At 39.8% G+C, this 144,179-nt stretch overlaps 2 protein-coding genes across 3 annotated transcripts; both read left to right on the top strand.

The window, feature by feature from the left end:
• The first annotated feature begins 9,344 nt into the window (after positions 1–9,344).
• Positions 9,345–18,629, top strand: LOC107315537 (protein NDNF-like). Its single transcript, XM_015865986.2, has 4 exons — positions 9,345–9,938; positions 11,873–12,068; positions 13,540–13,674; positions 14,774–18,629. The coding sequence occupies exons 2-4, from the start codon at positions 11,881–11,883 to the stop codon at positions 16,140–16,142; spliced, it is 1,692 nt and encodes a 563-aa protein (XP_015721472.1). The 5' UTR covers positions 9,345–9,938; positions 11,873–11,880; the 3' UTR covers positions 16,143–18,629.
• Positions 18,630–37,115: 18,486 nt separating this feature from the next.
• On the top strand, positions 37,116–128,705 carry BICC1 (BicC family RNA binding protein 1). Of its 2 annotated transcripts, XM_015866001.2 has the most exons (21): positions 37,116–37,421; positions 68,264–68,310; positions 81,708–81,777; positions 104,639–104,718; positions 105,849–106,007; positions 106,486–106,539; positions 107,485–107,679; positions 108,518–108,769; positions 110,972–111,103; positions 112,216–112,402; positions 113,392–113,550; positions 113,921–114,117; positions 114,391–114,532; positions 115,497–115,653; positions 117,022–117,184; positions 118,177–118,216; positions 118,874–119,028; positions 120,652–120,805; positions 123,435–123,595; positions 125,098–125,197; positions 125,738–128,705. In XM_015866001.2, exons 1-21 carry the CDS (start codon positions 37,220–37,222, stop codon positions 125,866–125,868), a joined length of 2,937 nt encoding a protein of 978 aa, XP_015721487.1. In that variant the 5' UTR covers positions 37,116–37,219; the 3' UTR covers positions 125,869–128,705. The 2 variants fall into 2 exon arrangements, with proteins under 2 accessions (XP_015721487.1, XP_015721489.1); XM_015866003.2 differs by lacking the exons at positions 37,116–37,421; positions 68,264–68,310 and adding an exon at positions 79,601–79,708 and having other exon boundaries at positions 125,738–125,868.
• The last annotated feature ends 15,474 nt before the right edge of the window (positions 128,706–144,179 follow it).

The raw sequence follows: 144,179 nt of genomic DNA, 5'->3' as shown, positions 1-144,179 counted from the left end.
AAAAGAATGGACAGACCAAAACCACACACCTGCCTAGAATGACAGACTGAGTTAATAATGGAGACATAATTACAAAAGGGGAGAAAACCGGAATCCACAGCATTGTACTAAATGTTCTCCATGGTGTAGTGGCATCTTCACAAACTACATTGCATGGAATTCTGGTCAGCACTGACCGAGGCTGCATTCCCATGTGTGAGATACAGTGCTCTCCAAAGCACAGTCAAAACAATGCAAAGGCTCACAGTGATGGGTATTAAATGGAAGTGCGGGTGCTGGGAACATATTAGGAGTGGGAAAGTGGAAGAATAAGATTCAAAGCTTAAAGACAACCCAGATGTCAGATGCTGCAAACTTGATTTCTGTTTTAACCAGCTGACAGTATGCTTACTCCAGTTTTCATCCCCCATTGCCCAGGGAAGAAGACTGGGGAGACCTTTGAGGAGAAAGCTTTCTCTTTTGAATAAACAAAGCATTATCAGCAACAAAAGCCAAAAAAGAGATCTCTAACAGAACCTTAAAAGCATTTTTGAATTGGAGTCTTTGTATCTGCACCATCAAAACCTGATATATACTGTTGCTTGTGTAATACAATGAAGGCACTTCCTTCACTGGCATTCAGTCCACATCAGCTAAGCTTCCAAACTCTGGATCTGCAGCAGCTTGGCTGATGTTGCTAACTTTATACGGAAGAGTTTTACCCCCACTTTCAAAGAATGTTCTCAGCACATCCTGCAAGCCACATTTCACATTCAACCTATCCTACCCAGCAGCTTCCGATACCCTTTCCTGCCATCTTCTGCTCTATTCCCTCTTTGCTTAACTGGAAGGAATGCAGGCACAGAGTGCAGGCCACCAGCTGACAGGAGTGCTCAGGGAGGCAAGCTACTCTTAATTATCAAAGATATTCTGCAGCATCATTTATAGAGTAAGATCACAGGAAGCAGGTTTTTCCACCAACTTAGCACAGCAGTCTCTTTCTCTGAGAAGGAATACAATCTCACCTGTGCTTTCCCTACGCAGCTTTTGGGTACTCCTGGCCAGGATGAATGAAGCCACTCCCCATGGCCAGGTTCAGCCTCTATGAAAGCACTCCACCTTCTCCTGTGGAGTAGGACCATGTGGAGAACATGGTGCAGCAAGCAGCCAGTGTGGGGTCACTCACCCATGGGTCTTGCACCTCTGCATTGCATTATGCATGTGAATATCTGTCCCTCAGGCTTTCCAAATACTGGGGGTAGCTGCAGTCCCAGATCCTCCTGTGGGAGCTGCTGACACGGAAAACAGCTTTCGGAGGGGTGGAAAAATCTCAGGGAAGTATCTTACACTGAAACTTAATAGGTAGATATTCCCAAAGCAGCTTGAAGAAGTAGTCACACACATTTCATTTCAGTAAGTGGAAAATATGCGGACATGCTGCCAGATTTGTCAGCCTCCTTTGTGTATTAAGCTGTTAGGTATAGATGAAGAAACTGTGGCTTTTCCATCTCACAGGTCCCGCCCCTACCAAACTGTCCTGTTTGTAGTGTTAGTTAATTATTGAACTTTTTTAATTGCACAATTAGAAACACATTATTAACACCTCTGCAAGACAGAAAGGGTTCCAAAGGCTCAGCTTCCTGATCACTTACCCCTTTGCATAACCTCCCTGGGAGAAGCCTAGGTAATTCGTTTGTAAGGAGTGTTTGCAGACTGGGACCCTTGGCCATTTTCACAGTTGTTGTGAGTAAAGGGAGAAAGGATTCACTCCATTTACATTATGAAAAATAAAACGGAACACCTTTGGAAAGACCTTGCCCCTAAGAGCACAATAGAACTAACATGATCGTCACTCTAAGCTCCAGAGAGCTCTTATGTGGAGTTATGAAGACCTGAAATAAAGCCAACTTGGCTCCAAGAACGTCTCATTTCTCATGACCACTTAGACTGCCGACTTTCTTTAGTGTTTTCATGAGTACAGCGTGCATTCCATAGCTTAGCTTCCTTCTATGGCTGGATCAGACTGGCATGTAGGAGTGTGAAGGTGAATTTCATTTCCTTGCAGTCTTATAGTTGAAATATGATGGGATGGAGACATTATTCCTTTGAATGCATTTTTCTGGCAACCTGCTTTATATTTGAGTAGATCCTTGGAGGAAAATCTACTTTCCTCCCCCAGTTTTCTCTCCCAATCCTCTTTTACCATCTTTCTCTGAGCCAAGATGCTTTATCAGTTTTCCCCCCCTCAGATAGTTAAGCCAGGTGCATAATAAAAAAAAAACATGTTTTAATCAGTTAATAGGAATTCCTTGCTGCCAGCATGGCAGACACTAAGCTAGTATCATAAAGACCCTCATCAGAGATGATTATGAAGGATTAATTCCTTTAGGAATTAACCGTTCCTTCCTTGACAATAGAGCTGGGAGCAGTCTCATTTACAAAGATGTTCTCCCAGAGCAGGCATTTACCAGCATTTGGTTTCCCGGTGGCTCATTTTTCCTCAATAAAAGTCCTCCCTTAAAAGATCCTCCCCCAATTCCCCTCTGAAAAGGGGGTCAGTTGACATAAATCAGATATAAGTTTTGGTCACTGTATATCAGACAAACTTCCCAAGAGCCAAGTAGGGACAGAATGTGTTTTCATCCACTGGCCCACACCTACCAAGTTGTGGAAGCTAACTAAACAGGTAGCACATCCACATGTGTTGTTCCAACCAAGAAAATCCAAGAAACCTGAATTGTGACAATGACAAGAGGAAAAGATCTCCCCGCATCCAACGGGATCCAGCCTGGTGATGAACAGGATGGCCTCTCTGCCCATCACCTGGTCACTACTCACCAGTTCATTCTCTCTGCTCCTTGGCCACCAGCTCCCCCCTCCCCCAGCTCCTGCCTGTGTTGCAGGAGCAGATAATGCACATGCTGCGTCTGCCACCTTCACAGTGCCACCTCTACTTCTTGCCCTGCCACAGAACTCCTCATGGGCCCAAGCAGGAGTTTCTCCTGGTGCCTGGATATTATTTTAATACAGCAGAGGCTCAGAAAGGGCAACATCTTTTACCCCTATCCTGAATAACTTGCATAATAGGAATTAATGTACAATCAGTGCTGCTTTAGATTTCTCTCATTCTCCATTGTACTGCAGAAATCTCACAGCAGAATTTGGTGGAGTCACAGCAGGGTAACATAAGAGTCAAACATCTGCCAACAAGAAAGCAGGCATATAAGGAAGATATGCTGAGGGTACAGCAAAGGAAAAGCCCTCTGCCAGCTATGGGCCAAGCCATGCTCCAGCCACTGCTGTCAGAAACTGCCTGGGGCCAGAGATGTTAATGTTGTGCCAGAGCCCACACAGAAGCAGAATGATACATTTGGTTTCATTATGAAATCATACCAAGCATCATAAAGTATCAGCTTGCAAGTCCATAATTTATAAATCAAGTGTAAATAGCCCATATTCTAAGCTCCTCTCCAGCCTCTTATTTATTCTTCCCCCATGAAAAATTAACAAGTCCATAAAATAGCTTGTAAATTTAAAGCAGTCATGTTTTTTAAAGTAAAATCAACACCGCAACTTTCCAGCTCTCCTGAAGATCCTGAACTATCAGCTGGCTCCAGCCACTACTCTTAATCCCTAATCTTAGGTGTGCTCCCATGATACAACAAAGATGTTCCACCTTTTGCTGAGGTTTCCCCCACAGCCCTGTGCCAAGGACAAGGTAAAGCACATTATGGTTATTGGGCTGTCCTAGTACAGCCTGGCAGACTACTTCCTTCAGGGGCTGCTGGAGGAGTTCACATCATACCCAAGATGTCCAGAGAAGAACTGTCAAGCCTATTTTTATAATCAACTTTTCTAAGCAGAAAATTAACCCCAGGCAAAACTTCTGGTCCGTGGGAAGGAAAACAAACAGAACCAGATCTGCCAACACTAAGAAGATTCCCAAAGGGACCCTTCTGCAAACCTTTCAGCTTTGCCCCTGGGCAAAAACATGTGTTGGTCTTACAAGGCCCTCCACTTACGGGTCCTCAAAGATCCATGTTTCTGCCCACTAGCATAAGCGTTTACCAAACCCACATGGAAATGAATGAGGGGCAGCAGGCGAGCACAAGGCATAAGAGCAGGTGGACTGGAGCATAGACCAGAGCACACACAGCATTTGAAATGCTGGAGAACTGAAGCCAAACACTGCAGAAACATACAGAGAACACACACCAAACAGCTCCAGAGGGTACTTGCAGAGGTGCAGAAACAGCTTTCCATGTAGATGAAGGTGTGCTTCTGTCCATCTCTGTAGGCACTGCTCAACACTATGAAGCCTACTGAAAAGCAAAGACATTCCTACACAAGAACGCTGCCTTGAAATAAACTCCATGTTGTTGTGTGCTCAGGCAGGGATGGTAGGAGAAAAGACAGGATTTCAGGGCTGCTACAAGAAGCTGTGAGACATAACATCCCAGCATGACTCAGAGGAAGGTGATATCGAGACATGAAGGTGGGGACAGCACACAGAGCACCAAAGGTTTGCTCACTGAGGGAATTTTGTAAAAGGCTGTTCCACAGAAAGAAACCTCTTTTTAAGCTCTCATGAAATAGCCAACAATTTTTAGCTGCACAGAACAAAATAATCCCAAACCATTAGAATAATCAAAGCAGAATAAACAGCATAGGGATTATTCTTCCTCCTCTGTATATGTATGTTTTGCATTCCAACTCCTTTGCAGTATATCTATGGCTGTCATAAACAGTGCTTCGCTGTGATAATTTACAATGAAAGTGACAGATTTTATTAGATGTAACACTAGCTTATTCATTAAATTCCTACAATCAAACACTAGAATGGATATGGGTCCTGTAGGGACAAGTTGCACTGTTCATCTCTCCATCTTTATCTTTGCTGCATGTAAAATACCCATAATTGAGCAGAAAGCCTGATCCCATAAGCTTAAAAACGTAACGCCAGTGCAGCAAATGTGATTGGATTTCTTCTAATCTAATCATTTTGTTCCATATGTGGCCCCCAATCTGTTTAGGATTGTTAAAATTCCTGGGTATTGTAGTACCTTCCCCAGAGATGGCTGGAGAAGCTCGGACAGCCTGGACCAGATGGGATGCCAGCAACTCCAGCCAGGAACAGTGGAAAAGAGGACAGCAGTTAACTCCTTCTCTGTCGGCTGCCACAGAACAGATCCAGAAGGAAAATTCATGAAGCCTGCTTACCCATCAGCACTATAAAAGGTACTTGGTACAGTAAAGATCCTGAGAGCAAACTGCTGCAGCCCATTGGAACAAACAGAGCAAGGACCAATGACTGCATCCTTCTCAAAAGGATGCACTTCAGGTAGAAATCTCCATGCATACGTGGAAGAAGGAGCTCTCCTGGATGCCCAAAAAGAAAGCAAAAACAAAACAAAGCCAGTGCCTATGAGATGAAAGGTCTCATGGCCAGATTGAAAGTGATCATAAAAACCGTTTGGAGTAAAATGAGAGCAGGGACACTTCCTCCAGAGAAGAGAAATTTGACAGGGCTATGCTTGATTTGAAAGCAGAGTTTGGCTGCTAACATTACCTGCTGTTCTATAACTCGTCTTTAAGAAGAACAAAACCAGCACTTGGGAACCTCTGTCACAGAAATGACTTGGATGTTCCTTCTTTGCAAGGATGGATGGGACCGATTTGTATGAGGTTAATCCTTTATCATATAAATTAAGCAAGACTAGCTAAAAATGAAATATGGGATTACCCTATTAACATGGCACACAGATAAGCAACAGCACCATCCCTTTCTTTTCTGTAGCTTCTTCAATTCAGCAGCTCTTGGCTGAACTGAAAACTTCAAATCATTATTCCATACCTGCTCAAACTGTTACACTGCTTCCTTGTCTTGAAGGGAATTTTGTAGATGCTTTAAAAGACCTTATTTGTCAGGTTGCAGTTAACCTAAAATCCTGAAAGCCTGAGGGTATGATAAAAGGAAAAAGAAATGAAAACAGCAGCTCAGGACCTTCAATACTTTCTCCATTTTAATTCATGAAGAAGCTGTTAGTGTAACACTGAATCCTGGCTGGGGACTTGATTTCTTTATTGCACAGTATTTACATTCATGAAGGAACACAAAAACAAGGTATTTTCCCAGTTAATTGGGTATAGTGCCATCAGAAGCAATCAAATCCTGCAAGATCAGAGCCTTAAACAGGAAATCTTCCATATACAATATGTAGTATTTCTCTCTGGACTCATCCAAGTAGTTACTACTACAGTTACATAATATACAAGACAATAATGGTACATAATCACATTCCCATATTTTCAGGTAACTTCTTAGTAAAAGACCTTCCGAGACTATCTTCAGTATCACTGGAAAAGAAGAAAATCATTTTTCAAGTAAAATGCATCAGTATCTTGTTCCCTGGAAAGTGACTGCTAAGCAAAAATCCTCATATATATATATATATATAGATATATATATATCAGGGATCAGCTGGGATCAGCTCCCTGTTTCTCCAGCTTATTAATGCTGCTGAATAGGAACAGACCAAGGTTTTCCTTATCAGACAGTCCTCTAAGTGCTTGCACATTGTCAAGGGTTGGCAAAACCTGGAAGAAATAGAAGCAGCCACCCCACTACTGTACCTCACCATGCCTGAAGCTCTAGACTTTGTCTTTTCTTCCACAGTTTCAAAGGAAAGCACACTCCTTCCTGGAGCCCACCTGCATGCCTAAGAAGATAGTTTCTGAGCAGTAATATTAACCAAAAGTATGTTAACTTCTCAAGGCTCTTTTAGGTCTGGTAGCTATCAAGCAATGATACTGACAATCCCCCCACATGGAATGAGATTTTTAATGAAACTTGCACACTTCTGATAGCTATCAGGACAAGTGAGATTCTTTTGCCAAGAGCCAAAGATAATTACTTGCAGCCATTTAGATGCTATAATTCCCCCTACAGATCCAATACAGAACATGTACAAAAGCGTCAGACACCCATAGCTGCTTGCCCCTAATATAGACTACAAACACAGGAGTTAACACTAGTTAAAGAAGTATTTTTAGACAGGTATGTAGCTGAGAGGCAAAGACTAACAATTTGGAATCAGATGTTTGGAAGATAAAAGCATATATATGTATATACACATATATACACACAAGTATTTGAAGAACAGGAAAATAGAATGTTACTTGTCTCATAACTGAAAGATTAAATTTCCATTTCCCCATGCATTTTTAATGTGCTTACAGAGTTTCATGAAACACAACTCCCAGGGGCAGGACTGGGGGCACAAGGAAGCTGTCTGTGTGCACAGCAGCCTGGGCTACAGCCAGGACCTGATCCAGATGGTCTGTGGTGGGAATCCCTAGCAGCCTTGTTACCACACTCCAGTGCATTGTACCAGTGAGGGAAACTAGATATCCTAGTCTCTCACCATCTCCTGATGAACGCAACCTGATCAAAAACAGGTTAGCAGCATGAACAGTTTCTCATTGGGAAGACCCGTGGTGAGGTTCTTGCACTCTGTGCCAAGTGCAAAGCCATGCTGCTAGCTTTTGGAAGCACAGTGTATGGGTCTGCTGGGCAGGTTACCACCTGGAGGCACTCTGAGCAGCCTTCTGTAAGGCTGTTTACCTAGCACTTACTTTCTCTGTAGAGAGTGCTGTTTTTTCCCCTTTGAAACCTTATGAGTGAAGCTCTGGATGCACCAGCGTACACACTGCTCCAAAGCACATAAGCACGCATAGAAGCACGTGAGAAACTGAGAAGAACTGGCTTACTTCCATAGCCATATCACCTTGTCAGCCTCTTTCCCCTGACATGTCTGTTCATACTACTTAGCAGGACAGAGTGCTCCTTGGGGCATTTGGCTTAAAACATATAAAACAGACAGTGGAAAGATGCCCATAGCTTGCCCTGGATGCTGACCTGTGCTAAGTATGTTGATAGCAGCACAGAAGCTCTGCAAGGGTAAGACAGGGAGTCTACCTCTTCTTTAACAAACCCATCAACAAACCTGTATTTACTAGTGATTTACCAGACATGAGACATCTGCTCTTGAAATCTTAAGATCCTCCTACTTAATACCACCACTTAATACTCCTTCACAATCTCTGCTGTGCACTTAACACTTATAAATCCTTCCAAATCTTAGCAAAAACAACACTGCAATCCCTGCACATATATTATGGCTAACACTCTTTTGCTCCATTTTCAGCACACATTGTTTTGATGCACCTCATCTAACCTACATTTCCCTCTTCTATGCCCAGCCTGGGAAGTAACTGAAAATTTTTGCAGCACCTTTCTCTCATGCTTTTTTAAAAGGGGAATGGTTTGCTTCTGGCTGAGTTTACACATCTTCATTAGTTCTTCAATTCTGTTGCCTCAATGTATTTTACTTCTGCTTTCTCAAGCTGCCCAGCAAACATGTTAATTACCTCATTGCCACCACAGCACCAGCATCCTGATCATACAGTGTCTGTACCAAGGCACCTACAGGCTGTCCCTTTGTAAAAACAAAATACAAACAGGCTCAGCAAGACCACGGCTCAACTAAGCTTTTAGGGAACACTTGCTGAAAAATATTAGAATTAATCCTGCCATATTCTGCAACAAGAGTAAGCACATGATAATCATTTCCCACCATTACACCTGCTGATGAGCAAATTTAGGTTTCCTTTGGGCTGTGTTATGTAGAATCTGTTGAGACCTCTTTATACTGCCCCTCTCAGGTATTCTTTTTTAAGGTTTGGTGAGGCTTAGATGATAAATCTTCAACCTGGGGTGGCAAGAGCAAGCACTGCTGCAAGTCATTCTCTTTAAACACTGAACAACAGGTTTCAGTTTTAAATAGACTAAAGACATCTCTAATGTCCCCTGTCGTTTTGCCTTGCAGAGTTCCTTCATGCAACTTCCCAGGCTTGTTCTTTGGAGCAGGAATAAGCCTTTGCAGAGACACCCCAGTTCTCTCGTGACACCTCAGGCCCAGAAGCCAGTGAGCAGAAGCAGCATACCCACTCTCACACAGCAGAAACAGGCCTTTTCATGACAACAGCTTTGCTACAGGCTACATTGCAGCCCCAATTGCAGAAGCAATGATTTACCTGGCTAAGAGCAGTTTCTTGTGCACCCTCAGCCACAACACACCCATACACTGGAGTTTCTTACACAGTCAAACCAAGAGACCTGCACAGCTCTATTGAACAGATTCCTGACAGGCTTCAAAGGATTGCTAATTCCAGTCAGCTTAAAAAAAAGCAGAGAGTTCTCTTACATTTTTTCTTCCTTCCCTTCTGTGAACCAGTCAGCACCTGTTGGGCCACATACAACATAACTGAACACAGCACCTCTGAAACTATCCTGAACAGCTTCAGTGCTGAGGGCAAGAAAGTCCCACACTGCATAGACTTGCTCCATCAAGCTGCTAATGCAGAATATTTTCTGGAGGCAATTGGTGCGCCTGTTGCTGGCCAGAATTGTGGACTAATAAGGGTTAACTGCTCTCCCTATCTCCCCCCTCCCTGTGCTTCTGTCAGAGACCTGCTTTGCTCTCCAGCCAGGCTGGGCTCAGCGCTCCAGCAGCTGCTGACAGTGAGCCGAGCCAGGTCCTGGGGTCAGGCAAAGCACGGGTGAAGGTGCACAGCCCCCCAGGAGCTCCAGAACAGAAAGAGCAGCAGCCAGAGCTCCGGAGGTTGCAGAGCTACATTAGCTGGAAATAACCTTCAAAAAATATCAATCTAACTAAATATCAAAACTGTTCTCCTTTTCTTGAAAGACAACAAGCCGTCTAGCTACGATGCCTATTGAGGAGCCATATGGAAAAAACAGTTCTGTCCTGCTAAACTGGTTGCACAGTTTTGTTTTTCATCTGTCTACAGAGATCTGAAAACTCCATGTTGTTTTATTCTATGCTTTTTCTGCAAAGAAAGCGAGTGAACAGGGGCTCATCTGGCTAGAAGCGCAATAGGTAAGTACAGTGTTATCGTGTAATATATTTCCAAGACCCTGAGTATATGCTTTGTGTAACTGAGTGAAATCAGCCTCTAGGATGCTGTTCTCTTTGGGATAAGCTGATTATGGGTTGGTTGGTTTGTTTGCCTGGCCAAGGGAAGCAGAGCTGCTGTAGTATCAGTGTGGTGTGCAAGACGCTGGCATTTAAGCAGTAAACATACTGACTTCTGTTAATCCTCTCTGAAGCACAGAGCAAAACAGATTCCACTGACAAAGGTAAAGAAAAATATTTGGGGTTATATTTTTAAGCTTTAGTTAGACTAGAAGTATAACAAAGTGGCAAAGAAGTGTCTCAGTCATAAGAAAAGCTCTGTTATAAAGATATTTAAAAATATTCTTTGACCTTGTTCAGATGTTTGTTTAATCTTTCATTGAGCCATGTGCTAAAAATATTAAGATACTTTGAAAGAAGCATATTTTAACTCTATTAGGATGTTAAATGGGATATTCAAATGTTCTGGTAGTGATTATTGCAATAGTCTCACCAATACTAAACACACACATTAATTTTGGAATCACTAATGAAGATTTTGTACATGAAAGTCTACAGTGCTTTCATTGCTTTGCTTAAATGTGACAATCTTGAATGGGTTTACAAGGGAAATAGCCCTTTTATGGACTCAGATGAAGCGCTATGGGGTCAAAGCTGAGTTGTAGACTTCAAGTCAAAAGATCATTCGCAAACACGAGGGAAGGGCTGATCTAAAGCAAATGTTATAAAGGACTGACACTTGGCTTTTCATGTTCTCTTAATCCTGGTTTTATGTGGTAGGCAGGGATAGTTACCACTTCTTGCCACTCAGAGCTCCCTTGCTTTCCAAACCCCTTAACTACAGCTGCCACCTGTTCTCAAAGTCTGTGCCTTGCTCACTCTTACACCTTTTCCACTTCTGCATTTTCCATTTCTGAAGCAGGATGTGGCAGAGAGGAAGAAGCTGCAAGTGTAATTAATAATTTCATGTTAATAGCATACTCTCAAAAGTTCTCAGGATCCTACTATCTGCATAGTTCTGTACAACACACACAACTATTCAAATGCATCAACATTTTTGTGGGTACGTTCTGGAGACATTTCAGCAGCTTAGATATATTACAAACGTTTGAAACTAACAGTAAGGCCTTTTTGCAAAAGGAGATGGGCATATATGATTTTAGATACTCGATATGGTTAAAAACTACAGAGCTGATACGGTTCCAGTGAGCAGCAGATGTAGCAATAGCCTGGAAGCAATGCTGTTATGAAAGATGTCTAATATACAATGATTTATCCAGCTACATTCACCCAGCTTCCCTACAGTAAGACTCATCTTCCAAAGTAGATACAATCCATTTAGAACCAGTTCAGGGCCACTTACCAGGATCTACCTCTCTTTATGGAACAGGATCTCATCCAGCTCTGAATAACTTATTTCAGTCCTCCTCTTTACTTATCCCTATAGTCATGACCAATTTACAATTTGTATGAAATAAAAAAATTAGACTACCTTTAGCAAAGTGTGTTTAGGATATAGTGACCCCCTTGGAGTTTAAAAGTCACAATCCTATTATAGATAAATCAGCTTTGAACTTATTTAATGAACTTTATAAGCAGGGAAAAATAATGATTTTCCACACATTCTGTCAGTAGTGAAGCTACTCTATGGGGTGATACTGCACTTATGCTACATTGACTACGTATATGTTATTTTACAATTGAAGTCTTCATAGCAGCTTTGCCATTCAACCTTTGCAGAGCCTAAAATATATCCGTTAATTTTAAGTAATTTAGCAATCTGAAGACTGTTGTTCAAACACTTGTCTTGCTGTAACACTAAGTTTCACTAAAGGAATAAAAGGAGCTTCACTGGTTATTTTCTCCCTTAAGACAGGGTTTTCCACTTCTCTTTGCAGTACTGAAGATGTCCTGTGTCTGGTTTTACCTGCCCCTCTGCCTTCTCGCAGCTGCTTGCCTGTGTCATTCCCTTAAAGCACCCACTGCCAGTTCTCAACAGAACTTCAAGAGTGGTCTCTTCAACTTCTATCACTCCTTAATTCTTGCTGATGGTAAGGAAACTACAGTTCATCTACTGAAGGATATTCCTAAGAGGTAAGCACAGATCAGCCACGGAGCCAACCCTATTTTCAGGTACTTCTTCTGCAACACAAGCTGCCACACGCTAACAGTCCAAGTCAGGAACTGCTGAGAGCCTGCGTAGCTCTGACATGTCTATTGAATTTACTAAGACATACTACACTGAAATTCAGTGTGGTATAAGTGTCCTCCAGTGCTCACTGTTCCTTTGCCCAGAAGCCATAATGCCCCCCTCATTCCAGGCAGTGTTCTGTGATGGTCCAGAACTGTCAGGCTCTGACAGCAAACAGTTGCTGCACAATCAGACTGGCTTCTGAACCACAGAGACATCAGCCTTCCTACTGTGACTCTAAAAGACAGCAATTTTATCTAGCAAACTAGCAACCCCCAAATTAGTAAGACACATGCAGAATCCTCTTATAAAATCAAACTTACTAGCATCCTGCATGTTAGAAACATCATAGTTAAACAAAACTAAAAGGCCAGCTAAGATCAAATATGAGCATCATGCAGAAGCCATGAACTCTTCACATCTTCAAAATACTTACCAAGTTTCCTACTTTATCTGGGCATACACACCATCTATATATTACAGCTGATAGTCTCAGATAGGAAAGGCACACTAATTGTCCTGCTGAGGAAGAAATGCACTTCAGGTGATTTAATAAGAATCCTTTGACCAGCGGACCAGCACATACAGATTTCCATGAACACTGAGCCATCTGGTTCACCACCCGCTTCATGACTTCTGCTTTATCTCAACACTCATTGCATAGAGACTGGAACATGGCACGTTACATAATATGACGTGCCTGCAAAAGCAAAATTAGAAGCTCTCCCTTTTAAAGGAAAACAGGCATTTAGAACTAAGAAAAAGCAGTAAATTTCACTGTTGTTCAGTAGCATAATATGTAAATTCCTATATGCATGCAAACAAACCAAACTCCTTCAGTTTAGCATGATCAAGTAAGAACCTTATGAAGCCTAGAACCATGCAGACAGGAAACCAGAAGAGGAAAAGATACGGCTTATAGTAAAAGACTTGAGAATGTGAAGCTGTTTCCAGTCAAGGTCAACTCCAAACAAATAGCTATATCCTAAAATTAATCCATGTGCTAATGCAATCTGCTCATAACAGGTTACATCATTAATAGGTTCTCCTTCCAGCAAACAAGAGTTGTCTACATTTAATTGCAGAGTGAGCTACCAGTGTACAAACACTTTATGTGGCTGTAAACATTCAGAAAACAGTGGCTGTGAACAGAAACAGCAGAAAGAAAACAAAACTGATGGTACAGGAACCAAAACTTTACTGTAAATAATTAGGAATAAAAAAATCTACTGAGTAGATTGATGCTCTTTCATACTATTAACAGTACAGCTTGTGTCAAAGCAAATTAGTTAATGCAGACTGACACACTTTCTGCGAGTGCATAACAGAGTTGAATGTCTTTATGCTTTTCCTCATTCTTATCCACATTTACAGGTATTACTTCGTTTTGGAGGAAGACAGAGCTCCTGTACCTTTCACAATAACAGTGACCCCTTGTGATGTTCCCATTGAGTGGAGCATACTTGTGCACAGGGCTTCAGCAAATTTGCTTGGGAAAGCAGCACAAGGGTAAGATCTAGACCCCACCCAAAAAGAGTCCAGAAAGTCTAAGTTATGAGTAAGGAGCGTTGGTACACAGCATTCTTCTTTACAGGCTTGAATATCTTACTTGATCCTCCTGTAAACAGGCATCAGAGGACACTGTCACAGGTGACATCTGTAGTTTGCTGAATTTTGCCGTCAAAGCAAGTAGATTAAAAACTACATTAAAGGAGTCACAAACTCAAAAATACCTGTGGAACAATGAAGATATGAATTGCTTCATAAGCAATTTGCACTTGCTGTTTTCTCCCTGTAAACTTGTCTCCTGTGAAAAGCCTAAACTGATAGCAATAATATATTTACATTGTATCCTTTGATCTCCATGCAGCATTTAAAATCCTTCCTCTTCTTGCATTAACAAGGCTGACTTTCCAATCAACCATACCGAGTGTTAAGAGCAGTCTCAGCTCTTTCTCTGTGGCTTTAGCCATTCAAGCCAGTCACTTTCTGCCTTGTTTCTAATTGATGTGCAGAAGATAACAAGCCATTTGATGTTTTAGGAAGGTCATCTAACACAGCAGCAGGCATTAAGCAAAGTTAAGCCTAAAAAGAAATTGCATTCTAATAATTTGTGGAATTAATTCTCAAATAAATAAATAACAAAACAACAACCTCAAAAGCTTCCAAAAGCAAGTTCTTAACTGTCAGACAGGTATACCCAACTGAGGAGTTCAAATAAAGTTTCTTTAATGAAATAAGCATTCCCTCTTCATAGAAAAACAGCTGCAAAAACCTAAAATAAAGAAAGCTCCTTCCATGGAAAATGAGTTTCCTTGAAGTAAAATGCCTTAAGAGAAAGCTAGTGGAAGATGAAAACCGTAGGCTCATCAGGCACAACCAAGTTCAAGACTTTTGCAAGCTGTTTTTATAATGATGGTCTTTGTGAAAATAGTTCTACAATAAGCACTGGTAAAAAGTCACTCAAATTTTACTCCAGTAAATAGCAAGTAGCAAAAAGCAATTTTAGTTATGATTATTTTCAGGAAGGAAGAAATCAGCATGTTCCCTAATATAGGAACAACAAATCTAAGCAATGTTCAGCATAGATTAAAGCAGAAGTTACGAGTCTGCGTTTTCTTGCAGGGGATCTCGATACCCAAGATGTCTCAAGAATCCAGAAGGCTACAAGCATGGTAACCACCATTTTCAGCTACAAGGGAAATTCAGTGGAGACTTATGTGGGTATGTCCTCTCAGTCTGCCCTCTATATACTAGAGTTCTTATCCACCGAGCGTGACACACACATCACTGTGTACTTAACAACTGACACCACATCTGGGCACCTCTATCCAGAACTTCCACTGGATCCACGCATAGATGTGATTGGCATTGGCCATACAACAGTGACTCTGACATGGAAGCACAGTCCCTCTGCCTTGCAACACAGAGACAACATCCAGTACTGTCTTCTAGTTAATGAAAAGCACAATTATAAGAGCTTGTGTGCTGCTGAGACAGCAATCAGATTCTCTGGAATGAAAACACCACGAAATTTAGCTTTGTCTCTCTCTCCATACCTTCTTGAACCACAGCAGGTAATGATATTATCCAACAGTGAACTGAGCATCATCAACAAAGTGCACAGTGGGGAAGTCAGGCAGATATGCATGGGTACCAAGAACACATATACAGTGCCCAGCCTCAGTCCCAACACTCAATATTATTTTGATGTTTTTGTTGTCAATCTCCTCACAAATGCCAGTGCTGCTTACACTGGGACATTCGCAAGAACTCTAGAAGAACCTGAGCCTAAGGTGATGAAACTGAAAGATGGGAAGGCAGTTCAGGTTGTTCTGGAGGGGAAAAAGCAGAAATTGTACAGTCTGCAGTACCAAGCGAGGCACAAGAAAGTACAGTTTGCCTTCCAGTTGTGCCGTGGTCAAGTACAGGTTGACATAACAAAAAATGGTAAAACAGTGGCATCAGAGAACATTCTAGGATTGAGGTACTTGTCACTGAAGGGAAAGCCACTGGACGTGTACCTGGTACAGCTGAAGTCCACAGAGGAATCCAGCTCTGCTGTGAAAGTGCAGGTCTCCCCCCATTACCACAAGCCCTTATTCCCACTTCTTCCAGAGAGCTTAAAAATCAAGTCTTTCAGTAAACTGAGGACTTGCAACTCCGTCACCATTGCTTGGCTAGGAACACAAGAGCAGAGCAAGTACTGTGTGTACAAGAAAAGGATTGAAGAAGATCAAGTCTGGATGGAACTGCAAAATACAGACACTTGTTCTGGACCTGAGTCTCGGCGCAAGTCTGAGAAAGTGCTGTGCAAGTATTTCTATGACATAAATCTCCAGCGAGCTGTCACCACAGAGACCATCAAAGGGCTGGATGCAGGGACACTGTACTTGTTTGACATTTATCTCATTGGGCCATCGGGCATCCCTGTCAGATACCACAGCAAAGTCGTGAAGACAAGGAAAAAATGTTGAAAGTTGTTCAAGAAACTTTTTGAAATGAGTGAATGAAGACCAAAACCACCAGTGATCCATATCATAGCCCATGCAGTTTAATACATGATAAAAATATTCTAAAGCCATGATATTCTGTAGAGGGATTTTCTTACTTTAGATCATTACACTTTTGCATCTTCTCCTGCATGTGTCTTTTCTCCTCCCCTCAGCTGCCTCATTGAGATATCATGAGCATGACATTCATGCACACAGAAATAAAATACTTACAGTGGCACCCATAAGAAATAGATGGGTTACTCAAAATGCTTCTGAAATACAACACAGGAAATGTCAAAAACCTCTCGAGAAGCATCATTATTTTTAAGTCCCAGTTTTCCACTGCGTGCAAGTCCATTAGCTAATGAGGAAATGAGAAAACCCCAAGTCGAGCTGCATTGGAGTAAACAAACTTCCCTGCTGCTTGAACAGTTTGCAGGGATAGAAGAAATAAAGTCTGTGGAACTGTTACTGAGGTGGCACAACTCAACAGCTCAGGTAGAGCAGGCTGAAATACCTTCTCTATTACCTGCATGCTAGCTTGACTTTTATCTTCATAGATAAATTGTTATTGGTTAGAAAGGGCCAAAACTCCAGTCAGGACTAGTTCCTAATCCAGTTTTGCTGGGAGCATGCACAGTGATGTGCTGCTACCCACTGAGGAAATAACAAAACAAAAGCCTTTCTATGGCAGTATTCCTTTATATATAGCCCATGTTATCAAGCCTAAATCCATCTGAGTGACTACTCAGAGTCATGCACTTGCTCTTGACATCCCCCAACCCAGCCTGTATCAATTAATGTGGTGCTTTAGGAAAAAGTGTTCTTTTTATTTTTAATATCAAGAATGAAGAAATATTTGTAGTACAGAGCCTGACAAACATGTTTTCTGTTGTCTGCTTCCTTGATTACCTTCCTCAGATGACACAAGAGAAAAAAAATATGAAAAAAATTCAAAAAAATAAAAGTCTTCATAAGAAAATGCGTTGAATTTCAATTATCAGCAGAAAATCATTTGCATGAAGGCTGATGGCAGGTCTGGAATTTATGGATAAAGAATATAATAGAGTGACTGACCAAAAGCTTGCTAGAGAAACCTTACCTGCAATCCTTTCCTCTGTAATTATACTGCACAAAAATAAGCAATTAATTACACTATCGTACATTTCAAAAGTTCACTTGCTATCCAGGTCCAAGGTTGTATCTTACTCTGAAGAATTACCACCACCAAACACACTTGGAGGCACTCAGTAAGGACAGAATCACTCCTCTGCATACAGAGGAGCAATTAAACATTTCTTGCTCCAAAGACTTTATAAAATCATGCTAAAGGGGACATTCACTCAGCCTCTGTGTGATGCATCCTGTACATAAGCAGACTCAGTCACAGAAGGGTTCCAGCCTTTCCATGTGATTAGCAGCAATGCCTGGGCCTTGACTAGGCTTTATATTCCTGCTGACAGGATTCTGGATTGAGCAGCACTGCAGCAGGAACCATGTTCTGACCTCCTTCTATATTCTACAGGCCTTTTGGCTAATTACAGTGGCTGGCAGCTGCATTGCATTTTTCCAGGGCAAGCCTTCTCTTCATTTCACTCCTGTCAAAAATGAGTCTCAGCTCAAAGAGCAACAGAACTCACCTCCACTTGGAAGTCTGAAATACTTTTTTTTCTGTCTTTCTCAATGTCAGGCATTTATATTCTGGAAGAAGTTCGTTTAGATGTCTGACAAATAACTAATAACAAGAATAATAAGAACAGGAAGATAGCTTAGCTGCACATACAAAATACTGTGCGTCTACAGCCCTTAGCCCATAATAGCATTAACCCTTGCTTTAGTCCTCTATATGTGTATCACAGCAATGTCACTGGATGAAGACAGGCACACTGGCATGCTACCTGATACCCACACCTCTACCGAAGAGTATCCTTCATGACAAAGCTGGTTTGAGACTTCCCAGCAAAGCCTTGGCTATGACACAAGCAGAGCAACTATCAGTGGTTAGGGGGCTGCTGCTGGGCTCTCGCTCACAGGAGCTGCCACCCAGTTTCTCTACAAGCAGAAGTCCTGCTCACAGGAGACACAGCTGGGCTGTGGAGAGGAACGTGCTGCTCTGCCAAAACCAAACAACTCTGTTATAAACAGAACAGACAGCCTGCCTCCAGGGTAACAGCCCACACTGCCCACATGTGCATCCAGGCATGGTCTGTAGCACAGAGTGCAGCAAGGAATAATATTCCATTCCACTGGTCTTTCCACTGTGATTCTGCTTGTGTGCGCCAGTCTGCTGAGCTGTCATTAGTTCACTCATGCTTACAGCCTGCCTACAAAGCAGCTCTTGGGTGCTCAGGTTTAAGCCAGGTGCCACTTTGCTCACTGCTGTTCTGGTAGTGAAGGCACTGTCTAACAGTGTTGGTACCCCTCCTGCCCTTACCAACAGCTTGTTGTGCAGTTCCCTGCCCTCAGCATCTAGAAATCCTTTCCCTTTTAGAGATACTACCTTTCTGCCCTCTCTCCCTCCCATCTGAATAGCACTGGGCTGCTGCAGCCTCACCATAGTCATTTCCCAAGTCACATTCCCCTTATGCTTCCTTCCACCTTTCTTGCTGAATACCAGGGGAAGCTCAGTTCCTTCAGTTCAGCTTATCCTAAGCTATCATGAGTACATTGCCTACCCCTCTGTTTGAGTAGTAAGAAATACAGACTTTTCTTCATGGAAAAAATTACTCCAGCAATGCTCTGTTCTGGAGGATCACTTAATTTATCTAAGTCCTCAACAGTTTTATCAGGCAAAAGTATTTTCTTTAGTGTTTAGTGGTGAGTCACAATTTCCAATGGTTCTAGCTATTGTAAACTCAAGTACTGTCACCTCTGAGAACAAAGCCTGAGCTCATGCATCAATTCCCAAGCTGTTCCTTTATCTAAAATGGAAGTACTCCTTTCCTAAGTCATCATTCCACATAACAAGCTGCAGTTGCTGCCACCACCAAGAACAGGACACACAACATCAGAAAATAAGCTTCACATCCACTTCTCTGTCCTCTGTCAGCTCAGGCTTGTACATCACTTCCTGCATTCTGGTTATGAGGAGCAGCACTCAGTCTGTGAATTAAGGAAGCATTTAAAACCAATAAAGCAGGGAGCTCTTAAACCTTCTCCAGGATTTCATTCAACTGCTAGAAGCTCACAAACAATTTCAGACAATAACAGTAACTCTTCTAAACTCTACACTTTGTAATAGGGGGCTACCTAAAACCATTGTCTGTCACCAGTTTCAAAGACTGACAACATTTTTAAGTTACTTACCTGATATTAAGAATCATCTCTTCTGTTAGCCTTTTTTCTTCATTATTTAACAACCTGCTGACTGAATCTTGTTACTCAGATTTCCTAACAAATGCAAATACTTTTTAAAGCACATCTGGCAGCCTCTTAAAAATTTGTTCACTGTCCTCCTTCAAATGGATACAGGGATGATTTCACAGCCCCAAGCAAATAAAATGCTTTTTCTATTTTATCTTTGTATCCTTTTTTCTGGTTGATACCTTCCAATTCTGAAGCCTTGGTTCCAGCTTCAGTAATGTGCTATAATATGCTTCGCTATTTGGGTTCGAAGTGCAGGACTAAAACCCAGTTCACTAATTGCTTTCAGAGACTGAGAGCTGAGGTACTAATGTCTGTATACACACAACGTTTTGTCTTCATTACTAGAAGATTTTTAATTTAGTGGGATAGACATTGTAAAGGTTGCTACTATGAAACATCCAGGCCAGATGTGCTTCCACACTAGGCTTTAAAAATCAAGTAACAAACACTGTCAGCACTCCAAAGCAGTGACCTCAAAGTGCCAAAGGCTTTCAGGGACTGTTAAAGAAATGGAAGCTCTCCAGCATTTAGAATAATAATAATAAAAAAGGGATGACTTGGTAACTGCAGAGTCCTTCAGCATCAAGCAGCTTAAAAAAAAAAAAAAGAAATATGTTGATCTCTGGAGTTTCAGCTGAACAAAAGCCATAAAGGTCAAAAACATTAACATCGTAAACACCATCTACACTTACCAAAAGATGCAAACATTAAGAACATCGCTTCCTTATTGAATTCTTCCACAAAGAAACTCGACACAGAACTTGAGAACGTGCCGAAAGGACTCTGAGCTAACTGCTGCTGGTGCGAGCTGCTGTCACTCAGGCAGCCAACACAGCAAGGAGATGGCTGAGCATCACGGACAGCAGAGAACACTGTGCTGCAATCAGGCCTGCAAGCACAAGAGGGCAGTGTCATGCTGCATGAGAAGGGGAAAGGATTTATTCAGTAAGGCTTCTCAGCAGCAAGTGTTCCAGCAGATTCAACAAACCGAGCATCCCTCTGATAAGGTTATTAAGGCAGAATAGACAGGAAAAAACACATGGAGCTTACTGTACAGCCCCGTAGCTCAGAATTCATACGTGCAGGAGAGCTCAGCACACAGTCTGTACTAAGACCATTACTCTAAAGAAATAATCTGAGACTCCACTGAAAGATTCTGAAAACAATAGTACACTTCAGATAGTGTGCTGTGAGGTGTAGACTCCTATCTATCAGGCCAGTAATATTCAATAATAACACAGAACCACCATAAACTAAGACACAGTCCATCTCCTCTGTTTCCAGACCATGTTCTCAAGAAGGTGAGGCTGCAGCTAAACCACAATACTTCCCATTCTGCTCCGCTCTCCTCAGCTGCATGACTAAAGTACTGCAAGCCAAACAAACTAAAAAGTTTAGGTCAGCCATTTGAGTAGGTTTTACTTCCACAGGTGCAGAGAAACAAATTCTTTGCCACATCCCACTGGAGGATTTCCATAGGTATACCACTAAGGCATGGCTGAGAAGCACCACTAGCAAAATGACTGACCCCTAAGAAGGATTCAGTGCTGCTGAGAATGGGTGACACCTAATTGGAAAGCTGTGGAAGCTGAAAGCACAAAAACTTGACATAAAGACAATTCAGTGGACCTTTCAGAGTTGAAATAACTCCAAAGATGACTAGAAGCATACAAATCAGGATTAGGCTTTCCATAACCTCAGAAAGAAATGAGAACACCAACACTATATACAGTATTTCTCACCCTCACTGTTTCCAGCAGGCTTGCCCTGTGGGGTAATGCGACTGGAGAGGATGAGCAGAACTATTGATGCTCAATGCAATGGTGCCAATGTTTCATCTAATGCCGCAGCCACTGAACCTCTATAACAAACAAGTAAATTCCCTCCACTTCCTTCCATTCTCCACTTCCTGCATATCTGGAAGACGAACATCAAGATTTGGGACCAGCTTCAATATTGTTAACAATTTGGAATTGATGGCACTGTGACAGTGGATCAATTTATGAATTCGATTTATGAAGGAGAATGAAAGCAGGAAGAATATTTCCCTACAGAAACAAGGGTTCTGGATGCTGGCTGTGTATAGGGGAAGTTTTAACTTGGTAGATTCTTTGACCTTTTTTCCCCACACAGAAGAATCCCAATGAAGAAGAAACCAACATTAAGCACTGACTCCAATCCCAAATACAACTACTCTACAGCTAAAATGAAAGCAAATTGCTGCACATCAGCAGCAGCAAAGCTTCTCTACAAGTGATACCTGAATTTCTATTCATCCAAGTTATTTTAAAGGACAGTTTTTCCTGGAAGGACTGAAAAGCAAAAAGTGATTGACAACATGCCAAACATCTGTAAAACCATTGTTTAAAACAAGACACTAGAGTGGAAGTGAGCAGCCTACATGTTGGACACTTAGTTCCAACAAGTAACTAATAACTGTATTATTTTAATAGCCTTCTGAGAGTCGGAAGTTGGCAGGAAATCCAATATTTCAGTTATTTGGATAAAAGAATGCATTGCCTCTAGGGTATTGTTGTTTATTTGCCTCAAATGATAATTCCTTCCTAACCAGGTATTCAGAAAATGTGTGATAACAGAATTGATCAATCAATGCATACTGAACATTCTTTTCCAAAGGACCGAGAAACGATTAAGTAGTTCTTTTGCAACATCTTTTGGCTATGCTACCCCACCTACCAGCTTCTTACAAGGATCAAGAATTATATCTATTATAGTCCCATTACAGCTCTTCCTCTACAGGCTTGAGCAAAATATTCACATCTATTTTTACCTCATTCAGTGCAGGAGGTTACATTTTCTTCTCCATAATTTCTCCATCCCCCTCCAAGGAAAGCATGTATAAATTGCAAGGCAGTAACATCTCACAGTAAATCTGAAAGCATGCTCACATTCTGCTGCTCAAGCCTATTTATATGTAAGCAAATGAATAAAGAAAAGATTAAACTGGAAGAGTATGAATGAACAGAAATAAAGAATGAGCAGATCTATTTCTCCCAAGGATTACTACAAGCAGATAGAGAGACCTCCTTCCAGGCCACATTCATCTATATAAACCTTCCCCTGAGCAACCCACAAGGCTGCACAGAGTTTTTGGATCTGTTTTGCCTTCCATACTCTTCCATCTCACACCATTCCTGGTTCTTCTGGGACACCAGATGCTCCCGCACATCCTCCAGCATCCTGTCTGCCCAGAGGAGCACAGTCTCCAGGCAGCTACCAACTGCAGACAGCACAACTGCTCTGACACACAGATGTTATACAAGTGGTACTAGTGGCATTAGTGCCACACATCCATGCTGTGTTTCCCAGATTCAGACTGGTATCTTCCAGATTCCTGGAAATCAGCTGGGACTAGCAAGCTAAGGAGTTGTGGCAACCAAAAAAATTAATAAATCCAGACAAACCTGAAATCTCTATAAAAGAGAGAGCTGCATACTGCACTCTGGTCCTCTACAAAATTAGGAGTTTCAGAATGCAACTTTGATTTAAAGGCTGTTTTGGTTCAGGCTTGTATCCAAACCTCTAAAGGATCAGTTCAGTTAAAAGTTAAGAGTAGTAAAACTTTTACTGTACTTTTTCCTTTGACAATGAAATGTTTTGACTGGAAGCAATTTATTTCAGAAGCCATCTTTTTGCTACAGATATATATACATATTAAGGCCACATCCCGACAGATCTTGCTGCAGTAATGAATGTGGCGGGTACCCACTGTTTATTCTGTTTCAAGTAACAGTATAATTTTACCATTAGGTGGCACCAGAGAATATTTTAACTTTTATTCAAACAACCTCTGAAACCGAAGTCTGGAACAATCTTAAAGCAGATGTATCCACTAAAATTAAAAAAGTCATCTTTGCTATGCATATGAGCACTTTAATTACTTGACTATAAGTAAGATGCTTCACACAGCTCATCAGGAATCAAGTTACAGCTAAAGCCATGATTTCATTACTAGCAAATTTCTATTCTTAATCATACACGATAAGCACGCTGTGTGAAGCTGCCACATATTTCAGTTTAAGTGTGATGAACTGCTGTGTAGTGTTTCATTTGTCTTACTGAAAAGAGAAACATCTCCACCCAACAATTCCTAATATAAGGTATCAAAATACCCTTCCAAGAGTCTGTGTGCATCTGGTACAATTCCAGCTAGGTCTACCAGTAATTTGCCAGTTAATGAGCTCTTTCCTAGTTATGAAAGAATACTCTTCAGAATACTAAGGCAGGACATGGGCAGTAGCCATATGTTTCTTCTCGAATTCCAGCTAGACAAATGACCTGAAAATTGCTGTTGCAAGAACTTCTAAAACATATGGCTAAGTACAGGGAATTTGTTAGCTTCTTGTGTCAGATCCAAGAGTTTCCAATTATCAACAAAAGATGGCATACCAACCCAATTACTCCTGATATATTCCAGTCAAGACAGATTCCAAGTAACCATAGCTGTGTGGGCGTATGTGGTTTGAAATAACAGGAATCACTGCAAATTTAGTGTAAATAAAAAAAGAAGCAGACCTTCTACATATTACATCCAGACAAATGTGTCCCAGTGTGCTGAATGTGCTTTCAACAGGAAGCAGGAATTTTTAGGCTTTCTACCAAGGCTGATTTCAAGCCATCATAAACTGTTAGAGGTACATTTACTTTCCAGAGTTAAAGAAGACTCCTGCAACAGCTTATTTATTTCATTTGTCAATAGAAAGGGAAAAAATACATTTCTTACATCAGACAGCAAATACGTACCAAGTCACTTGTTTTTTTTAATGATTAATTGCAGATGGCTTTTTAAGACAACATCCTCATAGCATTCAGTAAACATGAGGCTACAATTAACAGTCAGAGCATAAGTACACTAAACACACTAGCAATTCATCTGACTAAGCAGCTAAGACTGATCCCAAGTTCTTACTCACATGAGCACTTAGATCCAGACTACAAAGACTTCCCACACCATGTTTTAACCTAAGAATCTGTACATACTCTACTAAACAGTGGGAGATGAAAAGTGCAACATTTACAACACTTAATATAACTGCTAGCAAAAGAAAGCATAAGGAACATAATTGTAAATTAAGTTAGGTTCCATACTCATTCCGTAAAGCTATAGTTATGTCATCTTGAAAGCCATATAAACTCTTCTGAGGATTACCCCCACTCTGCTATATCACTATATTCTTAAAGACTTCTTCCCCAGGTTAGGTTTTTTTAATTACATACTCTTCTTGCAATTAAGATAGGTGTTCACATTCATGTTATAATGAAAAGTCTGAATTGAGATATAAAAGACTGATGAAACTGCATTTACCTCCCAACTACTACAGCAATTCTCATGTTTAAGTCAAGGGTGGTAGCAGAACATATTAAATAATTACCTATAGGCAAGCCAATTAGTTACCTGAGATGCTTGCCCTTCTGTTAGTCATAGCCTCACAGTCACTTCAGAGGCAGCTCCCCTCAGGACTTATCATGCAATCCCTACAAGAGGACCATTTACTCCCTGCACTGCAGACCTCTGCTTTGCTTCGCTGGGAGTACAACCTGACTAAAGGCTACAGGAGCATCCCTACAGTTCCACCTGTTGAGGTAAAAGCTAGAAAAACAAGTCCTGCTTCTGGGGAAGAGGAAAACCCTCCAAAAGCTCAAGGAACTTTAAGACTTCCAATAAGTCAAGCTAATTATGATGGAGATTGGTTCATTTTAACCAAATGAAACAGAAAGCTCAGGAAAAAGACCTTAGTACAGACTGAATATGAAAATAATCACACCCATAGAAGATGTTTAAGAGTCAAGAAATGCTGACTTGAAAATCAGACGACTGCTTTTATGACACTGAAAACCACTCAACTAATCCTTCATCATGTATCACATGGATTTCAAGCACCTGAGCTACTAATGAAAAAGCAGCATTTAAAACAACTCTCTGATCTGATGTTTACCTCCCGTAGTTATGCATATTTTGTAACTTCATATGTTACCTTTAACTACAGTAGGAAGATTCAAGAAGTAAAAACCGTTCTGACCTTTGCTATCTACATACTATCTGAATCTAGATGAAGAATGTGCTTCTCCCAAACAAGATAAAAACTAATTTGTTGTTCTTTATCAGAGCAAATAATATCTGGCACTGTTCATAAGCATTTCCAATATTAACCCACCTGTAAACCAAGGAAAACATTTTCTCATAGCTCAGGAATCAGTGCCATGGTAGCTCATTTGTAAGACACAGGAATGTTGCTTTTGAAACTCAATCTGGTATGAGCGCATGGAGATTTAATGATTAGCCATTGTTTTATCAACTCCATAACAAGAAGACTTCACAAAAATGTTAGCAGTAGCAAACTAGCAATGCTTCCTTACCACCAGAACACCCAGTAGTTACCCAGTTTTCCAAAGCATCCTTACACAAATTTCTCCTATTAAAACTTGGAACAAGTATTCAGAAGACTGTCATGAGTCAAAGCACCTCCTTGTAAGTCTGCAATAATCTACTTGCTAGAAAACTAGTACCAGTTATCAAACTTGGACTCTCAGACCTACACCTAGTAAAAGCCAAATACAAAGCACAGCAAGAGCTGGAAGAGTACTTTCTTCCTGAAACACATAGTATCACATGTTGCAGTTCGTAGTACATGACTGCTCCAACTGTACACTTAAATAAACACAAGTTGTGTTACTGAGCCAGTTGATACTGGTTAACTTATCTGTATCCTTAAAGCCAAGCTGAAGCCCTGTCTTGAATTATGGCTTTTTTAAACAGTTCTGTACTTTATCATCTTCTAGGCAACTTAATATCAATAAATACATCTCAGCAATGAGCTTTAGTTATTTCAGAGCAATTGCATCCAGAATTTTCACAGTATCGACAAAACACATGTATTAACATATTATAGAGTTCCCACTTGATCTGAATCCTGTTCTACCTCCCTCTTGAGAGAGGATATTACAGGTGAACCCACAACTGATTATTACATCTTACAGGGGATTCCAGCAAGCTGTTCCTCTACATCTATGTAGAGTCATTGCAGTAACCTTATATTCACCAGTAGATTAATTATCCTTTAAACTATTCCCATATATAACAATCACACATCATCTGCACTCTCCCCAAGATACATATCACACCTTTTGCCATTTCAGCACTATTCACCGTATGTTTCACAATGAAACCAGGTAGGGTACAGATTATTTAAGCAAGCCTAAATTTGCATGTAGCATCTGCATACAAGCTCCTGCATAGCACTGTAATCATGTCCTGTAAATAAAGGCCCTCAGCTCAGTGTTTTCTTATAACACTCTCTGGAAACCAGTGTGATTTCAACTCCACTGACTCTAATAGTCTCCATCCCTTGCAGGACACTGCTCTTTGTTAGTTGGAATCACTGCCACACCTCTAAAACATAACTTAGCTCAGTGGTGTCAGCAGTGGTTTGCATTGGATATTAAAATATCTGATTATTTTAAATAACCAGAAAGAGTCAGATAAGACACACAGACTACTAAAGAATGCACAACATTCTTAGAGCAAAACGTACAAGACTCCCACAACTATCTAAGTTAATTATTAAAAGGCCTTCCCCTAGGGTTAACCAAGTCAAGTTAGTAATTCAACTCATTGAAAAGCACACATATGAAGGTAAAAAAAATAAAATAAAATAAAATAAAATAAAAAATTAGTTTGTATCTCACCCATGCAGCACTCTTTACTATGGCTGCATACAGAAGTAAAATACTGCTGAACACTCTGATAGTTATAACACTGTACAGCAAGCCATGCAGTTTTATATGCAGGTATGTCTACTAGAACTATAAGTTTCACTGAGAAGCTTGAATGGCTTAAAACTGTCTCTGTGACCACACCAGTTCTTCCAAAACTATACCACTCAGAAAGCAGGCAGACTGGTACACATAGACATACATTTGTAAAGTCCCTTGCATACTGTGCCTCCACTACAGAAAACTGATTAACAGCCCCAGCCAGCCACTGCTCCAAGAAACACTTGACAAGCAAATTCCTTTTAACCCTGATGTTCACACATAGACTAAACCATAGAAGATAGTGTGTGCAAAAATCAATGCCACTAGAAGAAACTAGGTGGTTGATTTTATTTTTTTTTTTTTTTTAAATGAATAGAAAATGAACATCTACTTTCATCTTTTTCATTATCAACTCATTTAAGTATACTCCCTACATAGGCAGAATTCAGAGAGGCAAATCCAGCATGCTGCAGTTTAGCCCTTTGGGAAGTAAATCCATCCCTTCTGCTGCCAGAAAAACAGTCAGCAGAAAAACATCACCTTAGTGTGGTCAGCCTTACAGATGATGACTACTCACTCAATGATTTGAATATGTAGCTTTAGGGGAGACACTAGTTGCTGCCTCTGTTAGCAAACAGGGCTTCTATGACAAGGCTAACCACTCCCATGCCCTCACCTGTAGGAACTGAGAGCATTACACACAAGAGAAAAGGAACAGCTGCAGTTAACACAACAGAGATGCTGTATTTCCTAAAGACTGACTACTCCACGCAGGTGTCTAATTCCAAAAACAATACGGGGAGGAAAGAGGAGGAACCCCACAGAAGTATGTGAAACAATCTTAATAAAAAAGTGAAGATAAAAGAGCATAGCACCAAACTCAGCATCAGAAAGTGATATTAGAAAGAATCAAATATGATTCTGGATCAGTTAGTGATTTTTGAATGTGTATGGCTTAAAGAATAGCTGGATTTGGAAAGAACATGTCACAGCTCACCATAGGGGAACTAACAGATGTTATTTGCCTTGGTATAAGATAAACCTGTAGCAAAGTTCCATATAACATTTTTGTAACCAAGCTAGACAACTGCACATAGAACAAGCATTTGGAATAAGATCGTGTAACAGTTTGAAAAGAAATGTCAGATAAAAGTGTACATAATTCATGTGTGAAGACATAAACAACCCAACTGATTTAAGTAAAAAGAGACTTCAAAATACCAAATCCATTCCCATGGTCAGAACAGGACCAATTACATTGGGCTGTTCATGGTCGCATCCTGAATCAATTCTGTTCAGGACTGAGCACCGGTCTGTGTCCACAACCTCCTGTCTGCTCATCATTTGAGTGCTCCTTTAAAGCAATGGCTGTCAGTCAGACAGCCCTACTATCTGCAGCCACAGTACATTTGCAGATTGATTGATCTAAGGGCAACACCAGTTGTTCACAAAACACAAGGAACACAGAAAAGAATGCTAACAGTATCACTTGAGCTGTAATTAAGATGAACCCTGTCAATATGTGACCCTTGTAATCACAATGTAAGCCCAGATTTCACTTCAATTCTCATAGCACATGCAGTAAAATAGAAAGCATTCCTACACTATTACTGTCATACTAAGTTTTGTTTTGAGGTTTTCCCCCCTTCTAAAACTAGTGTAATACAAATATTAACCTAGATAGCATCAAAACACACATTTTGTGAGTAGCATCTAAAACACATGAGGATCGAGTCAGGTATTAAGCAACATTTAAAAACTCACACTTTCTGATATTACCAGAAGTTATTTGATATGCTGATATGTCTGGATCAAATCTTCATCTGCTGCGTGTGCAAATTCATCTACTTCAGCATATCCACGTAAAAACATCCACTTGCAAAATGCACTCCTCCACATCTACTGGAGTTCTTGGCCATTTACAGTCACTAACCTGACAAAACACTATTACAGACTTCTTTTAGGAATGTAATTCAGTCATTTCACTGCTTCCTGTCTCTGCCTCTGTGGGCTAGTAAACTCAACTTCAACAGTATGGTTACATTAACCTAGCTTTTCTTGCCATTACTATGATGTTTTTCTTTCTTCTGAGTACTATGAGTCATTTCCTTAAACCTTTGCTGGTTTGGCTGCTGTCTTTAGGATACTAGGAACTGCCAATGCTCCTCTTCCAGTTTTGGTTTTAATTCCACTGTGAGCTAGAACTAGTCCTGTTTCCACAGGTTTTATCTAAGGTATTTTTTGTTGAAATAACTACAATTTGACCTAATGCTAAAGTTGTCCAAACACAGCTGTCAGTACAGCTCCTTTGAAGCCAAAGAAGTTTACACTCAGAGTCCGAGCCTTATGTTCTATTATCAATTCTGATAAAGCCCTTGCAGATGACTAGCTGTTTCCCATGCTTGAAAACACGCCTGTACTACTGAGCTGGGAGAATAAGTGGAAAGAAATTCTTCACACCTATGCCAGTTCCCCTACATGCTTCCAAAACCTGACAAAGAAAGCAAGACTAAAAGAACAAGAAAGTCAGTACATAGTTGTCAGCTTCTAGATATAAGTTCTTTATTTCTTTCCTGACTAGATACCACAAACTGTTAATAAATAAATTTATGTACAGAACATACCCCTCCTGAAAGATATTGCTCAAGACAACAGGTCAAGCAGAGATCACAATCAAGCTAAGTTGGTTTCAGTCCTGTTTGAAGCAGCTGGGTGCCAAGTTGCTCGCAGTGCTGAAATGATTCTAGCTAATTCTGGACTTGAAAACACCATGGAAAAGTGTAAGGTACCACAGGTACCTGGATAAGGTCTTACACATTAAGTACCACCTTCAATGCATTACACTGACAAGGGAAAAAAAAAGTCACTGCTGAGTAAATAAGGAATATAACCCTGTATGAAGCCAATATACTGACCAGTAAGGTAATCTGCTTCTCGCTATCTTGCCACCAGCACCAACAGGAATGGTGCACATTTTAAACACCACAGCAGCCACATGCAAACCCAAACTCCCACCTTTATGGTCCAACACACCAACCCATTTAAATCAGTCCTGTTTGCCTCAGACAGATGCACAGAAGCTTACACCATTCACTTCCCAGCCACAGCCCATGCTTAAAACATCAGTCAGGCCAGTTTTTCCAAAAACTTATTCACAAAGTACTCCTTGCCTCTGGTAGGCAAACACCCAAAAGGGGAAAAATAATCCCCTCTCCTACTTATGTAGTAAATAATAATCAAGTTAGTAGATACTTACAGAAACTTACACAACAATACATACAGCTTAGACACTGCTTTCCACAAGGATAAATACAGCAGGCATAATTATGTTGAATTTACAGTACTAGACTTGCAGGTGGGAAATAGAAAGCAATGTAAAACATTGTCTCCTAAAATTCTTGCCTACTATGAATGAGTATAACAAAAGTAAATTGCATGAAGATGATAACTTACAAGATCAGGACTTAAACAACCAGCCTTTCAACACTCATTATGAGACGGTCTCTCTGCCTCTAAGTACTTGCATGTCTTCTCATCAGGACAAGGTTTTTCTTTTTTGCTCACAGCCAGTTGCTGAAACTCAAGGATCTCTCATTACACTTTCTTTACCAGAGACTGCATGTTTATTTAGTATTTGACCAAAGATGACAAAGATCTCCAGGATTCCTGCCATCAAAAACTAAAGACAAAACAACTAGCAGTGCCATAAGAGTGACAGAATTGAAGCAAGTCTAGAAGGTTTATTCAGGCCTAGCTTTTCCCTAGCAGTTCAGTCACCCAGTGATATAACAGATCTGCCTAAATCAGAATATTACTTCAGATAAGACAAAGAAATTCTTCTATATCTAAAGGAAAAGGAAGTAAGAGCTCACTTATATTGTGATACAAGAACTTATCCCCTTTGATTTATTCAGTTACAAACACTTACAAAGCAGATATAAGCATTACTTTGACAATGAAATTCTGGAAACTCAGAAGTAGTATCATTTCACACTGTGGAAATAAATGAACACCTAGAGTTAAGGAGAACGGAGAAAGATGCCAGAACTTGACAATGAAACTATAATGCTATAGTGTGATGGAATTTAAAACAATAATAGCAGAGTGGTACAGTCTTGGGTTGCAGAAAAATGAAAAAAAGCACAAATGCAGAACCCTCCAACCCTGAAACATAGGAAGAAAAGCCACTTACCTTCCGAAGGCCTCCAGTAGGCAGGGATCTCCAGCAAGACAGATTCACTTCCCCCAACTAACCCTTAAATGAGATCTGAGAGAGGGAAGAGTCCAGCTCCACTCTATCCAGTCACTGAGGTGAACCACATGTACCTGAGCTCCTCTGGGTTGGTCCTGCCTTCCCACCAGGAGCTCAGTCACTAGATCAGACCACGACTTGCATTTCCAAAACAGAAGCCAATGAAATTGGCCTATTTTCTTAACCTAATAACTAGGATATCATGTTGTAGTGTAATGCAGGCAAAGTAAAGTCCACTCTAAAGCTTAATAATGCTCTATTTCAAACATTTCAGTCATAATTAAGTAATTTAAGTGTGCAGCATAAACACTTGCGAGGAAGGCTCATATTCAAAAGTGAGAGTAGAGCAGCTGATGATACATATTTTAAGATATAAAGTTGTAATTCAACTGCCAAAAGAGCAGGACTACTCCATAAAACAGGACAAGACCATAACATCAGTCAACAAACCTGTACTAACTCAAGTGCAATTCCACATTACTTAAGTCAAACAGGAAAAGCAAGGTCCTATCATCAGGATCAGATATGGGTCAGTGATCAGTCACTAAAAGACACCTACAGAATCATAGAAACAACAGCAAAAGAGAGAAGGTACAACCCATATACCTACAACACAAGCCATAAATCTAGACAATAACCAAAAAAACAAGAAATAAAGACTTTGCTCCGAAATGCTCCAAAACACAAACTAAGGCCTGTGGCTTGAACCCAGTGGTGGTGAGTGTAGGTGGGAACCCAGATAAAACAAGAATGATAATAGTTAACCAAAAGGTTATCTATAGGAAAAACTCACCAATATGGATGCCTTCAGTCTGGCTGGAAAATGCTGAGGCTGGTTATCTGACCTCCACACAGGAGGAATCTCAAAAGAGATGCTGCCTTAGTGGTGGTCAGCCCCTAAATGAAGTCTAGGAGAGGTGGAGTCAAGCTCCACCCCTTCTGGGACCACAGCTCAATTACCTTCACCTGTGCTCCCACAGCTGACCCAACACTCGCCCCAGCTGATTAATCAGAGGTTCAGGCTGTGATTACCAGTTTCCCATACACCCCCTCATACATCTTAAATCTTCCTGCTTTAATAAAGTACCTTTGCTTTTGCTCTAATACTTTTTATAACAAGGAAGAAAAAAAATGTGTGATAAAAATACGTATTTGTCCATTTCTGAGAAAAATGAAACCTTGAAAAATTCAGACAGGCAAATTTCTTCATTACTGCTCCTAATAATAAACGTCATGAACAGTCACTACCAGATGTAAGTACACCTTCATGCTCAGGTGATGACTTTCTAAAGATATGAGGAATACAGACACACTGGCTGAATCTGAATTGTCACAGTAGTCACCATAGATAGACTGCTGTGTTACTGTGAAGGAGAAGGAAAGTCTGCAGAATGGAGGGTAACAGCAGAGGCCATACCTCAGGGTTTGTACCTTCTTCCTGTAACATTCCAATACAAAATAGCTAAAACTGATTCCCCCCAGCCCCCTCCCCCCCAAAAAAGGCATACAAACAGGTGAATAAACCTCACCATGCAGGATTGTTATCCTTGTTTGAGGTTGAAAATGGCACAGTGTTCAAGATAGGACTACAACAATGTGTTGTGCTGCATCTGTGACTGCTCAGTGTTTTGGGGACGGCATTGGTGAAGAAACTAAGAGTATGCTTCTTAGAGGCATAAGGAAATAAAATGCGGAAGTATGGCACTAGCACAAACAGATGTTAATAAAAACCAAAGGGAAAACAGTCATAAATACAAGCCCAGGAGATCAGACTGATGAAGAGTAAACAACGTCACAAATCCGCACTGAGCAACAGCAAGTTAGACAATATATTTTCAGAACAAGACCTAGGGAGTATAGTGGAGCAGCACAAATCAATAACGTCATGCTGAAGAGATAGAACAAACATGACGCGGAGATGAATAAGAAGGGATGAGATGTATGGTTACATTCATGCTTTAGCTGGTATTCTCTCCAGTTTTGTGCTTTGCATTTCAAGAAGGCTGTAGGCTATTGTGGAAAGAGTTTGTCACAGAGCAACAAGAAATAGTACCTCTGAGAGCAACTGAAAGACATAGGATTAATTACCTAAAAGAAAAGAAGACAGAAGGTGTGATCGATGCTTGATAAAAGTCTCCAAAGGATCACAGGCTGATAGAAATAATAAATAATCCATTCACCATGTCCATGATAGTCAGGATGAGAGCTAACTGCTTTAAATTGCAACAAGTGGTATTCAGATCATTTACTGTGGAGAAAAAGTACTTCCTGATAATAAGCGAAGCACAGGAATCTCCTAGAGAGGTCATGGAGACCTCATCATTAGAAATAGTTAAGGAGAAGATAAACAAATCTATGTTCAGAAATGGACTCAGCACAGTCAGGAGATAGACTAGATAACCTTTTGGAGATCTCTTTCAATTTCCTTTTTATAGTTCCATGATTAAATGCAATTATGAAGATGTTTCAGAACCTCTCTGCTCTTATGGTTAGAAAAATAATGTATCTTGGGAATTTCTATGGGTGGAAAAGCTTTTATAATAGCTGTGGAGGAGCTCTTATTTATTTGCTGGTGTGCCTTAAGTACACAATATGTTCATACAGAGTAGGCCACATGGTATTATTCTGAGAAATTAAAGATAATGGGGCCTGCTTGGGGAATATAGTACAACATAATGAAAGTCACAATCTTACCGGCTGTTACTTCGGCAAAGGAGATAATTAACATAAATAAAGCATTTCAGAATGCCACTAACGTTCATTTCCATCAGTAATAAACCTCTTCTAAATAACTGAAACCAAAGTTAGCATTCTCTCTAGAGAAGTATTTCTAGAAACCACAGATCACTTATGAAGATTCTGTACGTCTTCTCTTTTTTCACTCTCAGTTCACAGCTTCATGAGATATTTTTCATTATTATTATTTTCTTTTTTTTTCTTTTTTTTTCTTTTTGAACTTGTCTCCCAGCTGGGAAAAATACAGATAATGGCACTTTGCTATTAATAAATAAATTAATACATTAAATAAATTAAAGATTGCAAAATCTGGAACACTGCGCTGTACTGATAGGTTACACTGTGTCTTTCCTCCATTCGTAGATAACCTCTGCATCACAGGTTTGTGAAGGACAGAGATACCCAGCTATCAGCTTCATGCTTGGCCAGCAGCCCTAAGGCAGACCTGCAGCCTTGACCGGTGCACTTTTCTTGGTGACCACCACTCCTCCTCCTTTGCCCATACAGCTCTAAATTTTGGGGTCCTAGGCAGTCCCAAAGCAAAGTGATTTAGTAGCGAATTCAACCTGATTCATTCTTTGATCAAGCTACTGGCCACAGAAAAATGACCAGCACAAGTTGTACATGCCAAAGTCAACTTCAGCTCATGTTCCTTCTAGCCATTTGATCTTCTATCTGCCAACTTCCTCCCATATTCCCCAATTTTATCCACATTTAATATTGATTTAGCCATTAAAACGTGGTTTTCTACTTTTCTGTAACATTTTATTCTTCCACTGCAATATATTGGAGATATGAAATGCCACTTCTGCAGCACAAATGATAGTCTCCTAAACACAGGATATAGATAAATAACTTCTAACACTGGCTCTTTTTTACCGTTTATATTGATTTTGATAGGTTTCCCTTTCATTTTTGGTCTCAAACCACACCACAGAAGGGTTATTTCCAATTAATGAAAACTAAACCATGTACATCATTATTTCTAAAGAGATCTTTGATTTACTGTATTGTTTACATGGCTGCAGAAAAAATACTGCTGAGTCTGACCATAGCTAATTTATGAGAAATGGTTCTGTGGCCGTGCTGCAGGAACTGATAAAATGCAAAGAAAGGGACCTCCCACACTGAGAATCCCTGACTGTAAATCTCACTGCTTTATGAGTGGAAAATACCCAAGTAATTGTTCTGCTCAGAGGTGCTAAGCACCTGTAGCAGCTGTGGGTTGTAATTGGCCCTGTCGACACTCATAACTTGGGAACATTTGGATTGTGTAACTCACAGGTCCTGGCACCCAGAAGACAGACAAGTCCAGCTGGCTCCGATCGGAGGGAAGCAGCAGCTTTCTCTGGACTCCCAGTTGGTTTGGTACAGACCGTCTTCACTTTCTATCTGCAACAAAAATAGGGTTTTGATAACTGAATTTCTGAACCGGGAAGAAAAGAAGCAGTCTGCTTTCAGCCTCCCCTCAGTCCAGCAGTCATGCTACAAGTGACAAATGGAGATCACACTGTTTGGAAGATCTATATTCACATTGTGTTCTGTTGCTGTCAGATCCAGCTGTCCCATTTCCCTTCACCGTCGTAAGTATCAGGGGATGTTGTGAGTGACACGCTGCCTGCAGGTCCCAGGATGGGAACAATGGAGGCTGAGATCACCAAGAGGAGTAACTGCTGCGGCTGAGCATGGGGAGCTTTATTGGGAGTGCTTCCCAGTGTGCACCTATTGGCTGGTAGAAGTACAGCCATAGGGGGTGTGGAAATCACACTCACAGCACAGTGTGGGAAACTGTTAATGACACAGTGAGCCAAAATGTCAACCTCTGTACAAGTGATCACTCGGTCCTATCTGGCCCCACACTGTCTAAAGACACTCCCGTTACACCAATGCGTGGTTTTGGGCCTACACTGATTGCAAAGCAATACAAACTACACTGTGGTAAAACCCAATGTTTAACTCAGTCTGAATTCTGCTAGTAGGCCACCCCATGACCGCCATGCATAACTTAATGTGGTTATACCCCTGAGCTCAGGGCTTTGTAACATATCCTCGTGCGAAGCACTTTGTCTTTCTGAGCCTCAGCACCAGAAAACCACAAGGGTGGAAGTTACTGCGGTGTCGAGATCCACACAGGACAGATGCTGCCTCCAACTCACGCTGACAAACAAACGATGTTTCAAACAAAATGAAGTTGTTTCTTTTCGCTGCACATTCAGCCACGTTGAGGGGGACCATAGATTGATTTGTTTGTTTGTTTGTTTGTTTTGAGGGGGAGGGATGCTATTTTGCACTTATTGTCCAGAACCAAGACCCTACCAGTCCATCGCACTGCAGCATCTCAGCCGGGGCTGCTCGGCTGCCTCCGGACCTCCCTCAGAGCGTGGCGGCGGGCGGCTGAGGGGACTCCGTGGGCTGCTCATCCCCCAGCGAGCCCTGCCCCGGCGAGGGCGGCCTCGAGGGAGGGAGGGAAGGCGGGCGGGGCGGCGACAGCTCTCCCGTAGCCCCACGGACAAGGACCGGGGCCGGGTCCGTACCCCGCCCTGACAACCGCCCGCCTCCGCGGCCGCTGGGGGCGGCCTCTCCCCTCCCCCTCCGCTCCCGCCTCCCGCCGCCCCCTCCTCCCGGGCCGCGACCGGGGATATCCCCGGCCCCTCCCCGGCGGCCCGACGGCGGCCCAATGGAGGCGGAGATGCTGTGCGGGCTGCGGGCGGGCTGGGGGCGCCGCCGAGCCGCGGACGCCGGCCCGGGGCCGCGCTCACTCGGTGGGGAGCCGGAGGGAGAGGCGGGCGGCGGCGGCGGCGCCGGGGCCGGGACTCTGGCAGGCGGCGGCTGGGATGAGGCGGGGGGGCGGCTGTGGGGGCAGATAGCGTCCCGCGGGGAAGCGGCCGAGTGGGACTCGGAGCGGCGGCGGGGGCCGCCCGGCAGCGCCATGGCGGCTCAGTGCGACCCGCTGAGCGGGTACCTGCAGCAGCCGCTCTCCGACCCGGGCTCCAACAGCGAGCGCAGCACCGACTCTCCCGTGCCCGGCTCCGAGGAGGACTCGGCCGGCCCGCCGCGGCCCCTGCACAGCCCCGAGTGGGGCGAGGAGCGATTCCGGGTGGACAGGAAGAAACTGGAGGCCATGCTCCAAGGTAAGGGCGGGGAGAGGCGTCGGCGGTGCCCGGGGGGGCGCGGGGCGGCGGCGGCCCCGGCCGGGACGGAGGGGGTTGAGGGGGCAGCGTCCGGGCCCGCCCGGCCTTTCTGGTCCCCGCTCCCTTTGCTCCTCTTGTCATTGTCCCGGGGTGCTGGGAGTCGGGTTGGAAGCGTGGCGTTCCCGTCCGGGGCTGCGCGGGGGCGGCGGCGGCTCGCGGTCTCGCATGCGAGGGGAGCCGAGTCCCTGGGACCGCCCCTGTCCCGGCCGGGCCGTGCTGCTACTGCCCCGGGGACGCCTCGGGGCGCTCAGGTACCGAACCGGCCCCGGCGTCGCGAGCGGAGCCGCTCCCGAGCACCGCGGGCGTTGTGAGATGCCGCCTCCCGCACCGGGGCGAGCGTGCAGCGGGGCCGCCGCTACGGAGGGCTCCGGCTCTCGAGGAGCTCTTCGGACCGAGCGTCTATCTTGGGCAGCGTGCTCCGGGCTCGCCGCTTTCTAGGAACAGCTCCGAAGGCCGCGGCGTAGCGGGAAGGAGCCGTCGGACGGCAGCATCCCCCGGCCGGCGCGGTGTCCGGGAGGAGCCGCTTGCCCGGCCCTGCTGCTGCTCTCGGAGCCCGGCGGGACGAGAGTCCCGAGCGCCGTCTGCGGGTCTTTCGTAACTTGAGAGCAAAACGGTTCCGATGAGTCGCGAGGGGACGGCGGGGCTTTGCAGCTGACAGCTGGCTGCGTGTGCATTCGGCTTCTTTCCCCCGGGACTCCGTGCTTTGTCCTATTGTGCCTTGAATTATCTGACTCTCTCAGTGGGATCTGCGTGGATGGCTTTGGACAAATAGTATCACAAGTCTGGCTCTTTTTCTTAAAGGCTGATGGATGGGTTTAAAATCAATGAGGTCGGTGCTTAGCGAGCAGTTAATGCAGGGTGTTCCTGCTGCTGACCCCAGAGCCCTGAGAGCTGAGCTGAGTTCAGGGCTTGTGCCGCCCTGAGGCAGCAGGATGTGTGGGGAGCAACCCAGAAGGGTCAGGGTGCTCTGAAGAAGCGTGCTCTTCTCTTTGAGACTGCTGTTCTATAGACAGTGTTTTGCTTGCATCTCAATCTGTTAAAGTAAATGTTCAAAATAAAGCCCTAATCGATATGCTGCAGTTGTTCGTGAGGTGTGTGATGTGGCTATAGTGTGCTGAGAGCTGTAGCCAGCAGGTAGGTAGTTCGATGTCCTGTCCCAGCATCTACCTGCCCCTCAGGTGAGAGCCAGCAGAGAAGCGTGGGTGAATTGGCTGCTGCAGAGCTGTGGTCTGACTCAGTGACTGCAATGATTGGAATTTTTTCAAATGAGATTCTGTCTCCTGGGGGTGGGTTAATCTTTAATCAGTTAATACTTTGGTACCAGTAGAAAAATCTCTTTATGTCATGTGGTAAAGAATAAGGAATTTGGAGGAACAAGTATCAACTGCATCTGAAGATGTGCTTATCGGAGTGACTTAGAACTAAAGTCGGTGGGTAAGGAAAAGAAAGTGTTGGTAACTTTTCCCTGCCTCTTCCATAGACACGAAATGCTCTGAAAAGATTGACAGCTGCCTTCACCTTTTCCTGTGCTAATGAAATAAATTTCCACTATCTCATCCCACACAGTCTCTCTTTCTACTGCCTGAGGGTAGTGAACGTGTGAGGGTAAACAAAGCTCCTGAGCAGGATCCAAGTCCCATATAATTTGCCATCCAGTAGTAGCCAGTCTCAAAGGAGCTGGACTCCAGGATGCTTATGGGTCCCTTCTCACTTGGGATGTTCTATATTGTGAAGTGTGGGGCTTCTTGTTTGCTCCTCTGTTTTCAGTTTCTTCTTATCCTTTTAAGTCATATCCTTGTAAGAGTTCAGTAGAAGGTTTGTTAGTTAGTGCAGAGTTCTATGTATTTGTGTGTTGCTTTATGTCCCTTCCAGTAGGTACATACATACATGCTTCAGTCAGTGGTTTGGGGAGGTTTTGACACTGTCATTTTTTTTTCTTGTGAAGAGAAGCACATGTAGATCTCAGAATCAGGTGATTTTTGTTTGTTGTAAAAGCTTAAACTTTATGGCTTATTGGCTGTACAAAAAGTGTAGTTTCTAGGGAGTGCAGCAAGCAGAAAATGATCAGGAAACAACTAACTGTTTATTAAATGTCAGCACCGTTGCACAAGTTCTTATCTGGTGTCTTGACTTCTTACCAGGTAGGTCTAACTTAACTCATTTTGTAGGCGGATACATCAGGTACTTGAGCAAGTTTAGCAGCGTGTCACACAGAGCATTGCAAAGCCAGAGCCGTAGATGGTACCCAGAAGTTTTGAGTCAGTTATGTTGCAGATTGCAAAACAAAGTTGATTTTGGTGGATGGGTGTGGCCATCTTTTCTAAGTGTAAACTTTCCCTCAACCCTGAGAGGGAAGAAATGGTGGAGAAGTGCTATCTTAAGAAATTCACTACAGCTTCTCTTACATTGAATTTCTGACTCTGAAAACATGACTCATAAGGTCATGTTTCCTATTGTTTCTAATAGCAGCGTTCATCACTGAGCAAGTTTTTAAGACATGCAAAAATGATGTTGTGGAAGGGAAGAATTTTTGTCATCTTCCCTTGGTCATCAGGTTCTGACTTCCAAGATTGACCCAACTTTTTTTAACCTATGCTGGGGTAAATACAGATTCTTGCTCATGCTGGATGGATTAAGTCTCTTCTTTAGTTTTTACTTGTGAAGACTTATGGCTTGTTGAAGTGTTATTAGAAGCTCTTTTTAGGTTTCCTGAATGCAAGAATACAGTACCTTTAGTTTAGTTGTCATTAAAGCCAAATTATCAACAGTATGGAGTTAAGAATCCTATGAGGGAATGTTGAAACATTCCCTTTCTTGCTTAGAGAACCTTTTTTAATTTTTTGTCGTCAACATCTGCTGTTTACTAATGAAGAAGCGTAAGAAGAAATCAGTAGTAGGTAAAAGTTGAACAGTCTCAGCATTAAGTATTAGGCCTGGTGCTTCTGCTGCATGTTTTATGTTCTAGGACTGCATTACTGAGTCCTCTTTCCTGCCATGATTATTTCTCATCTTTTCTGCAACTGCTGTGTTGTACATAATGTATCAAGGGACAGTGACTTCAATGAGATTCTCCTCGCACTTTAAACATGTTGTATAATTCACTTATGGCATAGAGGTCTTGGATACCTTGAACTCACCGGCAGAATACATAGAGGGAGTAAGTGGTGTGGCAAGGGATACAAGGTAACCTTCTTCCAAGAAGCTGTCAATGTGGCCTGCTGGCTACCAGTCACTTCCGATCTGAGACATCAGAAAGAATTGGCAGGTGTGGGAGTGCTGCTCATTCTTTTCTTCCTCGCTTTAAGGTTATTCCTTAGTGTTTTTGGTGTTTCGAAGGTGGATTTTTTAATAGCCTGAAGATAAATATTTAGATTAAAAGCAGAGTGAGACTCTCAAATCGTTTTCCTTTTTCAAGGATCAGCAAATGAGAAAACTATGGTGAACGTTTTGAGTATAAGGGTTTGATGTGGAAAAAAGTCATAATACTGTTTTATGACTTGAAGATGAGTGGGATGATACCATTAATCTGAACCCTTTCTTTGGGATATATGTTGTCTTATGGTGCATCTCTTCATCAGTCTGCTGGAAGAGAGCTCTCTTAGATGCTTTTCTCCAAGAAACAAACTTAAAGCAGATCAGCTGTTTTATTTTTTCAGCAGCAACAGCTCATCAGATGGCTTTTCATATTATTCCTGTTAATCATAGCCTTTGTGTACTGGGGAGCACTCAGGTGATTTAATGCTGTGGAATAATTTTCTTTGATTATTTGAGTGCCTGTTACTGTAGCAGCAGAGTATGATTACAAAAATGAAAGATATTAGACTTGAAAAAGCTGTGTGAGAAGGTACGACCTGACAAGAAGGGCAGCAGCCTTTGAAAGACTCAGAAGTTACCTGTAACAAAGAGAGAAGGAGAGACCCTCCACCACCTTTCTGCTGCATTGTGACCTGCTTGTGTCAAGCATCGTGCCAGGTTTATTTAAAATAATCCTTTCTTCTATGTTATTCTTCAATGATCGTAAGAGGATTTTGGTGGGGTGTATGTAGAGCACGGTCTTAAGCACTTGGATTTTGTAATTCACTCTCATACAACAATACTTCAGCCAAGAAAAGAAAAAAAAGCAACACCACAAAACCACATTTCTGGTTTTAAGGGAAGCTTAACTGTAGCAGAGATGCAGATGCCATGTTGCTTATCTTTCCTTATGGAAAGAAGAACGTAACAACAGAAAAAAACCTAAATGTGGCAATCCGTGCCTGTCAGAATTTGCTTTTTAAAACACGTCTTTCAGTTTGGGGACACCTTTAGGTGACTTTAATTTTGATCAGGATCTTGAGGTAATTTGTTGTGTTTTCTCAGTTATCGAAGCACCTATCTGATGTTGGGAATGTGCTCTACAGGAGGTTGCTGTCAAGTGGGAATCTCATCCTGGGTTCATCTTGTACTGACTGAGTTCTTTCATTTTTTAACTGAGGAAAGTCAGCATCTGTAGGAATCGTGTCAATCTTCATGTACATAAGATAGACTCATTTTTCTCCTGTGGATTTTGTGTTCCTTGCCTGTGGTTTGGTGTCGGTAAAATGCTCAACTGGTTATTTTTGACCCAAACAAGCCCTGCTGCTATTTGATACGAGTAACAGAAATACTTGAGTAACTTTTTGGTTCATTTAGTTTAGGTGAGCGTTGCCTATTTCCTGTAAGTCTATTGAAAATCAATTGTAAATTCCTTTGCCCAAAGCTCACCCTTGAGGCCATTGCCTGATGCTAAGGCCGCAGTTACGCAATGCCGAGCTCTGGTGCCTGGGTGATAACTGATTTATTTTGTGTTTGCTGATCTATCAGATGGAACTTGCTGCATTTAAGCAAGTATGTTTTTTTCTGCTTTACCTGTAACTGTCAAGGCTAGTTGGTATCAGCTATGGAGAATGACAAATTGATGTCTGACTGGCCAGGCTTGTGTGGTGGGGGGAAGAAAACCACACGAGCATATGGAGGGAGCTGGAGATGTTCCAGGAGAGCTGGAGACATTGCTGCAAACAATAGTTTTATTAGAAGCTGGGCCCTGAAGATGTGAGTTGATGGACTTTGAGTGAGCTAGTTTCTTTCATAGGCGGTCTTCAGTCTTCATTTAAATAGGGTGGTCCTGACTGGTTTCTGTGTGGGGACAGTGATCTGTGTGTTAAATATGCTGATACTCATGTTTGAATGGCTGGACGGGGTGAATCCTTCCCGTCTGGATTTTCGTATGTGATGGTGGCAGAAATCTAAATTATAACGCTAGATGTACAGTGCTCATTGGAATAATGAGCATACTTTCTTGCAGTTGAATTTACAGATGCATAATGCTGTTGATTTGTATCCCTGCTTAATGGGTCCTGTTAGAGCTATAAGAAGTGCAAAATGCTTCTTTTCTTTGGTGGGATTCTTACTGAAATAACTCCTCAAGCTCTTATTTTCGTAGCCTGTAAACACGTTATTTTCCTAGAGAAAGAAAATGGGGTTTTTTGTACTTAATGAGATTTCTGTTCATGCGTTTTTCTATTTTTTTTTATTTTTTTTTTGTACTTTGCAGTGTAGAGGCGTAGCTTGGACAGGGAACATAGTTGCGGGGTAATGGGAACCTTTCTAATAGCATTTACATTTGGTGTTTAACTTACATGTAGCAGGAGAAAAACAGTTCAGTTTCTTGGTCAGGCTTTCAAATCCCCAAAGTGCTGAGTAGTCTATTTCTACAAAAAATAAATATATGAAATGAATTTGTGTGACTTGTAGTTTAAAAATGTTCTTGCATTCCTTTGCTAACAATTGTAATAATACCACTTTCTCAAGTTTCAGTGTTTTTTAAGTAGTACAACGGACTATCATGGTTTGGCATGAGCTGCTGAGTTAAGTATTGCTGGCTTGCACATTCCTGTTGGTTATATTGTAATCTTTACCTCCATTGGAAAATATGTCCTATTTTGAGTACTTATTGCAGGCTTTTGGCTTTAATGCCTGACAAACAATTAGACACGTTAGCTTTTATTTAATTTCAGGAAGGCTACATTGAAAAACTAATTGTGTTTTTTAAATTAATTTTGTTATGACACCACTATCTGGTACTGTGAAGGCTCGGTGGCTTTTTTTGTACTTAAAACATAAAACTTTACTATGTGTGAATTGGCTTTTGGGTAACTCATGAGTTGCATGTAATTCTTGTAGTTCAAGGAGTGAGAACTGGATTTAGGGGTTTCTTCTTGAAGATTCTACATGTTGATCCATGGCAATTTTCATAATAATTTTAAGTTAAGCAACCAGAAGGTTTTGTTCAGTATCTTAATGTCTGTGCTTTCATGTATCCAGTTCAGATCAGGATGACTGCCTTGCATGGGGTAATGGAACTTTTCACATTTCAGTGACTTTACCAGCTGATTTATGTCAAGACTTCTGTAATGATATCCTCTTTACTGGAATGGGAATATTATTTTTAAGTTTCCTGTTCAAGTTCTGTCGATATTTTGAGGAAATGTTTTCTCAAAAGACTGAGGCAAGATAAATGCATATTTGAACTCTGAGGGTGAGGAGGTGTGTTTGTAGTCTCAGCCACAGATAGGATCTGTCTTGTAACAGACCTAAGCAAAGCAAAACTTGCAAGAAGCGAAGGCTTTGGTTGGTGAGTGCAAGAAGCCCTCTGTCAGTTCACTCCACAGTGCTGCTGGATTAACTGCAGCCCTCATAGGAAAGAGCTGTGCCCTTTCTGCTGTTATCTCTAATAGGAGTCAGAAATTGGGATGCTTGTCAAGTTTCCTCTGTGATAATACATGATACTGTAGTTTTGGGTGGGGAAAGCTTGACTTGTGTGGGGAAATTTGGGCATTGGCAGCTAATGGGCTTAAAATGAGTGTAAAATAGAAGTGTTAGATCCCTGAATGGGTAAATCCCTTGTCTAGTAGCTTACCAATTTTCTTCTGAAAACTGGTCTTCCTGTGGGTGTACACAATGCATGTATCCATAGTGGTCAGTTCCAGCCACTGTCATTGCTGCATAGCTCCAGTGCAATGGAAAGCAAGGTGCACAGCACAGACAGGCACCCACCAGCACTGTACCTGCAGAATGGCTGTGGCAGAAGCTTCTGTTCCCTTTCTGGGAAGTCTGTGTGTGCTGTTCTGACCTGGGCTCCCAGCAGGTGATTTGAATGTGGTGGAATAAGCTCAGTGAAAGGTAATGAAGAGACAGAGGGATGGCAGCCTCTGATATGGGAGGGAAGGGTTGAGGTACCTGAGACTGTTCAGCTTTAAGTTGAAGAAGGCACAAGGGAGGTCTTGTTCACTGTATGTAGAGGAGATGTAAAGAAAACTGATGTTCTCAAATCGGTGGCTACTGACAGGGTACAAAGTTACTTTTTCTGCCTTTTTCTTTTCTCTGGAAGTGAACTTCCATTTACTTTTGCATTTTAGAGGTAGCTGAATACTTGAATAAGTTGCCCAGAAGGGCTGTGGTGTTTCCATCCTTGAAGCTGTAGTAAATCTGACTGGGCATAGCCCAAAGCAAATAGCTGTAGCTGATGCTGTTTTGTGGAAGATAACAGGACATCTATGTCATCCCCACACTTCTTTTTTGGATTCACAGGTTTGGGTGAGTTGTTTCACACTACAAAAACAGGAAAAATGGATTTGTATAGTTAATACTTGTAGCACTTAGATTTTGCAGGCAGGAATGCATGGGGTAGTTTAAATGGGTTGGGCAGTGAGCAGAGGTCATGCTTTGTTGATTATTGTGGATGAAGGGTGTAGATAGCAAATTATGGCAATCGGAATGCTGTACAATAGTCTGGAGGGTTTTGTAAGAAAACAGCACAAAATTAAGTGTGCCTTTGCACAGAAACTTAAGGTTGCAAGGCTTGGGACCAGAAATAAGATCTACCTGATTTTGTTTCCCCAAGGAGCTTTTGCATATTGACATACAATTCAACCTGATAAAATTGGGTCCATTCTAGAAAAAATAAAATGATGGTAAACTGGTAATCCTCTGATTAATCAGCTGAGGCAAGTGTTGGGTCAGCTGTGGGAGCACAGGTGAAGGTAATTGAGCTGTGGTCCCAGAAGGGGTGGAGCTTGACTCCACCTCTCCTAGACTTCATTTAAGGGCTGACCACCCCTAAGGCAGCATCTCTTTGAGTTTGCTCCATTGTGGAGGTCAGATAGCCAGCCTCAGCATTTTCCAGCCAGACTGAAGGCATCCATATTGGTGAGTTTTTCCTATAGATAACCTTTTGGGTATCTATCACCATCCTTCTTGTATTATTACCATCTTTTGTATTATTCCACCTTAGAAAATTTTATAGGAATCTTCACTTGACAATTTTGTAGTGTTCAGTTATAAACTGAGATTAATCGTGCTAATTTCCAGGTAAATGCTTGATCAGTAACCAGCATTATAGGAATAAAAATAAGCCCTTTGGAGCACAAACTGTACTCGAGGATTGATGAAGCTGTGCCTGAATATTGTAGTGGATTTGCCTTCCTCAGGAGTGTGAGAAGCATCTCCTAGGACAGATTTGGTCTGCATCTGTCAAAGACCTGGTGACGTTTGGATGGTTGACCTTAAGATTTCTTTAATGCTTGATAGTGTTATTTTAATGAAATTTCAAATACCGATGGAATGGGCACTAGTTATGTAGGCTGCCTTTGCACTTTTAAGCTGTGATTCTCCTGAACAAATAGAAAGTTGCTAATACTTTTTAATTTGTATTCTTGCTCAGCTTTTCTATTTATATTTTTCCTTTTAGGGCCGATACTGTTGTTCTTTAGATACCATTCTTTAATTTAAGAATTGACTCCCAAATGGCTGATGGCCAGCAGCCACTGCTTTAGGGTTTGGTGTCTTGAGGTCAGCAGCTCCGCAAGTACTGTGAAGTAAAGCTGCTACTTGAATTATTTTTTCTAAGTTTCTCAGACTGATATTACCTAGAAATGGGTTAAAATAAGACCTTTGTTTGAGAGGCTAAGGAGCATAGGAGCATCCTGTGGTCTCTGGAGGAGGCTGCGTGCCAGGACACAAGCAGTCTGATCAGCTGGAGATCTTCCTAAGCACGTGCTTGGTGGTGTGTGTAGTTCAGTGCTGTAAGCTGTTGCTGCATCTCTAGAGAGGTATGAATGCAACCTGCTGTACTGAGAACAGGATGAACACTCATCTGCCTTGAGAGATCTATTAATTGCTCCCCATGTTAGTTTGGGCCTTGTATATTACCTAGGGGAGAGAGGCAGGTAAGAACAGTGCCAGCTGTGGTGCAGCCCCAAGCTCCTGCTCTGTGCAATTCCGGTGCTCGCCGCGTGTGCAGGGGTTGCTATAAGCCTTGTGAGAAATGCTGCTTCTGCAGAAAAGCTGATAAAGTCATATGGAGAATTGTTTTTTTCAAATATTAATGTCAGAAAGGAGCAACTCCCATTCTTCTTCTGGCTTTGTGCCTGTTAGGAACTTGTGTAGACGCAAGTGAAGCCCAAGCTTTCCATTTTCCATTTGCTAAACTCATGTCCAGGCCAGACCCGGCAGGCTTTGCAGAGTCTCCTTTCAATTTTCCACTAAAGCAAAGTGATACGAGTGAGGTCTGTAGGAACAGTTTTCGAGGAAAAAAAATAAGCAGTTATCCTTCTGCTTGTAGCCTGGAGGTCAGATCATAGGCTAAGTCTAACATGCACACACTCATGCAAGACCTCTACCATCCAGCTGTCTTATTAGTGTCTTGCTGTATAAAATCTTACCATTTGAGTTTTTATTGTTCTGGAGTTTCATGGTAGGGTTACCGGCTATTCCAAAGTTTAAATACATTATCACTACTTAATTAAAACTGTAGTATTATTCTGCTTATGAGTGAAGGCACTTTGTCCATTATAAGCAAGGTCTGCTTTTAGGAATCTGCGTTGCTGTTCTGGAGTAGTGGTTAAAGCTGACCTTTAATTCTGCCTTTTCCCTACTGCCAATAACTTGGTCTGAATGCAGGGCTTTGATTTTATCTATTTTTATTGGCTCTGTGCTGTTCAGAGCGCGTCTGCGATAAATTTATGGCAGCTGAATATACGAGGCTGGTAACTTAAGACCAAGCATCTTGAGAAATGTAAAAAATGGAATCGTGAATTCCAAAATAAATATTAGGTCAATTAAGTGGTGCATTGAAACATTTTTATGTTACAGAAAGCTTTAGCAGATTGCTTCTTTTGAAGGTATTCCCCGTGACCCTTAGAGTAAGACAATTGAATTGCCCGAGGGAATAGAAACTGTGATTCTCTGAACTGTTTGCTGGTTAATTAAATCAAAAGCTGTGTTGTAAGGAACACTGTTCCTTACAAAAAGCTGTGTTCCTTTATGGAACACTCTCCTGTACTACAAACACCATGATGAGTGTAAGCTTAGTCACTTAACAATACAATCTGGGTGTTCTGACCTGAGCTGAAGCATCTGCTGCTCTGGGGCCTGGCTAAAAGATTGGGTCTCACTTTGCCTGGGTGTGTAGAGCATCCACGGGTGGGAATTGCCATGAAGTGGTGCCATATTAAATGACATCAGTTGTCCCTTGTTTATATGCAGATAGTTAAAGTGGTTAAAATAGTGTTGTTTTAACAATCTGGCTTTGGAGTACAATATTTAAATATTGTTTTATATGGTAGAAAGGTGTCTCGGTACTTCTGTTAGTAGAACAAATTGAAGTGCTGTTTTTCCCTTAGTAAACTTGTGGAGTGTGTGTCAAGCAGCAGATACGAAAGTCTGGTTTTGATCTATTCCATGTGAGGAAACAGTGAATACATTTGATCAAATCTTGGTATTTTAAAAGCAATTCCTTTCTGAAGTATGAACATATCCTGCAGAATTTACTTTTCTCTCGATGTGGAAGACATTACCATCACTGGAGTCCAGAATCCATGGATTCCTCCTACGTGTGAGATTGTTTTAATGCACTAAACAATTGAGCGTGTAGGGATGTTTTTTGGGTTGCTTAGTAACAGGCAGGTTCTTTATTTTAAATGGCCTTCAGTGACATTTTTAGATTGCCTATGTTTTTTTCAGAGATTTGGCAGAAATAAAAGTCATTCTGGTGCTTGAAACATGAGGAATTGTTTAAGCCATGAGAAAGTGGGGCTGGATTGTTGTAGAGTTTTGTTTATGTTTACTTACTGGACTTGATATTGTGTTATAGGTTTGGGAGTGTTGAGTCTAAGAGAATCCTACTGAGTATTCAGTATGGTTGTAAGTGGTTCATTGCCTGAAAGAGCCTGGATTACAGAATGTCTAATGCTGAATTAAACTTTTTAATCACTATATGTTTAGTATGAAACTGAGTGTAGTGGTGGTGTTCTGAGTTGAGAATATTATTCCAACTAATACTTAAAATATGCAGACTACTTCTTTGCACATGGAATAGCAATCGCATGCTGACAAGGGTCCTGTAACTAGATCAGTCTCTGTTACTGCTGCAGAGCTTGCACTGGGGCCATCTCCTGCTCAGCTGGAGGAGCCAGCAGGGAGTTAGAGACCAGCTTCAGTGCATGCTACAGGGTCAGTGCTGCCAGCTTCTGCTTGGGATGCTTTCGATGCATCTCTTCTGTGTATGTTTCTGAAGCAGAAGTGATGTGTGTGCTCCTTATGGAGCAGTGGCTTACAGGAGCATGCTGCAGGACTGGGCGGGCGTGGGAGAGGTACGTGGCCAGGGGAAGAACTGCTTCACTGCTCCTGTGGCTTAGACAGAAGAGTGTATGGGCCGAGTAGTTTTTGTACATGGGAAAGAAAGGTTTTGTGAGAAATCTTGGAGCGAAGAAGTGGATATGTGGCCAAGATGTTTAAAAAAAAATATAAAGTTGGATAGCCTTGAAAGTACAAAGTAAAGATCTTGCACGTATGAACACCAGACATGTCACTCCTGAGCAAAGCTGTCAGCTGCAGTTCCATTCACATTCCCTTGTTCCTTCCTACTACTTGGTGTTCTATGGGAAGAGAGGGAGAGAAAGCCCTGGTCAGTTGTGCTCTGCCTCTTCCCAGCAGCATAGTGGTAATGGTGGCAGATGCTAGGAGTGTGTAACTGAGATTCTAAGCTAGGAGGACAGCTGAGTATTCGCCTTGTGAAGTATTGGTGTTTTGTTTTACCAATTGCTGTCCCAAATTGAAAAATGGGTAGGAGTAATTACGAAGGCTTGCTTAATTTTAAGGTAGACTGATTCTGTCTGGTAAAGAAGGTGATAAACTTCTGGATGGAGCTTCTTACTATGAAACGCTCGGTCCTTAGTATGTAGTGCTATCTCATAACTTATCTTGTCTTACATTCTTTTAATAATCAACAGAATTAGTTCTTAATGATGCCCAATTTTATGTCATGCAATAGATTTCAGCTTCAGCAGAAGTGGAGTCATAATAGCAATTCCTAATTATAAAATAAAAATCCTTCACTGTTGTCTCCTGTAATTCCCAAATGTTGTAGTCTGCTTTTAGGTCCTATTTCCTCACTTCTGCTTCAGAAATGCAGAGGTGCTTTACCTCTTATAGTAGATCTTGAGGTGGACAGTACTGAATCAACAGGGATAGTAGTACCAATTTCTGGGAGGGACAAAAGACTCGTACAAAGTTGTTTAAGAGGATAATGTCTTTTTAGGCAAATTATTCTGTGACTTCAGTTTATTTTTTTGTTGTTTTTCAATTAAACACTCTAGCATTCTCTGGTATAAATGCCAGTTCGCTTCTCCAGCTGGACCCTAGGTCCAAACTGTTAGCAGCTTGTTTTGCTTAAAGACAGCACGTTCTTTTCCTTTGCGGAAGGAGCTAGTGACTTGGTGTTAAGTAGAGCTTGGCAGCTTTTTGGTTGTCCACAGAACTACATGAGGGGTTGTGCTTGAGCTTGCACCCAGGGCTGTTTTGGTCTTGCTTGCTTTTCTTCTATGAGAAACTTCTCTCATGGGGCTGGAAATAGGTGTATGTAGGCACTAGAGGTTGGGAATGTTTCACTCTAGCAGCTTAGGCAGCAGATACAAATCTACTTCTGAAACAAAATGTTTCCTCTGGAACACCTTAAATGTGATGATTACATTTCAGCAAATTACAGAGAAGATTTATCTCAGTCTCTGCAAATAGGCTTTGCCAAGACTGTGGCTTCATAGTAGCCAATCTGTCTCATGATTTCAGGGTAGGAACTTATGGAGATGACAAGTATTTTGTGATTAGAGCCAGTTGAATTGAAACAGAAAACCTACGTCCAACTAAAATCAAAATAATAATAATTATAATAATAATAAAAAGCAAACGGGAAATGTTGCTTTTTTTTTGGCACTCTTAAGGGCTCGTGAATTCTAGAATGCAGTGGACTATGCAAACTTTGCCTCTGTGCTTTCTTGATCTTATTTTTATTGTTTTCAATTGAGATTTGCAGGTATGTGAATCTCCTGAGCTCTTTTGTCTTTCAGTCTGGTCACTGCAGTGTTAGTGTGTCTTTTTGGGAACTTTGTGTCAATAGAAAACAAGTAATTGATGCACTTTATTAGCTGTCCTTAAAGAACCATCTACTGCTCTCTGTACAGCTTAATTATTTTTAATTGTATGCAGTGTTTTTTTGTTTTTTTCTTTAAGAAACATGCAGGAAAAACATGCCTTAATAGCATAGCTGAAATAGTTGAAGTTACATTAGTATTGAAAGAAAAAGAAAGGCATAGAAGAAGCAGCTAAACTACCAATAAATTAAGTAAATGATTAAATGGCTCTTCATGCTTTGGCAAGCTCAGCTCAGTCAGGTCTAACTTAAGAACTGGCGGTAGGAGAAATGACTTGGCTTCTCTAATGGAGCTCTGAAGCACAAAGAGTAGAAGTGCCTCTGGTGTACTGAATGCATGCTATTGCATGCAAGCGATGGTAATTCTCATGTAATACCTGGTGTGCTCAAGAGTAACAAGTGCTGATAAGCACTGTCTTTTGAATGCAGCCAAATGAAGTATGTATGTTTTTATACGTTCTATGTATTGTGTAATTAGAACATAATTTATAGACTATCTGTGCATCAGTACAGGAGACAGCAGTGTGAGTTCTAGTTCTTCATTTCTGTGTGTAGGCGTGAATTATTTGCAACTGTAAAAATAAACTGGAATATAAAATCACTTGATTTCTCCATTAACTATGAAACTACGAAAATGGCTGTGGATTTATTGTAACTGTAGAAGACTGAGTTAAATGAAGTTATATTGGAAGACTTGGCTTGATACTTGCCATGTGTGAGCAGGGCCATAGTTGCTGTTTTTCTGGAGCTGTCATCAGGTAGTTGTACATTCTTTATGCTAAGCAAACGCATCCATTTTAGAGGGACTTCTGAATTTGAACACTTGTTTTCTCACGTGTCCACTGCATCTGCACTGTGATAGCAGAGCTGGACACCTGCTCTGCTTTGCCTTGCATTCATCCTTCTGTAATGCCTGGATGATTTAAGATTACCAAATAGAGGCTTCTTTAAAGCTTCAAGGGGTACTTGTTATGCCAATGCCTTGTATGTGGAAGTGCAAATTTTCCATATAATGCATTTGCAAGAAAATTATATTCATAACTTACAGTTCTATTCATGTTTTTTCTCCTCAAATGCAGTCTTCTGCAGCCTTAAGTTACTGTTTACTTGGCTTAAAAACTCCTGAAACATGAACTTTACAAAACATTCAACAGAGGAAATGGAACAGCAAGACCTAGCGTTCTTTGTTCAGTCTTCCCTTTCTGCTTAGTTGTAAAGCTAATTCATTTTAACTTTAAGAGCACGGTGTTTCTGGTAGTTGGATTGCACTGCAGTAAAGCTATGGCTCATGTTGTGGAACATCTTGAAGACCGAATTATTGTAATGGAAAAGGAATGTTAGGAATCTTTTGTGGACAGTTTATATTTTGCCACAGAACTTTGTGTATCCTTGCTTTGGATGGCTGAGCAAAGGCTGTAATCACTTGTTTAGCTTTTATGTGCCTTAAGAGAAGGTGTTCTGTGAGAAGGCTCCGTGTTCTATCTCTGTACTGTTGGGGGAGTGGGGGGAGGAATGTAAGGCTGGCACCTCTAGTGAAGATGAGTGTTCTAAAATTTCACTTATTCAGCTGATGGCCCATTTGTGCCTTTTAGATTTGTTTCTGGATGACTTAGTGGGATTATTTAGCATCGTAGACTTTGCTCAATGCTTACAAACCTGTGAGAACACTGATACAGTTTTCTCTGGCTTGAGTCAGTCTGGGTAGGGAAGGTGAAAGGGAGGGGAATGTCTCAATATACTGAAAAGAACAGTTATTATTAAGGAAGGGTGTCAATTTTATTTTTTAATTGTAAGATGCAAAAGCATTAGTGTATGCTGCTGTAATTATGATACTTAGTTTCATGCATTGCTGTTTGGTGTGGGAAGATCATGTGCCTTGAAGTAGTCATTAGAAAGCATAAATGATGTAAACTGTGAACTTTTTCATGGAGTTCTGATGTTCCTGCTCTTTGTTTATTGCTTGCTTGTGTTTTCTTGGCGCAAGGTTTGGTGAATGCAAGTGTGTCAGTTTCTCATCAATATTTGTGAAATCATCATAGAATCATAGAATGGCATTGCGAGGGACCTCAAGAATAGTCAAGCATCAACCCCCCTGCTGCTGACAGGGCTACCAACCTCCCTATCTAAAGCAGGACCAGGCTGCACAGGGACCCATCCAACCTGCCCTTGAACACCTCCAGGGCATCTACAGCTTCTCTGGGCAGCCTGTTCCAGTATCATCTCACCACTCTCAAAGTAAAAAGTATTTAATGATTAGGTCTAATCAGTCGCTTTACCAAAGCATTGTTCCTTTTTGAATATTTTATTTGTATAATTGATAACTAGCATCAATACATTTTGGTTTACACTGTAGCAATTGAATAGGGTTAGGTACTTTTCAGGGGCAAACGTGGCTCCCTAAGAAAGTATTTTGTCTATTACAGGTCCTCACGTTTCCTACTTGGAATTAATTTCAAGAACAGTTTCTTCTAGAGTTCAGCTGCAGTTGTTGGCTGTGCTGGTTTTGTCAGTACTTGTGGATGATATGTTGTCTTTTGTCAGGCTTATGTTATTGAAGTTGATCTTTTTAGGCCACTTTATTTCTTGCCCTGCTTAAAATTAACTTTATCAATACTTATGCACCTGTTAAAAGCATGATTTCTTGTGGTTAAGCCTATGTCATGGCCACCTAATATTTACAGGTTCTTGAATAACAGTCAATTGTTTGCCCCACAGCTATGAAGTTATTTCAGTTAATTATGACTCCTCTGAAGGATTCAGATTGGCAGGTAATGGGGGGCAAATGACAAGGTTTTAAAACTAGCCTTGTTTTTTTCTTTTTTTCTTGTTGGTTCACTGACATTCTTTCCAAATGAGTGCATTTTCCATGTCAGAAAGTGAATGTTTTTGGCAAATGCTTTATGCAGGCATGAAACAGATGGAGAATATTTATAAAAACCTGGTGTCTTTTGCAAGCAGCACATCATGTGGAGAGATGTGATCGGAAGTGTTACACCATGTTTTGTACCTATTGCTTTATGTGGATAGCTGGTAATGTCATTCTCTGTTTTTTGTTAACAAGCTGCATTTTTGTTTTCATCACTCTGTTACTTAATCTGCTTTGGTTTGAAAGAGTTGTAAACTTTCTCAGTTATTTCTCAGAGTTTTGCAAGATGAGGTTCTTGTTTGCTTTTGGAGAAGTAGGACTAGTATGTCACCTGGGTAAAGAGGCTCATACCATCATACTTGAGACACACTGAGGTTGTTTTTTTCTTAGCTGTGAATAAATGTACAAAAAAGAACTTGATAAAGACTTTAGAGATGCTGTTAATGCTAGTCAGTGTCACGTTAGCGTGTGCTCAATGCCTTTGTAAATAGCACGTTCAATATTTATCATTTCATCATTAAATGTGTGGTATGTGTACCTTGCAGTGATCAGCAGGAACTTTAAAATGTCAGTTTTAAATATTATGTAGTGTTCAAGGTTAGTTTCAGATGTGCATTATGGTGTGTGAAACCTTTTTCATACCGAGTAGATTCTGATTAAGTTGCTTATTTTTTTTCTGTGTGTTATTTGATCACTGTGTAAACAGCAAAAGAGGAATGTATACTTCATATAAAACAGAAGAAAGTACTTGCATGAATCTTCACTAAAAGGATCTCATTGTAATAATAGAGTACAAATGGGAAAAATTTCTCCTGAAAACAACATTACATTGTCAGCTGCACTAACTTACTGCTGCTTAATATTGTTTGTGTTTGCAAGAATATGGTATTTCTTCAGCTAAAGCTCCCACACAGGAACTGGAGGCAGAGGAAGGCCAAATATTAGTTCCATGCTCTTTATCGTTTGTTTTTCTAGATTTTGGCAGAAATCGCGCATTCTTTGTTTAAATTTTTCACTTAACCACACATGACACTTCATAGCCTTTTAGTTTATAAGTTTATTTTTAGTTTGCTTTGCACAAAATGAAGTTTCTGGTATTATTTCTGCTTAGAATTGATAGATCTTCAATCTTAAGAATGGGCATAAAAAACTTTTAAATTTCAGAAATGCTGAAGGTAACCAGATAAGTGAATTATGCAATTCAGAATGGGTTGTCTAACCACAATGCGTTCTTATTTACCTGGGCTCATTAACTTCAGCATTTCCCGCTCCGTATCACAAGATTTCTCTGGCTTCTATTTGTTTCCTGTAAACAACAGTTTGAGAAGTAGCTTGGTTTCCATAAAATACGCATTAGTTAGCAGAGGGCTGAGTACGCCACCTCCTCCATGGTGTGCACAGATAGGCTTGGAGTAACGGGCTTGTTGCCCGTTTGTATAGGCAACGTCATGTCAGAACTATTCTCTCCTGACTGTTTCTTCAGCACCTCACTCAGTTGAATCTGCTTGGAACTGAAGATTCACTGGTTCAGAGACTGGTTTTCAAATCCTGTAACGTAAATTTGTTGGTGGTGTTTACTGATAGTCAATCTGACTTCTGCTGTTCTGCTTTATTCCCTTTGACTACCCTAATCTGTACATAAGGAATGAGAGGCTTAGGATTGTTTCCTGAAAACAAAAGTAGACTTCTGTGTTTTACAAGTGTGGCAGTTGCATGGGGGAGACCAGGACCCAGCGGTCCCTCTGGATTGGGCCGGCTGCCCCATGCGATGTCTTAATGCGCATGTGTAGAGGGGAGATTCAGGAGAGGTCTCATGGTTAATGTTCTAATATTATATGTTCATAACTGCTGTATTGGCTAGGCAGGCAGGGAAAACTTTATATACATCTCCTGTGCAGCCACAACATATGACTTGGAAATAAAGAAAAACAACTTAAGGCTGAAAATAGACAGGAATATATTAATGAATTTCAGAGTGTGGCCCAAAACCAGGTGAAGTTTGGCTGAGCTGTACAGTTGGTGGTAATTATTGCTACAGTGTGCTCACATTCTTGTTACGCTATTGCAAGAGTTGCATCCTTGCCTTGAGTTTTTGTTGTCTTGATCACCCTGAGTGTGAGAGGAGTCACCTAGTGAAAGTGCCAGGTGAATGGTGCAACTAGAACTACTTAAAAGTGGAAAATATCCATTTACTACCATACGTGCATAGTCTGTGATGTCTGCTTCCAGCATGTCTGTATTCAATGTTCAAAAAGTGATTTGGGGTTTTCATGAAAGAAGACTCAGTAGTAAATCTTGTATTAAACTCATGGAACAAAAAAATGACCCAAGCTTTTTTTCTTGGTGTGTGCCAGCTGGTTATATATCAAGCTGTTGTTAATGGTATGATATAGTTTTCTTTGATTTCAAAACAGTTTTAAGAAATCTGTCTTGCTCAGTTTAGCTTCTCTTGCCTTCAGTTAGTGTTTTGTGCAAAAGACAGTTAGATTTGGTTGGAACAGGCTAACTGAAATCAATATAGGAGGCCCTTATTTTTACTACCTTTGCATCCCTTCAGGGAGGTACCCTGAACTAACTAGTGCCAGTGAGTGCAGTATGAAATAAGTGGTTCCTCATCAGATCTCAGGTTTACCAGCTGTCCTTTGTGTTTGTTGGTAAAGAGTGTTCTACTTGTTATGGCTTCTGTAGTTGGCTAAGTTGGGCTGTGTAGCACATAAAGTGAGCCCAGTTTCATAGTACTTGAGCATCCATGGGAGTTACTTGGTCCCAAGGTAGTCTGAAGAAGATTGTGGATGTTACAGCACCAAGGACACAAAAGTGTTAAACGAAGCAGATCCTGATGAAACAGTAATGGCACATCTTCACTTTTTTATCATCACTGGAAATACTTTTCCTATATTATTTTCATGCTATAAGTTCTGTATGTTTCTGAAGCAGCATTTAGTAAAATGGAACCAGTCCAGAACTGTTTTTTCCCTAAGTGGGTAAGATTTATAGATTTATCTGTTTGTCTTTCAGCTCTCTTTGTGGACAGATCAATATATTGCATCTTTTTCAGTAGTTATTGATGAAAAGTTAACTATAAAAATAGTTACTGGAAAGGTAGAACTACTGTTAACCTGAAATTCACAAGCATTTGCTTCTACTCTGTGAACGTCTCCTGGGAGATCTAGTTTGAAAAACACTGGTAAGAAAAAAGTCAGTTTGCCGGTGTAAGGGCAGAATTTGTTGTAGCTGCATCTTGTTGTCTCTAAGAAGGCTTTCTTTGCATGTTGATTTAGAGCAGCTTTCTTTCTGGATGTATGTGCACGTTATGTCTTGGTTCAGTGCTGTTTGCATGCGTAGCATTACTTCAGTGAACAAGCACATAGGTTTTCTGAAACAGGATAATTTAAGTTGGGAGGTAAAATGAATGTAGTTGTTTTACTTGATTTTTGTTCAATTTTGGCAACTCACAGTGCTTTCGCTTGTCTCCCTGCTGAGCAGTCGACCACACTAAAATACAAGTTGATATATTTACTAGTTAATGCACTTCACATCTTCCACTACAGCACGATTTGAGCCTGTATGGATGCTAAGCTTGCTGCTGACTTTGGCCACTGAACTTTGAACTTATGTAAACTGCCTCCAGAAGTTGCAGTTGTACAATGTGGTGTTCTTTCTTTGCTCTGAGTTTGTGTTCGTATGTATTTATATACAAATACATAAAAGACAACTTCTCTGCAGCTGTACGTAGTGCTTGTGCTTTTTAATATGGGAACTGGTCATAGGGAAGAAGAATCATGTAGTTGTCAAAAATGTGGACAACAAAGCAGCTGTGAAAATAAAACTTTTTCACCTTTACCAGAAGGTCTAGAGCTCTGTTGTGCTTTGATCTTCTTACCTAAACAATTACTTCATTTCCTTAGCTTCTTAAAAGAAGGAAGACCTCAATGCTGTGAGTCAACTTTAGTTTGTGGGCTGAAAATACACTGTAGGCTTTTGTGATGTGTGATTTGGATTCTATTCCTATGTATGAGAAAATGGGTGACATATCAGTGCGTGCTTTGTTATGATGCTCCATTGCTCTAGGCTTTTGAGGTATGAGAGATGAAAAGTGCTATTTTTCAACAGTAGTGACCTGTTTGTTTTGTTCTCCACCTATTCCAATTAACTCCACGAAGCTGCAGAGTGTGGCTGGTTGGTTTTGAGAAAGGGAGAAGATCTGTTAATTCCCAGTAGTGTTTGTCTTTGTCTCTATGTGTTTGGAGTATGTCGTTCAGCATAATGGTTCTGGATAGGCATGGTGTCCCATTCCTGATGGGAAAGGCTTGTTTCTTGTAGCTCAGTATGTAACCTGCATTGCAACAGTCTTAAGCTGGTTTCCTGTATTAAGCTTTGTCTTTGACTTAATCTTGGCTTCCATCCTGTAGCTCCACATCTGTGAGTGACTCATAAGGAGCAGAGCCATCAGAAAAATATTGTGTACATTTTTATCCAAATCTGTAGGGTTTTTGTTTCTAATTTTTTTATGGCCTCGCTGCGTTCTTCTCTCGTATGTAATGAATCATACAGTATCTGTGTGCATACCTGACAAGAAAAGTGGCTGTGCACAGAGAGAAAATGGAACGCTAAACAAATAGAGTATCCCTAGTCATCAATCTGATGAGAGCAGAGCTTTTGTGTTTGGCAGTTATCCTCTGTCAGCCCCTGGGGCACTTCTGAAATGATATATATATAAAAATATATGTATATATATATTTTTTTCCCCTCCTGTAAACAGCGAGTTTTGTTAAATGGAGACTGTGGCTTGGGGGCAGGTTCAGATCTGTCAGTTACTGGCAGCAAGAAGAGTTCTGCCTCCTGAGGCTCTCAAGAAATTGTCTCCAAAGCACCCAGGGATTCAGAAAAGCAGCCCTGCCGTGGAGCCTATTTTCAAAAAGACAGGCTTTTCATCTTCTGCTTCTCTTGTTCTTATGGGAATGGTTTGACTCACCTGTGTCTCATTTCTAGGTGTGTGACAACATGAAGGTTGTTCTGTCAGCTGTTCTGCACCTTCTGCCAAATATTTTGTGGCTAGCTTTCAGGCAAGAGGAAAAATGCTGGGGCCTAAAAGACAGTTCCTTTGTCTTCTATCTTTCACTAAAAAACAGCTTCCAAATTCAGCATTGGGTAGTTATGTATTGGCTCATGGACAGAGTCAAGGATGCATGAAGTCAAGGATGGTGTCATGCGTGGAGTCAAGGTTGATGTCAGGGTTAGTCAGCTGAGGTAGGCAACATGGAAGCGGGGCTGGAAGTAGGCTTACAGGTAACTCATTCTTCCATCACTGGGTAAATAGCTTTTTGTTTCTTTGATTAGAAGCTTTTTGTAGCAGCTGTGGGGTCTATGGGATCTTGATAAGATTTTCTAGAACGTACCAGAGCAGCCCTTCTCCACCTTATAGAGGATCTTAGGTCAAGGGAATTGGTACCATCCCAGCAGTGTTTAGTATGGAACAGTACTCTTGTTGACTTGATGTCTGTCTGTGGGCTGGTCATGTCAACATTGTGCCTACAAAGCATCTGGACCAAGTTGGTACCATGTGGAATCTTACTTTGCCAGACTATCTTTTTGACCACAGGTCCCCAAATTTCTTGTAATTCCTGAAATTGAGTTGCATTCAGAACTCTGCTACTACAAAATTTAGATGCTGAAAAGCTGCCTTTGTCCACTTGGATCATAATAGAGGAAAAAGTAATTTATAATACAAATCTGATAGTAATACGGGAATCTCTGGGTGAAATATTATGAAAAGACTAAGCTGCTCTTCAAAAGAAACATCTTGACAAAGCAAATAAAAATAGAGCTTGCATATGCTGAAGATGTTCTTTGACTTTATGGCCAATACTAGAATATTGCTTTTTAAGTCCCAGTGTTAAGACCGGAGATAATTAAAATGACCATTTTTAAGTTTAATTTGTAAATACTTAGAGTAATGGGACAACTGTTCCTTTTCTTTCATAAAATATCTAGTTTGTATTATGGATGCCAGTTCTCTGAGATATTCTGTATTGAATTCATTCCTGCTTTGAACTCTCATCTCCTTACCTACAGCCTGGCAGCAAGCTTTGCTTTCTGTGTGTGCAGGACTTGAAAAGCAATCTTGAGTAGCTTGAGATTTCTTAGACTTTAAGGAAATTCTTAGGGTTTCTATTTTTATGTAGAATTCTGTTGAACTTTAATTAGCTAAGGAATTTCAGATGAGCCCTCAACTGTTCCCAGAAGCAGGCCAGATGACTTAATCTGTTATTGAAATTGGAGTAAATGAAAGATTCTTAATAGCTCTTCTACATCATGTAGATACAATGCAGCTGTCAGTCTCCCTGGTGTAGTATGTTAACTCTTCCAAACCACCATGCAGATAAAAGAATGACTCATCATGATAAATACCGTAATTTGACCATCAAATAATTCACAAGTTTTTTTAAAGTGTGGAATACATAGCAACTCTCCTTGGTTTTCTGCTTATGGTTTAAACAACTAAGTATAACTAGAGTGAAGAGCCTTTGGTTGCAGTCTAGCTTTTGACTAGATGAGTGAGATTAGGAAGGTGAGGATGGGCTCTGAAAAAGCTAGCATTGAACTAATGCTAACCAAAGTTTGTGCATTAAGAAGGGGAAGCTGAAAACTTGAGTTGGCATGTCTGCTATAGGCAGCAACTGGAGTCCTTGAATGCCTCTGACAAGTGATATAGGAGGCTTTCAGCAATTACCTACCTGATATGCTGAAGCAGAGAGTAGAAGACATTGCACAGTGACTTCTACAGTGCTACTTCACTACTATTCACTTCTGCGTTCTTTTTCCTCTGCCTCTTCCTGACCCATGTTTTTAATTGTAATGTAGCAATTATGATCAAGCTGCTGGGCAAAGAATTTCTGCATGCAAGGGAAGAGAAGCAATGTATTAGTTATGGGTTTCTTGGGTTTAAATAGTGAAGAATCCACGCTAAGAGAGCTAATAGAGCAGTTTCAATCAGGTAATACATTACTGACAGCTGCTTGGTTTTCCTGGCTGATTTCTTATGAGTAGCTGGCAGACAGTAGAGCACTCACTTCCTATCTTTGAAGTCTGAAATTCTGGACCGTAAAGTCTTCTGTGCTCCTTGTCTCATAAGAAAGCATCCTGTGCTTCAGGAGATGAGCCAGACCAATTTGCCTTCTGAAGGAGAGATCCCCACTGTGGAAAAGAGGTCTCAGGGCAACCCCAGCTTCACAGCTAGCTTGCATTCTGATGTGATGATAGAAATGCACAGATAAGCATACTTTCTCTATGCAGAGACTTGGCAGAAATTGTTTCCCCTAGAGATAAATTTGTTCTACAGAATGAGAAAAATCTGTTGGTATATATCTAAAATTTATAGCCGTTGGTTCTGGATGAACTTCATAGCTATGCAATTCTAAAAGTATTGATGCCAGTGAGAGAAAATTGACAAGGCAATAGCTTGTAGCATTAACTCTGTTTTGCTTGATGCTGCTAGCCATCACATCCATCAGGTCCCTAATGAAACTAGAAGTAAATTTCTGGAATATTAGTTAAAAACCATCTTGGTCATTTGAGCGTATATGGCATTCTTTCTTGGCAATGTATGAAGTGACATTAAGCTTAATTTGTTTGTTCGTTTCTTGACATTTTTTTTTTCCCCTTATTTATTGCATATAACAGATGGAGGGAACTTTGCATTTTAGTTGTGGGATGGTTTCACTTAATTTCCAGAAGCCTTATTTTATTCTAGTGTGAGGAAAAAGATTATTGAAAAATTGCTGTAGTAATTGACTATTTATGTAGTTTACATGATAGATAGTCTTCAAAATTTTATATGTGAAAATAAATGGAGACTTGAGGGCTGAATGAAAAATATGAACTTGTCTGTGTGCATTCAGGAAAGGCCTGGAAAGAAATCTTACGCAGCTAGGTAGTAACCCAAATAGAGGCCATAGGTGCTGCACTTCCACAGTGCTCAGAAAATGCTGCATTTTAACAACAGTGTAAAAGCAGTTTGTTCAGAGGCCACTCTTTTTTTTCCTCTGCATTAGTTATGTCTGTCACAAGTTCTAGCACATCTGGCTTTTTCACTAATAGCTTCATAGCTTGTGTATTAAGCTCGTTCCAAGAGGAGATACAGTGGAACCTACCCAAAAACATCCAGTTATTTAACAGAGACTGTTTTTTGTCCTTTACTGAGAATGCTAAAATTGTTCCAGTTCTCTGTAGGCTGCTCAACTAGAGAAAGAAACTTCCTGTGTAAAATTTGTGTTGTGGATATCTTTTTGTTTGGTTTTCAATTGTTTTTCCTCTTAAATTACGTATTAACGAAAGATGATAGTTGTATTTTTATCTACAGTCCTGGAATCGTTTCATCACACAATATGTAGACATTGGTTAATTAAGTACTATTACAGATATTTTGTAGTTCCTCACTTGGCAAGTTTGTCAGCAAACAGGTGCATTTTTTTTGCTAGCTTTTTTAGTTGTGGCTGCCAATAACTTCTTGAGTACTGTGCGTTGTGTTCTATCCATTACCCTTCTTTCTGATACTTCCAGTTGACTTTGTGATGTACTCTACCTGGTCTGCAGTGAGCATCCTCAAGAACTACAGGTTGCCTTAGCAGTGAACCTAATGAAACCTGAAAGTAGAATCACTTGGTTGATTGGTTTGCTTTTCTCTGCTTAGTGACTCTGGAATGCTTACAAAGCTCATAGAAATCCTCAAATACCAGAATGTATGAGCTACAAAATATTTAATGGTACTATAAAATCAGTGTTGTTTTTTTTTTCCCTTTGTTGCTGGTGACTTTTGTTTTTTTATCCTACACTGTGAGAAGCTCACACTTCATGTGAACACAAGGTTAATTCTGGTGCAGAGTGAATATTTCTTGACTAAGTAGATTCAAGACTAGACACAGAAAACTGAAGCTACCTCGCATTGAGATGAATATGTAGCTGAAATACTGTTGAAAGGCCAATACAATAATAGAATTAAAGGTTGTTATGCAAATGGGTTGCTTATTTAAGCTTTCCTACATTCTTTTGCCAGCCGCTTTCATTTTGTCTCATCAGCTTTTACTCTAACTTCTTTGTAAGCTGGAAACTGGAAGTGGGACTAGCTTTATAATTAGAAGAGAAATGGTAACTTACTTAAGATATCAACAAATTCAACTGGAGGTCATATTATTTAATCAGTGTATGCCCTTTTTTGTTACTGACGGCTCATTTGAAGCAATTTGGTTTAACTCAGTGGTCTATAGTGGGTGGAATTCTTAATCTTGGCTTGATGTGTGCAAGCTTTCAGAGTGTGTATGGTTATAGTCTGTGCACAAAAAACCCATCATCTTTTTGTGTTGGTTTCTGATTCAAGCATAACTGTGATGATTTGCTTGGTACCTTCTGAGGAAAAAGCTCTGGCTTTGGCTTTAGTCTATTTCTGACAATGAGCATTCAATTCTTGAAAACAAAAACAACCAAGTCAGCATTGGGTCAACGCTTCTTTTTTTAACATTGAAAAAAGTTAACTGACTAATATGAGGAAAATAACAGGTTTTAGATGTTCTTTGTGATTTAGTTAGATAATTTTTTGTTTTTATTACTGCATAAAGTTTATTATTCTACAGTTGGACAAAATCACATTAAGTTGGTTTGTCTTGTTGAAACTCAAATATGTTTAGCTCTTTTTTTAAATGAATTTTCTGATGCAAGGAATAATTTTGTTTCATAGCTGAAACCCTGAGACAAGAATATGCAATCAGATTCTTTGGTAAGTGAAGGGAAAGAAACTGTGATAGTAACCAGCTTAAAGAAAAATGCACAAGTATTTTTTGTTGCTTTTCAGTACCAATTTCAAGAGCTTAGAGAATGAGGCACAAAGCTGATTTGTGAGATCAATTTGCAGTAATGGCTTCTTTAAACCAAACTTGACTGAATTCAAGTACCTTTGATTCGGTTCCTGTAAAATGTGGTCTACTTTGTAAGCTGTTCTTTTCATGATTAAAAGAACATTTAAAATAAATGTTAAAATTCACTGGTCTGTGTCAGCTTAAATTACGATGTGGCTTTTTTCTGATTTGGTGATTAAGTAGACAAGCAATGCACTTAATGGGTACAATAATAGTTAACACCTGTTTCAACTGTTCCATATTTGTATTGGATGGGACCTTGGCAATCCAGTATATCTTGAAAAGTGAAAACCCGATATAAAATATTTCATGGTATGGAAGAAATTATAATAAACAGAGTATAGCTTAAAATATAAAATGCCTATTATGCACATTTATTTAGTCTTTCCTTGTATTTCTGAAGCCAATGTTATCGTTTTATGTAAAAATAATCCTAGTTTTTGTGAAGGTCAGTTAAGTAATTATTGAATACGAGGAAGTAAATTTTGTTTCCAAGAAACCAAAACTTGCTGAGTAGGAAAGGCTGGTGAAGATGAAAGCTTTGTTGGCCTGGAGTCAGTGCATGGTGTTAATTAACATTCTGCTTGACGTGGCAGAATGGTAAGTGATGTGGTCAAGCTCACTTTGGGGATGGGGCCACTGACAGAAGGGTGTTGACCACATGTGGAATTTGAGAGCTCACCTGGATATGCTGTCTAAGCACGGATCCTTTTCTGTTTCTCAGTATAGATGCTGATGACTCTTTGTTGTGCTGGACATGTAGTTGAGTTCGAGGAGTGCTGTCTGACATGGTAGGGCTTCTGCTGTGAAACGTACCGTTACAAAACGAAAGAACTGCACTTTTAATATGTATGCCATATTTGTGATATCTGTTTTTTGAGGAAGTGTTGGCTTCGTATTAACATTGCACTTAATATTATTAAATGAACTAAAATAATCTGCCGGGATATGAACGTCAGCTATGAATTCTGAGAGCTTCTCAATATGATGTTACAAAGACGAGATTTGTTTTGGAAGTCAGGGTTAATTCTCAAGATTTGTTTAGAAAAAAAGGTTGAGCTTAGGATGCAGTGACCTTTCAGGCCTTTTCCCCTAAACACAAATTAGCGCTTGCTTTTATTTCAGTTTGTCTGACTGAGGTCAATTTCAACAGCTTGCGGAGTTGCAGCTCATTGTAACGAATGCTGCACAGTTTGGAACCCATTTTCAATGACTTGGGCGTAAAATGTAAAATTTTGGGGAATAGTTTTGGGCTCATTTCCCTGCTGAAGATACTGAGCTGGTGGTGTTTGAACAGAATCTGTTTAGTTGTTTTAATTAAGAAAGAAATGGTAACTTTTCCCTTGTGTTTGGCAACTGTTGCCATTTTTAGAGGCAAGAAATCCTCTGCCTCTTTTACCATTGCAAAGCCTTTCTCTCCAAAGTCTTCACTGTGTTAGAAGCTATCAATGCTAAATTTTCTTCTGTGAATATATGTGTGTATGTATATGTATACATGCATACTTCATTTGGAAGTTAACATATATTAAATGTATGCAATATATAAACGATGGTATTTTTTTGGGTTTTCAAGTGTAATTTCTCCTCCTTAGGAGATGGAGTAACCTCACAATATAAGAACATTATCGTTACCAGAAGTTCAATGAGAATGGCAGAAGGCGAACTAAGTGGAAAATAGCTAACCTAGTGATAAACATGATGTTCTGCCTTGTGTGGATTATCTGACTTATTCTCTTAGCTTTAACTGTAAAATAGGAAAATATCATTTCAAGCCTAACTCAATGTTTTAAGCTGTGATTGAGTGTTGTTTTTCGTTCAGTGCTGATCAGAGATGGCAGTTGTTAGGCCACCTTAATATTCAGCAACTATTTTATACAAAATAAAGTGAGCCCAGACATAATGGGCACATAGGAAATCCTGAAATAAAGTAAAGCAGTTATAATAAAGCCATTGGAAAACTTTAAAATGACTAAAATTGTAAATGCTGTTTGCACTAGCTTCATTAGGACACTCCCATTCCCTCCTTTCCCTTCCTTGTCCGTGCTTCTTGGGATCCATGTGATGTGTCATACATTTGCTGGTCGGGTCAAGCTGTAAATCAGGTCACCAGAATGATTCAGATTAAAAACAAACCTACAATAAGGAACTTGGAATTTGCACTGTCAGCATTCTCCTTAAATGCCTTGCAGAGCATCGCTGCCGTTATCTAAGCCATCTCTTGTTTGTATTCAGTTTAGAAATCATGTATTTGCAGCTGAAACAAAATCTGCCTATTCTCAAAGCTACAACTTCAGCTTCCCATCTGTCATCTTCTCATCTACAGTTTGTCTTCTGGACCCTCTGATTAAAAGCACATTGGGCCCATGTATCATTTGAAATAGCGTTGTGGTACTTGCCTCCCTAAAATGTTTCAAAGCTTTTCCCGAGTCAGTGAAAGATGTGTAAAAAACAACATGCATCTATGAAGTGGCTGCTGTCTAAAGTTTTTGTTTGCAATTTTTTTGCTGAAGCTTCCAGCAGTGTACTCTGCTGTCACAGGCAGTGTGGGTTTGGTGGATGAGGAGAGCACTGCTCTTTCCTCAGGTTGTTAAGCTGGGATTTACTCTGCAGCAGGGTGAATGTTTCACTCGGTTCTTCTGCTTTGACTCTGAATGAAAGAATGCAAACTTGCATATTGAATTGCATAGAGATTTGTGGTCTAGGATTAGTCTGTGGTATTTAGGTGTTAGTGATGCTTCTTGAGAAGCTCTCAATTATAGTAGCACTGATTCTTCTGGGATAGGAGCAGTGATCTGACGCCATTACCTTGTATCTTCAGTGGCTTTTGCTCTGTCTGGAATTGCTTGTGTCACTGAAAGAGCAGAGAGAGCCAAGTAGCTGGAACAGCTGTGAAGGTGGGTGGTGGGGCTAACTGGCCATCTGTTCTGTGTGTGAGACACGGAGAAAATTCCCCAAAGACCATGACTGTCTTCAGCAATCCAGGTTTCCAATCGGGAAACTTGTTTTTACATCTCTTTTGTTTCCTTCACTCGGTATTTCATTTGCAAGTTTTCCTTTTTGGGGAGAAGAGGCAATTATCCTTCTCCTAATTATCTCGCTACTGGAAGACCTACTGTGTTTTGGTTGCTGTGTCTCAAGTTGTAACACAGATAAGCTACAACATATGTTATATGCAAACAGTTGTAGCATTTAAGAGCAATCCCCTTACATCACCCTTGAGTACAGTGAGAGGTTTAAATTATTGTGGAAATGAATCTAGGCCCTAATCCCTGTTTTGTTCTTGAAACCACAAAGCTGCATCTTTGTTTCTTCTATGCTTGCAAGTCCTGTTTTGAAATGATGCTACTGTTGCTATTCCTCCCAAATAACTCTCTCCCCCCACCCCACCGCAGGCTTTTGGAAAAATATTCAAGCTGCTTACTTTGTTTACTGCCTATGGATATTTATGTTAGTGGTTGCTTGCTCTTCGCAAAGTCTTTGTTGCCTTTTCTGTTAATGTGAATGTCCCGGTGTGGCCTCAAGAATGCAGGGCACAGTGTGCTTGCACTCACCTGTGCCCATGTCCCTTTTATCTGCTCTTCATCACAGAAGCTCAAGATCTAGAACCTCCAGATCTGACTTCTTGCATAGCACGATTTGACACAGCTAGAACCGTGCTAGGCAAGAGGAAGAGGGTGGTGTTCGCCCTTCTTGACAAGCTCATATCTGCTAATTGCTGATACCAGCAGCCCCATTCAGTGCACCTTCTAGCTTCAGGTTACTTTTCTTGAATGCCCTTTCTGTATTCAAAACTGCTAATGCTTCTGGTCTTTATGTTGGGCCATTCCTGGGATCTAGGGCTGCTTTCAACTCTTCACCTGTGTTGACTGTAGCAGCTCAGAAGTACTGTTTGTCTAAAGGAGTACTGCAAAAATTCACTGCCTGACAAGCAAATACAACAGCATGAAAGCATGCTTGGATTTCTGAGGTGCTTTGTCAACCTCAGTAAACCAAAGAGCAGTGAGTATCGCATCAAGTTGCTTTATTTCACTTCAATACTAAGAAAAAGTTATTAGTAGAATAGAGGTACTTACTAACCTGATTCAGACTTAATTCACTGCTTAGTCTTGTTTTGGTTCTGATTCTTAATCTTTATTTAGTGAATGCTGTGCCCTTCCAGCTTTCTCTTTACATCTTAATAGAATTCGTGGCAAAGCACACGGTGTAAATAAATCATTGGACTGAGGGTGATCATAGATCTAAGTTTTAGTTACGAAGTATATATGTATAGTAGCTCTATTATGCAAATAAACATGTGCTTGGAACCGATCCTTTGCAAATGACTCACGAGATGTTGTTCCAAGTGTTAGTCAGTTGTTGATAAATGTCTATTGCATAAGAAAAAACTTACCCAGAGTTATAATTTCACAGTAATGTGGGCTCATTGATGGGTTTCTTTGTATGTAGACTTAGAAATTTTCTCCCAGGTATTTTGTAACCAGATGTCATTTTTGTTTTCCAGCTGCTGCTGAGGGCAAAGGGAAAAGTGGGGAAGACTTTTTTCAGAAGGTAAGAAAGTTGCTGTAATTCTGTAATAACGACTGACTAGACAAACAGTGCTGGTTGTTCATTCACAATTTATACTAGTGAGACTGTGCAGTTTGAACTGTGTGATCAAATCCATTTTTCAGTGATGCTGTTTAATGCCTATTAACCGTCAGCTGTACGTGGACAATAATGACAAGTACGATCTTTGGTGTATTCTACTGTAATTCACTTAGAAGCTTAAATCTTCTTTAATTGGAAGTTTCAAACGATGCATTTTGGAAGTACTCCCCCTAATAGCAGAGGGTTCACCAGAAAGATGGTGAGGTGGTCTTAATGTTTTTGTCTGTGGATAAACACTACATCCTGTTATTGGAGAACTGACATAAAACTTATTGTGCTATCATTGAAAGCATAAATATTTGGTTGAGAAATGCATAGTCCTTTTAAGAAAGAAATGCACAATCCACACAGTGTTTCAATAAAGTTTGTGGTTAGGCAGTGGCACGGAAGGTCTGGAAAAAAATAGTCCCACAGCAGCTCAACTACAAAGAGAAACACAAGCAAGAATAATGGCTTTGAAATTGCTTTCTACAAAGCAACGTGGTTTTTTTAATGAAAAATGTGTAAATTATTATTTATGAGTTGATGAAGATGCTGCATGTAGTATGCAAACAAAAATGAGCTGTTGTATGGTTTTTTGTACTCCAGAGAAGACAATGTAAACCTTCAGACTGTATCCTGAAATGCCTTGAAACTCTTTTGATTAGCTGTCTTTTAAATGAGTAGCTGCCCTTATTTTCTGTATTTTGTTCGTATTTAGAGGTCATACTTTTAGAAGATGTTTTTAAATGCGAAAGAACACTTTATCCTGTGTGAGATCAGCAGATGCCCTGATTAAGGCTGGAGGGGGAGGAGTGTGGATAATGGCACAATATCTATTTTATTAAGTATTATATGGGATTCTTAGATGACATTAGACTACACTGGGATTGACAAATGAGTTACTTTTCTGAATGTGTTGCTTTATTTTTCAATGTTAGTGTGCACAGATCGGGGGGGCATGTCAAGAATTCATCCTTAGGATGTAATTAAAATATGTGGGTTTTTTATAACTTGATGCAACGAAGCTGAGCCTTAGTAGCAAATAATTTGTTCTACACATGATTTTATGGTACAATATTTTCTCACCCTTATGTAACGTTGCTCATAATTCTTACAGCTGAATATTTCCTCTGTGGAGTTAATGACTTGCATGTTTAATGTGTTTGGATACTTGATTATCTACTGTAGGTATAACCTACCTTAGAATTACGCATTATTTGTTTTGCAAGAAATCCAGTTTTGAATTTAATAGGAAAATAAGTGTCCTTTGTGAATAAGAATGTATTGCTTAGATGACAAAATATCAATATTGCTGTTTTGGTCTTAATGTATTGTCATAAGCTTGTGTAGTTATTATTCAGGCACAGTGCAGATGTAGCAACAGGCTAAAAATGCTTCACTTTAAGGCTCTTCTTAATGTCTCAGCAACTCCATAGTTTAACATTCATTAGTGAGTCTTCTGTGCACATACATGTGATACTACAGCTAATAAAAACAGATGGAAGCTATCTTCACAAGTTTTCTTTCTGTTAAAAAAAAGATCTTTGGACAGTGTCTCACGGCTTACTCACCGTCTCTGTCTGTGCAATTTCCTTTAATCGGGGTTACGGTTTTTTCCTTTCTCTCGTGTGAAATGAATAAGGCAGTTTCTGGAGGTAAAATGAAGACTTCTGATGTGCTCCAGGTTGTGCAGTGAGGAAAAGTGACTTGAAACGTTGGTAACACACAGGAAACTAAGGGAGCAAAATACTTTCAGAAACTTAGTAGGAATTTGAAGGTGTATTAAATACGTCTTTAAATGGTTTTAAATGGGCCTCTCTTCAGGGCTGTGTTATCAGATGTGGGAGTTGATTGGTGAGGGTAAGAGTGCTGCTTAAGAGTGACATCAAGATTTGAGGGTGTAATTTGCATAAATGCTGCTGTGCATTAACTCTTCAGACAGTACAAATGTCTTCTGAGTAACAAATGTGTTGCGCTTACTGTGGGTTGAAAGGAGTGGGCTGGGCGTGAGTTTTCATGTGAGTGCTTCAGTGACAGTGGGCAAAGGTTCAGAAGGTGATTCAGTTTGAAAGAGGCAGACAAAAAGGGAAGAGAGGAGGTCAGAACTGGAGGCAGTAAGGCAGTGCTGATTGCTCGCAGATGCCTGGCTTGGTGGCTGGGCCATGAGAGACAGCTCAGCTGGTGTAAGCTAGACATCAGGAGGAACAGAAGTTACTCATGCTCCCTGAGCTGGGCTTGAAGTCAGAACTCATGTAGGATTATTAACACAAGTTTTGTGGTGTTAAGTCTTTTACTGATCTTGCAACATGACTGAGCAGCATTGCTGCCATTAATTTTTGTAATAAGGTAGGCTTTAGTGGATGTGAACTTTTCCTATCAACTTCTAAAGCTAAACGCTTAATAACAGTTCAAATATGGAGGTGCAATATTTCACTGAGCTTATTAGCAGAACTGAGTATGTTTTCTGCTGATGGAGCTGCAGAATTTGCCCTTGTTCCCATCAATTTCTGCATGGGTCAAATATGGCTGTTGTTTCTGCTGTATTGTGGGGAAGATGCTGATGAAATACAGCTTCCTCTTCTATGGAATGAAATATGAAAGAGGGAAAGTAGATGAGCATGTTCCTGTAGTGTTACTTAATAATAATCTGAGGACTTTGTGCTTCTGATATCTTTAAGTTTTACTACTGCTTCAGAGTTGGGGTGGGGGAAGCCCTAACGTAATCTAATAGATTTTTCACAACCTCTGGCAGCTGCTAACTACTTAAGAAGAAATTAACAAATGATAGTTTTTCTCTCCAGATCACTCTGGTTTGTGGTTCCATGACAGGTAATATTAGTTCAGTGTGGATTGGTGGGCTGCTGCTATTATGTAAAACAGCTAATGTCAAAGATTGCTGCAGGCCTTGCTCTTTCTGTTATTGAATTTTTTCAGTGAGTAATATTTACCATAGAATTATTACATATTCTTAATCCGAAGCCCATTTGCAGTTGATGGCAGAATTTTTCCATTGAGTTCCATAACATCTGGTTCATGCCTCGTATGCAGCAAGGCACTTCCCAGACAAAGCCAGTACATTGTTCCAGGGAACATATAATTTATGTAGCACTATAGATGTGCATGGCACTTTCATGTAAAACGTAAGAAGGTGATGGGTCTCTGCCTTAAGGAGTTTGTAATCCAAAACAGATGAGGGTTGGCTGTATGGACGGAGGGGAATTTAATACATCATTTCTGCTTGCTTTTTGTTCTAGCCTCCTTGTCTTGCCTTTATCTTTTATTAATATTTGGAAATCTTAGTGCTAAATGATAACCTCTCACTCTGAAATTCCTCAGTGCATCAGGAGATAGATACATAGAACTTGAACCTCAGGACTAATGGGAGAATGCTGGGATTTAGTTGATTGGAGTTCTTAGGCTAATATGGGGCTTTGTGTTCAGGAGAGGCTCTGGGAATGTGCTCGTGGGGTTCAGCCCAAGTGCTTAACTGTAGGGCAGATGTAAGCTCCTCACTGCAACATGGTTCAGTGTCTAAAGGAAGGCTATGGTTTTCTTTGCTCATTTTCTTGATTAAATGTGTAGAACATTTGAATGTACTGCAGCTGTTTTAGAAACACTGGTCAATGAAACTATCTTTTAAAGCTAGCTACTTCTCCGGGATAAAAATCAGAAACACAGTACAATAAACGATGAAATGGAAAAAAAAACTGCAAATAGATATACCTAATTGCATCTTTCATCTCTTCTTGGTCATATTCAAGTTATCATTTGCATTAGTTAATGAATGTACATTACTTTTAGCTTAGGATGCTCTTGTAGCAGAGGCAGTAAGGAAACAGCCTCAAGTTCAATTCATTTAAGATGATATTTTATTCTACAAAATCCTTTATTTTCATTTGCTTATTCTTTGAAGAGCATTTTTTGGGTTGATGTTAGGCAGACGTTCACTTTTGCCAAGTGCATGTGTGAATATAGTGATGAGGTTATTGTATATGTGGATACTTTAAGTGCATATTCCTACAGATAAATAGAACCCAAGATGTCATTGTCTGCTGTAGGTCACGCTGGAAATAGGTCAGTGTTACTTCTTAATCTTTGGTCATGAAATGTGTAGGTAAAGCTCTAAATGTGGTTGGCTTTAGGGTGCTTTCAGACGTAAGTATTAATCATTGACCTGAAACTAAGATGTCCCAGACCGATTACAATCGTCGTTGAGCAGTAACTTTTGAAGGGGTTTGCCTGCTCTTCATCCATGACTTCTCTGCAACTTTGTATTTGTAATTAATGTTTCCCTAAGGCTATATTCTGATTTCTGATGGCCCTTGTGCAGTTACTGGCTTGTGGGTTTCTTCCAGTGCTATGTATTTTGCATGTGAGATATATTGAATTCATGCTTTAATTATACATCATAATTATTGTGGGATTTGTCTATATTTCAACTGCAAGAACCAGGAGTAGCTGTGATTTGCAGATACTGGTTCCACACCTTCAATTTTTTATCTGTGTAGAAACCAATCCATGTATCTCCATTAGCATTAAAATATATGTAGATTTTTGGCTCAGAACGTGTGACAGGGGTTTGTGAAGGCCATGCAGTTTTGGTACTTGCTTCAAACAGCCGTCTGTGTCAGTCTGTGGTGCCATGAGCTTCTGATTTGTTTTGCTTCCTCTCAGCTTACCAGGAAGAGGGAGAGACTGCTCCAAGATCTTGGTATGGATGCAAGAGTCTAAAGGATGTCAGTAGTTAATAATGGGAGTGATTTTGAGTTACCCTTCAGTGTGAAAATGCTGTCTGATGGGTCTATTTCTTAGGGCTTTCACATGTGATGGTCACTTCGTTGACTGTGCCTGCTGATCCTGTTGTGCTTAACTCCTTCTGTCAGGAGAGGGCATTTTAATCCTTTTAATGGAGTGAGGAATTGCTTCATGATGTGGAGCTCAGCATGAGGACCAAACAAATCAGTTTCATTGATGTCCTCTTTTATGTAATCTTAATGTTATACTTCAGATTCTGTGCAAGTTCTCCTGCAGTTTAAAGCAACAAAAGGAAAAGTTTGTCACTACTGTCCCCACTGAGATGCTTAATTGGAAAGTTCAGAAGGAGGATTTTTGACCCTGAAATGCTTTTATTCTTCCTCTAAAACTGTTGAAAGAGGAGGTGAGTGAGAATGATGCACATTGATAACATACACAGGGTTCTGGATTATATGTAGGAAGGGAACGGCTTGTTCTACTTGAGGGGAAAAGAGTTGGTTGCCAATCACTCTTCCTTCAGCATGTTGTGGGATGTCACTGTGAAGCAATATTCTCAGATAAATTTTTGCTTTTTCCTCCTATTACTTGCTTAGAATTCAGGTTGTAGCACAGATACATTTATAACTTATTTTGTGTTCTGAGTAAAAAAGATTATATGTAGTTTCAGCTGTTTATTCAAAAGAAAAACATAACCTTGGATTAATATTTCAGTAGAGGGCTAGAGAAACGTGGAAGTCAAGGAAAGGCTTAAATGCTTCTCTGTAATTAAGCACAATTGATAGATAACTTTCTTCTCTGCTGTATTTATAAGATAAATAAGCACGGAGTTCAGTTGGTGTTACTGGTGCGAAAGGTTTGTTTAGTGCTATTTTTTGATGCAGCAACAGTACTTAGCAGACTCTTGTTTTATGAATCACTTTCCCAATTCATTTTAGGTAAATTGAAGGTTTAAAAAAAAAAAAAAGCTGCTTGAGCTTGTTCTCTTTCACTCTCTCTATTAATCTGACGGTACTGTTATCGTAGTGCAAAAGGGAATGATTTTAATTTCCACAGCCATAAGCTTCTAGGCCACTTCCTCAGCTTTCTCATTAAGAGAGTCTTCATTTATCACCTTTAAGTTTAAGTTCTAAGGCTGATCTTGTTTTCAAGTGCTACCTTAACTGCCTTACTTTGCTATATGTTAAATAGCTTAAGTATTTAAGCTGATATCCATTGATCAGTACTATGACGAAATTAATACACTGCCTGATATGTTCATCTTGTTCTCTAATTTGAACTTCCTTGTCTCATCATTCTGCATGTGATTACCTTCTTGATAATTATGTGAAGAATGGATTCTTAAAAGGTCATTGAAAAATCATCTGAAGATGATGAGTTTTGTTGGAGTTAATCTGTCCTTTAAAACATCCTGTTTGCTTGTTTGTGAGTGTCTCAACATTTGTACATGCAGACCACAAAATTATGGGTCATGAGAAGTTAAAGGAAAGCATGTTCATATTTTTGCTTAGTTTTTGGCTGGAAACTGTAGAAATGTCACTTGGAAAGAGATGTTTTTTGTTGCATTTTTATACCTGAATCTAGATTAGCTGGAAAATTTTGAAACTCTTTGACCATTTTTGAATGAGGTTGTTTTGGCTCTTAATGATGGTAATTTTAAATTGAAATGATTTGAAAGAAAATGGACTAATTCATATGTGAAGATCAAATTCCTCTGATCCTGGAATAAATAACTCACAGTGGAATCATGAAAAAATATTTCTCTTTGCCAATATTTAACCTTAGCCATGTAGGGGATCCCAGATGATAGTCTGTAAAATCATTTCTATATTTCCCTTTTCCAAGACAGGTAAAGTTGCAGGAGGACTAGCCAAGTAGTTGCACACAGGTGGTTTGTAAAAACATTTGGGGTTTTTAGCTGTTGGAAAATAATACAGGAAAGCCTTTATGGCTCCTCCCCACCCTCCAAGAGTTGTGTGTTCATCTTCTTGTACCTGGAAGGCTCCTTTTCCAATTTCTTTTTTGCAGAACCTTGCACAAATGGGACTGAATCCTTGTCCTGCTTATGCGTTATCACATTGTATGTTTTCTAAGTTTCTTCCCTTGCTTCACATCCATTTTTATACTGCCTCAGAGACAAGAATGATTTCAGTTGTCATGGATGTGATAGCCTGTAGTTATTCAGTTGAACTTGTTCAGAATTTGCTCAACCTGCCTTCATTAGTGACTTGGCAGGGAGTAACTTTACCTCTAGCCTTGAGAATGCTGGAGATAGTTCTTGTTGGAGAAGGGGTTTCTATTTATTGGTGACAAACCAAAAGGGGAGTTTGCTGCCTATGTTGTCTCTGCTTACTGGAATGTTTTGTCAGTAGTTAATATCTTCAATTGTATTGGAATGCTGGTGGTTCTTGTAGTTTGTGACTAAAACTAGTTCATGCAGGATGTTGAGCTTGTAATGTTTGTCATTGCAAAGCCTGTCGAAGTGCCTCGTCTTGTTATCAGAAATGATGCATGTTGGTCTGTGAAACAGTCTAAGTAGGAAAATGAAGTGCTTCTTGTTAACTTGCATTGTTTGGTAGTTGGAAGCAAGGTATGTTGCAGTAATTCTTATATTCATGCAAGTTCAGTGCTGTTTTGGGTGACAGACAAAGCTTCCAGTGCAGGTTCCCTTGGGCCCTGTGACCAACAGGCCTGCCATGGTTGCCACTGAGCAAGAGATTCAGCTTTGAACATCTGATTCCTTCCAAGTCCTTTGTTTGAAAGTGATTTGGATTGTGTTTTAGACCTCTCAGCAGAGTCATTTTCTTACTGACACAAGACTAAGCATGCAGAATTTTAGGGGCCAGTTAGAACTGTGCTATAGGTTACCATTTCAGCTCCTTGCTCGAAGGCAATGAAAGCTGAAGTACCATGTAAACGTATCTGGGGTTTTGTTGGTGATCTGAGCCTTACTGGGATGTGTGTTTTTTCATGCCTGAAGTAGAAAACCGAGAAGGAAATGACTTTGAAGCCAAGAACTCAGCTGTTCAAAACACTGCCTGGACAAACAAATAAGAGCTACCAGTGGCCATGCAATTTAACTGCTTTCTAGACTGTTTTTAATAGCATGAAAAGAAAAAAGTATCTGCAAAAACCTATTCCAGTATGTTAAATAAAAAGTTCTTAAATGTAGATTGCGATACATGTACTTTTCTAGATTTGGAATTGAATATGCTGAAGTTACTTTTTGAACCTATAATTGTTCATTGCTTAAGTGCTCTGTGCCTTAAAAAGGCCTGTACATTACTCTGAAAGTAATGGCTTGTATTTGTTTTCATGGAAACTGCAACAGATACTAAGAGCACAATACCATTATTTGAGGGAGTGAATTCTCAGCCACAAGACGCTCTTTTCTCAACAAAGTCACGACCATTAGCTATATGTATTTGCCAGCGATGTAGCGGAGCACTCATGCTGCGCTCATAAAAATCTGCATCAGTGGAGATGTCCCACTGTTTCACAGCTGTTATGACAGCATTGTTGGTAGGAAAATGTTGCCTACGCCATCCGTCTTTCATCAGCGCAAACAGATGAAAGTCAGAAGGCACCAAATACAGGTTATATGGTGGATGTAATGGGAGTCCTGCCGAGATTGGCATCGTACTCCACAGTATTCCAGGTTGTATGGGACTTGATGCTATTGTGTTGCAAGGGAAAGGTTGCTGCCTTCTCTGGTCTGACTCTGGAAGTTCAAACCTTAAGCTTGGTCAGTGTCATGATATAGTGATCAGAGGTGATGGTTTGTCCTGGTTCCAGGAAATCACCCTTTTCCTATCCCAAAAGACAGTACACAACCCTCTATGTGCTGAAGGCTGCATCTTGATCTTTTTTCTCTGATGGAGAATTCATGTCATTGCTCCATGGACTGCTGTTTTCATGCTGGCTTGTAATGATGACATCATATCGCAATGTCTTGTCACCAGTAATGATGCAATCCAGGGAACTGTCACCTTCATCCTTGTATTGGTTCAGTAGAACCTGATAAACTTACATATGCTGTTCTTTCTCTTCCTGTGTGAGCATTAATGGGATTCACCGGGCACAAGCCTTGTGATATTGCAACACTGCCCCCATCATTTCCAATGCACTGAAGCTGGTACTCAGCTCCGTATGATTCCCTGACCATAGTCCACAGATTTGTGCAGGTGAGCTGACTGGATGCTCTTCATTTTGTGATGTGACAGCTATGCATCATAGCCATGTGGGACTTGGCTTGCTTTCAAGTGGTTGTCACCATTGCTGAAATGTACCACCTCACTGTGCTCTTACCCACTGTTTGTTCTCCATGAACATTCATCATGTATCACTGAATGTCAGTGGATGCAAGTTTTGCTCATGGAGTAGGTCGGTGACACAACTTTGCTTCATTCTCACTTTTTTTGTCTTAAAAGTCTGGTTAATGCAAATTATAACAACTGCTGTCACTGAATGTACCACTTATAAGTAAAGAAAAGCCTTTTCTTCATCTACTTCATATGAATTCTGAAAAGGCTTGTGTTTTTTAATGCAGTTTTGCTTCATTGTTCCTTTGCATTGAGAGCATTCCAGCTTCCATCCAAAATCAGCTATTTTCATGTAAAAACTCTCCAAGAGTTTAAACCATACATTTCTCAAATAAGTCCAGAGTAGCTGCAGTTCTTGGAGGCTGAAAGCTTTTCCTCCAACTGTCTGAGCTGGAAGTCTCTATTTTACTTTTTTCTTCTTAAAGACACAGTGATCTGCAACTAGAGCCAGGTTTTTAGTGTCAGGGCACGGCCTTGTCTGTTTTGATTGCGTCTCCCAGATCTTGTGTCATCTTTTATGTGTTTTCCACTGTGTGTATTACTTGTATCTTTTGCCTATATAAATGCCACCGTTTCCTCTAGGGAAGGGGACAAGGAAGAAGATAGGGATAAATAACTTGAGATCCTCTCTTGAGAAGAACCACCTTGATTATTTTGCTGTGTGATTAATTCTTTTCAGACAAATGCGCTTAGTCCTTCTGGTCAGTTGATTCTTCAGGGTTGAGGTAGTATAGATTAGTGCAAACCTGGCTACTTACTTAATGTAAAAAGAAGGTAAAGCTGACCAGAGGTGATCTTCAGCAGTCTAGATGGTCAGGAACTTAAATATACTTATCCCTTGACTGAATTCTGTTTTATAACTGATGTATTTGTACTAACGAAATGTGTATGTACATGTATTGCTTGCAGAGCAAGTTCTGTTTTGTTAATGTGAGAGCAGCACTGCTGTTCTCAGGGTATGTTGTGTAACACCAAGTTTTCACTAATAAAATATTCCATTGCAACATGAAATTGAGGCTTTTATGGAGTGATTCCAAGTTTGTTTCAGGGAAAAATAACCAACAACAAAATCCTGGGTAATATTGCCTTACTCTTTTGGGCACTTAAAACTGGTTGGAGTGGTAAAATAAAATTTGAAGCTGATGTAACAGTCATCTATAATATGCTGAATTTTCAAGTTTAACAGCTGGAAAAGAAGCAGCTGTTTTTTTTTTCTTATGCAGCTTTGTGGCATTCCTGCTGTTACAGTAAGTGTTTAATAAAAAATTAAAGAAATACCACTTTTTGTGGTTTCAGTCTTCGTAAATGTTCCTTAGCTGTCTGTTTGTAGTACATGGGCCTTATTTTTGACATACAGCTCAAATCCTTCTTAAGGATTCCTATGAAAACCCCGATTTTTCAAATGTAACAAGTTACTTTCCTGGCAAACCCTTTTAGGTAGTTATGAATCTCAAAATAATTGAGAAGAGGTTATTTTCATGGGTGAAGAAGTAATTGTGCAGCAGAAACAATTTATTATGTAATATGTAATTTTCAAACATATGGAAAAGATAATCATGCTCAGATTGGAATTTATTAAGTTTACTGTTTAGAGTTCAAAGCTGACAGTACTCTGATTGTGGTTAAACATCAATAAATGCGCATAATTTAAAAGCATCCACACATTTTTCTGCATAACTGCTTGATACAGGAGATAAACTTATCTTTGTAGTCACCAATTTGTGAACCTTCTTTTTCATCTAATATGGTACTTCTCAGGCTTGCGTTCTGAAAAGAGCCTGAAGGTATTGGTTAGCCAAATCTCAGAGCTTGGTAGTTAGCTCCTTTTCCTTTGAAGATCTTGTGTATCTTTGTATGTCCTCAGAATGTGTGCATCTCTGAAGTAGCTGACTTCAGTTTTCTTTTGGTTTATTGAAGTATGAAGGGTTTAATTTCTTTAACAAATTTCCCAGCTATGTGAGGTTACAGTACTGGTGGGACATGAGCATTATTCAAGACAAATGTTATTCCGTCCTCTTTTGCCTCTTCTATTGTAGTCCTCTTGATGTTGGAACTTCTTTCACTCTGTTCTGTTTTCCTATTTATTTCAGCATTTCTCTTCTCCTTTCAGTTCTTCCTTGCTATCTTCTATTTCTTTTCCTGCTGTACGATTAAGAGTAACCTGGCCTGAAGACCTCTGATAAACAAGTGGATTCTTGGAAATGGTGTTTTTCACATCTGGACTGGAAATTTGTGAGAAGCAGGTATATGTCGCTTATAGAATTTCATCTTCCTGGAAATGTCTTATTTCAGCTGTAATTTATTAACTAATAGTTGCAGAAGGCAAAAAATATAGTATAATGAGATCTAACAGTTTTTCCATGTGGTGTGCTAATCTGGAAGTTGTTGTGGTGTAGTAGAGATTTGAATGGAGAAGACAAGAATTAGGAGTTTTTAGCAAAGTCTGCCTTAATTTTGATCTGTATTGCTGTTGAAAATTTGTTCGTAATGCAGCTGATTTTTGTTTGTTTTCTTCCTGGAAGTGACTTTAATTATTTTGGACTTATTATTTTTTATTATTGCTTGTGTTTCTTGCCAATGACTAGAAATGTTACAATATATTGCTTCATCTGATTCCCTCACCCCCATCATGAGCAAGTTGTCTTTTTTGGATAATATCCATGTTTGGTTTATTATAATTGTCATTTGTATGAGCTATCCAAAGAACATATTCCTATTTTTTCTCTGCTTTTGTAGAAATTAAACTTCTTTTATGGAGGAGGAGCCCTGAGAGCTGCCATCTGAAAAGCTCTTTGTTCTTTCTTTTGTCTTTCCTACTTATGTAAATCAGGTGTATATTAGAAGAGCTGAATTAATGTGTGTTTTCCCTAGTTTACTGCATAAATTTATGACGAGCACTCATGTACTTGTTACTAAATGATAGTAGTGAAACTGTGAAAACTGATTACTAAAATTTTCGAAGGAACAAGGACCCTCTTGCTACTGGGCAAAATTCTGTCTGTGTACCAACAGAACTGAGCTACTTAATCTAGATAAAACTTCAAGAACTTAATCTTCTATAATTTGCTAACTTATTAAAAACACTATGTTTGATCCATCCTGGGATGGTATTTGTTTTTACTAGGTGTGTTTTCATGATAGCTTTACATAATCATCTTGTTATGGACTAATATGGGCAGGTCTTTTTCATTTGTTCAGGTAAAGTACTATCTTGGTACTCATATTGATCAGATACTGCCATCTCTAGTGCAGCGGGAGGTGTTTCACCATCATACTGCTTAAGATCTCAATGTGGAAGTGTGTTTTAGTCTCAGTAGAGACATGGCCAATGTATTTTAGAACTGAATTTCAGTTTGTGAAGCCTTTAGTGTCATTTGACTCCATGTTAATGCTGAATGTTTTCGTAATGCATTATAACTGTCATTATTAAATTCTAGCAAAATATTTTCTGCATGGTAGATTTTTCTCTAAAGCAAAGAATGCAGCTGAAGTTTCTCTTGAGCCAAATGATCACATGGCTTTTGAGGTGCATATGTGCTTGCAGAGTTTCCTTTTTTCTGTCAATTATCATGAGATTATACAGCTAGGTTTTACACTGTTTGATTAAATACTGGGCAGCCTACCTGATAAATAAAACATTGCATTCAGGTCAAGATGAGGCACAAAACCACACCCAACAGCAGAAAACTTTCGAAGGCAAATGGCTACATCTTTAGACATCTCAAAGGACTTGTTTTGAATTTTGTGGTCTTTTCTTAGAAAACAATTGAAGGTAACTTAAGGAGTATTTTTGCTTATTTGAAAGACTTTAGAAATTTGCTCAGAGGTGGGCTTGGAGCATTCTGGGGCCGCTAACATGGTCTTGAACTTCTTGGAAACAATAGAGCAGCATTATGCTGCAGGTTGCTATTGACTAGCAACCTGGTCTAGGGGAGGTGTCCTGCCTACAGCAGGGGGTTGGAAGAAGATGATCTTAAAGGTCTCTTCCAACCCAAAGCATTCTATGGTGATTGATTTGCCCATAGGATTTGTTTGATATTAGCAGAGATCAGCTTTGTGTGTCACCTAAGAGCCTTCTCAAGAAAATCAGCAGTGATACAAGTCAATTAATCGTGCCAGCTATGGGTAATAGCAGCAAGAGAATGATTGTCTATAGTAATCTGTATTGTCAGAGTGTACTCCTATCTTTTGTAGGAGAACAGCATAAACTTTAATTTTTCTTCAATGCTTTCTTTTTCACAGATTATGGAAGAAACAAATACACAGATTGCTTGGCCATCGAAGTTGAAGATTGGAGCAAAATCAAAAAAAGGTACAGTTTTGTTGACATTTTCGACCTGTGTTTCTGCAGGTACTTGATCAACACTGATGTATTTCTGTTTTCTGCATTCATTCTTGCTTCTGTGTAATTCTACATCTAATCTGAGTGGTTTCTTTTATTGTAGCCAAGCCTAGTTCATTTTCCTGGTAATGTATATTAGAGGGTCTCCTCTTCCTGCTTAGTTTTGTTTCTTTGTCTTTATAGTCTGAGAAGATGTGTGTTGATTAAACCCAGTTAAGATAACATATGTCATTTGTATTCCTGACAGTGAAAGTCTATGCTTCTTTAGTTTCATAAAGAAACCAAATAAGGGTTGTTCCTCACTAATGGCTGGTATTATCACTTGGAAGTTGTGCCTCTTACAGAAGTTCAACCTACTAAAATTTATTGAGAGTTCTGTTGGGATGGTCTTCCTGAAATTTGCCTTGTGGTTCTGTTCTTAAAGAAATGCAAGCGGATAGCAGTGAGACTTCTTTCTCTGCAGAGAAAGAAATGAAACTAGGGATGTTTTTCAACCTTGCCTATATTTTTGTTCAGGCTGATACATATTTAAACTCGAGAAAGTGGAGTTCAAGTAACTGCTGGTTTGTTTATGTATTGGTGGAGTTGTAGCCAAACTTTGTAAGCGAAGAAGGTCTTATGAGAAGAAAAATAATCTCTTCAGAAACATTCAGGTTTAATAACATGGTGTAAAGTGAGATTCGGTCTCTGAGGTGCTATTCTGCATATTCTTGAAGTATGTATGAATTTTCCACCTGTATAGAGGGGGAAAAAAGAACCGGAGAAGGGAAAATGGAGCAAGAATTCAGGCTGGAAAAAAATGCTGTTATTGTGCATGTGTATTTATATGTGGGACTAAGTTGCTGCAAATACAAGCAAAGTAAAAGTTGTTCAGGAAACTAAGGCAGAGAAAGATGATGATTGGATGATGGTAGCTTTTTTTTAAATTTTTTTAAATGGAGAGAAAGAAATAAAGCAGTGCTTGCATTGTTTTTTCTTGCCAAGTTAAATCAGCCTTGTTCCAAAGCTGAAAAGCATGGGTTAAGGCCATGAAGAGGGATAAGAGTTGGCTGGCTGGAATTCTGGATTGGTAATTAAAAATGTAGGTTAAGTAAATTTAACTCTTATTTTCTTTTATTTCTTTTTTATCGCCAAGATAAAATAATGTTAGATTGTGAGGCTCTGTAAGTCCGTAGAATGAATTTGAATCCCAGGGGAAATAAAATAGCTGCAAGTTATGAGCTGCTAACAATCGAAAACCAATAGAAGAGGAAAAGAAATGTGTAATTCAGCTGGGTATACTGAGTGCTTCTTCAATGGGAGTGGTTATCTTGGAAGGCCATCATGCCAAAAGAAATTTTAGATAGCGATGGGCTGCAAATGAGGCACTCGAGCAGTATGCTGAACTACTAAAAATGTTTCAAATGCCTGAGAGCTGCAGGTTGGCTCTTGAGAGAAGGCTTCGAGTCTCTAGCTGGCTTTATTCTGGGCTGTTGTGTGTATATATACACCTAAAATAGTAAATTACAGTCTGTGTACAAGGAACCCCTTAACCCAGAGGTTCCCATTTCTTGTGAAATAAAAAGTAGTTTATATACTCTGTTTACATTTGGTGTCAATTGTTTGCAATTCTGTAACTTTCCATCTGTGGCTACAGCAGCTGTTTATATGGGGGAAAATACTCTAAGTGTTTAACATACTCCAGCATTGCTTAATGATGCTGGGATTGAGTCGGGAGTCTGAAACAAATAACTGGCCAGCTCTCAGTGGACTTGAACTCTGAGAGCATACTATCTTTTGCCATCTCCTTGGCTGGAAACAGAGTGCCTGATTAGCAGTCATTCAGTGAGGGAGAAGCAATTACTGATGCGCAGTGTTGCAACCCAGCGGTGTCTTGTATCCTAGCATAATCAAATTTAACCCCATTCTTCATATAATGTTCAATATAACTTCAAGTTTGCCAGCAATTTCAGTAGCATCACAGTCTCTTGGTATATGTGACTTTTGGTTATTCACAGTGTTTTGTCCCAGAAGATAAAACAAAGTCATTAGGTAGATTTAAGTCTGTGCTGCTTCTGTCATGGCAAGTCTACTATGAAGTATTTCCTTTTCTTGCTGTTGTCAGTTTTTTGTTTGAGGTTGTTGATGCTGTTCCAGGAAGGACAGCATACAGCTTTTTTCTTATTACAGCACAAGAGTTGAAGCTTGTAGGCAATCTATCTGCAATGAAGTTCAGAAAGGTTCTGAAGGTGAAGTTCTGTACAAGCCCTTGCGTTGTATGCTGATCCTGTGAGGAGAAATCTGTGATGACAAAAGTGAAACGTTCAGGGTAGAAACCTTTAAACTGCTAAATTTTATTTCATGTTATACTCACTACAACTTTTACAGTAATGATTGTGGAATGCTGTATGTTGTGTCTTGTAACCAGGGTTCATTCAGGCTCGATAAATGTTTTCTAAGATTTTTGAATTGCAAAGTACTTGTGTCTGCACTTATAATGTATAGAATTTAAACCATTTGTTAATTAAAAATGCTGTTTCAGTATGAAACTGCTAGAATAACTCTTTACAAAGACTAGAATTCACAAATCAATTATCAGCTCTCAATAGTTACATAGAGACCGAAACAGGAATTTCCTGGCTTTAATGAATACCAGATGCTGCAGTCTTGCTTAAGTGATGAGGGTAAAGCATTTTGAAATGCATGTTTAGAAAACAGGCAAACAGATAGTCATCCAGTAGCATCTTTAAGAAAGCTATTTGTTCACGTCTGCGAAGAGATTCCTTATCATTCAGGCTTTAGAGATGGAAGCAAAACATTGTGAAATAGCTTCTGTGATGCCCAATTCTTCTCTGCCAGTGACTGAAACAACCGGAATTTATGTTCTGAGCCATGTGCCTCTGGGATGCAAGGGCTGGAGTTCAGGGCGGGCCAAGAACTAATCTTCTGGAGGTTTCAGATCTTTCCAAGTTTAGTGAATTACAGATCTAACTGGGACAGAGGAATTTTTTTTGTTGGCCCTTTTGCAGTTAACGTATGTCTGCCCCTTAGTATGGCTAATGCTGCTTAGAAATGCTGTTAATTGCCTTGAAAAAGGTTTATTCAGTAATGCTCAAGTCCACAGCAGGGCATGAAACTCTAGGTGATAGATCTAAAATGTTTTATTTTATCCCATTCCAAATACTTCTGCCCTCTTCTTGATCCTGTTGTTCTGTTTGGCTTTCCTTGCTATGCTGTTGCTCCTGTTTATATTGTCATATGAAGGGACCAGCTTGGATTAAGACTAACTAGAGGTAATTTTTACTGTTGGATATGTCTTTCTGTGTATTTGCTGGCTGCTTGAACCCTCACTTATTTCTCAGTCTTTCTTGTTACGTCGTTGAGTGAACTTATAATGCCTAATGCATGGAAGCAGTGCTAGCTGGTGGAAAACCATGATAGCAGTAGCACATGTTGGCAGTTTAAGGTGCTCTCTAGGAACTTGGGTAAATGGGTGGGATTTTAGAGTTTAGATTTCATGCACATTCACCTCTTGATTCTTCCTCTTAGTGTTTTTACTCTCTTCCTCTGTTCCTTTGCATTTCAAGAGAGAGCACAGGCAGCCCTGTAGTAACGTTTGGCCTACAACCGGCCCGCAGATAGCTTCATTTGGAAAATCAGTGACACCTGGCAGGAGTGAGTTCAAAGAGTCGAGGCAGGGAACACTTGGGGAGATTACAAAAGGTGATAAAAGGAAATGTGAAGTAAACTAAGAGAACAGGGAAAATCCAGTGTTTCTGAACTTCTGGTAATAAAACACAGTATATGGAGATTGGCTTGCATATGAGCAGTTCAGCGTTTTGTTTGCCAGCTTTTAGTGTCACATGTGCAGACACTTCATAATTTACACATGTTCCTTGGAGGGATTACTTCATTTCATAACATGCAAATGCATCTCTGACCACTGCAGCTATTTGGACTGAGCTGAAACCCAGATTCACACAAAGGCGAGACTGCTGATCGCAAATGGAGATTTCAGTAAAACACACGGCATAAAAGCTGGGCGACACCTCAGAACTGTGTATTGTAGTTTATCATGGATGCAGGTGAAACAGGAATGGTTGTGTTTGAACAGAATATCTTCATGTGAGTCAGTGAGCTGATTCGTTTGGAAGTAACTGGGGCGTAGGTAAGGCAAGGATGTTCTGCATGTGTTCTGAAGTTGAGTGCTATATCCGTCACATCTCCTCCATAGACGACTGCTCCCTCTTCATGCTCCTTTGACACGTGGCCCATGGTGACCATGCAGCATTACCTGAGGCAAAGGAGGAGAGCTGCTTACCAGGCTCAATTGACTATTTGTTTCCTCCCTTTACAAACTACACTTGCTATTCTGTACCAAGATGTAATAGCAGAAGAGAAATGGGCCTAGTCCTCAAATATGCTTAGAACTGAGACATTGGTGCAGCCAATGGGGAACTTTCAGTACTGTGAAAAGTGTGTGGCGTAAAGAAATGGTCTGGCACTCCCAAACAGGAATTCCTCACTACATTGCTGTTAATTTGTAATAAATGCAAAGTTGGGGTAAACTAGTAGTTTTCTCTACTTCCTGTGATCACTGAGAATGCAGGAATACTAAAAGGGTTCCAGAGCTACTAAATTGTAAGTTAAATAATCATCTTTCTAAATACCGGGAGACTTGGTGTACTTCAGAAGCTGGCATGTTTGCAAAGAGCAGTTATATAAACTGCAGTTTTACCCAAGAATTTGGCCAAGTCTGAGTTTAGTCAAACAGGCATAAAAGTAACTGAAGATTACCTAATAGTTTAGACTACTTACTTCTGTCTTATATAACAGCTTATGTTGAAAACTGTAGACTGTTTCCAGTGGTTTGGCAGCTACAAGACTTGATGACCTTGCAGTTTAAATATATAATGTAGTGCTACATGTGTGCATCTATATGCATGAAGGGAAAGAGAAAACCATGCCTGTTGAAGATCAAGAGGTTAAAATCTATTGCTTTCCTTTTCTCAAGCATTACTTCTATGTGTTATTCGTACTTAGCATATTTACAGCTGTCATGGGGCTTTGTTATTCTGTATTTTTCTTGTATGACTGATTGGCTGCAGAGAGATTAGTTGCTCTGTTTTTTACAGTAACTATATACTGTGTCAGCTTCACTTTTTAACCTAAATTAGAACAAAACTCAATTTGTAAGTAGCTGGAAAACCTGTGGTGCTGGCAACATGACATCTGCTAATTTAGACCCATTGAGCTCAACTCTATTTTTACCTTTTTGTTCTGGATGCAGGCATGGTGGTGCTGTTTCTTATATGTTTGACAACTGCCTTTGGGTCTCACAACCCAAAACCCTATATGTAATTATGACAACAGATTTGATGTTAGCAGTAAGAATTATGTATTAAAATAGGTGTCTGTGATTTTGCTTCCATCACTTTTATATTCTGTACAATGTTATATGAGCATTTCTAAAAGCATTCCTAGAAATGGATGTCGAGGAAACGGGACTTAATTTTACTTTTAGGGTTTTTTTTTGTGGTTTTTTTTTTATTTGTTTGTTTTAAATCTAGATATATAAATGTGGCATCACGTAAAATGACCAGGGAAAAAAAATCTTTAGTCTATTTTGGTCCTTTCCTAAATGTAAGAGAGTATTTCAGACTAGCCTTGTTCTGTATGAGCCACATAGCTGTTAGCATAATGTGGGGAGTTACTGAATTCTTCATGGAGAGTATGAATCTAGCCCAGAATAAAACCATATGTGCCAGTGTATATGTAAGTAGAAGAAGATAAGCAACTCTCTTTTGTGAATACACACAGTAAGTTTGAGTGTTCACAGGCTTCTTTATGTAGATTGAGGTATTTTTTTCAGATTGAGGCCATAAACTCTTTCAAATTCATCTGTTTTGTATATACTTGGTGAATTGCTTTATAAATCTCAGGTTGGGAAGGGGGGGGGGGTGTTCTCTTCTATGTTTGAACCTGAGCTACAACATCAGAGTGTACTTTTTTACTAAAAATTATACGTTATTTACTTCCTAAGTAGTTCAAGTTGTATAGAAACTTGTTCTTACAAAGGCTAAATTTCTTACTGGCACTTGATACCATCTTAATTCTTTGAAGATAAGTGACTGCTGCTTTTGTAGGGAATTTGTGTGAACTGCATGGATGTTCTTCAAGCATTTAATCTTTTATAATCACCTGGAGTCTTATCATAGGAGTCCTATAGCATCATTCACTTCTAAAATGAGTCTTGTTGCTTGTAACTGTAGAGAACCTTTAAAAACCGGTACGAAATGACACAGAAAACAAAGTTCCATGTGCTGCAATTGCTTGTATTGCTTCCCAGTAGCAGATTTATCACATAGCAAAGGCTTTTCTCAAGTTTGAAGGCAATAGTAAAGAATACAACTTCTGTAATAGTGGTCAATAGTTTGTGTTTCTGTAAATGCAGTCATGCATTTTATGGTTGACTTCATGTCAGTGATAAATGTGGAGCCAGCCCCACCTTGTAAGGTGTGATACTGTGTCACAGAACTGGCAAATACTTCGGATGTGCTAATGCAGCAAACAGCAGTAATCTTTCATAATTCTGGTCAGTTTTGATTCCTGATCCATCTTCATTTCATATTAAATGCGGAGGTTGGTGGCCATGCCTGTGGCTGGGAGGGTTGGAGATTCATGGTCCTTGAAGTCCCTTCCAACCCAGGCCTATCTGTGTGTTTCTATGTTGTTCCTCCTCTGTTAGTGGGAACAAGATTCTGGTGCATTATCTCAAGGCACCTTCAGACAGCAGCAATAGACAGGATGTTTTTTGGTCACCATACTCCTGGAACAACCCTATTCCCTATGGTGTGAGCAGTGATAAAGCTGTGCTTGATTGTGCCTCTTCCAAGTGCTCCAACAGTAAAGATCAGTAACCACTTTTGCCAGAAACAAAGTCAAGGCAGACAGAGCTGTTTTCACAGCTGCTGACCAGCATGCTTGTGGTCTTATCTCGTGCTTTCCTGCATGCCTGCTGTGTGTCTCTCTGTCTCTATAGCTGCTTGCTAGGCAGCTCAGCTCCTCCTGCCTGGCATGCCCCAGTGTCCAAACCTGCTGCTGTGGAGGAAACCCAGCACAAGTGCTTTGTTAGGAGAGTGCTCTTTTCTCAGTGGAATTTCTGTAAGGCTCTGTACTTCTGGTTCCCAAGATTAAAGAAAAAAAGTGTAGTTCTGACTTCATACCAGATCAGTAAAGGTTTGCTTAATCATGGCATCTGCGTGCTTTCTACTCAGTGTGCCCCATGACAACAAGACTGTTGGGTTGGCTGTTCTGGGTGCAGTAGAATTCCTGTGCTCTTTCTTGACCTTGCTGAAAAAAATTTGAGATTCATTCTGCTAGGTAGCTGATAACTTTGTATAGAAGTAGAATTAAAAAACAAAAAACAAAGCAAACTTATTCTTGTTTTGAATCTGCTTATATTTGAGCAGGACATGAATTTAGCAATGGAATGCTTTTGCGTGTTGTAGACAGTTGTCATTAAATAAAGGATTCCAAACAATGTATCTTGAGGATACTAGTAAGAGTCAGTGAGGAAGGAATGATCGTTTCTTCAATCTGCAGTTGTTTCATAAAATCAATCAATTCATTGTGATAGGTAATCTGGTAAATAGCGAGCTTTTTCTGTTTATCAAAATGGCATAATTGTCTTTGTGCTTGACTTTTCTACAGCAGAAATGCTGTTTTGCATTCCCACATAGGTAAATATTAATAAACTTGATCAACCGGATGTTTGAGGTGAAATAAAACCAAATAATTTTTATAACCTGAAATGCAGAATGCCTTCTTTTTTGGTGTAGTACAGAGAAGTTCCTGCTCAGTGGTTTTGTGGCTTTCTGTAACTTCACTGGATTGCAGTTCAGGTCATCTGAAATGCTTCAAGATTTGATCTACCTGTGATGGAATTGAATTAACCATTTTGAAATAAGATTACAAAAATACCTTCATCTACACTAAGATTTGGGTGTGATGCTCAGATAATTCCTATCAATCAGAAACAGGCTGTTAGGCTTTAGAATGTATTTCTTGAAGATACAGAATAACAAACAATTGATGATAGTGGCATTTGTGTACCATCTGCTTTTTGACCATTACCACTCACTAATACATTATGACTTTTGTGGAAGGATTATACACAATCTTTAGAACTTTTCCATAAGGGACGATCAACTTTGAGGATGTCAAGTGTTAGTTGAAGCTCATAGTGCTTTTGGTTTTATTTTGAACCACGTAATTTATCTTGAATGTGATCTTTACTAGGAGAGTGGTTAGGCCCTGGAACAGGCTGCCCAGGGAGGTTGTGGATGCCCCGTCCTTGGAGGTGTTCAAGGCCAGGTTGGACGGGGCCCTGGGCAACCTGATCTAGTAAAGGTGTATGTTTGGTGGCCCTGCCAGGCAGGGGGGTTGGAACTACATGATCCTTGAGGTCCCTTCCAACCCGGGTCATTCTGTCATTCTGTGATTGGTAAAGCATTGAGAAAGGACACGTGTTGATTCATTTTGAACTCGCTCCTGTTTCCATGTGTTTAAACCCTAATGGCTCATAACATTTTAAATTAATTAGAGAAGTTTCTGGGTGTGCTTTCTGTGTGCTATGTAAGTGTCAAGCATTCACATAACACAGTTTTTTGCAAGCCTATTTAAAGATGCTAATTAAAATAGATCACTTATGCATTAGGTTTTGGTCAGTAAATAATAATGATGTGAGGTTAGCAAACAAGGTGCAAATTGCTGTGTTTCGATTTAAAACAGAATTAACTTGAGTGTAGGAAGGTAAGACCCCAAAATAGCTTTCAAGAGCATAAAGAAATCGGCATACACAGCAGAAATCAAGTTTAAGAACTTGTCAGACTTGGGAATAATAGTAATAGTAGGAAAAAAAAAATGTGACAACTTAATTGAAGAGTCATAACAATGTTTTTACACTCTAAAGAAATATTACCTAATACACTCTATTATATGTTTGAAGTAATCCCACGCTTATGCTGTCATTCCCGTCCCATACTACTGTCTTTCTGTATCTGCTGTCCAATGTGCAATCCTCCCCTCAGGGAGATGTTTCAGGTTTATTGCTGAATGCAGGAAGAACAGGTCTGCCATAATATTCTACCCAAACTGGTGCACGACCTATAGACTGTCAAGAAGGAAAATGTGAGTATCATACATTCTTTGTAGGTCTTGCTGTGTTATAAATAAAATTCTGAAATATTTATGTTCAGATTGCCTTGGTTTTAAACATTCTTCATATTGTGGATTCTAAATATAGCCAAGGCTGTGCCAAAGGCTGACTGCAAACACACAAAACCATCATTGATAAAAACTCTCTTTAATGACTTCCTCTGGAAACTCTAATTTGAATCATATGATCTTTCTGGAGTAAGCAGTAGGAGGGAATATCTGAAAAAGAGCTATAGCATGGAATGGCTTTCTGAACTCTAGGCTTTTGATCTGAACAAACTTAACTTTGTGTAAACTGTGCGAGTAATTTTATGTCATGGTTATTGGGCAAGACTAATATTTCCTGCAAAGCAAGTCAGATCCATAATCCAGGGCATAAATAGTGTTCTTGGGATACATGCTATTTCCCCCTAGATGGTGAGCAGTTCAGAAATAATAATTTCTTTGGGAAAATGTTCGTCTTGTGCTCTGGTAGCCTGTAGGTCTAGCTGTGTGGCTGCAGCTGCTAACTTGGTGGTGCTTGTTGAGATTTGTACTGTCCAATGATATTTATCAGCCAAGGCTAAGAGAGATGCTGTCAGTGTTTGCCCTCTACCTTAAATGATGTGGAAGGAGGAAGCAAATGGTATCTTGTTAAAGGGAGGAAAGCTGCGGGAAAGAAACAAGTTGGGAATTAAGTAGGAGAAGGGAGAGACACTGAGAGGAAATGACAGATTATTGAAAGGACCCAAGTAAGTTGGGAAGATGTAGATGTGGTTCAGCAAGTGGTTTGCAGGAAGCATGTAGATAGACTGGAGGTCTCAAAGAAATGAAGGTTTTGAAAATGGAGAGTCGTAGTGGTAATTAAGTGGCATAAGGGAACAGGAAAACAGATGAGTGCTGGAAAGAGGGAGGCGTTGGGGAGAAGCAAACAGTGACAAGGAATATTCCAAGTGGGGAGGAGGAGTGCTATGCAGTGTTCATGGTTCTTTGCCACAGGACTTCAGATACACATCCTCATCTTGGAAAAGAGGTTGGGCACCCTTTCGAAGTGTGTACTGGAAGAGGAGCATGGGGAAAATCTGGTAAATACCATTGTGCTGATGCAGATTTTTGCTTGCTGTTTTAAACTGGTAACTTAATGCTTACTGTGCTACCATGTCTAATATCTTAATGCAACTGCCATAAAGATGTAGCTTAGATGACTCCTATTTTGGTTAGGTAAAATTTTTAACAGGTGCTGTGTCTTAAATCAAAGCATACATTTGATTTTAAATGCAGGGAATGCAAAACATTATTTCTTGTTTGAGAGTTGAGGGTATTGGCACTTCCTGCTAAAAGTAAAACGTAACAGGATTAGAATACATGCAAGTAAAACAAGACAACAAAAAGGATTAAATTTGAGTGCAACTAACATCTAGTTCATTATATTTGTGTCCAGTGTGATGTCAGATAAAGTAAACCATTTATTTTTGTAATGGAGGGGAATAAAATGAGCTGAGACGGTACTGGGCTTCATGAAAATGCAAGCTCTTTTGTTGAACTTGCTTGAAGTATTGTGATGCCAAACAGCTCCCATCAAGAATTTTGACAATAGGTTAAATTATACCAAATTATAGGTGTGCATAGTATGTCTCTGTGTGTTGCTTTTCCTTCTTTTCTACTGTAGCGATATGGAATTAATTGTAGCAGTGCCGTTAGTGTTCAGCACACCATAGTGCATATGGGTGCTGCCTCTGACTTGGGAAGTTGTGAATGTGTGAATTGGCATGTGTTTGCACATATACCCTTGGTCACTTCAAAGAAATCCAAGCATTTAGAATGTACTCACATTCTAGAGAAAAAAAAATAAATGGAGATGAGTTATGAATGTTTAAGTGCAGTGTTTTGTTCTTTTCTCTGCTTCTAGGAGACAGGGGGACTGGGCGGCTGCCCACCCTTAAAGTGACTGCTATAAAGCACTTTGCTACCTTTTCTGACTGCTGTCTAGTACTGGTCAGTTTTATTGATTACTAGTGGATGGGGATGGATTAGTATGTATTTTTCAAAGCATGCAAATGGCATCGAGGCAGAAGTGCATCTTCTTGTCAGAGCTGCACTGTAGCACACTGATAGAATATAACTAAAATCTCAGTAATAGTAATTGGCCGTAGGCTGCTTTGAGAAGAAAGGTGGGGGATACCCACCTTTAAAGTGTTGAATAGAGGGGTTTATTTGTTACTACACACCACAGGGTTAAACAGACTGTGCAGTGTGTTGCTATGTCCCATTTTGCTTTACTCTGGGATCTACTTTTAGATTCATTGCTTGTAAATAAAGGGAAGGATTACTTTATATTCACAAGTGAAACCTCAGAAATACTACCATGTGCAGTTAGCAGTGCTGGTTGTCAGGATTTGGACTGGACTGCTTGGAGAGATTACTGGGAAAAGCAGTGGAGATGCTTTGAAAACGAAGTAGGACAAGCTTTTCTTAATGTTTTGAATATTAAAATGGTAATAATTAATATGGTGTTAGTTAGAAGGTGGTTGTTATCAGTGTCTTAGTGCAGTAAGCAAACAATTCTACTGAGAAGAGATTTCTTACCTATTGCAGAAGACAAGGATAGATAATACTGCAGGGCTGTTTGTGGTGGTTTGGCTGGTGGTTTGTTGGTGTTTGGTTTTTGTTTTTAGCATAATTTTTGCTTCTTCCTCTCTTGCAATTATAATAAAACTTGTACCACAGCCAGCTGCAAATGAAAGCTCTGTAACTTATGTTTGAGTATCTACTTTTAGATTCCTAAATCTTTATCTGAATGTGGTATCCTTTGCTGCTGCTCTCATCTGCTGGCAGGGAATAGGAGTGAACACAGAGCAGGGGTGCATGTAGGTGCTGGAGGGAGTGTGCCTCACAGGGACAGACTTTTTACAACACTTTGTCACTCTAGTTTCCACTGTTTCTCATTCCATATCCTCATCAACATATGGCTGTGTGGCCGCAGTGTCACAGCTAGTATGCTGCCATCAGCTCTGCCTTGATGTTTATGACTGAGCAATGATAGTTCTGCAGTGCCAGTCATTTTTTGCTAGTGGGTGGCAGGGTAGACAGATGTGCTGGGTTTTGAAGAAGAGCGCTGCATGGTTAACTAGGTTACTTAGTGGTTAAGTAGGTTACTTAGGCAGCAAGGAGCACAAGAACAAAGCTGCTAATTCAAATACTGGCATAATCTTGTGCTCAGCATTGACCCATCTTGGTCATGCTTTTGAGTTTGTCAAGCAGCGTCTTCGCTTTGTAAGTCTTGTAGGTGCAGGCAGCTTTTGGAGCGACTCCTGTGTCTGGTCCTAGCAGGAAGCAAACAATTTTGACTTATTTGTCAGACTAAAGTAAGTTGAAAGGAACTTTTGAGTATGGAATTTATTGGTTGAATTATCAGTGTTTATTTTTTACATTTCTTGACTCTACTTGAAAGCTAGAATTTTGACTTGTCTGCATTGAACAGAAAACTTGTCTTCTCCCACAAATATTTAGACAGCTGAACTGTGGGGACAATTCTCAGCTGTCTTAATGTTGTTTGTCCACAGCTGTTGCTCTGCCTTTTCCTACCTTAAAATAATTGAACAGATTGGTTGCTAGGAATGGGCTCTATTTTCTTTCTTGCTAAAGATAGTGGGAAATAACACTGGAAGTTTCTCTGCTTCAAACGGTGAAAGTAGAACTGAAAACAGGGAAGTCTGCTTTTCTTTTGTTTTTCAGCATCTCAGATGGAACACAGCAACAACCACTACCCTTTTCCTGAGTCAGTTTTCTCTACCTGATGGCCCAAATTTCCTATACTACACTGTTTTCTATTCATAATGTGCCAAGAATGACCATCTTTGTGTTTTGTCATCTGAAGGACGCATGCAAGTGGGCACACTCTTCCATGAGTGGTTGCTTTCATCAGGATGAGAGAAAAAACTGAAAAGCTGGAGTTGTTGTGCTGTTTTGTCTTCAGTGCTTGGCTCATGGGTAAATTGAAGGAAAGGGTCTTTGTAGTCTTTATGTATTCGCTCCCTGTGAAGTTTCCTAATTAACCAACAGGCTACCTGTTGGACAGTCATTAAACTAGGGATCATCCTCACAAGGCTTTGAAAATGGGTAAATGTTTTCCTGAATGTGTTGCTAAGGCTATCAATGCATAATTGACTTCAAGATTTAAAGCAAGTCTCTTGCTGACACTGTTTATTGTTTGGAATGCCAGATTAATTACAACATGTACTGCAGGCTCTGTGTTATGAGCTGCATCTGCTTTCTGTTAACTTTCTCCGTAGATGAGAAATTGTCACTGCAAACTGCCTCTCATATTTTGAAGAAAAATCCCCTAACTCTGTAACTGTGTAGTTTAAAAATTGAGGAGTAGTTGTGTTTAGATGACAATTCCTTCATGTCCATTCCTTTCATTTCTGGAGGAGCTGACCCAGGCGTGGATGTCTCCTCCCTGTTTTCCAATGAGTAAGTGAGGCGACTGTCCCAGGCCACGCAAAAACTTGGCTGCAGGAGTTGATTCTCTTCAATTGGAGCCGTTTGACATGCACAAATTCACAGCATCCCGCATGCCAGCAGCTGGCAGCACAGGGTTCATTTACTGGAGTTATTTATGTGAGCTTTCAGCTTGCTACCATTTCCAAAGGCAGACAAACCAGCTAATTTTCCCTGCTTTGCATGCAGCACAGGTGAGAGCTGAGAAACCTGGAAAAGCAAGTCGTATTTGCTGATGACTTATCTTGTTTGTGGGGAAACTGTTGAGTCTTCTGTGCTCGGTTCTATACCAAGCTAGGAAATCACGGATTAGAATTAGCTTAGAGAAACCCACAGTACTGTCTGGTCATGTTTGTGAATGATTTAAGGGAAGACTCAAAGTAGTGTGTAAGGTAGCAGGTGGGAATGGTAGAAGGGAAAGACCAAAGAAATAAATTTTAGAAAAAAGTGACTTCAACTCTTGTCATTCCTGAAGAGAAGTAGGAACAAAATTGTAAGCTTTTCTGCATTTGGTCAGGGCTTGTTGTGTGTTCTGTAAAGAACAGTTTGCTTATACTCAAGTAGATAAGGCAGAGCCAAAATACAAGCTCAGTTACGACAGGAATTATCAAGGGGCTCATCCAATGAGAGCATTTGGCAGGAATGGCAGTAAAACTAAAACTTCTGGCTCTAGAATGCAGCAATACAAATTCATATCATTGTAATTAAATTACCTGAATGCACATTTGTTGCTATCTGTTTTGCTAAAACTGGCATTAACTGATGGATTGTTCTTAGATTTCTAGGCTTTTCTTGCCATTAGCAGTACTTGGTGGTGTGCTCTGAGAATGACTGCTCTTCTGTGTCGTCCCCATGGTTCTATATGAACTCAGGTTTGGGGTATTCACATCACGTGGCTGATCAGTAGGAGCTGAATTTTTCAGGTGTGGATTTTACAATTGGTCTTACACTGGAGATAGACACATGTACAGAACTGATGCAGAGCAGATTGATCCAAACCATTTCCATGTAGCTGTTGCTACTTAGTTAAGCTGTCAAGAAGTTTGTTCAAATGTTTCTGTATTGTACTTGGCACTGTTCTCTTAAGGAAAGAAAACAGCTGCCTTTGCATTGGTTTGTTAGGAACACAAATGATAAAAGACACTTCTTAAAACTTCATTATCCAGGAAAGGAATCTTTTTTTCCTTTTCACTTAGTGGAACTACCTTAGTAAAGCAGAGAAAGACTAAAATGAGTATTTGTAATTGGTAACAAAAAAAGGTATCCTTAATTGCCTTTGTCTTTAGTCATCAAGTGCCTAATGCAGTGTCAAGAACCATGCTGTTCCTGTCTTTCTGATAGGTGTTTGTTTCCTATTCGTTCTCAGATTGGCTGTTTGCTCTGTTCACACAGGTATTCTCAGTGCAGTATTCTTTACTGAAAGGCTGGTTGCATCCACCCATTCTAGCCACATAGTTGGTGCTAATAAGTTATTCCCATCGCTGTATAGAATACAGCTCACACAGTGGGTTACAGTTAGAGCAATAAGGCATTAAAAGGAGCATCTGTAATCAGGAGGCATGAAGATGTAAAGTACACAGCTTGGATTTGGATGCAGGGCAATTTGCAATGAAGGCAGTACCTAAGGCATTAATTTAGGTGGCTGAATCAAATGCTATGATGGTTTTATTTTTCCTTTTATTTCGCAAAGAGCAGCTACAATGACTTTTCTTGAGCAGTATGTGTGTATAATACATAATAATCTGCAGGCTTATGCATCAAAGTTGTAGTCTTGAATTTGAGTATGTGTGCAGTGAAGACATGATGGTGTTAGTTCTCAGAGGAATTTGTCATCTATTACTATTCTTGTGATGTTGTTGTTGTTTTTTTTCCCCTCCCATTATTTCTTATTTTCCTTCCCAAGCATTGTTCTTCTGCATTTGAGCTTTGATGGTGATGGAATATTAATGAACTATTAATTCATTTGTATGTTTTTGATACTCAAGATATAAGAGACTTTGTGTCATGCTAAGGACTACCTTGCTTGAGGCGGCTCTTAAGCATGAGGCTGAAGAACGACTATCCAGGGAGTAGCAGTGTTGATGATGTGCCTTCTAGTGTCTGGATGCATTTATAAAATGTCTCTAATGGTGATATTTAAAGAAAGGAAAAAGAATCTAAGCTAATAATAGAAGTGCTCTGATGGTAACTTTGTATCTGAAGTGGAACTCATGTGACTACAATTAATTCATTCTCATTTCTTCTTTTCAGGTTTTCTTCTTCTCCACCTTGGCCTTCCCCTTCTCTCTTCAAATCCGATTACTTTTCTGTTCGATTTGCCATGCCTTCTGTTACCTCTCCCTTGTCTTGTCTCCTTGCTTGTGCTTTCAGAGAAGTCTTTTCCTCTGTCACTGGATCCGAAATCCAGTCACCAATGTTTTACTCCAAAAAATAATAAATTGTACAGGTAATCAATTTTTAAGCTTTTCTTATATTTCTGGCTGATTGTTATTAAAGTTTAGAAGGCCTGGAATTATATTTCTGGTGTTCTGCAGTGACATGTTCGAGGCTGTGAGAAGATAAGAATGCAGGAGTCAGCTGTGGTTTGATGTACATATGCACCTGGTTTTATTCATTTGAGATGACATCAAGTAGCTTTTACTTGAATTAGCCCATTAAAATTTTTTAAGGTTATCTTTTAAACTACCTTCTGTATTCCATGAAATTCAAGGAACAAGATTTCATTTATCATTTCTACCAATTGTTGCAGTGTTCCATGAGTTCTTTGCTTTTGGGGAGGAAGTTGGTGTCACTGTTGTTTTATCCAGTCCCTGATTCAGGAATCTGTAGTTATGTGGACCCATCCATGTATGTGTTTGTGTAGGTATGTGTACTTCTTTTTAAATGCTGGAGAGAAGTAAGGAGAAGATGGTAGGCTTCACCCCAATATGTTGTTACAGTGTGCTGTACCGAAAGGTGATGTTCTGATATCTAGTGCTCCTCAGGTGACTAAATAGCAATAACCAAAATGCAGAATGAGTCAAGGGTTGCGTGAGAACTGCTTTCCCTGAAGCTATGACAGCAGCTTTCTACCTTCCTTGTCATTCTGAGTAGAACACAAGCTCTTCTTTAGAAGGTTTAGAGTTAAATGCTGGTAAGAGGGAAGGAGGTGAGTCAAAATATACGTATGATATATATATCTGAGAAGTAAGAGCCTCTCAAGGGCATGTATACATATGGGCAGTGGTTCTAGCTTTTCACAAGAGCATTTCTTAATCATCTATTCATCCACAACAAATAGATCCTCTAGAATGCCCTGAGCCTTAGGATACATCTACTTGGAAGACACTGTTAATTGCTTGCAGCCCATGTTGAGTTTTGTGGTGCTTTGGCTGGGCTTTTGATGATTCCTACTTAGCCAGCTAGAATGTTTTTCTGATATGACAGTGCTGCAGTCTAACTTAAACTATGTGAGGGTAATAAATAATAAACAAGTAGAAATCCAGACCCATGGCATTCAGTGGTAGCTGTGAGGACAGAGGGGAAGGCTGCGCTAGGAAATGACCGGCTGTGTTCTGCCTCAATACAAGTAGCTTTTTTCTTCTGTAATTTAAATACCAGGGAGATAAGTGAATGCACTGAGGTGTTTTTGAGAGAAGGCTGAGAATGCTTCTGAACTGATGAGCCAACAGCAAAAAGTGCCCAAATGACAAATTTCTTTTCTCACTTCATTGAGTGAATTTGCATATGCCCTTAATTGCTTGCATTTGCTGCATGCTTTTTGCCTTAATGCTTTTTCTCCATGGAACTAGATTGAGCCTGTTTCAAGTTTATATTAGGCACTGACATCAAACCTCAAACTGTCTCAGTTGGTCAGTGAATATATCCACTTTAGCAACCGTGTACACAATATTTCTTATATTATTAAATAATATTTATTTGTATCAATCTAATTACCTCTTTTCTGCATTAATACTAATTTCTGCTTGACTTTTTCTGATTGATTCAGTGTTTTATAGACGTGTTTTATCTTGTTGCTGTAGCGTGAATGGTGTTCTTTCTGTTGCGCATGCGTTTGTTTGACTTTTTGGTGTAGCTTGTTGAGTTTTTAGTACTTTTTCAGCTGGTAGTTTTGTAACTTGTCTTTTCATAATTTGTCCTTAAAAATGTTACATCTGGGGTTTTTTTGTTTTTTTTTTTCTTTTTCTTTGAGTAGCTCAGATACAATTGTATACACATGGGCTATCCACATCCTATTTAGCTTCTTACTGAGAATGACTGTCATCTGCCCTTGTGTTGCCCAGTTGTCTAGCTAATTTTAGAGTCGTGGTGTTTCTGTAATGTAAGTTGAGCCTGTTCATCGTGTAAACAAGCTTGATGCGTAACTGTGGTCTGAAGAGCTTGCCCATTAAATGTAATCTCTGATTTACAGTGGATGCCTGCAAGTTAAATGTCTAATTATTTGAAGTATTTCTTGCCTGGCAGAAGTTAGTGTAGATTCATTTGCAGTGGCACAAACGTGGTTTTGCTTGGAGGAATTTTATTTTGTTTACAGAAGTGCTGCACACAATAGTAGCAAAAAAGCTGGAAGCTTGTTGGTAGAGCTGTGGACAAAGACAGAGGAGGTGGAAACGCTGCCAAAGTGTGGAGTGAGGAATTTGAGGAGAGGAGCAATAAAAGGCCACTTCAAGGCAGGAGTCTGGCAAAATGCGGACTGTTGAGAAAAACATCCAACGTTTTCTGTTGTGCAACTTGAGCTTTTTATTTTATATCAACATTCCCCTATGCTCAAAGGAAACCAAGCTGTTAAAGTTGTATCTTTTCCATTCTTCAGAAAGATATTCCACCTCAAAACAGATTACGAGATATATGACTGTACATTGAAGTTTTCCACTTCTTGCAAGACATTAAATATTGTTTAAGTCACAATCTTTTCCAGCTTCTGATGGTGCACAGCCATATTTGCTTTTGGCATGCAGGTTTTCCTGAAGCCTTCAGTCTTTGTAGCAAGTAGCTCATAAAGATTCACAGTCTCATTCTTTCTTTCAAAATAAGCATCTGTTCTTTGCTGTAATTACATATTTAAAGTACACTTCCAGTCAAGGGAGCTGCTAAGCATGGAATTCAATCTTCATTGAATTCAGAAGCCTCTATGTTGGGGGGGGGGGAGAAGTGTGGGAAGACTGTTTTAGTAAAATTAAGTACAAAACCCATGTTCTTTAGGATGAAATAGTTTGTGTCTTCATGAGCTGACCCATTTGTCATCTGGTAGAGAATGGCCTTGCCGTGTCCCTGTCTTCCAGAGCCAGTTCTGCTGGAAGCTTACTTAGGAAAAGTGGGTTCTCTTATGTTAAGAATGTGTGCAGGTGGTGTGAGGGTTTTGGGTTCATCTAGATACTGGCAGGAGCTGTCCTGACAGTGTTATGGATATGCCAGACCTTTCTGTCTGTTGATGCTTTTCTCACTCAAAGCAGCATTAATAACTTTAGTTGGGGCTTTCTCTGATGAGAATGCATTGCTGTGCTCATAGCGTGTGGGTGTTTCAAAGCTTGGCCTAAGAAATATTCCTTTTGTTTCATTAGAGGTAAGATTGTAAAACTTATTTCAAAAAGGATTAAAAATAAATTACTAAGTGCCATGGAATGAACAGTTGCACTTTAGAAAAAATAAGTAGCGTGGAAAAGTTGTGTCCAGCCTTACCTAATGTAAATGAAGCAGCCAACAGGCATCACTTGGCACAGTTGATTACTGACCAAATCTTTTGTTTACGCTGCTAAAAAGTAGTCCATTGGAACAAGGTTTTTTAAGTTGTTTCATTCCTTATAGTTGGAACAGATACAGAAAATACTTAGGAAGCCCAAGTCAACAGTTTTTATTACCCTCCTGTATTGATGCATCAAGAATAGAACATGCTCTTTTAATCCTATTCAGTGATATAAACCCTGAAAACAATTCTTGGTTACCGTTTGGTGTTGGAATTAGGCAGGAAATAGTCTGGATTAACCAAAAAACTGAAATTGTGGGTGAATGCTTATTTCTTTAGTGGCAGATGGTGTCTGTTGGCATACAGTCTTTTAAGGACAAATGCAGCCTGGTCTGCAGGAGGCTTGCAAGAAGCTTGGGAGAAACTTGCCTTTCAATTACCCTTTGGTAGGGCTGTTGTAGTGTTTCCTAACTGAATTAGGAAGACCTTTACTTTTATAATGTACAGTTTAGACAGGGGGAAAAGAAGGCAACTTATCATTTTCCTTCGGTATTTGATAGGCAAGTAGGAATTCAGATTTGGCTCCAAATATACTGATATATGTGTGTATATATATGTATACATATAAATACTTATAGTGGCTTGATTGCGTGTATGTACCTTACCTGGAGGAGATTACTATTACTTTAATAGCAGGACAGGGGGGAAAAAAAAGTACAAGAGCTGTGTAGAAGTAAAGAATGTGACAAAGCAGGTACAGACTTGGGAGGCTGAATCTGATGAATCATTAGAGTAGAAAATTTCCCACTTTTCCACGTTTTACAGGGGAACTGCAAAGCAACAATTTGATTCTCTAGAGAGGTATATTTAAGAAATGTGTGTTTATAATACACAGAAAATAAGGCTACCAAATTCAATTGCTCCTTTGAATTTTTAATCAATTATTCAAGTGGTTACCTGGCTTTTCACATTGCTTTGGTATTGTGTGGGTATCTGCTGTGCACTTGCCAACCCTACATACTTCCAGTGCAGTCGGCTCCTGCAAAGCCCATTCAGTGAATTCCACATCTATTGGTTGAACTTTAAGCTTTTGTTTGCTTGCTTTTGTTGTTGTTTTGTGCATGTGTTTTTGTGGTTTTGTGTGCTTGTTGTTGTTTTCTTTTTTTAATGCAAGGTTTTGTCTGAAATGTCATATCTAAACTGCTTTTCCTTGAAGGAGTGAATAAGCCTCTAAGGGGGAATTCTGGTAACTTAAAAACAAGTTGCTTCATATCCATTTCCAACCACTGTGGCTCTGAGATGGAGTCAAATGAGGAGAGACTACTTAAGGCTGCTTTTGAAACATTTCGTAGTGTATTCTAGATTTGTCACTGACAACTCAGCGTTCTTTTTGTTTCTCAAACTGAGCTTTTTTCCTCTAAAAGTAAAGCAAAGTGAAGTGCAGCAATACAGAATGACTTATTTCTGAAGCTGTAAGTATCAACAAGAAAGGGATCCAAGTGAGATGAATGAGGGAGAAAGTGCATGACCTGAAATGTACCTTCTCTGCATGAGCAGCAGTACTTGTCATTGGTACTAAGAGCTATGGGATGCCAGCTGTGATTCCAGATATTTTTCATGCTTGTGACTAAATGGGTATTGAAATACTATGTTTGCAAATATGTGAAAATCAACCCTGAATTGTTCTTTCTTCTGGTTTTGTGTTTTTCCTGGTTGCCTCTAATGAGCACTTGGAGCACACATCATGTGCTAGAATCTGCTTCTGGGAATTTCAGCCTGCGCCATCCACTTCAAATAGCACTCACAGCTTAAACGCATTAGAACCACATGGCTTACTGTCAACTTAAAACAGAATAAATAAAAAAATCCCTTTAGACTATTTTGGTTTTTCTTGCTTTGTTGTGAAAAGGCTGAAGCAGCAAATTTTTGGGGCCTCTCTTAGGTTCTATGCACATAGCATGTTCTAGCAGCTGCAATGTTTGTTTTCCCTTAAAGAAATGTGTTTGTTTCTTAGAACTGAAAATGCCACTTTTTTCTTGCCTTTCATGACGCTTGGCAGTGAATCCTCTGTTCCTTCAACATTTGTGTTCCCAGCTGAATGCGTTCAAACTTCCCAGTGGTAATACACCAGGGGGTTTTTATTGTTGGAAAAAGAGTATCCAAGCAAGACTAAAACATATTCACTTCTCAGCTGAGTACAACAGGTTGACAGTGTTTATTATATATAGTGTTTTTATTATTTGGTGCTTGTGTACTCGTGAAATAGTATGTTGCTGAGATGATGACAAAAGCAGACGTGTTGTGTTACGCTATTTTCTCCTGCCACTGAAAACACACTCGCCTTTAATTTGTTTGCTGTCTATAGCAGTTTAGCCTAATGAATTAGGCAAATTTAGCCTTAATTAGCCAGAAGAGGATATAGGGTTGTTTCAAGAATGGTTCATTCTATACCAGGAGTAAAGCACTTTCTTTTTATCCTTCAAATTTATTCTATATGAGGGGAAGAGAAACATGCCTACCATCACCAGCAGGATAAAGTCTGTGTTTCTGAGACTTATATATTTGGGTGGTGGTGTTTGCCTCCTGTTTTGTAAGTAATTTTAGATTGCATTACGTTACGGTACTTCATGCTTCTGGACACCAGGTGGTGCTGCTAAACCATCTAATGTGTGGTTTTCACACTTCTGTGTGTGTGATACTTCAATGATACTCTGCCTCTTGGCTCAGCAGAACGAAGTAGACTTATTAAGGACAATGGTTTGAAAATGCTAATGCAAGTTAGTTTGTTTTTTAACATTTCATGGGGCAAAAGCTTCAATCAGCTGATGTTAGTTTTGAGTATCTGGGTTAATAGCAAGTGAACGTACTGTTTGCTTTAAAGATTTGATTTATTTATTATTTAATGGAGCTATTTAATTTTGATCTGATGAATTCAATAAGAAAGATGCACCTTCATTTTTTATTGTCATTTTAAGACAGCAGAAGACATTTGTAGAAATCAAATAATGAAGTGATGCTGAAGGTTGGGTGGTGACATGAGTTCCCCCCCTTAGATGTGTTCTGTGTAAGAAGCTTGACCAAGGCAGGCTAAGAGCTTTCTCTTTGTCCTCTCTTAATCTTTCTTTTTAAGATGTGGTTTCTTAGCTATGTAACTGTATCACAGGCATTATTTTTAATGCTGAGAAGTCACATCTGGCATGTGATTTCTGTTTATTGTTAGTAGGTTACAGTGTTTAATAAACTCATTGGGTGATCCTGAACTCCTCACTGGATGGACTGAATAATGCCTTTGGTTTTTAGCTGAATCCTGAAGGTTGATGGTGCAGCTGTTCAATGAATTGTAGGAAGTGGGTAAAAGTAATCTTGGAAGCTTTGAAAATGCTTTTTTCAGACTGTTATCATTCAGTCAGTGACAGAAGTTTGGTAGATATTGGTTTTCTTTTTCCTCAAAAGTATTTATTTGTTTTGTAGATCCTCATATTAAAGTCTCTGGAAAAAAGGAAAATGTTAAAGAAGCTAAAGAGAAAATCATGTCAGTCCTGGACACAAAAGTAAGGAAAGATTTACTTTCAGACCTTAATCCTGTAATTCTGTTTTGAAATAGGACTTTATAAATGTGCTTATGTAAAGAGAAACAAAAAAAAAAAGTGCTTCTAGGTGTAGACCAATGGTGTGTACGAAAACAACAAATAAGCACCTCTCCGTATCTGAACTCTATAGAAATACTATTGCCAGCAAGATGTATGACTGTGCCTTTTCTTCATAGATTTGGTTGGTTTTTCAGCTTGAACACCTGAAGTAGTACCTCATTGCAAACAGTAGATTGTGGCCCCTTCAGTAAATACAAATTTCTGTGAAAATCCTTGTTGTAACCATTTCTCTATGTCGGTTGCATTTAAGAAATGTCTGTACATATGCAGTTCTAAGTGTTTCTTATCTGTTCCTCCTGTTTTTTGGTTATGACTTCTGAAGTCATATGGCTATTTATCCACAGGTGTCTTGTACCAAAAAGGCATCATAATTGCATTATTGTGCTGAGGATTCAAAGGTGGTGCCAGTAGTTGTATTAGTTTGTATTCTCAAATGTATCAGTACAGATCTGTCTGAAGCTGAAAATGTGCATCGATTAATTTTAAGAGCTCTTACATAGTTCTGTTTTTAGCTATTATTATGTCTTTATACTCTGAAACATCTGGACCAGACTTTTTTTAACATTTCTAGAATTAGGCCAAGAGTTTTTATACTTTAATCTTCTGTAGTAGCAAATTTATATGTAAATGTATGGAGCTTCTGCTTAGTTGTTTGCCAGCTTTTCATTCTCTTAGATACCCAGCCAGAAGGAGCTCTCCAGTGATAATCAGTGTTGTTTTTTTTACAACTGTAAACACTGTTAGCAACTGTTAACTATTAAGAAAAGCTGTATACAATGTTTGTGTATCTTAAAAGATGAAGTATAGGGGAAAAAATATTGGTCTTTTGAAGGTCTAACTTCATTTCTATGTTATTTCTCTATTAGAAAATATTAATAGCTGTGTTCCATACTGAAGTGTCTAATCTGAATGAAAGCCACTACAAAAATGCTTTGAAACACAATTTTCAGTGTCATTCTTTTAGTTCCAGTAAATCTAGAACACTCAGGTTCTGCTCTTAACATATCTAATCGTGGCTGTTTCATTTCCAGAGCAATCGGGTAACCTTGAAGATGGATGTTTCACATACAGAACATTCTCATGTGATAGGGAAAGGTGGCAATAATATTAAAAAAGTGATGGAGGAAACAGGATGCCATATCCATTTTCCAGACTCAAATAGGAATAATCAAGCAGAGAAAAGCAATCAAGTATGTATAATTCTATTCCAGCTGCTGAATACTAGCTAACTTATATTGTAAATTATTAGAATATCTTAGAACTGTAGAATGGCTTACGTTGGAAAAGGTCTTAAAGCCCATCCAGTTCCAGTTTCCCTGTCAAAGTGGAGATGACTTTCACTTTTTGAAGCATACAAGGAAACATACTTAAGAGTTTTGAGCGTATAGAGTACTATTTCCATTATTTAATCCTGTATATTAATACAACTGTAATGATCATTTAATAAACTTCTAGTTACTGAAGTACATGTGGCCTGAGCTGCTGCAGTATTTACTGGTAGATCTTTAAGTGAGATTAAATCTTCAGCTACAGTTGAGACAACAGTGGGGATGTTACTGGATGTCACTTCAGCATTGTTTCTTAAAGAAAGCATTGATATTTTAATAAATGTTAAAATGCCACCCTTGAAAATGTAATGCAGTGTTTTCTATATTCTTACTCCTGCAGGTGTCAATAGCAGGACAGCCAGCTGGAGTGGAGTCTGCAAGAGTTAGAATACGGGTAATAGCCCATTTCAGTGTGATGCTCCTCTAAAAACACCTGCAAGGAAATTATTGCTGTATAGATGTGAGATCCTTAGGGTTGTTTGGTTCTGCCTTCTGACAGCAGAAATGTAGAACAAACAAGTATATCCATGAGTAATGTACGAAGGGTTTTTATATAGGTTTTACTAGAATGTGAATTACTTTCTAACTAGCTTTAGGAGGACACTGAATAATGTCTACAGTATGTGAAGGAAGTGAAATATCCCATACTGCATTTAAAAGTGCATCTTCATTTATGCTCTGCAGTTGACCTATAGAAGTTCAGGCATCCTCTGTGAATATAATTTAAAAGGTGGCCACTATCGTTATTATGTGTATGGAAATGCTAAAATTATAGGGGAATTTGGTTTCTTTCTCCACTCATAGTGCTTCCTGTCTTCACTTTCCAGTTTTGATTTGCGTGCATCATAGCACAGGTAACAAATCTAATAAAATTGTGATCTTTTCCCCCAGCAATAATTGTGGTCAGGTGTGTTATTTATACCAGTATGGGTCTTCAAAGGCATGAAGGGAATGTTATGTAGCTTTGTACCTTAAATAGAGCTCTGATTATCTGTGACAGAACAGAAGCTTCTCTGTGGATTTTCACGTATAATGAGTTCTGTTAGCAGTGTGGATAAATTTAGGTAATTAACTTGGCTTTATGATTGCTACATAACTGCAAGAGTTCCTCTTATTTTGAACAAACACAAAGAATTGCCATTAAAACAAGCAAACAAAAACAAAACACAAAACCTGTTTCCTCAGAAAAGCAATGCCTTTTTAGTTCCAGATAACGTCAAATGAATGTATTATATTAGTTTAATTATAACTGATCAATATGTTGTAATTCAGTAATAGCATTGTGGTAATTTTACTGAGCGTGACTTAGTTTTTCAATATTTTCTGTTCAATGTTTTAGGAGCTGCTTCCATTGGTACTCATGTTTGAGTTGCCTATTGCTGGAATTCTGCAACCAATCCCTGATCCTAATTCTCACACAATTCAGCATATATCTCAGACATACAACATTTCAGTTTCCTTTAAACAACGCTCTCGAATGTATGGTGCTACAGTCATTGTCAGAGGATCACAAAATAATACCAGTGCTGTGAAGGTAATGTCATCTTAAGGAGGTTTCTACATGTTGTGCACGTACTTGTAACTTACATATCTAAGTATCATGTTAGTGTTATATCTTTCCTCGTCCATACATATGATGGCAAAATCACTTCTAAAATTTTAGTACTAATTCTTGATAAACTAAATGCTGTAGATCAAATGTGAAAATGTGGTTATTTTAAGTTTAAAAGCTCAGCAAAACATCAAGTAATTTTTTGTTGTTGTTGTGTACCTCTTTACATTTGCAGCAATTCTGGCATGTGTCCTAATCCTGCCCACATCTTAAAACAGTTGGAAAAAGTCTTCTGGACTTCAGTTTTCTTACTGTGCAGTCAAATATTTAAATTTGAAATGTGCCTTAATGGTTTAAGTTGTTTTGCCAAGCTGGGATCGGGAGTTGTGAATTTAACAGACAAGGAACTACCATGAGCCTTTTGATTGTAATAAAGACAAGAAGCTTTTATTAATGACTGGCAGTGTGGCAGATAAATATTGTCTCATAAGGGTGTATCTCAAGCCCATGAAAGTAACTGAGGCCAAAACTGAAAGATAAATTTTGCAAGTATACCTACCCAATAAAGACTCAATTGATTTTGTTATTGCTGTGTGTGACCCAGGTGTTCTACTGAGATCAGTTTGATGTCTTAATGTTTGTCTGCAGTGATGACATCTAACCTCTCCATCTTGTCATAAAATGGAAATAGTGAAGTTTGTTATAAATCATGTTTTTGATCAAAACAAATTTCTTTATCTTGAATGCCAAGTGCAGTCGGATGCAACTTTTGTTTTCCTGTTAGCAGCATGTCATCAGCTTTTTGTGTTTGCTCCTGCAGGAAGGAACAGCCATGCTTCTAGAACACCTAGCTGGGAGCTTGGCTTCTGCAATTCCTGTGAGCACGCAATTAGACATTGCAGCGCAGCATCATCTCTTTATGATGGGTCGAAATGGCAGTAACATCAAACATATCATGCAGCGGACTGGTGCTCAGATCCATTTCCCGGACCCTAGTAACCCACAGAAGAAATCCACTGTCTACCTCCAGGGCACAATTGAGTCTGTCTGTCTTGCCAGACAATATCTCATGGTAGGTAAATGCTTGCAGTTAAACTTGCTTACAAAAATGCTAAGTAATGAAAAACGTACCCTTTTCACATGGGTCCAATGTAAGTCAGTTTTAGAGAAGGTTTATTACATTGCAAAATGCCAAATCAGCTGAGTGTTCTAATTTTGTCAGTGCTTTGTGTGTGTTTGTAGTTACTCAAAGTACTTGTGATCTGTGGTAGCGTGATTTGAAAAAAGGCTGTGGCAATATTAATGCAGCATAAGCAATTTGTATTTATGGTAAGTGTGCTCCTGAGTGGAAGGCAGACTGGAGGGTGAGGGGAGGAGTTATTGCTGTGTGCTGTGTTGTTGTGTCTTCTGCTTGTCTTATTTAGTCAACTGAAAAGCTGAGGGAAGAAGCAACTAACCAGATAAAATCTTAACCCCAGTTCTGAACTTAGTAAGAGCTGTGTTTTTCAGCCTTGGACATAACACTTATCTTTAGTTATAAGTCAGTTGACAAATTGAAGTAGCTGCAATCATTCTGAGCTTCATTTAAAGCACTATTTTCTTGATAGTTTCTTTTCTGATGTAGTCCAGTGGAATCGAGTTTCTGTGTTTTGGAGCAGTTTTCTATGAGGTGGATCTGCATGCGGGCCTTCTTCCCATGGTCATGTTTGCTTCTGGCTCCATCCAGCTGCTCTGTTTCAGCTGGAATAATAGTTGATGCTGTTTCACAGTCAGGCCATAGAAGTGCCCCATAGAATGGGGGGATGTGATATAAAAACAAAGGTCAGTTTTTCAGTGATCTTCTAGTTGTGAGAATCTAGACACTTGCACCAAGGAAAGAGACACCGTAGGTGTTTGCAGAGTTGACAATATGCCTTTAATGTGTACCCTTGTTTATGTCAAATGTAGTGTAGCAGTGCTACTTCAGTAGATGCTCTATATGTCTGAACGGAAACTTCGTTATTAGCTACTAACTAATATCACTGATAAGGCCATCTAATGTGTAAATTCTAAGTGTGCATGGTCTCTGATAACACTGTTAATCTGTTTCTAATCATGAGCATATTGCTCACAGAGAAATATTTGTGTTAAGGCAATGATTGTTGCAGCGATGAAGGCCAACTGTAAAAGGAGGAAAGATGTACTGACTTTTTAACCAGTAGACTGAGTGAGAGAGCTTTGAGTCTTGATAAAATATTCTTGTTCTGTCTTCCCCTCATCTCCATCCCCTTGGTTTTATCCTTATCTTCATCGTCATTAAAGAAGTAGACTTATTTTAAAGTCAAAATAATCAAGAGAATTTGCTTTAGCTTGAAACAGTTCTGTTAGGAAAGCATTCTGTAGTTAGCAGTACTGTTGAGAAGGCATATGTGAAGATTAAATACCAAGCTAGAGATGGGAAGAATATACCCATTTATAACTTTTGTTCCAAAGCAAAAGCAGAAAACTAAGAAAGTGATTGTATTTATTCAAATGTCTGTTTTCTTACTCACTTTTTTCCTGATACATGTGGTATAATATTTACTTAGCTGTAAATCTGACTTTACAATAAGTAGAACATGTCTTCTACTGACTTGGTTGTTATTGATGAGCAATCTTATAGTCCCTGGTTACCTCAAGAAGGATGCAGTGGGTTTATCTGTTTAATGTTATTTTTTCTTGTTTAGTTGGTTGTTTTTTAGGGCTGGTTGCTTTTGTTGAGTATTTTTTCAGTTATATTTAATTTGAAGGTTAGTATTTGAAAGGTTTCAGTGATGCCATCTATATTAGTGGAATATCCTGATGTAACTACTGAGTATAGAAAAGGAAAGTAGAAGTTGAACATTAGGCCACAGTGACTTGCAGAGACAGTTTTTTAGAATTATTTTCCCTTATTCCAAGCTGGGTTTAGTGTGGACTGCTTCTGTTTTCCCTTATTGAAGCTGAGTTTAATGTGGACTGCTTCTGGCTAACATGGGGCGTTTATGTACTGACATGGATGTCAATGTATTCAGTAAATCATTTCATCCTTACACCACCAAACTGTTAATTTAGAATCCAAGAGTAAAAAGCTACGGTTACATGCTTGTTGGTGATGAAGTGGCTTTACTTAAAACTTCAAGAACTTCATCCTTGTTATTTTTTCTGAACTTAATACATCCTTATGTACATGTGTGCAGTCTATATGTATTTCAGTTTGCTGCTAACATTAATGTAAGGAAAGCATATGTTGAAATTTTTTACATCTGTTTTTCAGGGTTGCCTTCCTCTTGTGCTCATGTTTGATATGAAGGAAGAAATTGAAGTAGAACCACAGTTTATAACGCAGCTAATGGAGCAGTTAGATGTCTTCATAAGCATTAAGCCGAAGCCAAAGCAACCAAGCAAGGTTGGTGAAAAGCTCATGTATTCGTTTTAGGCATTCATGCTTGCTTTCCAGAGCTTGTGAGTTCACATGTGTGACCTTCCTTCCTGTCTTAGTGGTTCGTAAGCTTGTGAAATGTATACATATTTTCTGCTTGAAATATCAGTTTAAATGTTGTGATAGTTCTCCTTTATGGCAATTCAATTTGTTTTTTAAATATTTGCCAGTACAGTGATTAGGTTTTATATAGAAATACTGAGGGGGGGGAAAAAAATAAGAGAGAAATATTAGATCTGATTAAGACCCATCCTTGGTTTTAAAGAAAATCCTTTAATTGTGCATCTCCCACATGACTGCGGTGTTCATTAGCAGTCAGAATTGCTTGAGAAAGTTTTATCAGTCTGTATGAGAAGTTGAAGGGAAAAAAGCAACACAAGGAATAGAATTACTATTTATTTCAGGGATTTGATATTGTTAAAATACTCAGGTAAATGTGCATAGGAAGTACTCTGTTTTCTGTACCATTGTACATACTGTTATAGCAGACAGAATTATCCAAATAGTGTTAGCTACTGTGTTAGCTATTCAGCATCTCCTTGTAGGGATACGCACAGTCCTCCACACCAAGAAGCAGTGTGAGGAGAGTGTACAGGAGACAAATAATTGTTGTCCCTTAATTTTTCGGGTGTTTATTATGCCTTTTTTCAGACAGCTAGGAATTTGACTACTTTTATATACATTTTTGTCTACTTTGATATATAGAGCTCTGGTAAAAGAGTGTGAGACTTAAATTATTGGATTGTTTTTCTAGGTCTTGGGGCACTTTGGAATTGGCATGCCAAATACCACCAAGGCTCAATAATTACCTGTTTTTAGAATCAATAATGATAACCAGTGATAGAAAGTACTTTTGTCATTTTTTGTTTGTAGAACGTATGCACAATTCCCAACCTAACCATTAAGGCCACTGAATTTAAGTAATTGCTAATGGATGCTTTCTCACGCTATCTTATGTTGCTGTTACTGTTAGGGGAGATTTAAGGGTTGTGCTTGTTGCAAATGCATTATATAGCTGTTAATTACTGGTTTTCCTCTTTTTCCTTTTGTTTTGCTCTTGTGTCTGTCTTTATCTCCAGTCTGTGATTGTAAAAAGTGTTGAACGAAATGCCTTAAATATGTATGAGGCACGGAAATGTCTTCTGGGACTTGAAAGCAGTGGAGTCACAATAGCATCAAATGCCTCTACTGTTTCATGTCCTGTTGGTCTGTCTTGTCCTGGTTTGGATATCTTGTCTTCAGCAGGACTAGGGCTCACTGGACTTGGTATGTATTTTACTTTATTGATATATCTTGCTTTAGTTAATGGAAACACAGGCTATTACTTTACACCTTAGTAACCAGTATCAAGTGTAGGACAGAAATATCCGAGTTTCCTATCTGATATAATTTCACAGAAGGAAGGGGTAGTCTGGACTAGAATTACTTTTTCTTCTTCAAGCTCTGCAAAGACCCAATTACCAAACAAGTACAGGACTGAAAAACTCAGCAACAGTTTTGTGACCAAATTAATGGTGCTGGTCCCCGGAATTCAGCATTACCATGTAACTACCCTGCAGTCTGCCATGCAGGGGTGCTGTGTAATTCTGTTTCTGCTTTTGTTATGATCACACAGATGCAAGCTATTGTGCCATTTGACTGTGGTTTTTGCCATGGCTCCTGCTGTAATTTTCTTGTTGTGTCTGTGTCTTCGGATTGGCTTTTATCTCAGTACAATTCTGAACTGACTTCTTAGATTGAGAGCTAGTTTGAGGAAATGTGTTTGGAGGATGATTGCTACTGGTATTGAAATTGTAAAAAAGATCTAAATGGTTCTTACTGTAGAAGTAGTAATTCAGTTCATGAGTTTTTCAGGAAAAAAGCTGTTGTTGGAAATGAAAGCATGGTTGTGAAGCGTGGTTGCTTTCTTATTTTATAAGTGATGCTTCTGTGAAACAAGCTGTCAGAAGCAATGGAGGTAATACAAAAGATGGCAAGCCTGAAAAGCAGCCATTTCAGACTGATGTTACAACACAGTCCAGTAGATGGATATGAAGAGTGCTACAGTTCTCAAATTTCCCAGGTTAAGAATCCCGGTGCTTGTGTGCTGTTTCTCCAAATTCACATTAGGCTTAATGTTAAGGTCTGTCCAAAAGGTATATGCTGGTGCTACTTAGGTTGTTTCTTGTTTTCATTTTTATTGCTACTTAAAAGCTTGCAAGAATGTCTTTTATCAAGACTTAACTAAAGATTCGCACGTGTAATTTTTTTGGCAGGCCTTTTAGGTCCAACCGCGCTGTCTGTCAACACCTCAACTACTCCAAATTCTCTGTTGAATGCTCTTAATAGCTCAGTGAGTCCCCTACAGAGTCCGAGTTCAGGCACACCTAGCCCAGCTTTGTGGACAACATCTCTTGCTAACACGAATGCCACAGGTTGGTGGAATTTAAATGTGGGTCAAATGGTTTTGTTGGTTGTTCAATAGGAAGAATAACAACAGAGTGCAGAATCACTAATTTTTAGAGCTTTAATTCCCAAGTTTTGTGTTCACACAAATGAATAAATGTCATAATTTGGAGTTACAACTTTGTATGCACATATAACATGCTGTTACATGCAATGCTTTCATCTGGCTAGTATCGTAAACTTTGTTAAGCCACTAAGTGATGATTAAAGCATTACGTTTTTGGCACGTGATTCTAAAGGAAACTTCTTTGCGTGTCAAAGCTACATATAATGATAGGTATTTATTTGAATCATTTAGTGAGAAATGTAACTACAGCATTACCAAAATTTCTTTTTTAGGTTTCTCTGCTATTCCACACCTAATGATACCATCAACTGCTCAAGCAACTTTAACTAGTATTTTGCTGTCTGGAGTACCTAATTATAGTCAAAACACTCCATCTCCACCACCGGGCTTGACCCCTGTTGAAGTCCATGTCAATGGCATGCAATCAGAGAGTAAAAAAGGGTCAGCTTCTTTAAATGGTCACGTGAAGGTAGGTGACATGATCTGTGAACCTTGTCTGAGGAAGTCTGAAGGGATAAAGAAGTGACGTTAGTAGATTCTGAAGGCTACTATGTTTTCAAATTGAACAGTAGTTTTTTCAAAACGTTGTGTTTTATGTGCCTCTTCCTTCTTGAAAAATAGGGCATTCAAACATATTGTTCTACTACGTCAGAGATGAATCTTTTGCTTTTTTTTTGTGCAGACAGGCAGAATTTGAAATATTTTAAGTGTAACAATTGCTTCAATTTGACAATTGTTTCAGACCACAAATATCAAGTATGCTGCGCTGTCTGCCACTTCACTGGGAGAAAATGTGTTGAGTGCAAACCACAGTGATTCAGCAAGACAAACAAGCAGTCATGTTGCATCAGAACAAGTAGCCGCCAAGACAAATGGTACAGAAGGTAAGATTTTGGTGCTTTTTTCTTTCCTAGTGTTTGTGTAGCCCACACATGTTCATGAAACAAATGTACAACATCTATAGGTTGTGATACAAATATACGGTGCTTGTACAACTTTAGGGTTTTTTTTTATAGCTGCTTAATTTCATTGCTCAAGATTTCCCTGCTGGTTTAAGTTACGTTTTATTTTTGCTTTTCAGTGCAAGGGAAGATTCAGTGCCTTTGACAGATTTATTCTTGCACAAAATTGTGTAGATTGAACCTTGATGATGCTGGCAAGCAGAATTTATTTGCAAGTTTTATAAAAGCATTTCAGTTAATTACTTCAGTTTCTGAAGTGCAGCATAAAGAGCTGTTGCCTAATTCCTGGGGGGAGGGAAGATCAATTCCTTTCCAAACTTGTAGGTTTCTGTGAAGGCCCTGCCTCCTTCCTTCAAATGCTGATCAATAAAGGAGATGCTCTTAATGCTCATGGTCATCTGAAAGGCTATCTGAATGAAACGTGCATCAACCAATCAAGGATATAAATATTAGCAAAAATACATTCTAAAGATACTTGAACATTAAGTGCAGTGCTTTTATTCCAGTGAAGATTTTCTGAGCATTTGACAGTATTTCATAGAACTGGATAACAAATCAAATTCATTCAAAATATGTAGTCACTTCTAATTACCTGTAAATTTGTTTAATATTACTTGGCTTTCACTTGAATAAAATTAAGAAAAATAATTGCAAGACATAATAGATATTCTTTTGATACTGGTGTGTGGGTTTGTTGGCTCTCTTTAGTGCATCTGAACTTAAATTTCTGACTTACCTCAAACCAAGATGTTATTCCTAGAGACTGGGCTATTGCTGTAAGAAGGAAAGCAGGTTGTGCTTTTGTATTATAGTGCACTTAGTAAAGCAATGATCACTACAAGATTTATGTGGGTTTTTTTACTCATTCTCTTTATCAATGTTGTAGGTTGCAACGATGCTTTTGTAGAAGTGGGCATGCCAAGAAGTCCGTCCCATTCAGCAAATACCAGTGATCTGAAGCAGATGATGAGCTCTTCCAAACAGGCCTGTGCAAAGAGGCAAACAGTTGAATTACTGCAAGGCACCAAAAACTCTCACTTACAGTAAGCTCAAAGTGCAAAATGTATATAAATGGAACTTTGACCATGCAGAAATACTTAGTATGTCTGTTTGTAGGTAGAATGGATGTTTTAGCTTCAGAGATTCCAAGAGATGATTTAAATTGAGCCTGTTTTTTATATTGTTCCCTCTGGTTTGCCTTGATTGCAGACTTTGAGTAGTTTTGGTACATCCTAGGGGTTTTTTTCTTTAGTTTGTATCTGTGACAGAGGAGAGGAGGAATGCAAGAAATATAAATGCTTTTTCTATCCCAAAAGAAAGAGCTCTTTTTTCAGACAGATTTTTGTTATGTATTTCTAAAGGATGCTCTCTTGGACTTTGCCTTCTTTATTGATTGTTCTGAGATCATTTCCCATCTGCAAGGGTGTTTGCTTTTGTGCGTATCTGATGCTATTTCCTTAGTAGAAAAGCTACACACGGGGCATAACAGTGTGTTCTCAAACACTGTTCTCAGTGACTTCTTGTTTGTTTTTTTTAATGACCTAGCAGTGGGAAGGGCTCTTTTGAGTCATGTGTCTTGGCAATACAGGTTTTTTTTCTTAATGAGATGTTTCCAAAAGCTACTTAACATTACTTGGAAACTGTTTATCATGACTTTTGAGTTATTTTTTTCTTACCTCATTTACTTACACTGTTAAAGCTATAATATATTATTTCATGAGTTCTATTCTCATAGTTGAGAAATTCAGTGATTTTTGAACTCAGTTGTTTGTATGTTTTGTTCCATTTGTTGTGATTATAGCACTCAATTTCTTGAGGTTTTTTTTTTCTCCTGGGATTATCATTTAAAATGTGAGTACATCTTTATGTTTTGAAGTAGGGAGTGTACACTTAAATAGAGCAGGCACAGTAGAGCTGATGTTTAAGTTTTTTTCTTATTTATAAACAAGGGATTTCAATAGGAGGTACATCGGCACAAAGGATTGCAACAGTTGATACATAGGGCTTATGTTAAATTACTCAGTTTCCATGACTTCTCTCTCTCTATCCTACTACAGTCAATCTGTTAGATGTTCTGAGCTGCTAGCCTGAGCAAGGCTAAATAGCATTGGGTCCTACTATGTAGGGATTGCATGTGATGATTCCTGACTCCAGAAAGCTCAAATTTAGCCTCATAATTGGTAGCATACAAAGCAGCAATTTGTTTCGTTTCACTGACAGAAAAAAAACAGGTATGTATGGTGAAGAAAAGCTGAGATTTGGAAGTACTGTAAAAGATGAGGATGGCATGTTGGCTTTTGTTGAATTTTGCTGCCATTCTTCTCAACGTGAAACTTGGTTAATGAAAATTGCATTGAATATTTACTGTTAAGGTGAGATGGCTGGATTTAATCTTGACTTTGCTTCTTCAGTACCACCGACAGGTTGCTCTCAGATGCAGAGTTAAGTGCTTCAGAAACTCCTATGGCTGACAAAAAGGCTCCTGGAAGTGAACGGGCAGCAGAGCGAGCAGCAGCTGCCCAGCAGAACTCCGAAAGAGCACGTTTAGCTCAGCCATCCTATGTAAATATGCAGGTATGCTTCCCCGAATACGCCCGAATCTAGTCCAAAACTTGATAATTGCTAAGTGTATGCAGCACACAGTACAAAGGGGATTCTTGGCTAGCACGCTGATGTGCCATTACTACTTCAATAGAAGAGTTTCCCGGAAAAATTATTCCTTCTAAGTACATGGATGTGGTTGTATCTGGGTCGGCTGGTTGGTTTTTAGATAGTGAAATAATGTTGAGGTACCTGGTCTTGTGAGGTTATATGAAATATGGTTACTTACCATGGGAATATGAGTGTGGTTTATAGGAGGCTTCTTTGAATCTATTGCTTCCTTTGCAAACGTTTTATTTCCCTCAGTTCCAAATGATCTCCAAAGAGGCAATACATTACAGAACGGTGAAAATAAAATCACTTTTGTGCTAAAACTGCTATGATTGCTGGTTATTTTTCACATAGTAGAGTGAGACCTTTTTGAGTAAGTAATTAAATACTATCATATGTCTCAAAAACTTCATTTAGTAAAAACATCAATCTTGCTTTCTTGGGAATATGAAGAAACAGGAAGAAATGTTCAGTCTTCAGCTCTAAATAAAGGAAGACAAAGAGAGGGTTAAAATAATGCTTCTGTTGAATAAATAATTTCAGCACAAATTAAATTGCATGGCTATATAAATCTACACTTGAATATTTGTGTGCGAAGTCTTATTACTTTATGAAAATTGAAATGAAAAAATATCTTACAAGTTCTCATAAGGAATATCAATGCAACTTCTTTTCTGTAACTTCAGGCTCATCTACAGGTATGTTTACTGAAGTAACCACACCAGTTATGTCTTAGGAATATACATTAAACACTACTTTTACAGAGAGAATCCGCCTTTTTAAATACCGTTGTATGAATTCATTTTACATACAAGGGAAACTTTCAGTTATTGGTAGCCTGTGAAATAAATTGTTTTTAAAAAGATCTATTTTAGAATGATAGGTAAACTCTCTTCTGTATGTTTAATTTTTAGGCATTTGACTATGAGCAGAAGAAGCTACTAGCAACCAAAGGTATGTGAATAAACAGAGACTTCTGGGACATTTGTGAGTCCATCGCTGAAATAATTCTCTAAAGGTTCAGTTAAAACTCCAGTTGTAATCAAATTTAAAGCTGATAGTAAAGCGTTAATTTTTCATGTTTCAAATCTGTTTTTTAACACCAACATAATAGGAAATAATTGTATTTTAAAGAATTTGCACATGGGATACTGTGTGAGTACATCCATATGTATATGACTTTTTTTTTTCAAAAGCCTCTCAGCTTTAATTGCTGTAATTGACTTCATTTAAATGAAGTTTAAATGTTAGGATGTTTATCGTATTTGCTAAGTTGATCCTTATTTCAGGACTAGATGAAGTTACGGAATCCATAAGGGACATAAAAAGATAAGAGTCTTTTGACCTTGTTTAAAAATAAACTGAATATGCTTGCACCTGAGAAAAACAGAATCTCTTTGTTGTGTTACTTTGAATATTTTTTTACTTGCTTGCAACACTATGGGGTTTACTTTTAGCTGAATAAATTGCCCTCAGAAGGGGTAGAATTCAATCCGTAGCTAATGGAAGTGATAAAATGACTGGTTTGTTGAAGTCTTAGTGTATGTGACTTCAGTATTATCATCTCCGTACCTATGTTAAGGTTTACTAATTTGTCTCTGCATTTCTCAGCTATGTTAAAGAAGCCGGTTGTAACTGAAGTGAGAACTCCAACAAATACTTGGAGTGGGTTGGGCTTCTCTAAATCTATGCCTGCAGAAACTATCAAAGAACTAAGAAGAGCTAATCATGTATCATATAAGCCATCTATGACAACTACATATGAGGTATATAAAAACCATGGTGTAATGGAAATGTATTTTTTTGTCAATTATGGTGATAAATGTTACTATTGAGAAGTCTGTAACTTTATTTTTAACTTAAAGATTTTAGCTTTTAGGTATGCTTGCTTGCTGTACCCATTTCTCTGCTCCCTTTTTCTTTATTTCTGTCCTGCCTCTATAAAATGTAAGCAACATCTTCTGGTCTGGAATTTTGGACAACTTTTCTGTAGGTTGTAACTATCTTTAAATTCAAATGAGATATTTAACGATAGGGTGAAGGGTACTGTGATGTTCCCCAATTGATATGAACTTTGTGTGACTTTCAACTATATGTAATAGATTTGGAGGTTGGTATTGAGTTTGCAGCAGTAACTCTGGGGGAGAGAAGAAGCAAACTAAATAAAGATGCAGAGTTTGAGTTGTTTTTATACTATTGGAGATAAGCTGGGGGTTTTCCCTCAAACTATGATATGCTACTAAAGGTCTCTAAGGAAAGATGTTCTAAGAATACTGTGTTTTAGTCCCTTGGAGTCTGCCTATGTACGAACCATAGACTTAAATGCTTCCAGTGAAACCTTGGGATTCCTGTTGCCCTTGTTTCTGAGGGCCCAGTCTTTGAACAGACATGGTGTTGGTATTATGGTCTACTATCTGGAAAATTAATTAGTAAAGTGAGCTCACTGAACATTTAAACTTCTCTGATATTTTAATGGACGTTCAGTTATCCAGAAAAACTTTTTTTGCTTTCCAAAGTTTAACCATCATGATGATCAAATGCACTGTAGAGGCCTGGCCTCTTCTTGCTTGTTTGGGAAACTTGGAGTAAATCCATTCTGTTCTTCAGTTGTGAAGTTTTACTAACCTTATTTCATATGTTCCTGATTTTGCCAACGACAAGGACCTTTTGCTTTTTTCACCAGTGGTGTTGATTTTTTTTTTCTTGAGAGTTAAGCAACTTTTATACTGATTAAGTTGCGCTTTTCAGTTAGGATTTGATGCAGATATATGGAGTTCAGTTGTTCACTGAATTCTGTTGTCTTCAGTTCATGCAAGTAAATGGTATCACCCTAATTTTGGGTTATGCCCACCTCAATTCCATAGCTGCTTTTCAGGGAACGTAGCCTTAATTGGCAACACTGACTAGCAGTGTTAATGAGAGTTGATAATTAGGTCTTTATAGAAATATGAAAGTCTGTTTTAAAACAAATTCTCAAGCTGTTGCATAGTTGTTGCTATACAATATAGTTGTTAAGTAGTGTATAATGGATCTACTTCCCTCCAACTAGTGACCATGAAGGGATACAGTATACAGACCGCTTTGTTTGTCACTTGTGTGGGAATGTGATACCATGGAACCTTTGCAAACAAACTTAGGAATACTGAGTAATTGATTCTGAAGTGTGGTCTCTAAACTTCTGTTTGAAATCCTTAACCCACATGTTTTAAACACCTGCTGTTTTTGTGTCTGGTTTACAATTATTTTCCTATTGATCAATTGCCAAGAAGATGCTTAAAAGTATTAAAGTTGTGTTGTTTTTTTTTTTTAACTGAACTGCTGGAAAGAAAACATTTGAATCACAATTAAACTTCTGTTTTCTGCCCAAATTTTCTTTCTGCAACTTGTAGGGTTCATCAATGTCCCTCTCACGATCCAATAGTCGGGAGCACCTGGGAAGTGGCAGTGAATCTGATAACTGGAGAGATCGGAACGGCCTTGGACCCACAGCTCATGAATTTGTCTCCTCAATTGCCAGCCCCAAGCGGAAACAAAATAGATCAGGTTAATAATGTCCTAAGAGCTGATTGTTATTATTTTAAAACCCAATTGATACCAGTAAATATTTTCTCTAATATTTGTATTTCCTGACTACATCACCAGGGATTCAAATTACTGTTCCTTCTAAAATAAATTAATAAGCTTTAGTTCTGTTGTTGTTTTACAATCTGGAAAGTGAAGGCATATGTAAGATTGTGTATCGTAATATACAAGTAATCACAGAATTATTATCACAGAATTATCAAGGTTGGAAAAGACGTAGAAGATCATCCAGTCCAAATGGAATGGTCCAAAAGGAAAACATTTGAGGAATTTTTTTCAATTCAAGACATTTTTTCTAAAAGATCTTTGCTGTCTTGGAAGGCTTTTTCAAGGTGTACAACCTTAATAAAAGCTTATTTCTAGACTACCATCGTTCTGCTGTTATCACTGCAGCAGCAGCCAGACTTTTATTGGGCTATCTGCTAGCTGTTGGAGCAGCTGTAATCTGTACTGATAGTGAATTTTAAAGCATTCTCTTTATGATGATAAAAATAACTGTGCTTGGCTAGACCTAGCACATGGCGTTAAACGCTCATTTCCTTGGCTGCAGGCTGTGTTTTAATTCCTTCTTTAAAAGAAAAAATAAAGTTCAAAACTTAAAGATCACAACTTTACTTGATCCATATGCTTTGAAACTTCATTTTGTTTTTCAGTAACTTATCATATCTCTTTCTGAAAGAGAACAAAGAAAAGGGAATAGAGAATTTGGGCCCATACTGTCTGACAGCATTATGGCTGTTTTTACTTTTTTCTGTTCTTTATACAAAGGTGAACAAAATCTAAATCCCAGACTAATTGCAAAGCACACAGATAATAAAAATAAAATTGGACATCTTAGGAATGGATAGTTTCAATTTGAGTAAATATTCGTGGTTGGTAGACTTGTAATGGTTTGTAGGATATATGTAATATATTTCTAAGAAGTATATTAGTTCAACATGGAATGGCTATGTGCATTACTTTAAGTATTCAGGGTATAGAAAAGATGAAAAATTTCTTTGAAATCATGCCAGTATTTCAGTGTTAATTGAATAAAATGGAAGTTTGGCCTAAATAAGGATTAAAAATTTATTTACTTGTACATTAGAAGAAAATCAGGAATTCGAATGAATGAGCAGTGTGGGAATCTTCAGACAGTTGTCACTGTAGCTTTTTTCCAGAGGAGGGAAGGGAGAAAAGATTAATGCAACAGCTATGAATTGGCTGGACTACTGTTTGTGTTTACCTTAACATGAGAGTGTGTAGAACTTCTACAGTGGAAGATTTTTAAGGTCACATTGTGCTGTTGAGCTTCTGCTTTGTTTTTAGATAATTCTTCGTGATTGCCTCACTAATAAGTATCTCATAATTTTGTTGTTTTTAGTACACTGTCTTGCATAATCTGCCCCATGGGAAGGATCATTTATTTCTCTTTGAGTATCTCAAGTATTATTTTCCTCTGATGCAGAAGAAATGAAGGCAGCACCTTTTAAAGTCTAAAATGCCAACGTTGTAATTGCTTCATTTGTCAAACCTAATGTTCATCATTTCAACACTGAACATTGAGTAGTTCACTATCTTAGAAAATTCTCTTTCAAAATGAAGCCAAGATTGGTGGAGGCACTTGGGATCATATTAACAGTTTGGGCGCTTTCTAAGTAGTTTGTTCACAGAAAATAAGAACCCTAGCATAGCACATGTGAAAAGTGGTGTTTTTGCAGCCTCCAGTTGGTTGTCAGTAGTGAAGGCTATAGCAGAAAGCTCTGGAACAATCAAAATTTTACTCACCTGGAAAAGAATCCTTTTAGTCTATACTCAGGTGTCTGTAACAAGTGACCCCATTTACATGTTCCTGATGCAGTCCTGGGCAGCTACCTTTACTCTTGTTGTGCAGCAGAAGGAGAAATCATTATTAACTGTCTGGTCATGTAGTATTGCTGTGTACTATCAGTATGTATGTGCAAAGGAAATGGATTGCTCAGCAAAATCTGTTTTCTTAGAAAACCCAACCCTTAATTTATTTTTTTTTGAATAAACCTTTTAGGGAATGTAATCTAATAGGTAGCATACTTTCAGATGTGGTCTTTATAAAGCTATTTCATTCATTTATTTTGTCTGTGACATACTGAAGTGATAACCAAATCATGGAGTTACTCTAGTCTCACTACCAAGAATGATCTGGCATGATATTCCCATCCCAACCAGATGTAGCTGGTGGTGGTCATGTGCAGTGATGTTTTCCACAATACTTACTGGAGAAAAGAGGAGAAGGGTTTAAGGAAGGGGAAAAGCAATGGAGCATTGCAGTTCTTTCCCCTGTATGAGGTCCTGAGTTGTATCCAGGTGACTGTTTGCTTAATGTGATTTTATTGCTTCAAAGATTCACCCGAACATCTTTTAATTGAAAATAAATGTGGAAATTAGCAAGAAAAATCACTTTAATCTGTTTGTTCTCTCAGACCATTTAAAGGTGCGTTTTGATTTTTTTCATTTCTCCTATTAAATAATATTAAATTAGGTTGACTACTGAAGGTGTAATTGAATGCAACGTTATTGTGAGAACTGTGCACTTCTGTGGCATGACTGAAAATTCCCCTTTCTTTCCTTTCAGCTGAACACTATCTCAGTAGCAGTAATTACATGGACTGCATTTCCTCACTGACCGGAAGCAATGGCTGTAACCTGAACAGCCTCTTCAAGGGATCTGATCTGCCTGAGCTGTTCAGCAAACTTGGTTTGGGCAAATATACAGACGTATTTCAACAGCAAGAGGTCAGTATTCTTTTGTGAGGCATCTTTGTGTTGATAGTTTGTTTTATAACAGTATAAACAGTATAACAGTTCTTGACCAAAGGTGTGTCGCATCTCTCATGAATTTCCAGTCAGCTTAGCATGGGTACTATTTCATCATGTACCGATCAATTTATCTAAATTAGTGTATTGGTGTACAAGGGAGCGAAGCACAGGTACGTCTGAGTTGTGTCAGTGCTGCTGACCCATAGTAGAGGGTAGGTAGATTTAATGTTTTTTGTGAGTTCTGGAGCCACATGTCTGCTTTGTATCTTTATCAGCAGAGATTGAGTCTGCACCAGTTGCTAGTCTCAAGTTTGCATTTGCATGTTTGGTCAGAACAGACCATCCATAGTGGGTATTTGCCCAGATTGCCTTGTTAGTAGGACTGTATGTGTGTTCAAAAGAACCAACAGAGTGGACCTTCCTTTTGCTTGAGTTTCTCCAGTAACATACAAGTGTTCAGGTTTGCTTCTGTGGGAGGAAAACTGCTTTGTACGCACCAGGGCAAGTATATATATCAGGATTCCAAGGGTAGGCATGAGGCTAACTTGTACCTTCTGCACTCTAGTTTTCTGATGGTGTGTATGTGCTCGTACAGTCATCCTGAGTCCAATGAAATTTGTTGCCATTTCAGCCCAAGGCAGCTGCATCTGGTGCATTTCCTGCCAGTGCTTCTCATCTCTAATCTTTCTTTCGTGTTGCTGTGGATTTTATTTGTGCAACCAGTCTGTGTGGCAGGGTCAATATTCAGTCTGAGTGAATACAAATCCAGCTGTGCCTTAGTTAATTCTGTGTGCCATTTGGCTGGTTTATCTCCTTTGTACTCCTCTGCATGTTTAATAATGCCCATGTTAACCAGTCATTCATCCTATTATTGTGAGGCTATTCTCGATGCCTGAAAAAGAGAAGTGGCTGTGTTAGTTTCTGACACTAAAAATGGCTTTTGTCGGATGGGATTTTTATTTGTTTAATCTCAAGAGTTGCTGATTAAGTGCGGTGAGCCAAGCAGTTTAGCCAGAGCAATTTCTAACTAAGCAGTTTTCCATTATATTTCCATGAATTGTATGAGGAGCAGCAAACCACAAATGCCCATGGTTACGCACACTTTCTATGTTGTGAAACGCTCGGTGCTTTAGCTCAGTTACATCACTAGTAGTTGGGCAATCTTCCTCTAACTAAGTCTGAAACACCAACTGTATCTACAGGCACGTCTACCTGGCTGCTTCTTATTGTGCTGCAGGAATTATGCTGTATATGCAATTTCAGTAGTCAAAGTTAAATGTGGTTACTGAATCTTCTGTGCTTTTCTAAGACTGCTTTCTGTCAAAGATAGCCAAGTGAGAAACTTTGAATAAGTCCTGTGGAACACACCAACTGCAGTAGGAAAAAGGAAGCAAGACTATTCTGAACCAACACTTAGAACCGGGTAGTTTTGGAGAAAGACTTATTTTGCCTTAATTTCCTATTTCTTTTTACTGTAGATTGATCTGCAAACATTCCTTACTCTTACTGATCAAGATTTGAAAGAATTAGGCATTACCACTTTTGGCGCCAGAAGAAAAATGCTGCTTGCCATCTCAGGTAATGAAACAACTTCACACAGGTTTTCATTTACTGATTTTTAGTCTTTTGTTTCCTTCTCATTTGAGTCGTGTGTTTATAGTAGTCAAAGGATCTTGGTAAGATTGAAAAGTAAGGATCTAGTCCCCAGAGGTCATGGTGACTCAACTCTAATCAGAAGGCTCTTGAAACTAGACTTAATGGAGCTTTCACACTCCTCCTAGCTGGAAGAAGTTCACTGGTATATTTTTGCTTAGTTTTTTGCTCAAAGTCAGTTGTTTCAACAAAATGAATAGTTCAGAATGAAACGCCTTATTTGGAATTTTTCCAGCTTGCTTCCTTTATGAGGTTGTTTTGTATCCTATGTGCAGAAAGAAGTTAAAACATCATTTCTTAGAATGCGTTTTAGTTAGCATGTGATGCCTTGCTAGCTATTTTTTTCTAATTGCAATAAATAACATGCTGTTACATGGAATACTGTTACGTGGGAATCCTATTTTGGTGTGGTTTTAGGTCAAAATACTGTATTTCTGATGAAAGTTGCTTTTCTCGATGTTGCAGAACTGAATAAAAACCGAAGAAAACTTTTTGATCCATCAAACATACGTGCCTCATTTCTGGAAGGTGGAGCAAGTGGACGACTGCCACGTCAGTATCATTCGGACATTGCTAGTGTCAGCGGTCGCTGGTAGCAGTAAGTTGTGGCTCAAGAAGTCAACTGTAAAAGACGGACATGGCAATCCTGTGGACAGCCTTCACTGCACACCACCCTCTGCACTTTGGGAGTCTGGGTATCAAGGACCAAAGCGTTTTGTCTGCACGATACTGTGCCAAAAATGAGAGAAAACACTTTTTTGTCTGTTGTTTTTCAAAACACCAAATGTGGGGTACGTTTTACTCAAGTAGATTGGACAGATTTTGCAATAATAATAATAATATAGGGTTCTTTGTTTAGTATTTTATTACCTATATCTATAATGTATGCACTGAATTTTTACTTTGTTGAATGAAGGAAGAATGAAGGGCTGGGATGCCAGAGAGCATAGATTTTTGCTTTTTATCAAGATGGATTTTTCTGGTACTGCTTAAAATAATTATTGAGGTCTTTCTGCACTTTACATGTTCTGATTTCTTGTCCTGTGGAAATTTATTCCTCTCATTTCCATATCGATTTTTATATTGGCACTAATCAATTATTATTTTTTCAGATGTTCCTGTATTAGGTCACATCTCACTATAATGGTACTATAGGAGCTGGTTCTTAGGCATATTTCCTTCTCTCTGTCTCCCAGTAGCTACCTGAAGAAATTGTTCTAAAATCAAGCCACGTGCTAGCGGACCAGTCCTATTATGCTATGGTGAAGCAGTGCAGTGCTGCTCGCAATGACACTCGCTGTAACAGATGCAATGAAAGACCAAAATGGACCTTGCAATATTAACCCTTTGCAGTCATCATATTTAACTGCTGCCTGTTATGCTAGAACTGTTTTTAATGGTTGTCTCAAAGCAAAGGGCTATTTTTAGTATCCTGCCACTAAAGGACATTTATTTATATCAGACTTTTATTTTTAGATCCTATGCATCTACAATATGTAACAGATTGTACCGATCTACTGCAGACTTATGGTAGAGAATGAAAGGCATTCATCAAACTAGAGCTCCGGGCTGTCAGTTTGATTAAACAGAACTAATCTAATTTGACAAGACAGCAGTGTTGCCATTTAATAAATGACGAATATTACTTACGTGAATATGCATGCAGCGATTAAGTGACCAACTTGAAATGGATGTAATAGTGTGTTTTTTTCAGTTGAGATTTGTAATGGTCAGCTGCAGAAGTGTTTAAAAATCTGGAGATGAACTATTTCTGAAACAAGTTATGTTCAACAGAGTCCATGTTATAAGTGGCTAGAGCTAACTATTGCATCCTTATACTGTGAAAGTCCAAATAATTTGACAATATGATTCCTCTGTCTTTACAAGCGTCTTGTTATGCGTTTATGAAGGGTTCTCGTAAGATGAAGGACTTCCTAAAGTGCCTCTTTCTGCAATGCAATATGACATTTCCAAGCATTACGTTTTTGAAAAGCATTCCCATGAGAAATATTGTGAATTACCTCTACTGTAACGTATTATTTATGTTCGGTGTACAAGCCTTTTGAGAATGGACATAAACCACTGTCAAGTGCTCTGAAACAGAAGGCATTAGAGTAACACTTACAGTAGTTGGTTTTTATGCAAGAATGGGTGAGAAATAGTTTTGACACTTTCCAAGGATAATTTTTTCAAGGTGAGAAAACAGCGATGTATGGATAAATTTGCACACACAAAGGGAATTTAAAGAAATTGTTACTTGAGGGCATAGATGATCAAGCAATAATACCAAGTCTTGTGGTTAGCAAAGAATAACTGCTCAGTACTTACTTCAGCCATATCTACTTAATGGTGTATAGCTGGGTGACTTCCACTGTAGATCAAATAGCGGTAGCTTACTCTGGGTTGGAAATTGCTTTTTGGATTGGAATGGATAGAACCGCATCTTGTATTCACACAGCTGTTCACATCAAAATTCTTGCGCTCAAATCTTGTAGGTAAATATCCACTTATCTGTGAGGTATTTGTGTGTGTTGCACAGGCAAGAGCAACTTCCTGCCAAGCCGTGTGGAAGCCACAACTCCTAATTCAAGAAGTATTTACGCTTGTGCTTGCTTATAAGCACATAGGTAGCTCCATGGACATGGACTGACTTATGTGCTTAGCAATGAGCTTTCATTTAAGTATTTTCATTTTTAAGACTAGCGTTGGAGAGTCAAGAAGTTTTCAGTTACGTTCATTTGCTGAAATATTTTAATGACATACTCAGCAACACTTTGTACAGAGTTTTCTGCAACCCCTTCTTGCTTACTCTGTCTAAACCTAAAAGCATCAAAAATACCTTTACACTCTTAAATTTTAATCTTCCATAAGTACATGCTATGTATCTAGACAGTACTATATATTTGGAAACTGAACTTATTACAGTATTAAGTTGATGTGGTCTTTTCCTGAGCAGTGCTTATATCATCTACACCAGAGTGAAGAATTTCCCATTAACAACGTGATTTTCAATAGGGCTTCACACACAAAAAAGAACACACTGGAAAAAGAAAATTTCTCACTTATTTTAATTCCACAAAGGGAATATGACAGTACAGCATACCGTATTGTTAGTGTTATATTATGCACAAATATTTGACTTGCTACATAAAAATGTTAGTTTTAAATCTGTGCCTTAATAGTGACCAGTTATCTGTAAATATAGAGCAGATACAGATTGTATTTTTGTGGGTTGTGTCCTTTTAGTGATTTTTAAAAAATAAAAATAAAGATGAAATTAAAGCATTAAAAATGGGAATTTTCAAAACTAATCAATGTTGCATAAAATAAATTTATATAACTGCCTTGTATTCTGATTGGTTGGTGAAGTATTTCTTTCATTTAGACCCAGTTCCAGGGATGCTTGCTTGTTAATAAAATATGAAAAGCAGTATTTCATATAATTGCAATGTTTCTTTCACACGCTTCTACTCCATGTCACTGTTCTTTGTGTCGTACACAGTACAGTTAGCTTTGAACTGAGAGTACCTTCTTGGCTGTACGGTTCAGTCCAGAGCAGGTGCTAATGATTCAGCTTACGTGGGTTTCATTCTTCCTTTTGGTCTTCCCATTTTATGCTTTACTCAAATTACAGTTTTCTTGGATCACTGACCTTTTACAAATTGGTTATCTTGTTAGGCCTGGTAGTATCAGGGAAATGATGTGGCAACAGGGAGAGATCAACTATTTAACAGGCCCTGGCATAAACTAAGTGAAAACTGCACAGACAGGTGGACCTGCAAATAGCGCTGTGCCTTTGATACCTGAGCAGTAGTTAACTACAGGGATCTGAAATGAGTTTCCTTTGCAGACTCTTTACTTGGAAATATTGCTTGTAATGGGACTACTATATGGCTTCATTTAGCAGAGTGGTTAAGATGGTATGAGTAAGAGGAGGAGCAGTGATGGGGCGTGAGAGCTCGACAGCCACTTTCCTTGCAGTGCGAGCGGTGTTTCTGGCAGCTATCATGGCAGGGAATTAACAGTGTTTCTCCTTGAGCAAAGAGGCTTTGCTGTAGAGATGCTCACAGCCACACTCTTCAGCTATTCAGGTAAGCAAAGCTGGTGGTCCTCTGTCTGAAGAGGATGTCTTACTAAGAAGTCTTGGTGATACATAAGAGAAAAGAAGTGGGTTCTCCAAGCTGTATACAGTTTCTTAAAGCAGTCCAAAAAATGCTCTGAAATTCTTGGAATTGCGTGTATAACTATATATATTTGCAGTGTATTGTTTTGTTATTTTCCTCCTTTGTGATGTATCTTGGGCTATAATTATTAGGAGTGTTCCGTACATTTAACACTGTATTAAATCAGAGTGGGCTTGAGTTATGATGGGAAATTAATATACTTGATTATGAAGTTGCAGAACCCAGTACATGCATCGAAGCGTCACCTAGTGTCAAGTTTCTCTGCTCTTCTGTGGATTAAGATTTGGGCAATGTTTGCTCTACTGAGAGATGCAGAACGATTCCAGATGGTTTGACCAAAACATGAGAAGAGATGAATACAATGTGATGGAAATTATTTAGTTTGTGCCAAAACTGTGTTGCAACTTCGTGGAAACTTAACAGATGGGAAAAGCAAAGCATAATACACACACAAACACACACAAAAAAAGAACCAATTATATAATGAAGTAAAAATTTGTCATTTCTAACAATGAGTGATGAATGTTTTAAGGAATGTTACTGCTATTATAGAAACCCAAGGACCATCAACTGATATGGATGTTGTTACAGTATTTTGCTGGGACAAGAAAAATCAGTTCTTCGTGTAACAAGGACAGATTGAAGAGGCCTGACATGGACATGGTACTAAGTTAAGGTTCCTAAAAACAAAAATCTCCATGGAAAATACAGCCTCAAGCTGTATGCAGACAATATAGGAAAGTAGTGGGAAAATATTATAGTTATCTGAGACAAATGATAGAAAAAAACCTTCATTGTTAACCAATCAGTATGAAATACAGTAAGACTTGCTGCATGTAATGCTCTTGCATTAAGTGAAAAGGTGGAACCTGAGAGTGAATCCATTTCAAAATAAAGTGACAGTCGAAGTTCAGATTCAGCAAAATAGCCACAATCTATTCATCCAGCACGATTCTTTTTTCCTCCTCTATTTGCTATTTAAAATGTTGATTTGTCTGACTCTGAAAAACACTCGTGTAGTCCAGCATCTACAAGTCAATAGAAACCAAGATAACACTGTAAGCGATCCTAAATTGTTGACAAATTTGAATCCTGCTTGGAAACTGGATGGGAGACGATTAGCTGACTATTCTGAGGGCCAACAAATAGTTCAGTGCAACTATTTTAAAGTGATCTTAATCCCAGCAGTGTTCTTCCTTCTACCAAATGATGACAATAGTCAGGAAGCTGGAATGCTGGAGGCGTCTATCATGCACAAAGGCTCCTCTTGCACCAGCTTATCTTCCAATCTACACTGAAAGTGCTTGCAGATGCTCCATAGTTGAACCAGTGCTTTCTTTCTGTCATACTTGAACTCCAAATGCTACGCAGAGCTAACTTTTAAATTTTACATGCAGTTTCATGAGCTTTTTGCTTGCCCAAGCATAGTGTTGAGTTGTTTTCATGCAAGTGATTAATGTAGAGGCTATCCAGAACCACTAGTGTGGATGAGGATTTTTTTTGCTTTAAGGGATTTAAAAGTCAAGACGAGACTGGAAATAACACTCCTGGCACTGCTGCCTTTCTTGGCTGCTGGGGTTGTCTGCTCACCTCTCCTAGATCTTGGCTGTCCCACACTTGGCCCTAGTTTCTACTCTATTCTGATGAGCAGTGAATTTTTAGAGGGCTACTCTTGGGACGTTCTGAGGAACTCCACATTTTCAGGCAGATGTATTTCCTTTGCTTCTTGTATGGATTTCAGCAGCCTATGAACTACAGCAGTGAAGGTACAGATGCTGGTGGTCATCACTAGGCACACTGTAAAGGATAAAATGATACACTGCGATTACAAGGCCAATAAAGCTGAGGGCATCACTTCCTCAGATGCGTGCTTGTGAATGAAGAATAAAGCAAACATTTGTTTACTTGCCTGGTTCTGTTTTGCATACCTTAATAAAGAGGAGCATCTGTTCTGTTGCATGCTATTCCTAGTACAATTTTTAAAAGATTAGGCAAAGTGACTCCTGTAACTAATAATAGATAATTTATCGTAGACTCTTCCTCTATTGTCCTAACATTAATTATTAGAGTAGAACAGCACTTTTCTTCCTTGCTTCCCTTCTGTCTGTAATACTACTGCTCTGTCCAATGTGTCCTGGTTCGTCCATATTAATATATGTGGCTATTCCTTTCTGGAGCTGCTGCAGAGACAAGATAAGGAGACCCACAGCCAGGATTGCACATGATCTGGTTCCCAGTGCCAGCAACTTTTCTTGTGTTGGTCTGCTGTAAACTTTTCCAGCAACTTTTCCAGCTCTCCTCTCTGCTCCGTGTTTTGTGATGAATTTCTAAGCCTGGAGACATTTTACATCTGCTTCTGTTTGTCAAATTGTTTTCAAGTTGCTTTTTTGTTTGTTTGTTTGATTTGGTTGTGGTGTTGGTTTTTTTTTTTAATGTTTTTGTTTGTTTGAGGCTGTTTTAGGAATCAAGTGCTGGTGAGGCATCATATCCTGGGTTTGGGTGTAACTTCGTGTACATACACTGTACACATCAAAACTCAGCCTGCTGTGACAGTGAGTTACAGACTGGGTTCCCTCCACCTCCATTCCCACACCTGCTAGCAGTTCAGTGCTTCATCTTTAAGCACTTTTTACCTAATTGAGATTTTCCAAGCTCACAGAACCTGCTGCAAGGCACATGAACTGCTTTATGGCTCCTAAAGGAAAATCAATTTCCCATAACTCTCCTGGTGTGTTTCCACGCCTTTCAACATGGGAGTTGCATGGAAAGATCAAAGAGATTTTGAAAGCTCTTATGCTTGACCTCTAACTCTGCACCAGGTCAGCTCTTCCCTTTGCTGGAAGCTAACGACTGTCATCTTGTGTTTAAGCACAAAAACAAGCAGCACAATTGCACTCCTTCCTTTTCTCCATGCATGCAACACTTTTTTGAAGACTTAAAGCTAGTGCTACATTGCAAGAATTCTTCTTTCACATGTTTTTTTTCTGTTCTTTGTTGCCCTGCGGGGCCTTTGTCCTCTCTTTAATCAGTCTGCTAATGGGCTCAGCTGTGCCCTGTGGGTGGGGCAGCTGGAGCTTTCCAGAACCTTCCAAGTACTGATCTCTCCTTACAGAGCCTCCTCAGCCCTATGGCTGGTTACTGGGCATCCTGTATGGGCCCCAAACCCTTCCTTGGCCCTGCTTCCCCCTGCTTCTTGCAGGGTGTGTTTGGGAGCAGCTCCAGCACAGCTGGAAGGCACCCTGAGAGGACCCCCAGCACCGGCTGTGCTGTTGCTCTGCAGTTTTCAACCATGCAAAGATGGAACCTGCTGCCACCCCTCAGGCCCTGCAGCCCAAGGAGATGAGGCCATGCTTGGCAGCTTTGTGGGCCTGTGCTGGGGAGCAGAGACAGTGGGAGCAGCAGCAAAGGTAAGTCCTTTCTTAGAAACAGTTTCTAAAGCTGGCTTTTAACTTGTTTTAAAACGCTGTGTTGTAAACAGAGCTATTTCCTGTTGTGTGTAAAGCCGCACTGAGGCTTGATGTGGGTGCAAGCATTTCCATGAAGTCACAGAGCACCTTGTGTGATACTGTGTTGTTTGATGATGCATTGGGACTTATTTGCACAGGTTAAGAGTCCTCCAAGAAAAAGAGAATTGAGAAGTAGCTTTGGAGTGGGTGTTTGCATATATTTGGATGCAGAATATCCATAAAACTGGACCTATTGTAATTTCTTAGTCTGTGCATGTTTGTTATTTCTGCTTGAATATGAGAGCAATCGAAAGCAGTTGCAATTCAAATTGACAATATCTTTAAGCATCTGATAAGTGAAAAGCAATTCCTTTAGAGCCTGGTACTTTTTGTGGAGCATGGGAGTAAAGGCAAGAGCAGATGGCAGAAATTTCCAGCTCTCAGCAGCATGAGGTGTTAGCAGAGCTCTCCCAGTGCCCTGGTGTGGCAGCAGATGGGGAGCTGGCAGGCAGTGCTGGGCAGGGTAGGGCTGGGGGAGAGCAGTAAATACCGAGAAAGGGTTGCCCAGGGCACTGCAGAAATGTAGCGAGCTCCTAGTGACGTTGTGAGGTTTTTCTTGCTTCTGGCCTTTTCTGACTTTCTATCTCCTTACAACTTCCAAAGCCATCTGTGTAGATCTGAGATTTGGGACTGTGATGGCAGCAGTTGTGTCAGTGTGGAAACATCAGCTTCTTGGCCGTGTGGCGAGCAGCTAATTGTTAGTGAGGGCTTTGCCATGGTACCCCTAATAACTGAGGAGCACAAGTTAACATATTTCCAAATGACCCAGTTTTGAATGTTGAGGGTTTTGGAATAGGTTTTTTGTTTGTTTTTTTAAGAGCTGTTGGTTGATTGCATTGCTGAGTAATGAGTATGTTTAAATTGAAACAAAATTTTCTTCTTTGCTTCTCAAGTTTTAAAGTCTGTTGTGGAAATAAGTGCCCTGTTGGGTAGCTGTGGGGCTGAATCTCCTACTGTAGCTGTGTGCTGAGACTCCACAGCTGATGTGTTTGGTGCTCTGAGAAACAAGCTGCTCTCCATGCTTTGGAACTCAACAATTCCATCTTTCTTAATTTGCACTAAGCCTCCACTTCCAAGACTACTCAGCTGTAGTGGGTTCACCATGCATGTTCTTCTGATTCTGATGTTATTAGGAGAGTAATAAGAACATTGCACTTCACCAGAGCCTCTTTTATTCTGGTCCAGATCTACAACACAACCCTTCTGCTCCATATCAGAGGACACTGACCCACTAGGCCACACTCTAGCTTCTGAAGAAATAGGCTTCTTTGCGTTTTGGGTGTTCTCTTCACTTTGGAGTATCTCAGGCCCATTTTTTTGCACTGGTTTTAATCACATTTGTTTTCCTTTTTCCTGTACTTGCTTTTCTAACAATAGAATAGAACTTGAAGTCTAGCAGATCATTTGCTGTCTTCCAGATCACTGGTTCAGCTTTTACATTGAGAACGTGGACAAAAGGTCCACAGTTTAATTCTATAAATGTCTTTTTTTCAAAGCCCTGCCAGTTCAGTTCTCTGTGTGAGTAACACAGATGAGCGTGGTACGTGAGAGAGGCCTTGTGATCCCTGTTATTGTGCTGTCCACATGGAAAGAGAGGAGTGGAAGAAAGTGATGGTGCTTGTGTCAGGCACACGGCTTATGCAGCAATGCTGCGACAGACGTCCTATGAGTATATTCTTATGGTACAATGCTGGGAAATATTGTAAGATAAATGTTGTTTTTGTTATTCAACTCTACAAGTTACCTCTTGCGTTCTCCATGAAATCTCCAGAGCTTTGCCTTCCCAACCAAAGCTGCCCTGATCTGCAGCTGACCCCTGTGGGATGAAGTCATCAGGAGAAAGTTCTTGTTTTCCTCTATCTGTTTTATAGCATGGCCTTGTTGCCTTATTAACTTGACCAGAGCAGGCATATGTTTTAAGTCTGCCTTGTGTTGCGTTAGGAAATCCTCCCACACCACAAACCTTTCTAAACATTGTTTGTTGACTTACGGGAAGGCGATGGCTCCGTGTGCGGCCTTCCTGCAGGCGGGTGTTTGTGCCGCCAGCACTGGGGGATGAGGACAGTGAGGTCCCCTTCCTGATTGTGGAGTCAAACACAAAACAACCACAAAATAAAAGTGCTGCTGTCTGAAAGGAGCCTTTCTGTGTTTAAAAAGAGTAGAAGAGATGGGGCTGCTGAGAGCCCTGCACACAGGCAGTGACCTCCCTATATCCCAGCCCCATGCATCACAAGCAGAGCAAAGGACTGGGGCAGTATCTGGCTTTTCTCTGAGCAGTGCACTGATTTCTCTGCACTGAGAGCACTTTACCATCACACGCTGGCGTCTGTTGCTGTGGCTGCTGCCAGCAGCCCTCCCACGCGTGCTGGGTCGGAGCAGTGAGAGCCTGAATGCTGGGCTGCCCATCAACTGCAGGGAAATGAACCTTCTGGAGACGCCTCTCTGTGGCGAGGTGCTTGCTACTTAATAAAACGCAGCACGCTGTCATGTATTGCATACTTACATGGCCCTGCTGGCTGCCTGTTATGCTGGTTTGTGCTTTTTGGATGGGTTGTAGCATTTTTTTGGTGTTGGATTCCTCTTTTTTATTTCCATTGTGGCAGGAAGGATAGATGCAAGCATGGCTCTGGGGATGGCAGCTGAGGCCAGGTCCTTATTGCCCCTGCTGTCCATGGGCTGCGGTTCTCTGGGTGCCACTGGGAGGAATGCCTACAGTGTGGGAGCAGGAGATGAGTGGCTGTGGGGAGAGGAGTGCGAAGGGAGGGGAAAGACCTTCTGTTCAGGGGTGTGTGAGTTCCTTTGGTGATTACTGTGCAAAAGGGAGGAGCTCTGTGTGCAGATCCAGCACCTCCTTCTGTCTGCCCCTCACAGTGTTTGGGACTCTGGCATGTGCAAGCTTTCCCGTCTCAAAAAACAGAGCTGATGTTGAGCAGCTGGGGTAGCATGTCATGCCCTGGGGTTGACCAGAATAGGAAGCCACAGCATGGAAAGCAGCAGAGCATGTGGCTGGGAGAGGTATGTAATCTGAGGCTTGTCCAGAGACAACTGAGGTGAGATCAGAGGGGGATGGTTTAGCAAAAGGAAGTTGTTCTCCTCCCACCCATTGTACGCATGCAACCATGCAATCCAGAGGTGGCTGGATTGAGGCAGAGGGGGGAGATGTTTTGGACTGACATGGCAACAGCGTTGTCTAGAGGGCAGTAGAGGCTTTGTCATCATTTCAAAACAAACAGTTGACTGTGGTCTAGGGAGAAAACACAGCAGCTCCTCAGGAGGACTCGCCCACTACCATCAGAACTGTGTGTGCACGCACTGCAGGACAAGCAGGGCTCTGCCTCAACTTCAGGTGAGGGCTGTGAAGATGACTCTGATTTCTGGTGTTGGCTTGACAGCCAGGTGGGAGAGGAGCCCCTGGGTCCTGCTGCCCTGCTCTGCTCGTCCCTGGGGCTGCCTGCCTTGCCAGCCAGAAACAACACTGAGGAAGGACGTCACGTGAGCTCTTACGCACTAGGATTAATCACTATGAAGTCTCTATGGTTATTTCCACTGTTAAGGAACAAATGGAAAACATCAGTATGCAAAGAATTTTAATTGTTAGGGTGTTAACCTCTTACCAATGAAACCAGTACCAGCACGCCTCAGCTGTTAGAGAGCCAAAATACAGTCCAAATTCACTTTAGGCCAACACTTTATTAGACATTTTTATATCTTAAATATTTGTCCTGGGTGCCTCTTTAAAGTCCTGTTGGTAAAGCAGACATCACTGCGGCAGCCAACTGAGATGTGCAGGCTCTCTGCTCTGTTCCCACAGCTCAGCAGGGCTGCTCCTGCCTTGGGAAGAAGCTCCCTCGTGCTGCTCCTTTGTGGTGCTGAGCCATGGCAGCTCCCCAGGTGGTGGATGCTGAGATTTGTTGTCCTGGCCCTTCTCAAAGCAAGGCCCCTTGCTGAGCTGGCCGGCTGCTCACTGCACAAATGGTAATTATTCCACACAGCTCTCCCATGCTCGAACTCTACCCTGTTCTCCAGCAGACCAGCAATGGCCAAGGTCTGTTAAAGCATTGATTTATTGTTATTATTTAGCAGATATTTTTTCTCCATCACAGGCTTGCACGTGCAGCATTGCTTGGTGTTGATTTGAGGTGGCACTGTGAGGGTTGTGTTTGTAGGGTCAGAACATCTATGGGGGAGCACTGAGCCCTGTGTTGCCAAGCTGTGCACGTGCACTTACAGCCCCCAAAGAAAACAGAGGGAGAGGGCTGTAATAAGAAGGGAAGGGCAGCCCCAGCTGAATGGCTGACAGAGATGCTTGCTTGGGTTTGTCTGTAAGGCTGTGCTGGGCTCTGGTAGCAACGACTTGAGTTCTCTGCACCTGAGAAAATCTATGCCATTTCTCAGTTCACTCCAGCAATATTAATCTGCTACACTGCAGTCACACAGTGATGGAGCCGATGTTTTGACTGCAATGCTGTGTGCTCCATCTGTCCACATCTGCATCACAGACAACTTGCAAAGAGATCATTCTAGGTCTCGATCCAAATCTGATTGTTTTAGTGTGGTTTTTTTGGTGGTGATTTGGTTTTGTGGGGTATTTTTGCAGTCTGTCAGGATGTGTAAGACTCACATTGATGCAGGACTTTAACTTAGAATTAAGAAAATCCAGGAGTCCTGTGAACTCTCTGGAATAATTTCAGGTCTGGCTGCGTTCTGGGGCTGTAAATGGAAGCTGTGATTCACAGACCTTGCAGTAGTGAGGGCCAGAATCCCCAAATGTCTTTGACTTACTGTAAGTAACAGAGGTACACACAGGAGTTTGCGAGTGGCCTTTGTGCCTCAGTAAAGTGTTCTTGTGTGGATAACTTTAGGAGAAAGGTCCTAGAGGGGTAAGAAAAGACTGTCTTTGCTGCTCTACTCCGTTTTGCCACGTGACATTGTAGTTGGCATTTTGCAAAAGTGCAATTGAGAGTTTTTGCTACAGTGCCCTGATATCACCTTAGGGCTACAGTTCTACTGGGATCAGGGCTCATCCCCCAGTGCTCTAAATCCCATTGATGTTCCCTTCAAGTATCTGTGGCTTGAAGAGAGGCTAAAAAAACTGGATCTATTTAAACATTAGTTCAAGTCCTTCCAACAAACTTCAAATGTGTGCTTTCTTCCTTCTCGCATTCGTATTACAACAACTGAGGTTCCCTGTACAGTATAAGGCAAGTCAGTTCACCAATACCAAGGAACAAAACAAGATTAGTTAGTTGTAATATATCTCACATGCAGCTTACCCCACTATGTTCCACACCTTCTTGTTTGCCTTCTTATAAGGTCAGTATGCCTGGAAATAACTGAGACAAACTCTATGGCTACTTGGCTGTGAAAGTGTGGGGTGATTTTTCTCCCTGTTAAGCAGGAAAGGAGAAAAAGAATAAGGTATTCCCAGTTTCTCTTTGTAGGTGTGAAACTTGCCTGATGGCTTTTGTATCCTGTAGGTGCTTAGTTCCCAGGGGAAAACGTAGTCTATGCAGTAAAGAACCAGCCCTTTCAGATGTGGATGCTATATGGAGACAAAGGTTTTACAGCAGCTTGGTTAACGTGGGCTGCTTGTTCCTCAGATAACCTTTTTAAAAGGCAGTAGGGCTGGTGAAGACCTCGTGAATTGGTTTGGACCTGTAGGATCAGGACATTATTAACAGTGAGGGGCTGGGGTTGGAGTGGATGATCTTAGAGGTCTTTTCCAACCTTAATGATTCTGTGATGCGATGGTGACTGGGAAGCCAGAACAACCCTGAGGCCTGTAACATCTAATATGGCATCTTGATGCCGTATCCTGCAAGCCCTAAGGAAGAAGCAGTGTCCCTTGGATGAGGGATAAGCAGCTTACAGCTGTCTTAGTAATAGCTGTTTCTCTATTCTGATGAAATCCCATTAGAGGCAGGTAAAACTGTTTGTAATGTTTTAATGAAGTATACTGTATTTACAGCCTTAGAAGTGGGTGTAATTTGCCTTGTAATCAACGTTGTCCTTACTAAGGTGCCATTCCTCAGGTGGAGGCAGCTGATGGCCATGACTGATATCTGCGCTGCCCTGGATGCAGGGCCGGATGGGGGCATGGCTTCACTTTCCCCTCCTTGCTGGCTGGAAGAAAACTACCAAGTAGGTGAACTTGGGTCTCGTGATAATCCCTGTCGGCTGCTGCAGAGATCTGGGCAGTTCTGTAGCCCAGATGGCAGCTACACAGGCTTGTGTTCATAAATGCATTTTTCTGAGATTCAGTTGCTCTAGATAAAGAGTTAGACCACGTGTACACAAACTGGTAAAATACAGCACCATTAGCTGCAGGCCTTGGATACATAGATCATTAAGATAAGGCTACCTTAGCTGCCTGGCTCCTGGGTTGCTTTGTGACCACATCGCATTGTGCACTGGGCTGTAACTTGCCCTGTGCTCTCACAGCCAAATTCCTTTTGCTGTTGCTGTTTCCAAAGCCTGACAACATCTGTGTTGTCAGTGCCCCAAACACACCTCACTTCAGTAGCTCTGCCATCTTAGGGCTGGGCTGGATTCCTGTGGCTCCCTGGGTGTGCAGTACTATCTCCATTCACAAACTGAAGCCTTTCCCATTGTGGCTTTTTGGGTCCATTATAGTGCTGGGCAAAGAACTCAACCTCAATCTGCCTTCTCTGATAGATACTGTGAGGACTCTGGAGTAGTATTACATGCTTTCTGAAGCTCTGTGACCTGCTTTGTATCAATTTAACTGCATTTCAGAGAGAGCCAATTTAATTAATGGCTTCCCTTTGGATATCAAGCAGTAATATATCAGATTCCTTACTAGAATCTATAAACATCAAGTTATCTAATTCATTTTAGTCTAACTCTGTTAGTTTCTTTTAAAAATGCAATCAAGCTAATCAGGCAATATTTTCCTTTGCTGAACATATGTTGTTTGATCATTGAGATGCAAATCACCTTGACCTCCGTTTCAATTAGCATTTCACACTGGGTAGTGAAGAAGATGCTTTCTTGCTCTATCATCTGCTGAGAACTTGCTTTTGATGTGCAGCTTCAGAAAGTTTTATCTGAAACTGTGACATAAACACAGTTTCCTCCCTGCCTCCTCACAAACAGCACTCTGATAAGGAGCCTGCTAAGCGGGGAAGGGTTAACCATAGGCTCCTGAAGAATAATGATTTAGCAGAGCAGAAAAATATTCTGCTCTGATTTTCCTCTCTGCTGTTGCTATGCCAGCAGCTTCATAGCTCAGGGAGGCTTCATCTATTCCTTATTCCTCCACATACTTATGAAACCAACTAAGGGTGTGCCCATGTGCTTTTTGCTGTTCTGAGAGACCTGTGCTGCTCAAGTGGAGGGGAGATGTGCACAGGAGCACAGGGGAGGGGCAGAAAAGAGTCAGCTGTGCAGGTTGTTTTTGCAGCTGCACTGCTGTGCTGGGGATGTTCCCACAGGGGTCTGCAGAGCCAGGGCTAAGCAGCAAAGGTGGATACTGACTTAAAAAGGTAGCACTTAGGTGCAGGGATAAGGTTTTTTAGGAACCTTTTGCTTTTGGAGCAAACATATGCAAGAGAGATGGGCCTCACTTCAACCATGCCCTGGCAGTATTATCATGGAATCATAGAATGGTTTGGGTTGGAAGGGACCTTTAAGATCACATAGTTTCAACCCCCTGATGTAGGCAGGGATGCCTCTCACTAGACCAGGTTGCTCACAGCCCCCATCCAGCCTGGCCTTAAACATCTCCAGAGAGAGGATACACACAACCTCACTATGTAACCTGTTCCTCTGTCTCATCACCCTCACAGTAAAGAATTTCTTCCTTGTATCAAGTCTAAGACTGACCACTTTCAGTTTAAGGCCATTTCCCCTCATCCTGTTGCTACCTACCCTTCTAAAAAGTCCCTGCCCCACTTTCCTGTAGGCTCCCTGCAGGTACTGGAAGGCCGTTATCAGATCCCCCTAGTCTTTCTCTTCTCCAGGTTGAAGAGCCTTAGCTCTCAGCCTGTCTCCATTTACACATGTATGGGAAACTGTTGATCACATCCTGAACCTATGATTAACCATCTGATGTGTCAGCTGTGGGAGCACAGGTGAAGGGAATTCAGCCATGCTACCGGATGGGAGGGAGCTTGGCTCCACCTCTCCTAGATCTCATTAAGGGCTGACCACCACTAAGGCAGGTTCTCTTTCTGGAGATTGCTCCTGTGTGGAGTTTTGCAGTGAGCCTTGGCATCAGCGAGCATCTATCCTTACCGTGAGCCTCAACATCGGTGAGCATTTGTTGTTTATCTTCTTTTCTACATAAACTCTGGTTATCCATCAACTTTACAGTTGTACAATTACAGCTGTACAACACATCATTGAGGTTTATACTTTGCTGTGTTTTGCCACTCGTCTGATTGATGGATCACAAGGCGGTGGAATGATGAAAATCTTGTAATCCAGGAATAAGAAAATTCTGTAATGCATAAAGGAAAATGATAGGGTATAATAAAATTTATGAAGGAATGACAATACAGCAAGCAAATGGCCTCTGATAATCACAGTACATAAAAACAGATGGGACTAGTAGCAAATGTAGATGTGTTCTATATTCAAATGCTGCGGATCTTAAAAAAAAAAAACAAGAAACAAACAAAAAAAAACTTAAGGTGCATGGAGTCTGATTTAAATAAGAATGTAGGCATTAAATATATGTCAAAATTGTATAGAAATGGAATACTGTAATAAGAAACAAATAATACAAGCATGACAGCTGTCACCAAGAGAAATCATGTATCTGCGCTTTTTAAGGTGTCAAGAGCAACAAAACAACTTACTGTGGCAGTCAAAGTGCTTCAGTGTCTGTTCCTACAGATAGTGAACTGTTGTGGAGTAAGAGGGGGTACTTCTTTCTTCTGGTGGGTTAAAAGATATAGGTAAGAGAAGGCCTAAAAGGAGGATGTTTCTCCATTGAGAAGCCAGAGCTTTTCAATGTTTAGTGAACTTAGAAGTTTCTAACAGTGAGTGACAGTTAGTTGGAAATGCGGAGTCATTTGGGAAGGTTATTCAGGATTGCTCTGGGTGTAGAAATGCAGCTCTTACGATTCTGAGCAGCTATAAGGGAAAATGTCAGGACTTTGTATTGATGGAAATAAAATTTTATGTTCAGTAAGGGCAGGATGTGGCTCTAGAAGTGCAAACTCAGAGCTCAGAATGAGTGACTGGCTTTTTAGGAAAGAGTTTCGAAGGTCATTAGAGGAACTTCTTGGGAAGTGTCAGCTCAGTGCCACAGAAGAGCACTCTGGGTTCTTTTTCCCTTGATGACCAACAGGTAGGATTGTCCCTATGTTTCTTTTTTCAAGGATTCTCTTCATGATATCCTATCAGGTAAATAAAGTGCATTATCTATCCCCCTCAATCTACTGATATTTGGGTGGCGTGTGAGTATATTTCCATTTTCATAACCTTGCTTTCACTCCAGCCTAGTGTCTAGTGTCAAGCTTTTGCTCTGCATTTTCTCAGTCTTTTGTTGGTACTTTCTCTTATTCAATTTGTGAAGATGTTTGTTTTGTTGTTGTTTTGGCTTGTTGTTTTAGTGTCAGAACCATTTTCTTCCTCTGTATCAGGGATTGTCTTAATTCAGTGGAGATCTAGCAGCAGTGATGATTTTATATGGTTGAGATGAGAGTCTCTAATTCAGAGGGAAATTGTAAGAGCTTGTCTTTTTGCTCTGTAGGCAGTGCTTCTCTATATTGGGTATTTCCAGCTTCTTCTCTTTGCTCTGTGCTCACCTGACATGAGTAGGCTTGGGTGAGATTAGAGAATTATGCTGGCAGCAGTTCCTTAGTAAGAACAGTAAAATGCATTTCATAAGAGTTTAATTTTTAAAGGATTATGCCTTTTGTGAGCTTTCATTCAGAGATGGACCGTGTGGCTTTTAACATGAAATTCTGTTAAATAATGAGAAAATAACCTTCTGGTAAAAAGGCCTATCTCCTTTGTGACTTTCTCTATGTACTTTTTTTTTTTTTTTTAAGTAAATTTTAATTTTTGCAACATTATTACATGGATGGGATGTGAATATTTAAGCTGTTTGAACTGCTGATGGAAGCAAAAAGTACTGCAGGTATCTCTCTTGCATTCACTGGCTTTGAAGTTGTGGAGGAAAATAACCAAAACATGGTAAACCTCAGTCTTCGCTTTTCTGGCTCATTACACACAGTGAAATTCACTCCCTTTCCACATTCAAGCTCAGTTTTGCTAATCCAAACTCTGCTGGGCAAGTGAAATCTATCTCCTTGAAGAGCCATGTCTGGGATTTGTGGCCAGGTGCATGAGAAGTGGGGCCCACCGTGCTGCAGGGAGCGGGCTGCTGGCTTTGTGAAGCTTTAGCAGAAATATGAACTCTTAAAAACAGTTCTTCATGCTTGGATGAAAGGTCTATCTGCAAATAGAAACCTTCATATTCAAATGCATTTCATATGGAAACACTGTACAACGTATGAGTTTTTCCTTCTAACTGCTGAGCTACTTGTTCTGCAGATTTATTTCCTGCAAAACTGTTCCCTCTGACCACGTTTGTTTGCTGTGCTGAACCAAACTGATCCTTATTGGAAACAAAAAAAGCACCCTGAGGGATTTTCACCAGAATCTCCTTTCATTAATGCTTTGCTGATAATATACACTGTAAAATGGAAGGAAATAAGTCATTTATGGTTTCATTTGAAGGAGTCACTTAGGATTAATGAGGTTATTCTTTTTTTTTTTCCCATGGAAAGTGTAACAGGCGACCTTTAAAAGAATGATTTTATTGCTCTGACAAGTTATTGAAGTCCATTATAATGAAGATAGTTTTTGATGCTTCACATTTTTTATGTGAGAACAAATGATTTCATTGCTTATGGTTACTTGTGCTGCACCCCTGAAATCATAAATGTGAATTTAAATGCAAGAAACTGCCATCGATGCCAAGTCTGGTAGAGCTGTGAGTGTGAGTTGTACATAAGGTGGCAGATATTTTAGAAGCAAGTGTTTCTGGGTGGGGCTGGAGCTCAACCAGCTTTTCAGATCTATAATGCAAAGATAGAATTATCGCTGTGCGTAATTGCCAGTTTCCTAGATTTAAGCTGAAAAATGGCTGCAACTTTCACCACTATTTACTTCAATATATTTTACAGTTAAGTTCCTTCCCAGGATGTATAAATTCTGCTGAGAATCGTGTTAGTTGAATCA

Source organism: Coturnix japonica, chromosome 6, assembly GCF_001577835.2.
Source record: "Coturnix japonica isolate 7356 chromosome 6, Coturnix japonica 2.1, whole genome shotgun sequence".
Taxonomy (NCBI): domain Eukaryota; kingdom Metazoa; phylum Chordata; class Aves; order Galliformes; family Phasianidae; genus Coturnix; species Coturnix japonica.
This window is presented reverse-complemented; position numbering and strand designations above follow the sequence as displayed.

What these genes read in the sequence shown, in the direction of transcription:
- LOC107315537 (XM_015865986.2), top strand. Translation starts at nt 11,881, where the DNA reads ATGTCCTGTGTCTGGTTTTACCTGCCCCTCTGCCTTCTCGCAGCTGCT. An exon ending in CTGAAGGATATTCCTAAGAG is followed by an intron (nt 12,069 to 13,539) that starts GTAAGCACAGAT and finishes CCACATTTACAG; the next exon opens with GTATTACTTCGTTTTGGAGG. An exon ending in CTTGGGAAAGCAGCACAAGG is followed by an intron (nt 13,675 to 14,773) that starts GTAAGATCTAGA and finishes AGAAGTTACGAG; the next exon opens with TCTGCGTTTTCTTGCAGGGG.
- BICC1 (XM_015866001.2), top strand. Translation starts at nt 37,220, where the DNA reads ATGGCGGCTCAGTGCGACCCGCTGAGCGGGTACCTGCAGCAGCCGCTC. An exon ending in AAGCAGAGAAAAGCAATCAA is followed by an intron (nt 106,008 to 106,485) that starts GTATGTATAATT and finishes TTACTCCTGCAG; the next exon opens with GTGTCAATAGCAGGACAGCC. An exon ending in GCGGAAACAAAATAGATCAG is followed by an intron (nt 120,806 to 123,434) that starts GTTAATAATGTC and finishes CTTTCCTTTCAG; the next exon opens with CTGAACACTATCTCAGTAGC.